At 48.2% G+C, this 113,582-nt stretch overlaps 1 protein-coding gene across 14 annotated transcripts; it reads right to left on the bottom strand.

Annotated features, from left to right (window-relative positions):
* Window positions 1-13,249: 13,249 nt before the first annotated feature.
* Window positions 13,250-101,735, bottom strand: CEP164 (centrosomal protein 164). 14 transcript variants are annotated; one of them, XM_050758960.1, is made up of 34 exons: window positions 101,403-101,735; window positions 93,350-93,426; window positions 90,364-90,466; window positions 84,443-84,554; window positions 76,735-76,933; window positions 72,206-73,912; window positions 66,498-66,656; window positions 65,955-66,089; window positions 64,948-65,025; window positions 56,505-56,888; window positions 53,831-53,911; window positions 51,874-51,957; window positions 46,378-46,475; window positions 45,227-45,454; window positions 44,165-44,311; window positions 39,723-39,932; window positions 36,234-36,365; window positions 35,927-36,143; window positions 34,818-34,895; window positions 34,494-34,625; window positions 33,993-34,115; window positions 32,629-32,772; window positions 32,119-32,202; window positions 31,931-31,999; window positions 31,400-31,575; window positions 30,950-31,076; window positions 30,536-30,594; window positions 29,835-30,057; window positions 18,450-18,557; window positions 17,476-17,590; window positions 16,532-16,879; window positions 15,604-15,670; window positions 14,584-14,706; window positions 13,250-14,429 (listed from the first exon to the last, which is right to left on the bottom strand). In XM_050758960.1, exons 3-34 carry the CDS (start codon window positions 90,443-90,445, stop codon window positions 14,333-14,335), a joined length of 6,126 nt encoding a protein of 2,041 aa, XP_050614917.1. In that variant the 5' UTR covers window positions 90,446-90,466; window positions 93,350-93,426; window positions 101,403-101,735; the 3' UTR covers window positions 13,250-14,332. The 14 variants fall into 14 exon arrangements, 13 of the variants coding, with proteins under 13 accessions (XP_050614917.1, XP_050614916.1, XP_050614918.1 ...); XM_050758959.1 differs by lacking the exon at window positions 93,350-93,426; XM_050758961.1 differs by lacking the exon at window positions 93,350-93,426 and having other exon boundaries at window positions 30,950-31,073.
* Window positions 101,736-113,582: the final 11,847 nt, after the last annotated feature.

Raw genomic sequence — 113,582 nt, 5'->3', positions numbered from 1 at the left:
GGAGCTCAGCCAAAGAAACCAAGTCAGCACACCAGGTACCTCACCTGGCTTCCAAGGAGTCAGCCAAGTGGAAGAACAGGCGTCCACACGGAGGAGCAGGCAAGGTGCTGTGGGTGTGCAGGGCCCGTTTCTGATGAGAGGGTCCAGAGGGCATCACAGGAGGTGGCAGGTGAGATGGACCTCCAGGGACTTGAAGGTTTGGAGAGGCAGAAGCAGGTGACTGGCCCCTGGGTGAAAAAGAAGTGCACCTAAGAAGTGCACGGGGGGCTCCTGAGTCGAGCGCTGCAATTGAGGCTAAGCTGTGGATCAGGAACCTGGAAGGAAGGTGAGTCTGGGACCCGCTGCTCCCCAGCAGCTGAGAGGAGGAACTGTCAAGGGCTGGAGAGGGAGGGAGGAGTTTGTGCGTGCAGGCAGCTCATACCTATTAGCCTGGGCCCCGGTGAGGCCCCACCTGGGATGCATGACCTTTCATAGAAGCATCTTCCGAATCCCACAAACACTGTCTGAGCACAAGAGTGTGTGGGATGCAGAGGAGTCCCTCGCATGAATAACTAGATTCCCGGGTCGGCACCGTGAGAGGGGAGGCGCAGAGATTCCGTACGTCTCGGTATTCCTAGGCTCATGAAGAAATGCTCATCTCAGCCCCCACACCCAGGACCCAGCCAGGAGAAGCAGCTAAAGGCATCAGTTGAAAATCAAAGCTCTGCATTCCAGACACCTGGTGACAGCCCAGCTTCGTTCCATCTCTGGGAGGACGGAACGCCGCCCAAGGATGCGCACGCCATCTGCAGGTCGCCTCCAGAACTGCAAGCACAATGATCAAAACTGAGCGGTCTGCATAGAATGCCCCCCTACCCCACCTCCCCTGCACACCAGACGTTGGGCAAACAAACACGAATCAGAGCCAACTCCAACCAGCAAGAGGGAATGAAAAACTCCTCAGAGGCTAAAGGCGCAGAAGATGGAACCAGCCTAAGGGCTACCTTAGAAGGGGAACGCTGTCAGGAAAATACGGATCCCGATACTAGGTGCCAGGTGCTGTTTATAATCTCATTGCAGACGGGAGAAAGGTATCACGATTACCACTTGACAGGTGAGAAGGTTAGAGGAGCTAGAAGAGGTGGGAATGAGATTTAAACTCATGAGCGTCCAATTCCTTAACTACTGAGCCATACTACCTGCTGCTCCATTGTTCAAAGATGGAGTTTCAGTTCTTCCTCGAGAATATTGCCAGGGAAGGAGCCCGCCAGGTCCGGGGAGCAAGCTGGACATATGGGCAGAAAAACAGTTGATGTGATGCTATCAGTAAACAGTTCAGGCAGGTGACCCAATATGCAGCACAGGGTGGATTAAGGGCTCCGAAGTACTTCATCCTGGTGAAGGGCAGTGGTGGAAAAGGTGGTGAAAATTCAGCTCTGAGGAGCTGTTGGAGGCCTGGGACCTGAGGTGGACTCTAGGATGAGAAGGATTTGGAAAGGCAACAGAAAAGTAAGATGTGGGCCAGTTTAGCTTGTATTCCACTGGGCTAGGCCCCTTATTATAAAGCACAAAGTCTGGAAATTCAGACATACTTGAGCAAAATCCACACGATTCTATTTGCTAATAATCTCTAACTTCAATAAGTTTTGCAGGGTTTTTTGTTGTCATTGTTGTTTGTTTGGTTTTTTGTTTGTTTTTTTGAGACAGCATCTCACTCTGTCACCCAGGCTGGAGTGCAGTGGTGTGATCACGGCTCACTGCAGCCTCGATCTTTCTGGCTCAAGTGATCTTCCTGCCTCAGCCCCTGCAGTAGCAGGGACTACAGGCACATGCCACAATGCTCAGCTAATTTTTGTAATTTTTTTTCTGTAGAGACAGGGTTTCACCGTGTTGCACAGGCTGGTCTCAAACTCCTGGACTCAAGCAATCCTCCTGCCTCGGCCTCCCAAACTGCTGGGATTACAGGTGTGAGCCACTGGGCCTGGCCCTTGATATGTTTTTTCAGCTAAACCACAAGCCTGCCTGTTTGATCCACACCCAGAAGCTAATTCACAAATCAGTGGCACTCCTGCTCCTCATTCATCCCCAGCTCATCCTCATTGAAATCTATGTATCTGGAGCAGTCATCTTACACCTTCACTTGCTCCTTTCCAGACCTCCACTTTGTCTACCACGGACAAGACGACCATCTGCCCTCGAGAGCCTTGATACTCCACGTGTGGTTCACAGGCCAGTGGCACCAGCATCACCATCACCTAGGAGCTTGTTACAAATACAAAATATCAGGCCTCACCCCAGAACCACTGAATCAGACTCTGCACTTCAGCACAATCCCCAGGGGACTCATATGCACATCAACGTTTGAGAAGCCCTCCTCTAGAAGACCTTCAGAGAGATGACCTCTTGTTCCTCCATTCTGCCAACAACCAGAGCTAGACTAGTGGCTCTCAAACTTAGGTACACATCAGATTCACCTGAGGAGCTTGTTCAACAATACAGAACCCAGCTCTCCCCAGCCCTAACAGGATAGGAATTTGTTGGTATGCAGCCTAAGCATTTTTTTTTTTTTTTTTTTTTTTTTTTTTTGAGACAGGATCTTGCCTTGTAGCCCAAGCTGGAGTGCAGTGATGCTATCACGGCTCACTGCAGCCTCCACCTCCCCAACTCAGGTGATCCTCCCTCCTCAGCCTCTGAGTATCTGGGACTATAGGCACTTGCCACCATACCTGGCTAGTTTTTGTATTTTTAGTAGAGAGGGGGTTTCACCATGTTGCCCAGGCAGGTCTTGAACTCCTAAGCTCAAGCAATCGCCCACCTCGGCCTCCCAAAGTGCTAGGATTACAGGCATGAGCCACTGCACCTGACCAACATTTCTATTTTTATGGTGATTAAAGATACATAATATAAAATTTGCCATTTTAACCATTTTAAAATGTACAATTCAGCAGCACTAAGTACGTTCACCTTGTTGTAAATCACCACTATCCATTTCCAGAACTTTCTCATGATTCCAAAAAGAAACTTTGTACCCATTAATCAATAACTCCCCAGTTTCCTCTCTCTCGGCACCTGGCAACCACCATTCTATTTTCTGTCTGTATGAATCTGCCTATTCTGGGTACCTTGTATACGTGGAATCATACAATATGTGTCCTTTTGGTTCTGGCTTATTTCACTTAGCATCATGTCTTCGAGTTCCATCCATGTTGCAGCATGTGTCAGAATTTCATTCCTATTTGGGGATATTCCAGTATTTACCACATGTTGCTTCTCCATTCATCTCCTGGTGGACACGTAGGTTGCTTCTACCTCTCAGGTGTTGTGAATAATGCTGCTATGAACACAGGTGTATGAGGATCTGTTTGAGCCCCTCTTTTCAATTCTTTTGGGAATATAGCCAGGCCTGGAACTGCTGAATCACACGCTCATTCTATATCTTACTTTTTGAGGAACCAACAAACTGTTTTCCACCAGGCATCTGTTTTTTTTTGTTTTTTTTGTTTTGTTTTGTTTTTGTTTTTGTTTTGAGACCAAGTCTCAATCTGTAACCCGGGCTGGAGTACAGTGGCATGATCTCGGCTCACTGCAACCTCCACCTCCCAGGTTCAAGCAATTCTCCCGCCTCAGTCTCCCGAGTAGCTGGGATTACAGGCACGTGCCACCACGCCCAGCTAATTTTTGTAGTTTTAGTAGAGACGGGGTTTCACCATGTTGGCCAGGCTGGTCTTGAACTCCTGACCTTGTGGCATCTGTGTTTTTAACAAGCAAAATGATAATCAAGCATTTGTTCATTCACCAAATACCCCAAAGCACTTCCAATGATCTGGCACTGATCTGGACACTAGAGATGCAAAAGCCCTGCGGGTCTCTTCCTGCACTCAAAGGGTCACTCCCTGGAGTTTGCGCAAACTGGCGGAGGCGGAAGGAGGGAAGCCTGGATCAGGGAACAGCAGGGATGGGATGGTTAGCTGTCTGCGGAAGCCTCATCATCCCTCCACAGCGCACAGTTGTTGCGGGGAAGTCGCTTCCCAACCCGTGACTACCGTTCCAGGCCCCCAATTCCCAGAGAAGGCCAGGAGACTGAGCTCTGACCAGCGGAATGTGGCGTAAGTGATAACACGCTACTTTCAGGCCCGGCTCATGAAAACTTCCCTGGCCACCCTCTGCTCTCTCCAACTGGAAGTCAATGCCCAAGGTGAACTTGGAAGCCACTTACTGAAGATGGTAGATCCTCTATCACCCTGGCTTATACATCTAAGTAGAGCAGAGGCCCTTCTATCCCCTTCAATGCCAACTGGACTTTATGTGAGCAAGAAATAAACTTGCATTAAGCACCGATATTTTGGAGTTTATTTTTACAACAACTAGCATCGTCTTAATTTATGCAGGAGATGAAGGGGAACTTGGCTGCCCATAGAAATTCTCCCTTGATAGCTCAGGACCAGGGCATCTTCCCACCCACCCCCCACCCGCCGTATCATGTCACCTCCTCTTACCCTACATATTGGATTCCTATACAGGCAAAGGGTGGGAAAGGCAAAGGGAGCCGCTGCTGAGCTCAGAGAGGAGGAGGGTGGGAGAACCAGGCTGAGCAGGAACCCTGAGTCGGGGCTCTGTCCTTCCTCCCAGAATCCATGTCCTCTTCTGGGCAATGACAGCAATACTCTAGGCCGAAGGAGGAATAGATGCCAGCTGGATTACCCTGGAGGTGATCCATGCTTGGTTTTAGTGTCTCTAAGAATCACACAACCTCAGGACTCAAAGAGACCTTCACCACCACGCAGTCCATGCTTCCACCCAAACTGGGAATTCCTTCTGCAATCAGCAAGAGTGGTCTGGCCCTCCCGTGCACACCTCCTGATGGAGAACTCGTCACTTCCTCAGCCAGCACATCTCACCCGTGACAGCTCTGCCAGCAAAACCTCCCTCACACTAAGCTTGGGGGGCCCCTCCAACTTCTACTCACAAGGCTCGCTACTGCCACTCCTGGGGGCACCACAAAACAAGTCTCATCCCTTCCCAACTCAGAAGCCCTCCACAGATGGTGTTTGAACATTGTCCTCAGCAGACAGGCTCCCCAAGGGCAGAGAAGGGTTCCACTGTCTCTTCCAGAGAAGGGACAGTGCCTGACTTAATAGGAGCACAGCGTATGTTAGATATAGATGAACAAAGGGTAAACAGTGGGAGAAATGGGCAAGGAGTTAGACCAGTGAAGGCCAAAATCTCCTGAAACATTGGTTCTCTCCACATAGTGTCCCCAAGGTACAAGAAAACACCACAACGGAATACCATCGTGCCTGCTGCCATTTGCTGAAAGTCTACCTGTGTCAAGCACCCTGATAACCACTTAGCACGGATACTCTCCTAGTTTTACCACTACCCTGTAAGAAAGAGCAACTCCTATGAGCACAAAACCCAGATGGTTGTGTCTCGGGGTCGTAGTGCTAGTCAAAGAACCTCAATCCACTCAGCCACCAAAAGGAAAGTTTCAAATAAGTTATCTGCTTTTGTTTCTGTGATCCTGAAGGGGTCCGAAGAGCAGATGTGACACCCACTGACACCCTACAGGGTCTGTGCCTCCCGCATCCCCCCACACACTGCCTGCTCCTCTCCAGCCCTGCTCAGCTTCACCCTCCTCTCCTCTGGGGAATGTTCTCTCGCATTCATTTCCCCCCATTTTCCATTAGGCAACAGCAACAGTTAGGCGCAGGGGAAGCAGAGGAGGTGGGAGAAACCACAGGCAAGACAGGCCTCCTCTTTGGTGATTCGTGGGAAGGAGCTACGGATGGGAAATTAATGTGTTTGTAATTTCTGCCCCGAAGATGTATGATCTCCATTTTATTGGCTAAGAAAGAAGTCAAAGAGGTCAGGTGACTTGTACAAGGCTACTCAGCCAGCAAGAGGCATCGGCCAGGGTTTGAATTCTAAAGTCAATGCTCACCAGACCACTTGGGATCCTTTTCAGAAAGCCAGGCGGCCCCTGGAAGGCAGCATGTGTAGAGCTCCTACTGTGTGGCGGGCCCTATGATGGAAACACAGGGGCTGCGGAGTCAATCCCGCTGCTCCCTTGCCAGCTCTGTGACCCCGGGAAGGCAGCTTCCCTCTCATGGGCCTCAATTTCCTCTTATATGAAATGGGAGAATAACTCCCACACTGCCAGGTTGTTAAGACTGAAAGGAAATAATGAGGTTAAAGAGCTTTTAACTGTGAAATGGGGATTAGACAAGATACAAACCATCAGACCAGAGGGTCAGATTCCAGGGAAGCCAGGATTTGCCTGACCTGCCCAGGTTTTGTTGTTGCTGTTGTTGTTTCTTGTTTTTTCTTTCTTTCTTTTTTTTTTTTTTTTTTTTTCACTCAGGGTTTTGCTGTTGCCCAGGCTGGAGTACAGTGGTGCAATCATGGTGCACTCAACCTGGAATTCCTGGCCTCAAGCGATCCTCCCACCTGAGCCTCCCGAGCTGCTGGGACTACAGGCGAGGAACACCATGCCCGGCTTTTATTTTCCTGCCCAGGTTCGTGTCCAGGGAAGCAGGTGGGATATGAAGGTCCCTTGCTGCCCTAGAGAATCTACTGAAGGTCACCAAGAGGACTCACGGTCTGTGCAGAAAGGGAAGCTCTGAAGGCCTCTGATGTCCTCAAATCCACTGTCATCAGTCCCAACCAGGAGCTGACACTTGGCCCCCAACTCCTGGGAGTCACCAGAAAGGGTGGACGACACAATAAAATGCCACCCCATCCGCGTTGGGCCGATGCCTCACCTCCCCCAGGAGGCATCACTCGGATGGCGAGCTCTGTCCTGAGACTTCCTGCCTCTGTGGGTGCCATTCTTTCTCTCTTTAGCTCCACCCTTCCTGGGCCCAGTGGAGGTGGATGGCACTGTTCCAGGCATGGCCCTGCATGTCCCCAGCTGAGCCCCGCCAGCACCTTTGTGACAAGTGGCATCTCCAGCGTGTGCTCTGACTGGATGCATCCTGGCTCAGCATCTGGGCAGCCACCATCAGCCACCGCTGCGGCCAGCTGCCTCAGACCAACGGCCTGTGCCAAAGCCAGGCCCCCAGCCACGGCAGGGCTCTGTCGGCAACACCAAGGGAGAGGGGACTCAGCTAGTCCCGCAAGCTTGGACTACCAGTCTCGTATTCCCGCCCTTTCCCAGCATTTCTACAGCATCTGACTCTGCCCGACACCCTGGGTTCTGCCCACCTCAGCCTCCTTCTTCCCCAGGAGGCCACGGGTCCCACGCCTTCCAGGCTCTGAGACCCCTCCATGGGGATTCAGAGACTAGAGGAGTGCATGGTGGATTTGGGGGCACCAGGGGTGTCACTGCAGCCCAGCACAGACTCCGAGGAACGTCCCTGGCATCACAGACCCTACCCTTTTCTTAAGCTCTGCCCAGGGACACCCTGAAGCCCTACAAAGGCCCTACCTCCTAAAAGGAATCCCTGCTCAGCTCAGCCCAGGTCTTTTGGAGGCTTGAGATAGAGCCTTGAAGCCAGCCTAACATAATAGGTAATCCAAGAGAGTCCCAGATTCACTCCCTATCTTTGCCCCTTTCCAGGCCTAGATGCCTAAGCTACCCCAGTAGTGGCCCTACAGGGGGACGGGTCACTAGGAGAGAAAGCGGTGGAGCCTATGTTCTCAGTCTCCAAGGTCCATGCAGTGGGTAGGCTCAAATCAAAATTTGAGCCCAAAAGACCTGAGCTCAAATTCCGACCCCCAGGCACTAGTGGAGTATCTTTGGGAAATGATCCTCTTCCTAGGCCTCAGTTTCCTTATTTGTACAGTGGAGCAGAAGATACCACACACTGAGAGGGTGAATGAAATAACCTAGGACAAGTACTCTGGGTGAAGCATCTTATAAACTACAGAGCGTTGTGGAAATGCAAGTGGAACCCCGGGAGACCATCCTGTGCTCCAACCCAGGGCACCGTCTCAAGCCTGACAGGCTCTGCTCTGCCTCCTGCCTGCCAGCCCCAGGGCCTAAACTTTCCACTTTCCTCTCTCTCCCTCTCACACACAACTGACCATGAAGAGGAACACAATCCCCCAGCAAGCGTTTTCTTTGCCATCTGTCTTGTCCTCTGTGTCCAAGACTTTTGCTGTTACTCATGGGAAGTCACATAGGTTGCAGAGTCTCCATCATGGTTCCTGACTTCCCTGCCAGGGCAACACCACCAACAGCTCCCATTTATTGAGGGCTTACTATGTGCTGAACACTGTTCTAAGGACTTCTTGCATCCTCACAACCTCTTTATAAAGGATAACGTGGAAATCCTTGTTCGATTCATAGCCTCCCTGCTTTTAACCCTGAGAGTGAGACTCACCAAACTGTCCCTCTGCTTCCTACCTCTCTTCAGCAGGGGCAATCAGAAATGTCTCCAATGCGCTCTGCTCTACCACACAGAGCAAAAGCCATGAGGCAGACTGACCTCTCCCATCCTAGAATTTTTAAAACTAGCAGAGTACTACCTGTACCCCATCCTGCCAGAGCGGAGAGAGGAGCTGTGCTTCCTCGAGATGGGGGCAGCCCCCTCCCGGGCTGTGCTGCCCACCCACAAACCATTTCATCACAGACCAAAGAGCCCTCCCTGAAGAGTTAGAAGGCTGCTGGAGAGACAGTAAGGTTTCCAGGGTGGGGGCTATGGCTGAGATGACTTAATGAAACAGCAGCTCTCTCCCAGCTCCAGATCAATCATCCCAATGATCCAGACCCAGTCCCCCTATCTGATCAGAGGTCAATCATCCCAATGATCCAGACCCAGTCCCCTTATCTGATCAGAGGTCAATCATCCCAATGATCCAGACCCAGTCCCCCTATCTGATCAGAGGTCAATCATCCCAATGATCCAGACCCAGTCCCCCTATCTGATCAGAGGTCAATCATCCCAATGATCCAGACCCAGTCCCCTTATCTGATCAGAGGTCAGGGCCAGGGGGAAACAATGGACGTGGATTTGGATGAAAGAGGTATGGTTCCTTCAAGAAAAATCAAAAGGGAGAGGACACTAACCAGCTGACTTGACCCAACCAAGGAAGATAGGAGGCGATCCTTCCTTCGGAGCCACCTTGTCCTAACCCTTGCCTCCAAACTGAGGCCATGGGTCCATCCCAAAAGTTATGTGCAGGAGCCTGATCTATTGTTATGCTCTCAGGCACCAGCACCTCCACAGACACTCTGCTACCCATCACCCTTTGCTCTATTTCAAGGAGCGCTACCCATCACCCTTTGCTCTATTTCAAGGAGGGCTGGGATCCCAACCCAAGCCTGAGGGTCAGAGAGAGCACAGCTGGGAGCCTCTCAACAGTCACCCTAGCCTCAGAGACCCTGGAAAGGGAGAGAAGGAACTACTGAACTCTCCAGGGAGTGTGCCTTCGTGGGGCCCCGTGGGGAAGGAGAATCAGGACTTTGAGGGCTGCTGGGCAAGGACACTCCTATACCCTCTCTAGAAGAAATGCCACCACATCTTCTGAAAGCACTGACAACAATCAGGGTGAAAAGTTTGATGGGGACAGTGTAATATGACCCCAAAACCAAGAGCTGGGGTTCTACTCCATGTAAGACATGGACTTTCTAACCCACAACGGAGCTAAGCACGCTATGGGGTGTATGCGTGCATCTGTAGTCATTTCCTCGCCTCCCACCTGATAGAAAATGTTGGCAGATTCTAAATTACAAAGACTCATATTTACAAATGTCTGCCGTCTCCTCAACCCTACTGTGATGTGAGCAGTGCTTATCACAGCAGGGCACCAGCACCTCTCTCCTTCTTTCAGGGTGGCTGTGATATGTCTCAAATAAATTAAGGCTCCCATTTCTTTTCTTTTTTTTTTTTTTTTGGAGACACAGTCTCACTCTGTTGCCCAGGCTGGAGTGCAGTGGCGCGATCTCGGCTCACTACTGCCTCCGCCTCCCAGGTTCAAGTGATTCTCCTGTCTCAGCCTCCTGAGTAGCTGAGGGACTACAGGTGTGTGCCACCACGTCCAGCTAATTTTTGTATTTTTAGTAGAGACGGGGTTTCACCATGTTGACCAGGATAGTCTTGATCTCAATCCACCCACCTCGGCCTCCCAAAGTGCTGGGATTACAGGCGTGAGCCACCGTGCCTGGCCAAGGCTCCCATTTCAATGGACTCATTTACCAGAAACAAACTACGTGTTTGATAACGTGTGTGCTGGCCCGTGTGAACCACCAGCTTCTTGGAAGGGGAAAGTAAGAGTGCATTGTTTTCAAACGAAAAAGACTAGAAAAGAAGGGAAGGCCTGTCTTCCTCCGGCTGTGGCAGTCCCTCAGGGAAAAGAAAGTTACACTGCCCTTCCCTCGGGGTGCTGCGTGACACACCTGCTGGAGAGGGCACGTCATGGGAGGGCAGGCAGGGGAAGCAGGCAGGAGATGCAAGAAAGGAGAAAGAAGGGGACTTTCCAATTCATCAGGACAGGGCTGATAGCAGGAACTCCATTTTTTAACCATCACTTCCCCACCTCCCCCAGAAAAGCTGGTAGTGGGATCTGCAATCCCCTCTCAGCACCCCTCCCCACCGGAGCCCTGTCTTGGCCCCCCAGCAGCCCTCTGGATGAGGCCACAGAGGCCGTTACCCTGCTTCGTTCCCAGAGTGTGGGTTCAGGCTGAGCTTGTGACCAGGGAAGACACAGGAACGGAAAGGACTTGTTCAGATGACAGCCTAAACCCAGGACGGAGGCAAAGATTATTTCCCCACACCACATACTGCTATTTTGTGTGGGAGTTTACTGGAAGGGCAGGGAGGTGGGAGGGGTCAGTGGGGGGGCGTCTGTCATCATTTCCAGCATTGTTCCCTGAAGAAAACCGTCAGTCAACCACTCACGACAGCTTCGGGCAATCGTCCAATCCTACATTAGGAGTGACCCATACTCCACCAGTAACAGGGAAGAGAATCTAAGCGTCCCTCCTTTTTATTTGCATAAAATCTCCAGAAGGAACTGGTAGTATTTTACCTTAAAGAGGGAGCACTAGATAACTCATGGAGTGACTTTTGTACCATTTGAATATCGAGTCATGTGAACATATAGTCTACTAAGAATATCCTTTAAAAAAAAAACTCTTTTCTGAAGCCCCGGGCCAGGAAGTTAGGACACTGGTTCTATTCCCACCTCTGCCACTGTGGCTGCAACTTGGGGCACCTCATGTAGCCTCTCTAGGCAGTTTCCTCTACTGCAAAACCTGAATGGACTGAACAAGTGATCCATAAGGCCCCACTATGGACCCCAATTCCTGAGGAAACCCAATCCCCAGTGTGGCGATGAGGAGGCAGGGCCTTTGGGGAGGCGATTCGGCTGTGAAGGCGCAGCCCTCATGACTGGGATTAGTGCCCTCAGAAGGGGCTGAATGAGCCAAGAGTCCTACACTTCTACTAGGCGAGGACGCAGAAGCTGCCCTCTAGGAACTAGAAACCACTCACCAGACAACAAATTTCTCAACACCTTGATCTTGGATTTTCAGCCTCCGGAACTGTAAGAAATAGTTCTTGTTTAAAAGCTACCTGGTTGATGGCATTTTGTCACAGCAGTCCAAACGGACTCAGTGGCCCCTTTCAGCTCCAAACATCTATGATTCTAGTCTCCTCAGCTAGATGCTAAAACCCATGAGAGGAGGGATGGGACAATTTTGGAATCTTCTGAAAAAGTCCCTTTGTAAACCCTAACCCAAGAAGGTTTTCCCCCAGCTAGAAGCCACCCCCTTCCTGCAACCCAGGTCTTCAGACCAAGCTGGCCAGGACTGTTCTGTGTGCCAGGAGGAGGACAGGAGATGCTGACACAGCAGAGCCTGGTTCACAGATCTCGACTTCCAGAGATCTGGGTTCAAATACTGCGTATGACCTTGGGCTATAGTGATACCACCTCTCTGAGCCTAAGTTGCCTCATGGATGAAATAAGAACACTAACATCATAAGATTAAGATTACTAACAATAACATATGAAAAGCATCTGGCACAAAGAAAGCACTCAACAAATGTTAGCTTGCTTCTCCTTCCCTCCCTTCTTTCCTTTCTTCCTTCCCCCCAGAAAGTGGCTAGGACGCGGAACTGGGTTATTTTGCATGTTTTGTCCTTAGGTTGGTTTTCTTATACAAATCCATATCATGTGGCCATCTTGGTTTGTTCTCCTAGCAATTCTGTTGCTGTAAACCCAAGACTGTATTTAGGCTGCTCACACCACTGGAGCAGAAAAACCCAGCTAACTTTGCCAGCTTAGGGACTTTGGGGACTCATCTTGCATTTTGCCTGCATGAGGAAAACACCAATCAGCCTTTGGGAAATGGCACCATGGGTCTCCAGCTGAGGGGGACTCATCTTGCATTTTGCCTGCGTGAGGAAAACACCAATCAGCCTTTGGGAAATGGCACCACGGGTCTCCAGCTGAGGGGGACTCATCTTGCATTTTGCCTGCGTGAGGAAAACACCAATCAGCCTTTGGGAAATGGCACCACGGGTCTCCAGCTGAGGGGGACTCATCTTGCATTTTGCCTGCGTGAGGAAAACACCAATCAGCCTTTGGGAAATGGCGCCACGGGTCTCCAGCTGAGGGGGACTCATCTTGCATTTTGCCTGCGTGAGGAAAACACCAATCAGCCTTTGGGAAATGGCACCACGGGTCTCCAGCTGATAGGTGGGAGAGCAGTGAAGGGGCAAAGGGAGAGATGGCGAATTCAGCACTTCCCAAGGACTGGCAGTAGGGAAGATAGTGCTCTGGGGGTGCAGGGATGGAGTGTGGGGGCACTGCACAAGTAGGGAGCTCAGCTACTTTACTGGGGACTCCAGGCATGTAAAGGTTCTCTGAGCCTTGGTTTCCTCATCCATAAAAACGGAAGAGAAAATATCTACATCAGTATCTACATTGTAGTGATGATTAAATCAGATACTACATAGGGCAGTATTCCATGAATATTCATTTTTCCTTCCTCCCTTTCTCAGGAAGGAGGCAAAGGCCTCCCAAAAGAAGCAGACACATTTACATGACTGCCTTGTAGAAAGTGGACTTTTAAGAGATTTAACTGATGCAGAAAACACCCAGGATTATCACTAGAGTTGGCTGCACCACAGAAGCTATTCCCAAAGCACACAGAATGAGCCACACGATGAAACGGAGTTTTCTATGCAGTGGGCTGATGCCTAAAAGGCATCTGAGGAGATCAACAGCCAGTTGCATCTTAGTTTCTTATTCCATGACCAAGAAATGAGTTGGAGGACGGAGGGAGTTAATTTGTGTGTTAGAGAGGCAAGGGCAACCCCACAGCTTGCAAAAAAACAAAAATAGGTGCATTTTATTTAAACAACGGAACAAACATCAGAGAGCATCCCCTGCAAAGCCCCCACCCAAGAGCCAGCTGATGGAAGCGGGGCTGCAGGACGCTCTGCCACAACGGCAGCATCTCCAACTGCACAAGACCCCTTGCTGCCAGGGCTGGGCACCAGCCTAGCCCCTTGCCTGCCTGCCTACCTGCCTGCCTGAGGCAGCCTTGGAATCAGGGCAGGGGTGGCACAGGTAGAAAAGACAGATGGAAACAATGCCCATGAATATATCCAACGTGTCCTAGGAGGAAAAAAACCGTCATGAGGACCAGAAGCCAACCCAATCTATTTTTGGCCTCCCAGAGAAGTTGTGTTGAGACCTGAGACTCCAGCTGAAATGGCTCCCTGAGGAGCCCCAGGGAGCAGGAGGGGTGCTCCTGAAGACAGCCCCCGAGGAAAACACAGTCCTGCAGAGGGACAGCCCCCAGCACCCTCTGGCAGGGCTCTGGACAGTCAAAAAGAGAAACGGAATGCTCAAGAAAAAAGGCATTTAAAAATTAAGAAAGAAAAGAAATACAAAAAAGAAAGGGTCTGATCTGAGGCTGAGGTATTGGAGATAGATGTGGTCCCAGAGAAACCAGGTCCCAGGGTACACACATGCTGGGGGTCTCTGTCCCGATGAACTAAGAACCATATGCACAACCTTCTTGGGAGCCCCGAGCAGTGCGCTGCAGGGCCAAGGAAACAACCAGCTCCAAAGGGACTCCCTGAGCCTCCGAAGGCAGCTCCTCTAACACCTCCCTTCCTCCCAAAGGGCTCCCGTCCCTGATGCCCCACAGCCACACCATCAGCTTGCCCTGTCAATGACAGGAGCTCGTTACAAGTCCGCACATTTTAGCCCGAGATAGGTTATATAGTCACAGAATGTGTGGCTTTACTGTTCCACTCAACCCCCTGGTCCCTGGTGGCTCCTGCAAGTCAAAGGGGGCAGAAGGGTGCTTCCTCAGATGGAAGAAGGCAGGCAGCTCCTCAGGCACTTGGTCTGGGTGGAGGAGAGGCTGAGCTGCCCCAAGCCCCTGCTCAGGGCCTCAGAAGCGATACACCTTCACTCTGTTGTGCTCATCGAGGCCCAGCTGCAGGAGGCTCAAAGTAGCTGTTGGCTTGGGTGTTGAAGAGAAGAGAGGTCTGGCCACAAGGTGAAGGAAAACTGCAGTCACTGGGCATAGCCAGGCAAGGGCCATGAAAGGGTCAAAGGCTGAACAGGATCCTCCTCAGCCCTTTAGGGCACAAGCCTGAGCCCCACAGCCCAGCCCGGTTTGGGAACCAAGTAAAAGGATACAACTTGGGGTCATTCTTGACACGTTCCAGCCACCTCCTGTTGGCTTCAATTATGCCCTGAAAGGTGGTGCTGCCCACCTCAGGGACTTGGGAATGGGAGTGCTGTAGGAGCCGGAGCTGCTCACTAGCAAGGAAGAGGAGAGCATGGGGGAGGGGAGAGAGGAGGTGTGGAAGTGCCAAAGGATGTGCAGAGGCCATCACATCTGTCACCTCCTCCCTCTTCCTCTCAGCTAGCAGAGCAGCTTCTCTGCGGTCCCTAGCAATTCAAAGCTTCAAAACATCTGGCCCCCCAGAACAGTTCCCAAATGGGAAGGCGGTGGACACCCTCTGCCCCCTTGCTGGGTGCTACTGATATGAGGCTCTGGGCTCCCACATCTGCCTGCTCCCACCAATCTCATCAGCAAAGCGCTCCCCTCTGTCAACTCGATCCTTGGCCAGCGTCAGCTCTCAAGTTGGCCAAAGGGTTGGTGGGGGGGTACGCATTGTTAGGGGCCTGAGGGAGGGAGAGGGGGATATATTTGGCAAGGAATAAGATGAATGGAAAATTAATAACAGGTTTAAATAATTGCCCGTCTGTCTCCTCCACAGGGTGTCCCTCTCACTCCAGATGTTGCTCAGCAGGACTTGGGGAAGAAGGGAGCCACAGGAAGCAAACAAGAGCTCAAGGGCAAAGACAAAGGCCAGACTCCAGAGCTGGAGGAGCTAGAGGGAGGGGCAGGGGCAGGGTCCTACCAGGGGCTGACTCCTCCCCACAGGGGCCAGAAGGCAGCTTCCTCAGGGGGTTGGCTGGGTAAGCCCAGCCCTTCCCCACTGGGACCTTGGCGGTGTGGACTTGACTTCCCTCTGGTTGCAGATGGGCGCCTCAGACCCAGGCAAGTGGGGACAGCTCTGTGGACTAGAGGCCTGCCTGACTTCTTGGGGTGAGACCAGGAGGCCTGCTCCCCTCAGAGGTCTACCCGCCCAGGGAGGCGCAGGGAGCAGCTATGACGTTCCACCCCAACCAGCCCCCAGGGAGGCTCACCTGGCAGACACGTATCCCAGCCTGCTCTCCAGCGGGGCGGGGCTGTTGCTGAGCAGCGGGATGCCAGCTGGAAGAGCGTAGGGACAGGGCTCAGAAATGGGCAGTGGTCACCACCCTGCTCACCAGCACCTCTTGCCTCCCCAGAATAAACAATAAAAGGAAAAGTTTCAATGGCTAGAGGCCAGAGACAGGTGAGAGACAGGAATGGTCCTATTTATTTTATTTTTAAAACTTAATCTACTTTTCAGTTTGGGTTAGGGCAGAAAGAAGATATTTTGTTTTCCCTCAAATGCCTGTGTTTCATGGCTTTTCATAACCCTCAGCAGGGCTGAGACCCGGGGAGGCCACCTGGCTCAGAAGCAAGAATTAACCACACAGCCAAGAGGTTCCAAGCAGAACCCTGGAGTCACAGAGACACGGGGTCACAACTGAATTTGTTATTCTCTCACTGGGTACCCTGGAGCATGCTACTTAACCTCTCTGAAACTCAGTTTCCTCATCTGTAAAATGGGGATAAATAATTACTACCTCAGAGAATAAGAACTAAATGAAAAAATATATATATAAACTGCTTGGCCCATAATGCATTGCACAAGATGGTAGCTATTAAGATAATGACAACAATGACCTTTTAGGTTCTGCTGAGCTCCAAAATCCATAAGAAAGGCCCCAGTCAGCCAGGCTCCATCTAAACCATCCTGACCCACAGAACTCCTGGCTGCAGGGCCACCTGCAACGTCTCCTTCCCCAGGGACCCACAGGCAGAGTCAATGGACCAATGGACTATGGCAACGTTGGGGGAGGAGAGGTGTGGCAAAGGGATGCAAAAGAGGAAGAGGGAAAAAGGAGCAGGAGAAAGAGGGTAGAAGAAAAGGAAGGAAGAGGAGGAGGAGGCAGGTGGGAAGGCTCCGCCCAGAGTGGGGCTTACATGGAAAATACTTGCGCCACTTCTCCAACAGGAAGTCGTCCACTGTTTGAGCCACAGAGGAGGGGAGCCTGGGCCCCTGCCCTGAATCCCAGGCCCACTGGGTGGACGTGGGTGTAGCAGATGATAAGGCTGAGAACCTGGCCAGGGAGCCGTAGTAGGTGGGGGTGGGGGTGCTTTTGGAGGCCCGGGGAGGGAGCTGGGCTGGCGTGGAGGCGAGGAGCGGTGGCGGCGACTGAGGGTTGAGGCTGTCCAGGATGCTAAGGACGCTGCTCAGCTGGCTGCTGATTTGCCGGAGGGAGTGGCTCAGCCCATGGATCTTGCGGGAGGTAAGACCTGGGGTTGAGTCAACTGAAAGAAAAGAGGTGGATGGTGGGAAGGGACTCAAGCTCAGGACCCTGGACCATTCCCAGACACAGCTGTCATGCAGCAACCTACTGGCCACCCCTCCCTGCTTCTCCAAACAGCCCCTTAGCCTTATGAGGGGGTCAGGGATGGCAGGGCTTCTGTGTTCCAGACAGTGCAGGTGAGAAGCTGGGAAACAGGTTTCCAGGGTAAGGCCCTGGGTGACGGGCCCAGGACCCCAGAGAGAAGGAAGGGGAGAGGGCCCTTCCATCACATACAGGCCAGAGCAGCCGAGAGACAAGAACCTCCCCAAGGAGGCCCTGGAAGAGAAAGGTCAGCAGGGCCAGCGGTCACACTGTAGAGTGCTCTGCAGCATTCAGAAGGCTTCCCTGACCTTTCAGCCCCATGTGCTGGCAAACCTAGATGGTCTGATTCCTTCCCAGCATTGACTGAGCACCTGGTCCAGACACCAGCTCACAGAGGCCTCCCTCTGCAGGGAAGGGGGTTCTTCTTCTGTTCCCCAAGTTCCTGCCATTCCAGGGATACCATGGTCCTCACCCCGCATCTCCCCCACTCATTCCTCTGCTGCCACCACCACTCACAGTGAGGCAGGGAACAAGATTCGGAACTTTCACTGCTCAGGCTGTCCATGTCACTGAGGTCGAAGGTTACTGCCTTCTTGGTCGGGGATCCTCCCAGAGTGCCCTCATCTGAGGCCTGCAGGGTAGAGTTAGCAGTTATGACAGACCTCTCCCACATGCTTTCTACCCTTCTTCTTTCCTTTCTAGGAAGTGGCTAGGACACTGAGCTAGGTTCTTCTGTATGTTTTGTCTTTAAGCTGGTTTTCTTACACAAATCCATGAAACATGGCCATCTCCATTTGTTCTCCTAGCAATTTTGCTGCTACAAATTCAAGGCAGTATGTAGGCTGTTGCCCTTGTGCTGTGTGGGAACTGAGGACTTGGCGAGTAGACTGCTCTGGAGCCCAGAGTTCCACCAGGCACCCTGGGCAAAGCAAATCACACAGGGCTGCCTCACAGAGGGTGAGAGGGAAGCAAGGCTCAGCATATGTCCCAAATGCCTGAGACACAGACAACAGTGCCATCAGGCCCACACAGACCCCTACCACCCTTCCCAGTAAGCTCTCCCTGCAGTGTTACTGCATCTAAGCCTCCCCCGCGCTATACCTAAACCTCAGACACCCAGGAGAATGTCCACAAGGTCCCAGGGCAGGCAGGAAAACCTATCGTGTGTGTTCATTCCTGACGCCCTGGTCATACCTCTCCTTAGGGACCAGGGTGGGGTAAGGGCTCGGCCCTCTTCTCAGGCACCTTTAGCAAGAGGGTCCAGGTGTATTCAGGACCATTCAGCACAGGTATCCAAACCCACAGGTGTCTTCAACAAACTCAGAACTGAAGCCACTGCCACCTTCATCAGCCAGTAGACAAGCCTACTGCCCAATCCTGGGCCCTAGAGGCCCAGCTCCCCCTGATGCAGGACCAAAGAACTCAACCCAATCCCAAGAACAGAAGAGGAAGGCCAGGGCCCACTGGGCTATGTGGCCATGGGGCTGCACCTCTTCCCAAAGAGAGGACTCCAGCTGATTCAGTTTCTCCTCTTTCTTCTTCAGGAGGCTGTGGCCTTTCCGCATGGCCGACTTCATCTCATCCAAGTGCCTGGTCTCCTGCAGCCAAGGAGAAAAGAGACAAATGACTACCTACACAGACGCTGGAGTCCCAACCCTGCCATTTGCTGACTGGGTGATCTTGAACAAATTACTATAGTCTGCTTTCTCATCTGGAAAAGAGAACTATGACTTTTCATAGGGTCGTGAGAATTACATGAGAAAGAGTATGTGACTATGTTGCATGCTTAACACCATGCCCACACCTTAAAAACTCTCAAATGGTTACTGTTAACCAAATGGTTATCATTTATTATGGTTATTATTTTTAGAGATGAGGTCTCACCATCACCCAGGCTGGAGTGCAGTGGTCTGATCACAGCTGATTGCAGCCTCAACCTCCTGGGCTCAGGCAATCCTCCCACCTCAGCCTCCCAAGTAGCTGGGACTACAGATGTGTGCCACCACACCTGGCTATGTTTTTGTTTGTTTGTTTGTTTGTTTTTTGTTTTTTTTTTTTTGTAGAGACAGAGTTTTGCAGTGTTGGCCAGGCTGGTCTCAAAATCAAGTGATCCTCCAGCCTCAGCCTCCCAAAGCACTGGGAATACAGGCATGAGCCACCACATCAGCCACAAATGGTTATTATCACTGCTCCAATTATCATTACTCTCATCACCACCACCACCATGGTTGAGAGGGGTTAAGCAGGGCAATGACAGGGCCGCAGGCAGCATGTTTATAACCCTGGGAAGCTGCCCCTCTGTCTGTTCCAGCCTCATGCTCTCTGCTGACCCCAAGCCAGTCCTAGGAGCCACTGGGGCCTGAGCCCTTTACCAGTTCTGAACACCATCACATTTCTTTTCTTTTCTTTTAAATAGAGTCTCGCTGTGTCACCCATGCTGGAGTCCAGTGGCACAATCTTGGCTCACTGCAACCTCCACCTCCTCCTGGGTTCAAGCAATTCTCCTGCCTCAACCTCCTGAGTAGCTGGGATTACAGGCACGCATCTCCACACCCAGCTAATTATTTTTAGTAGAGACAGGGTTTCACCATGTTGGTCAGGCTGGTCTCGAACTCCTGACCTCAAGTGATTCACCCACCTCTGCCTCCCAAACGGCTAGGATTACAGGCATGAGCCACCACGCCCGGCTGAGCACCATCAGATTTCTAAGGGCCCAGGTGATCCAAGAAAGCTCACCCTACCAGGACCCTCAACTGGTCAAAGATCTGTGATCCCAACTAATAATAATGAAGTATCTGCTTTTTCATTGCAAATTAGGCTATCAGAGAAGCAGGGTGGGTAACTAACTCAAAGCCTTTTGCTAAGTGTGTTCAAAAGATTTTCATGTACGAACGAAGTCTTTAGTGTGACAGAATGGAAAGGCAAAGCACTGGGTTTGGAAGTACTAAACATTAGTCATACTCTTCACCAGGAAAATGGGACTATTACTACTGCCTTGCACATTATAAAGGGTTATTGATATGGTTTGGCTCTATGTCTCCACACAAATCTCATCTAGAATTATACTCCCACAATTTCCATGTGTTGTGGGAGGGACCTGGTGGGAGATAATCTGAATCATGGGGGCCATTCCCGCCATACTGTTCTCATGATAGTGAGTAAGTCTCATGAGATCTGATGGGTTTATTGGGGGGTTCTGCTTTTGCTTCTTCCTCATTTTTACTTGCCACCACCATGTGAGAAGTGCCTTTTGCCTCCCGTCATGATTTTGAGGCTTCCCCAGAATCATTTCCCCAGTGGAACTGTAAGTTCAATTAAACCTCTTTTTCTTCCCAGTTTCAGATATGTCTTTATCCACAGCATGAAAATGAACTAATACAGTAAATTGGTACCAGGAGTGGGGTGTTGCTGAAAAGACACCCAAAAATGTGGAAGCGACTTTGGAAATGGGTAACAGGCAGAGGCTGGAACAGTTTGGAGGGCTCAGAAGAAGACAGGAAAATGTGGGAAAGTTTGGAACCTCCTACAGACTTGTTGAAAGGCTTTCACAAAAATGCTGATAGTGATGTGAACAATAAGGTCCAGGCTGAGGTGGTCTCAGATGGAGATGAGGAACTTGTTGGGATCTAGAGCAAAGGTGACTCTTGTTATGTTTTAGCAAAGAGACTGGCAGCATTTTGCCCCAGCCCTAGAGATCTGTGGAACTTTGAACTTGAGAGAGATGATTTAGTGTCTCTGACGAAAGAAATTTCTAAGCAGCAAAGCATTCAAAAGGTGACTTGGGTGCTGTTAAAAGCATTTCATTTTAAAAGACAAACAGAGTATAAAAGTTCAGAAAATTTGCAGCCTGATGATGCAGTAGAAAACAAACACCCTGGAGGGGCTGGCAAGATGGCCAAACACGGACAGCTCCAGTCTGCAGCTCCCAGTGAGATCAATGCAGAAGGCAGGTGATTTCTGCATTTCCAACTGAAGTACCCAGCTCATCTCACTGGGGCTGGTTAGACAGTGGGTGCAGCCCATGGAGGGCGAGCCAAAACAAGGTGGGCGTTGCCTTACCCTGGAAGACAAGGGGTCAGGGAACTCCCTCCCCTAGCCAAGGGAAGACAAAAGGGACTGTGCCTTGAGGGACGGTGCATTCCGGCCCAGATACTATGCTTTTCCCACGGTCTTCACAACCCTCAGACCAGGAGATTCCCTCAGGAATCTACACCACCAGGGCGCTAGGTTTCGAGCACAAAACTGGGCAGCCATTTGGGTAGACATCGAGCTAGCTGCAGGAGTTTTTTCATACCCCAGTGGCACCTGCAATGCCAGTGAGACACAACCATTCACTCCCCCGGAAACGGGGCTAAAGCCAGGGAGCCAAGTGGTCTAGTTCCAGATCCCACCCCCACAGAGCCCAGCAAGCTAAGATCCACTGGCTTGAAATTCATGCTGCTAGCACAGCAGTCTGAAGTCGACCTGGGATGCTCGAGCTTGGTCGGGGCGGGGTGTCCGCCATTGCTGAGGCTTGAGTAGGCGGTTTTCCCCTCACAGTGTAAGCAAAGCCACCAGGAAGTTCGAACTGGACTGAGCCCGCCACAGTTCCAGAAAACTGCTGTAGCCAGACTGCCTCTCTAGATTCCTCCTCTCTGGGCAGGCATATCTGAAAGAAAGGCAGCAGCCCTAGGCAGGGGCTTATAGATCAAACTCCCATCTCCCTGGGACAGAGTACATGGAGGAAGGGACAGCTGTGGGTGCAGCTTCAGCAGACTTAAATGTTCCTTCCTGCTGGCTCTGAAGAGAGCAGCAGATCTCCCAGCACAGTTCTCAAGCCCTGCTAAGAGACAGACTGCCTCCTCAAGTGGGTCCCTGACCCCCATGCCTCCTGGCTGGGAGAAATCGCCTAGCAGGGGTCGACAGACACCTCATACAGGAGAGCTCCAGCTGGCATCTGGTGGGTGCCCCTCTGGGACAAAGCTTCCAGAGGAAGGGAAAGGCAGCCATCTTTGCTGTTCTGCAGCCTCCACTGGTGATATCCAAGCAAATAGGGTCTAGAGTGGACCTCCAGCAAACTCCAGCAGACTTGCAGCAGAGTGGCCTGTTAGAAGGAAAACTAACAAACAGAAAGGAATAGCATCAACATCAACAAAAAGGACATCCACACAAAAACCTCATCTGAAGGTCACCAATATCAAAGACCAAAGGTAGATAAATCCATGAAGATGAGGAAAAACCAGCACAAAAAGCCTGAAAATTCTAAAAACCAGAATGTCTCTTCTCCTCCAAAGGATCACAACTCCTCACCAGCAAGGGAACAAAACTGGACAGAGAATGAGTTTGACGAACTGACAGAAGTAGGCTTCAGAAGGTGGGTAATAACAAACTCCTCTGAACTAAAGGTGCATGTTCTAACTCAATGTAAGGAAGCTAAGAATCTTGTAAAAAGGTTAGAGGAATTGCTAACTATAATAACCAGCTTAGAGAAGAACATAAATGACTTGATGGAGCTGCAAAACAAGCACGAGAACTTCGTGAAGCATACGCAAGTACAAATAACTGAATCCATCAAGCAGAAGAAAGGATATCAGAGATTGAAGATCAACTTAACGAAATAAAGCGTGAAGACAAGATTAGAGAAAAAAGAATGAAAAGGAACAAACAGGCCGGGCACGGCGGCTCACGCCTGTAATCCCAGCACTTTGAGACGGGCGGATCACGAGGTCAGGAGATCAAGCTCCGCACCCCCCACCCCCGTTCACGCCATTCTCCTGCCTCGGCCTCCCGAGTAGCTGGGACTACAGGCACCCGCCACCATGCCCAGCTAATTTTTTGTATTTTTAGTAGAGACGGGGTTTCACCGTGTTAGCCAGGATGGTCTTGATGTCCTGATCTCATGATACGCCTGCCTCGGCCTCCCAAAGTGCTGGGATTACAGGCGTGAGCCACTGCGCCCGGCCTCAACATTCTTAAAAGAATTTCAACCCAGAATTTCATATCCAACCAAACTAAGCTTCATAAGCAAAGGAGAAATAAAATCCATACAGACAAGCAAATGCTGAGAGATTTTGTCACCACCAGGCCTGCCTTACAAGAGCTCCTGAAGGAAGCACTAAAAATGGAAAGGAACAACCAGTACCAGCCACTGCAAAAACATACCGAATTGTAAAGACCATTGACACTATGAAGAAACTGCATCAACTAATGGGCAAAATAACCAAGCTAGCATCATAGTGACAGGATCAAATTCACACATAACAATATTAGCCTTGAATGTAAACAGGCTAAATGCCCCAATTAAAATACACAGACTGGCAAACTGGGTAAACAGTCAAGACCCACCAGTGTGCTGTATTCAGGAGACCCACCTCATGTGCAAAGACACACATACGCTCAAAATAAAGGGATGGAGGAATATTTACCACGCAAATGGAAAGCAAAAAAAGGCAGGGGTTGCAATCCTAGTCTCTGATAAAACAGACTTTAAACCAACAAAGATAAAAAAAGACAAAGAGGGGCATTACATAATGGTAAAGGGAGAAGAGCTGACTATCCTAACTATATGTGCACCCAGGAGAACCCAGATGCATAAAGCAAGTTTACAGATCTACAAAGAGACTTAGACTCCCACACCCCACTGTCAATATTAGACAGATCAACACGAGACAAATAATTAACAAGGATACTCAGGACTTGAACTCAGCTCCAGACCAAGTGGACCTAATAGACATCCACAGAACTCTCCACTCCAAATCAACAGAATATACATTCTTCTCAGCACCACATAGCACTTATTCTAAAACTGACCACATAATTGGAAGTAAAACACTCCTCAGCAAATGCAAAAGAACAGAAATCATAACAAACAGTCTCTCAGACCACAGTGCAATCAATTAGAACTCAAGATTAAGAAACTCACTCAAGGCTGGGTGTGGTGGCTCACAGCTGTAATCCCAACACTTTGGGAGGCCAAGCCAGGAGGATCACGAGGTCAGGAGCTCGAGACCAGCCTGACAAACATGGTGAAACCCCGTCTCTACTAAAAATACAAAAATTAACTGGGCATGGTGGCACACACCTGTAATCCCAGCTACTCAGGAGGCTGAGGCAGGAGCATCGCTTGAATCCGGGAGGTGGAGTTTGCAGTGAGCCCAGATTGTGCCACTGCACTCCAGCCTGGGTGACAGAGCAAGACTCTGTCTCAAAAAAAAAAAAAAAAAAAAAAGAAGTAAGTTATTTGAAACCAATGAGAACAAACACACAACGTACCAGAATCTCTGGGACACAGCTAAAGCAGTGTTTAGAGGGAAATTTATAGCACTAAATGCCCACAGGAGAAAGCAGGAAAGATCTAAAATCGACACCCTAACACCACAATTAAAAGAACTAGAGAAGCAAGAGCAAACAAATTCAAAAGTTAGCAGAAGACAAGAAATAACTAAGATCAGAGCAGAACTGAAGGAGATAGAGACACAAAAAACCCTTCAAAAAATTAATCAATCCAGGAGCTGGTTCTTTGAAAAGATTAACAAAATAGACCGCTATCCAGATTAATAAAGAAGAGAGAATAATCAAATAGACACAATAAAAAATAATAAAGGGAATATCACCACTGATCCCACAGAAATACAAACTACCATCAGAGAATACTATACACACCTGTATGCAAATAAACTAGAAACTCTAGAAGAAATGGATAAATTCCTGGACACACATACCCTCCCGAGACTAAACCAGGAAGAAATTGAATCCCTGAATAGACCAATAACAAGTTCTGAAATTGAGGCAGTAATTAAAAGCCTACCAATCAAAAAAAGCCCACCAATCAAAAAAAGCCCAGGACCAGAATGATTTAAAGTCAAATTCTACAAGAGGTACAAAGAGGAGCTGGTACCATTCCTTCTGAAACTACTCCAAACAATAGAAAAAGAAGGATTCCTCCCTAACTCATTTTATGAAGCCAGCATCATCCTAATACCAAAAATCTGGCAGAGACACAACAAAAAAAGAAAATTTCGGGCCAATATCCCTGATGAACATCGATGTGAAAATCCTCAATAAAATACTGAATCTAGCAGCACATCAAAAAGCTTATCCACCACGATCAAGTCGGCTTCATCCCTGGGATGCAAGGCTGGTTCAACATACGTAAATCAATAAACATAATCTATCACATAAACAGAACCACGACCAAAACACATGATTATCTCAATAGATGCAGAAAAGGCCTTCGGTAAAATTCAACACTCCTTCATGCTAAAAACTCTTAATAAACTAGGTACTGATGGAATGTACCTCAAAATAATAAGAGCTACTTATGACAAACCCACAGCCAATACAATACTGAATGGGAAAAAAACTGGAAGCATTCCTTTGAAAACCGGCACAAGATAAGGATGCCCTCTCTCACCACTCCTATTCAACACAGTATTGGAAGTTCTGGCCAGAGAAATCAGGCAAGAGAAAGAAATAAAGGGTATTCGAATAGGAAGAGAGGAAGTCAAATGGTTTCTGTTTGCAGATGACATGACTGTATATTTAGAAAACCTCATCGTCTCAGCCCAAAATCTCCTTAAGCTGATCAGCAACTTCGGCAAAGTCTCAGGATACAAAATCAATGTGCAAAAATCACAAGCATTCCTATACACCAATAATAGAGAAACAGAGAGCCAAATCATGAGTGAACTCCCATTCAAAATTGCTACAAAGAGAATACCTAGGAATCCAACTTACAAGGGATGTGAAGGACCTCTTCAAGGAGAACTACAAACCACTTCTCAATGTTAAGAGAGGACAAAAACAAATTGAAAAACGTTCCATGCTCATGGATACAAAGAATCAGTATCGTGAAAATGACCATACTGCCCAAAGTAATTTACAGATTCAATGCTATCCCCATCAAGCTACCATTGACCTTCTTCACAGTAGAAAAAACTACTTCAAATTTCATATGGAACCAAAAAAGAGCCTGTATAGCCAAGACAATCCTAAGCAAAAAGAACAAAGCTGGAGGCATCATGCTACCTGACTTCAAACTATACTACAAGGCTACAGTAACCAAAACAGCATGGTACTGGTACCAAAACAGATACATAGACCCATGGAACAGAACAGAGGTCTCAGAAATAGCGCCACACATCTACAACCATCTGATCTTTGACAAACCTGACAAAAACAAGAAATGGGGAAAGGATTCCCTATTTAATAAATGATGTTGTGAATACTGGCTAGCCATATGCAGAAAACAGAAACTGGATCCCTTCCTTACAACTTATACAAAAATTAACTCAAAATGGATTAAGGACTTAAATGTAAGACCTAAAACCATAAAAACTCTAGAAGAAAACCTAGGCAATACCATTCAGGACATAGGCATGGACAAAGACTTCATGACTAAACATCAAAAACAATGGCAACAATAGCCAAAATTGACAAATGGGATCTAATTAAACTAAAGAGCTTCTGCACAGCAAAAGAAACCATCATCAGAGTGAACAGGCAACCTACAGAATGGGAGAAAATTTTTGCAATCTATCCATCTGACAAAGGGCTAATATCCAGAATTTACAAGGAACTTAAACAAATTTACAAGAAAAAAAAACAAACAACCTCATCAAAAAGTGGGCAAAGGATATGAACAGACATTTCTCAAAAGAAGACATTTATGCGGCCAGCAAACATATGAAAAAAAGCTCATCATCACTGGTCATTAGAGAACTGCAAATCAAAACCACAATGAGATACCATCTCACAACAGTTAGAATGGTGATCATTAAATAGTCAGGAAACAACAGATGCTGGAGAGGATGTGGAGAAATAGGAATGCATTTGCACTGCAGGTGGAAGTATAAATTAATTCAACCATTGTGGAAGACAGTGTGGCGATTCCTCAAGGATCTAGAACCAGAAATACCATTTGACCCAGCAATCCCATTACTGGGTATATACCCAAAGGATTATAAATCATTCTGTTATAAAGAAACATGCACTAAGAATGATGGATTCCAGCTGCATCCAAGTCCCTACAAAGGACTCAAACTCATCCTTTTTTATGGCTGCATAGTATTCCATGGTGTATATGTGCCACATTTTCTTAATCCAATCTGTCACTGATGGACATTTGGGTTGATTCCAAGTCTTTGCTATTGTGAATAGTGCTGCAATAAACATACGTGTGCATGTGTCTTTATAGCAGCATAATTTATAATCCTTTGGGTATATACCCAGTAATGGGATGGCTGGGTCATATGGTACATCTAGTTCTAGATCCTTGAGGAATCGCCATACTGTTTTCCATAATGGTTGAACTAGCTTACAATCCCACCAACAGTGTAAAAGTGTTCCTATTTCTCCACATCCTCTCCAGCACCTGTTGTTTCCTGACTTTTTAATGATTGCCATTCTAACTGGTGTGAGATGGTATCTCATTGTGGTTTTGACTTAGCAAACTATCACAAGAACAGAAAACCAAACACCGCATGTTCTCACTCATAGGTGGGAACTGAACAATGAGATCACTCGGACTCAGGAAGGGGAACATCACACACCGGGGCCTATCATGGGGAAGGGGGAGGGGGGAGGGATTGCATTGGGAGTTATACCTGATGTAAATGACGAGTTGATGGGTGCAGCACAGCAACATGGCACAAGTATACATATGTAACAAACCTGCACGTTATGCACATGTACCCTACAACTTAAAGTATAATAATAATAAATAAATTAAAAAAAAAAAATAGAAAAAAAAAAAAAAAATAAAAAAAAAAACATAAAGAAACATGCACACGTATGTTTATTGCAGCACTGTTCACAATAGCAAAGACTTAGAACCAACCCAAATGCCCATCAATGATAGATTGGATAAAGAAAATGTGGCAAATATACATCATGGAATACTATGCAGCCATAAAAAAGGATGAGTTCATGTCCTTTGTAGGGACATGGATGAAGCTGGAAACTACTATTCTCAGCAAACTAACAGGAACAGAAAACCAAACACTGCATGTTCTCACTCATAAGTGGGAGTTGAACAATGAGAACACATGGACAGAGAAGGAAACATCACACACCAGGGCCTGTGAGGGTGGGGGACTAGGGAAGGGTAACATTAGGAGAAATACCTAATGTAGATGACAGGTTGATGGGTGCAGCAAACTACCATGGCACGTGTATGCCTATGTAACAAACCTGCATGTTCTACACATGTATCCCAGAACTTAAAGTATAATTTAAAAAAAGAGAAGAAAGAAAAGAAAAACCCGTTTTTTTGAGGAGAAATTCAAGCTAGCTGCAGAAATTTGCATATGTAACAAGGAGCAAAATGTTAATCCCCAAGACAATGGGGAAAATGTCTCCAGGACATGTCATAGGTCTTCATGGCAGCCCCTCCCATCACAGACCCAGAGGCCTAGGAGGAAAAAATGGTTTCCCCAGGGTCCCCATGCTGTGTGCAGCCTAGGGACTTGGTGCCCTGCATCCCAGCTGCTCCAGCCATTGCTAAAAGGGGGCAAGGTACAGCTTGGCCCATGATTTCAGAGGGTGCAAGCCCCATATCTTGGCAACTTCCACGTGGTGTTGAGCCTGCGGCTGCACAAAATTCAAAAACTGAGGTTTGAGAACCTCCGCCTAGACTTCAGAAGATGTATGGAAACACCTGGATGGCCAGGCAAAAGTCTGCTACAGGGGTGGGGCCCTCATGGAGAACTTCTGCTAGGGCAGTTCAGAAGGGAAATGTGGGGTCAGTGCCCCCACACAGAGTCCCTACTGAGGCACTGCCTAGTGGAGCTGTGAGAAGAGGGCCACCATCCTCCAGATCCCAGAATGGTAGATCCATCAATAGCTTGCACTGTGCACCTCAAAAAGCCACAGATACTCAATGCCAACCTGTGAAGGCAGCCGGGAAGTGGGCTGTACCCTGCAAAACCATGGGGCAGAGATGCCAAAGACTATGAGAACCTGCCTCTTGCATCAGTGTAACCTGGATGTGAGACATGGAGTCAAAGGAGATCATTTTGGAGCTTTAAAATTTGACTGCCCCACTGGATTTCAGACTTGCATGGGCCCTGTAACTCCTTTGTTTTTGGCCAATTTCTCCCATTTGGAATGGCTGTATTTACCCAATGCCTGTACCCCCACTGTATCTAGAAAGTCACTAGCTTGTTTTTGATTTTACAGGCTCATAGGCAGAAGGGACTTGCCTTGTCTCAGATGAGACTTTGGACTGTGGACTTTTGGGTTAATGGTGAAATGAGTTAAGACTTTGGGGGACTGTTGGGAAGGCATGATTGGTTTTGAAATGTGAGGACATGAGATATGGAGGGGCAAGAGGTGGAATGATAGGGTTTGGCTGTGTCCCAATCCAAATCTCATCTTGAACTGTACTCCCATAATTCCCATGTGTTGTGGGAGGGACCTGGTGGGAGATAATTTGAATCACGGGGCCATTTCCCCCATACTGTTCTCGTGATAGTGAGTAAGTCTCACAGGATCCTGATGGGTTTATCACGGGTTTCTGCTTTTGCTTGTTCCTCATTTTCTCTTGCCACCACCATGTAAGAAGTACCTTTCACCTCCTGCCATGATTCTGAGGCCTCCCCAGCCATGTGGAACTGTAGGTTCAATTAAACCTCTTTTTCTTCCCAGTTTCAAGTATGTCCTTATCAGCAGCATGAAAACGGACTAATACAGTTATCATGAGGTTCAAATTATTTACTACTAGAAAAGGTGTTTGCATGCTATGCATTGCCATGGAAATATAAGTGACCCAGTGCCAAGGTGGCCACTCTCATGGAGTCCCGAGAATGACCAACTGAGGGGGAGCCCAAAGGAGTGTTTTGCTGACTCCCCCCACCTCCCACACACAGGGCTGGCAGGTTCTTCCCAAAGCTCCTGACCTTCTCCAGGTTCTTGCGCATATCTTCCAGGGCCTTGATGCCTGGTGGGTCTTTGGCCACCTCCTGCGCACTGGCCAGCTCATGGCGCCAATGCTGCTGGGCAGCTTTCAGAGCTGTCTGCCGCCTCCGCATGGAGTGTGTCTGCCGCACAAGGAACTCCTTGGCACTACGGAGGGCTACCCCCTCAGTAGAGAGGAGGTGCCAGACATTGTGGGAGGACAGGCTGGAGCAGGAGAGTTGAAGAAGGAAAACAGAAGCCTCTGAGAACTCTGCTCTGGGTCACACAGCCACTTCCCCAGCAGATGCCCACCCTGAGCACAGACCAGAGCTGCTGGGCTGGGGCTGGGCACTGTGAGTGTAGGGATGCCACTGTTCAATACCCACAGTGTGCAGTGCCTGGGACTGACAGTGCCCCCACCCTGACTCTGAGAGGGATCGTGCCCGGGGCCTCCAGATAGATGACCAGACACTTCCAGCAATCTGTTTCTCCACTAGAGAACAATGCCATGTCAAAGATCACAGTGGGCAGTTTCTTGGCTTGCCAGAGAAGATTGCTTAATCCTCCAGAACCTTCCCCACGAACTAAGCCCCACTGGTGATCACTGTCTCCTCACTTCAGCTCACCCAGCTCTACGATGCAGGTACTCACTTACCCCTTCATGGTACCCTAACCTGAAATAAGACAGGCTATGGGAACTCACCTGTTCAAGTATAAGTCCTCCTGGCTCTGGGAGAGAGAAGACACCTCTTTGGTCTGGTTCTAGGGACACATGGTAGAAAAGTCCACTGAGTGTAGCAAAAGCAGATACCCTGCAGGTTCAAGACCCCAAAGCTCCTCCCAGTGGTCTAGACAAGGAGATGGCTCTCCAGCTGCCAGGCACTGCTTACTTATAGATATCATCTGACTGGTGGAGACGACTGGTAGCTGGGAATAAGAACAGACCAGGTCCCATAGAGAGCAGAACCAGCCCCTCCTGATACCTCAGCCCACCATATACTCCTCCCCTCCTGAGGTTCCACCCCTCCTGATGACCCATCCCCTCTGGAAGTACTCCCCTGATGCCCAGCCCCTCCCAATGCCCCACCCCATCCTGGTACCCCCACCCCCAGCTCACTGTCCCAAGGGATTTCCTCAGGTCCTCAATGTGGAGATCCGGCTCAAAATGTGGGGAAACATTATTTTCCTCAACTGTCACTTCTCTCAACAGGTGCTGCTTCTTTTGAGCTTCAGCCTCCAGGCTGCTGAGCAGGGAAAGGGGAGTGAGAGGCAGGGCGGTGGCAGAGGTGGGGGGTGAAGTGGGTCAGAACCATCTCCACCCCCTCACTCCCACCCATCAAAGTCCCTGAGGAACAACAGCACCAGAGATCCCCTGCTTTTCACACCATCTTAACAACCCCAACTCCCTACAAAATGTAGCCACAGGCTCTTCTGCCTAGCTCCCAAGCTGGGACTCCACCTCTCCCTATTAACTGGGCCATGATCCAAGCAGCAGAGGTCAGAGGGCAGAGGGCAGAGGGCAGGCAGGAGGCAGTCAGCGGGGCTAAGTGCAGGGTGCCCATGCCACCTGATGTGTTTCTGCAGTTGCTGGCTCTGGGCCTGTAGCAGATCCACTTCGGACTCCAGCTTCAGCTTGCGGGCCTGCAGCTCATCGAGAATTTTCCGGAGCTGCTGGTTTGACTGCAACAGGTGGGTGTGCTCCTTCTGTGCCTCCTCCAGCTGCTGATGGGTGGCTGTGGCTTCCTAGGGGCAGAAGGAAATATAGAAGCACCCAGAGACAGCACAGGGAGACGGCAGGGAACAGACAGCACTAGAGGGTAGGGAAGCCAGAGGAGGATGGGCTGGGGATGAACTCAGAGCCACTGAAGTCACCACCTCCGAGGTCAGGAGGTCTGCAGGCTCCTGTCCCACCACAGCCCCACTCCCTTGAAGTTCCCAAGTGGGGTCCACAGAGTGGCACTATTTGTGGAATACTGGCCAAGAGAGTTTGGAACCCCAGTGCCCTGGACAGATCAGATGAGCAAAATGTGGGGAACAGGGAGAAGAAAGACAGGGGATGGAGGAAAAACAGGAGGGAGGACAAAAGAGGGAGACAAACCTCACTCTTCAGAGCAACCTGCCTCTGCACATCAAGCAGCTGCTGCTTCTCCCTCCGGGCAGTCTCCTCCTTGCAGAGAAGAGACAGGATTTTCTGGCTGACTGCAGACCCCAGGTCTGAGGGGCTGGGCCTGCCCTCTGCTAGAGGAGCTATGACTCTGAGGTCAAGGACTCCTGCAGATCCCTCACCTGGACCTCCAGCAGAGCCAATCTGGCCTTGACATCTTTAGCTCTGGTTTCAAGGTCCAACTCTAAATCTTGGAGCTTCCTTTCCTGCCCAGAAAGAGAAAGACATAAGCACAGAAAGAGTGTAAGGCATTAGCTGAGGGGCAGGAGGGGGTTCCAGAACCCACCATGCCACTCCGCAACCTCCACTCTGGGCTCAGGCTTCCTCGCTGTGTGCCCCTGCAGCCTCCCAGGAAGGCTCCGCACCTTGGTTACTTCCTGCTGGAGCAAGGAGACGCGAAGGTGCCAACCCCAATGCCTTACAGGGGCTGACCTCTAGTTCTAATCCTGAGTGTGTTCCCTGGCCCAGAAAACAAAGCAGCAAGGATGCCCCAGCTTGGAGATGGCCAGTGAGAGACTCGCACTCCAGAAGCTGTCAGGCTCCATCCTGCTGGGGCCACGCGTTTGCTCCCAGCACGTTCTTACTGTGCATGGAGGGGTCACAGTGGGCTCACCCTGCCCCAGGCCCCTCACCTGCTCCCTGTGCCGGCGCCGCAAGTCCTCAAGACGCTTGTGTTGCTCCTGCCTCACAGTCTCCAATTCTCGCTCATGGGCCCTCTGTAGACGCTCCAGCTCTCCAGTCAGGTGCCCCAGAAGTTCAGCCCGCTGCTTCCTCTCCTGCAAGGAGGATGGGCCCACTGGTGGGAAGCTGCGGCGGCCCCTTCCACCACAAAAATCACAGCTCCCGCAGCCCTGTAGCCTTGCGTCAATAAGATCAGGGACACCGTCGGTTCCCTAAAGCCAGCTCTTGGAGAAGAGGAGGGTTACAAGCACAGCACCGGCCCTGACCCCAGCAAGCCTGCAGCCCTCTACGGCTGAAGCAGAGGCTGGCCGGATACCATGACGGAATCCCCCTCTGGCTCTCCTATGGCTCCACCATATACAACTTTTCCTCCTTAAGGAATGAGAGGTCACTGATAAAGTATCACTATTCTTCAGCACGGTCATAATTGGTTGGGGGAAGGGATGCAGCAAATTTCATCATGGGACAGCTATTTCTGCCCTGGAAAAGATCCTAGAAAGAGTCTGGGATACTGGTTCCAGTTACTGGAGCAGTAGTCTTAACGCCCTGCAGGGGCCCAGCTGTGGGCCATAGTCAGCCACCCTCTACCCGCTCAATGTTCACCCTCAATGTGAGCAAGCCAGGCCAGCTTGGGTACACTCAAGTCGCTGAACTTTCCTACCTTAAGCTCAAAGACTTAAAATGGGGAGAATATCAGTATTACTTGGTTCTTGCCAGTCTATTTCTTGGTGTCCTGAGATGTTGAGGAACCCTGGTGACGTGGTGTTGCAGTGAGGAAACTGAAGGCTTTGGAGTCGGACACCCTGGGCTTGAATCTTAGCTCTTCCACTCATTAGCTGAGTATGATCTTGGCAAGCTACTTAAACTCTCCAAGTCTCAGTGTCCTCATCTTTAAAATGGAGATAATGATACTAGATCTTTCCTAAGGCTGGTGTGAGGACTAAATGAGTTAAAATAGACAAAGAGCTCAGAACAGTTCTCGGCACACAGTACAAGCTCAATGTATGGGGGGTCTTTTTACCATCAGAAGAAAGTGCAGCCTGCCTGATAAAAAAGGAATTGCCCCTCATTAGGTGGAGGTCTTTCTCATGCTTTAATAAAAAAGGCAAAAAACATCATCGTGGCAGGGTACTAGGAAGGAAAACCTCCCACAATCCCTGACCACAGTTTATCCCCTTCCTCTGCCCCACAGTCAGGTGGGAAGGACCCCGGGGTGTGCGTGCATGTGCATGTGTGCGTGTGTGCGTGTGTGCATGTGTGTGCGCATGTGTGTGTGCATGTGTGTGCATGCGCACAGGGGATGTGGCTGAGCTACCTCAGCTTCATACTGCTCTCTGGCCTTAGCCATCACTTGCTGGTGCTCCTCCTTCATCTTGTCCAACCTCCTCTCATGCTCCCCTTCCACTTCCTGGCGCTTCTCTCGCAGGAGACTGCTGAGCTGCAGGGGAGACGGCAGGCAGGTGGCATGCAGAACCGAGGTGGACCAGCACTCAGGGCCTGCTGCACCTGAAGGTCTTACACACATTTCCCCAATCTCCCCCGACACACACAAAACATGGACATCACACAGCCATGACACCACGGTCAGCACACAGCCATACCCCAACACACCCTCTCCACATGCATACAGGGGCATCAGATTGGAGGAGTACCTGGTTTCAAGGGAACTAAAGCATAAAAATGGAACCAGAAGTGCTAACCCCAGCTGAGCCATCCAAAGCAAACTGGAGGCCACTGAGGCTAGGACAGCTCAGCTGACTGTAAGAGAGTCCACGACAGGTGCACATAACTGTGGAAGATGCAGAGCAGCACTCACCTCTTGCTCATACTCAGCCATGTGATAAGCCTTCTGGTGAACTCTGTGCTCCACCTGCCCAAGGCACTTCTGCAGCTGGGCCTCCTCTTTCTGTTGAGCTTCCTCTATCTTCTTCTGGAGGCTGGAGACCACCTGAGGAGGCCCCCGCACACACAGGGAAGTGTGTCCCTCAGGGATACTGTACAGCTGCTGTGTGGGGATGTGTTCTGAGGACCTGGCATCCATCCCCAGGGGCTGGAGGGAGAGGCTCACTGCCTAGTAGCCAGGGATGGGGCTGAATTCTGTTAATCAGCCATGAAGGGGGCCCAGAATACTGCGTCTCACCTCCTGGTGCTTGGCCTCCAAAGAGGAGCAGAGCCGCTCCAGCTCAGCACCGTGCTCCTTCTCCAGCCTTGCCACCGCCTGGGAAGCAGCAAAGGGACTGTGAGGGAAGCTGGCCAGGCACTGACCATGGTGGGAGGCAGAGCCAGGAAGACTACCAACCCCCAACCCCTTGAGATCAGGGTCAAGGGAAGCACGGGGAAGCACAGCACATCTTTGTTCCTCTGAAATAACTCAGCCCCTGAAGTCTACAACTGGCAATGAACAGGAACATGAAGGCCAGAAGAGAAGGCCAGAAGTAAGTTTCGGCTGTCTGCTCCCACCCCCTGCCCTTAGACTAGGCCACAGGTCCACAGACGGTGCTCATGCTGGTAAATAAGATCCAAGCCAGGGGGGCCAGGTTGGATGGTATCATTAAGTCAGGCCATGTAGAACCTTCTTTTTATTTTGGTGAGGTGCAAAGCTGCAGCTTTTAGACATGGAAAACACTACAGCAAGACAGGGGAACTCCAATGCACTGCAAGTGCTCAGAGAGACTGTGCTAAAACCTTCAGAAGCCAGCCATGTGACTGGAGTACAGGGAGTATGGACAAAGAGAAAATCCCTGCTATGTTGCTAGCCTCTCATCCTAAGAAAGGAGGGAAAAGTGGGGAGTGAGGCCCTTGCAGCTGTCCCTCAGAGACAGTGAGGGACAGAGCGCCCTTGTCTCAAAACCTCTGGTCTGGCTAAATCTCTTTCAGTCACCAATTTTCTCAAATCCACAGGACACTCTCCTTCAAGCCTCTGATGGTTCTCTGCTTGAGAACCTCCAGCCACCACTGCCAACCAGCCTGACCCTGGAGGGGCCTCGGGATGCCTGCTGCATCCTCTGCCCTGCCATGGACAGCAGAGCAAGCTCCTGCCCTGAGCTAATTTGGTCCATATGGAGTAATGGGCCCAGGCAGTCACCTCGCCATCTCCCATGCCAGTCTATGTGTGAGACCTACTCTCCACCTGGCTCCCCAGCCTGCACGCCCACCCGAGGCTTGCCCTTCCTCTCCCTGTGTTCTCGGTCCCCTCCCAGGCAGCCCAGACACATATCAAAGGGTGAGGTCCCCACTTGACTGACTCACTTCTTTCCTCTCCCCTTCCAGCTGCTCCCTCAGCTGCTGCAGAGCCTTCTCCTTAGCAGCGTTCAGGGCAGCCTGTTCGCTCTTCTCCGAAGCCTCCATCTCTTCCTTGAGCTGCTCCAGCGTTTGCCTATTTTTCTGTTCCAAGCTGGCCCTCTCAGCCTTCTGTTGAGACTCCAACTCTTCTCTCAGTTTCTGCAGGGAAGCCTCTTGCTCAGCCCTGGATGGACAGAGTAGGTTGGGAACGGCCCTGTGTACCCTGGGGTCACCTCCACGAGGCTGGGCAGCTCACAGGTAAGCACGCAGTTACCTGATTTGGTCCTCATCTGCTTGTGTGCTGGACTGGATCTGGGCTCGGAGCCAGGATAGCCTCTGGCTTTCCTCCTCTCTCATCCGGGCCTCCTCCTCCTCACTGGCTTTCTGCAGTCGCTCCCTCAAGGAACTGAGATGGAAAGGAAAGGCGAGGTTGTCAGAGAAACCACAAGGGTCTTTATTCTATTCACAGGCTGTGGTTGTCAGTCTCCAACAGCCCTGTGTTCTGCCTAAGAAACTTCCTAAATCTTTTTTTATTTTTTTTCCTGTTTGGAGACAGGTTCTTGCTCTGTTGTCCAGGCTGGAATGCAAGTGGTGTGATCACGGCTTACTGCAGCCTTAAACTCCTGGGCTTAAGCAACCCTCTCACCTCAGCATCCCATGTAGTTGGGACCACAGGCATATACCATCAAACCCAGCTAATTGTTGAGATGGAGTCTCGCTATGTTGTCCAGGCTGGTCTCGAACTCCTGGGCTCAAGTGATCCTTTGGCCTCAGCCTCCCAAAGCACTCAGATTATAGGCGTAAGCCACTGCGCCCAGTCAAAGTTTCCTAAAGATGAGTCTAACCTCAGTCTCTGGGTCTACAGCTGCCTCCCATAATACCTTCCAGGATAACGAGGGAACCATGAACTCCCCTTTGCTTCAAGAAGCAAACTACTGGCCAGGCATGGTGGCTCACGCCTATAATCCCAGCACTTTGGGAGGCCGAGGCAGGTGGATCACTTGAGGTCAGGAGTTTGAGACCAGCCTGGCCATAATGGTGAAACCCCATCTCTACTAAAAATACAAAAATTAGCCGGGCATGGTGGCACACTCCTGTAGTCCCAGCTACTTGGGAGCTGAGACAGGAGAATTGCTGGAACCTGGGATGCAGAGGTTGCAGTGAGCTGAGATCGCACCACAGCACTCCAACCTGGGCAACAGAGCAAGGCTCAATCTCCAAAAAAAAAAAAGCAAACTACTGGCTTCTGGGTTTCAGTAATACAGCACTTCTTCCAAAGGCTCCCCTCTTGTCAACAGCTTCACCTCAGCATGGCACTCACTCAAAGATAGCGATAGCCACCCAACCTGATTCCACATTCTTTCACTCCGACAGACTCTGTTCTAGGCACATCAGCTGAGTCACCATCCCTCCATTCTACCACACTCTTCCTTCCCAGATTCTCTGCCAAGAATTCCCTTTTCTATCTAGCAAACCCATATTCATTGCTCAACACCCAGTTCCCTCTCTGGGAAGTCTTTCCAACTCCCTCCAAGCTTATCAATTCATCTTTCTGTTCCCATCACTTTACATGTGGACCTTTCTTATCCCATGCTACTCTGCACCATGCGTCACATGGCATCATAATTCATCTTCTGTATCTGTTTTCCTTGCCAGTCTGGGAGCTTCTCAAGAGAAAGAATCTTGTCTTAAAATCTGTTATATCCCAGGTACCACACATAGTAGCTGACATAAAGTAAGTGCTTAATAAATTAACTGAATTTGAACAGCATCATACAGCCCCAAACTATAAGCAAGTTGTGATATCTACGAAAGGTTATCTTATTTACACACCAACAACAGTGGCCATTTCATCCTAAGCAGACATCCCCCTGCTTACACAAACCACATCCTTTTCAAGTAACTCCTCACACAGCCCCGCATGACCAGGGGATGTGTGCTGGGCACTCAGGGAATTCAAGCCTAGGAAAAACATGATTCGGAAGACAATTCCTTTGAAAAGCTTCTGTAACAAATCCTAAAGCCAAAAAAAGACTTAGGAATCTTTCCTATTTCAAGATACGAACACCATTACTTTCTTCCATTAAGAGAGAAAATTTGGCCGGGCATGGTGGCTTACGCCTGTAATCCCAGCACTTTGGGAGGCCGAGGCGGGCGGATTATCAGGTCAGGAGATCAAGACCACCCTGGCTAACCCAGTGAAATCCCGTCTCTACTAAAAATACAAAAAAAACAAAAAAAAATTAGCCAGGTATGGTTGCAGGCACCTGTAGTCCCAGCTACTCAGGAGGCTGAGGCAGGAGAATGGTGTGACCTGGGAGGCACAGCTTGCAGTGAGCCCAGTGAGCCACACACTCCAGCCTGGGCGACAGAGCAAGACTCTGTCTCAAAAAAAAAAAAAAAAAAAAAAGAGAGAGAGAGAGAGAGAGAAAATTTGAAATAAGTAAAAATCCTTCCTTCTAGATTCCCCAGAAACCCTTTCTCTTTGTCCTATGGCTAAATTTTACACACAGCAACAGTGTTAGAGCTGGCAGGGACTTTAGAAGTTTTAAGTCCAATCCCTTCATTTTACAGTGAAAGAAACTAAGGGCCAATCTGCCTGCCTTCTCATTCTAGAAATATTTGTTGTAAGATCAGCTGTGGCTTCCAGAAATTTCTACCACATGGAATTTCCCAGCAGAGGGAAGAAGAGCCCATTCCTCAGAAAGGCTTGGGCATAAACAGAAACAGGTTCTGGTGATGAACTATTTTGAAGAAAGTCAGGCAAGGCACTGTCCACAGAGAAGTCACTTAGTCAAGAATGCCTGAACATGCATTGATTTCAACTGAAAATAAAAGTAATTGCTACTATTTGTTCAGCAACTACTATGTTCCAGGCCATGAATCAAGACACTTTTGGCATTCCAGTCTTCCCCACAACCTAAGAGGGCCTCTGGAGTCACGGCCCTTGGGAGAGGGATGGAAAGTACAGTCAGCCAAGCTCAGGGTGGCCAGCAAGAGGGGAGGAGACTGGTGGGCTGACAGGGACACACCACCAGGATTTCCTCCAAGGCACTGCACCTTAAGGTGAGTCACACTCTGCTTGGGTGGACCCCTGCCCCAATTCTCAGTTGGCTGGAAGAGGAGGATGCTAGGGGGTTGGAGGTGTCTGTTCTTTGGGATGCTCCCTGGTGGAGGATCCACAAGGATGCAATATAAGGACAGACCCTGGGTCAGTGCTTCCTGCATTGGGCTCGTGAGAGATTGTTCCGACCTTCCCAGTACTTGTATGTTGGTTTTCTGTTTTATTTTCTCTAAGTTAAGCACAAATGTTTTATATATACTTTGCTAGGTATCATCTAAAAATAATAATTTTCTACCACTCTTAGATGTTCTGTACGAGAGGACAAGACTCAGCCTTTAGTTAAATTGCCAAGTAAGTGAAATGTTAACACCTTTTCGTAGTACCTTTCCCATCCTGGGACTGTGACAGATGGCTCATTAACAGCTCAATATCCATTCTCCCTTTCTTCCTTACCAACAGAACCCTGCTTTTATTCTACTGGGTAAAGAGGTCAGCTAAAGGACTACATTTCCCAGTGTTCTCTGCAACTAGGTGTAACCAATGAGATGTAAGCAGAAATTGTTGGGTAAAGTTTCCCAACTTTAGTTGGTCTTGGTAGAACCATGGGCATCCCAGTGGTCCCCAGGCTGAGAGGGTGTCCCTGGCTCCTCACATCCCCTGAAAGGCCCCGGGAAGCATGCCCAAGGGAAAGGGCAGGACCTGAGAGATTGCTCTTTCTGCTGGTGAAGCCGGAGAATCTCCTCTTCCTCCTCTTGGCACAGCTTCTCCCGCAGTTGCTGCATCTTCTCTTGCTTCGATTCCAGCAGGTGCCTCCGGTCTTGCTCGAGTACTTGGGCCACTGCCTCTTCCATGGCCTTTAGTGCAGCCTCTGAGAGCTGCTTTGGGGGAGCCACAGGCTCTGTGAATCGCCTGCCATGGGTAGGGAATGGCATATCATCACAGGGTTAATGTCCACCCACCTCTGCATCCAGGTTAGAATGGATACAGAACATCACAAATGGAATCCTAATGGAGGGCCCACAATCAGGAGTCAAACAGCTCACCCAAGGGCAGGCAAGAGATATGGTCAATGCTTGTTCTATAGGACAAGCCCCACTGTGGCTGTTTAAGGCCCCAAGAGCCAAGGGAGAAGGGCAGCCCACAGCAGGCTCTCAGCTGACTTACGAGGTTGTGGCCCAAGGTCAAAATCTGAAGCTGCAGCTCAAGAGCTGGCAGCAGCAAGGACAGAGTGAAGCTCTGTCCCTACTGGATTCCTTCCTAGAATGGCTCATAGCCCCATTACCACCTCCCCACTAGAGCTCTGCCTGCTACTTAAGGCTCATGCCAGCAATTTGGGAACAGTCCCCAGAGACTGCTTTCTGCCTCCCAAACTGAGTAGTGGCCAATGTATATGGGCCCATGAAAGAAGCAGCAGCAGGTCTCCTAGCTCTGAGAACTACAACAGTCCAGGAAAGCCCAGGAATAGGAAGCTCCCCTATCACAACACCATGGGGGCCAGGAGGAGACGCTCCCCTAAGCCAAAAAACGTAGCAAGTGTGCACATGAGTGCCATGTTCCCTGTCTACCCGTGGGGGCACGTTTTCGTCTGCTTAGAGTTAATTAAATGTTTAGAAATGAGTAAAAGGAATTCAGAGCTGACCTGGATGCATAAGAGGGTGGTGAGATCAGGAATAATGGTATCCATTAAAAAGATGTGTGTAAAGTAATAAGGACTGTTATTTTGCTTGTTTTCTGGTTCTTCAAGGAAATGCCCAAAGAGGAATCCTGAGAACATTCTGAGCAGGATAAAGCATGAGCAGGATAAAGCATGAGCAGGATAAAGCATTTTGCCTTCCAGAGTGACTTTCCTAAAGGCCAGAATGTGCCTGCACATCCAGGTCCCTCAATCTCACAGTGGAAACTGGTCTCACCACACACCCTCCTCGCACAGCACTCAGGCTGCTGCAGGCCTGGCACGGTGGCTCAGTCAACCTAACCAGAAAGTGTGGGCATGACCCAAAACAAAGAGGGCTGGGCAAGAGTCAAACAGGGGAGCTGGTCTTCCCTGCTGGGGACTCAGAACCCCTTCTCCCTCCAGCTCGAGCCCCACTGCAGATGGAAAGCAGCGGGCGGGATCAGATTAGAACAGTAGAGGAAAACAAGGGCTTAGGAATCCCACTGCAGCACCTTGAGACTAGAGAGAGAGGAAGACAGGACAGGCTACTGTCATCTCTGAAATACCATAAAGACCTTTCATTTCCCCTTTCCTAAAATCATAACTTGGACCAGAAATGATCTTGAGCTAGGCCTTCAATTCTTTTCTGCTCCCAACTCCATCTCCTCCTTCCTTCCAAAGCCTGGCTTCCTCTGAGTCCCCTGACACAGCCCAACTGATGCAGATGTAAGACATGTGGCTGCCACCTCCTCTGAGAATCCTGCCCTCAGAAAGAGCCTTCCTCCACAGCCCTCCGCCTCATCAACCCTCCAACTCATTTCCAACCTTGGCTGAAAACATCTTTTTTCCCTGAGATGGTGCCTTTTAATGTCTCTCTCTCCTGCAGGCTGCAAGCTATGTGGAGCCCTAGGGACAGATGCTCTGGAAAGATGGGGCATCACACCACGTGGGGCATGTGCCCAGGCTATGAGCACCAGTGAGCTTGCCCAGAGGCAAGCTGGGCCGTCTGTCAGTGGACCTCTTCTCCCTCGCCCTGTTTTAAAGATCTAGTAGCTCAAACTGCTAGCTCAGGTCCAAGGCAGTAAACAATGCCTGAAAGATCCATGACATGATCGGGAAGTTGAGGACTCCAGGGGAAGAAACAGCTTGATTTCTAGGCCAACTCCTCAGGTATCAGAATCAGTGGGACCCAGTTTCCTACAGTGAGTGACAAAGGGGAGGCTCTGCAGGAGCATAATCATTTCAGGCTGACCAGCAAGTAGCTCAAAGACACGTGTGAGAAAGCCAGAAGGGAAAGCAGGGACAGACAGGGAAGGAGAGTGGAGGGCAGGGAAATGGCACCTAGGAACACTGCAAAACGGTTTTCATGGTACTACCACAAAAGTTATGTCTCCTCTCATACTCAACTTCGTGGTTTTGATTCTTTTACCCTCTTCTCTGCACATCCTTACGAAAGAAGCTGGCATGACAAGGGGAGAATCTTCCTGTTTCCTAGTCCTGGCCTTGGCCAGAAAGCATTCAGTGAGTGGCATGTGCTGCCTTCTGGCCTACCTGCTCCCTCTAGCCTGCCCTCTGCTCCTAACCCTTCAGAGCCAGCTTGCCTACACCTTTGGAAGCTGACAGACACAGAACTACTCCCACAAAACCTAGACAACCCAATTCGTTCCTAATGCAGCTGTAAAGATTAATAACAAGGAAGTGATGGGGCCTGAAGAGACTCAGGAAAGAACCGAAGGCATTTCCCAAGGGGATGGTGTAAACTGAAACCGCGTGGTCAACTATCTCTGAGAGCCTAGCAGGGGCAGCCTTGCTGGGATGGCAGGAGAAACACAAAGGAGGGGAATGGGAATGAATCAGCCAAGGCAGCTGGGGAGGAGCCAGGGAAGCCGAGGCCCCAACTGAGCCCTGCTGCCCAGGTTTCACTCTAGAGATCCTGGGAAGACACCCCTCTGACGTCGGCCCAGTCTTCCTCTCTGAACTACACCCACCTCCTGTCCTCATAGAAAGTATCCTGAACTGGCTGACCACGGCCACCAAGGGGACAGGAAGGCTGTATAATTCCTAATTCCTCAAGGTCACAGTTTTCATTGTAGGATGTATCACCACTGGAAAGACGTGACCACCCCTTCCCTACACCACTCCTACAATGTTATGGTGACGACACGAGATCCTGAGCTCACGTGCCCTGCCAGCTCTCAGTGAGTAATGTGTGCATGAACTTGCTGTGAGTAATGTGTGCGTAAACCTGTCTCTGCTCACGAGTCAGTCCCAAATCCTTTAGACCTGCTCAGTTCACAGAAGGGAAAATGTTTAAGTCCTGACCCTTGTCTTTCTCCATGCAGAGAAAAGGAACAGTGGCTGCAGGCTAAGTCAGAAGTCTAGAGCTCTAGTGACTAGAATCTAGTGTTTTTGAGACAGAGTTTCGCTCTTGTTGCCCAGGCTGGAGTGCAGTGGCACGATCTCGGCTCACTGCAACCTCCGCCTCTCAGATTCAAGCCATTCTCCTGCCTCAGTATTCCAAGTAGCTGGGATTATAGGCGCCCGCCATATTTTTGTATTTTTAGTAGAGACGGGGTATCGCCATGTTGGCCAGGCTGGTCTCAAACTCCTGACCTCAGGTTATCCACCTGCCTTGGCCTCCCAAAGTTCTGGGATTACAGGCGTGAGCCACCATGCCCTGCCTAGAATCTAGTTCTAATTCTGCCGCTGACTAGCGATGTGACCTTAGATGAATCCCTTCACTTCTCTGAGCCTCAGTTTCCTCATCTGAAAAATGGGTAGGAAGGGGAAGGGTGACATGGAAGGAGAAAAGCTAAATGATTTCTAAATTTTAGAAGTACTTGGTTCAACATAGGTGAATCACAAAAACACACTGAGCTTTGAACACAAGCACAAAAGATCAATCCTGTGTACTGTATAATTCCATTTATGTGAAGTGGAGAACTGGAAAAATGACCCTTTGGCCAAAACTTGGAGGTCAGAGGTCAGAACAGTGAAGACCTGGGGTGGGTGGGTTGAGAGGGGCATGAGGAAACTTCCTCGAGGGATGGAGACATTCCCCATTTGAGTGGCTGCTATACAGTGTGCACAGATGCAAACTTTCACTGAACTGTACACTGCAGGCCTATGTACTGCAGTGTACTTACATACCTCAACATTTTTGAAGAGAAAAACAGTACTTGGTAGACAGGAAACATGATTTAGCAAGTTTAGCAAATGAGCCAGGAGGTACCCCCTCATCCGCCCTTATACCTCAAGTCCTGACCAGGAGCCCCAGGGACCAAAGCTAACCCCAGGTAAGGATCAGTCACGCCTGCGTGGGGCTCTCAAGGCAGCACACAGAGCACCAAGGACATGCTAAATCTCCCTATACTCTAACCCCTGGCCAGAGCCTGAGCCCCACCTCCCACCACCCAAGAGTCAATAGGCACTGAAGCAGCCCACACGCAGAGGAGGACAGGGACAGACACGCAAAACTGGCCCTTACACCTCTGGAGAGACTAGCGGGGTGGGGCTGACCGCCACCTTCTCCTCATTCTCCTCTGCCTCTTCCTGCCCAGGGCCCAGCTCCTCGGCTTGGGAATGCTGCTCCGTGCCCTTCTCGTGGGCAGCAGGTGGGCTTGGGGCCTGCTCCCTTGATAGCAGTAAGGAAACAACTGTGTTAAAGCCAGTAAGAAAGCAAGAGGCTTAAGACGCATGCCATTTGGGGTCAAAGAGCTATGATAGAGACAAGAGAGACAGCCCCAACAGTTTCCCTACCTCAGGTCTTAAACCTCCCTCTCCCCACCCTTCCTCTCCCTGAATTATCTGCATCAAAGACCAGAGACTCCTGCCTCACAACGGAAGCAGGATGGTTATGGTACCCCAGGAGCTCCGTACATAGCAGTGTTCAGTGGATGCTTTGATTGCACATCGATGCTGCTCAGGTTCCCTAGTGATTCATTCCAACCCAATAAATTCTAAGACCAGCATGTTTCTCTTGCTAGGGGGACAGAGAACTAGCAAATGTCCACCACGCTCTGGACTAGGCTAGGAAAAAAAGGTCCTCTCAGCTGGACTCAGAGAGATCTGGGCTTCCCTCTCTCTGGGCCGAGCACATAACAGGGCTCCAGCTGGGGCTGCTGAATGACTAGAAGTAGGATGACTATTGGAAACAGGGGTGCCGGCAGGGAGGGGACTAGAGAAAGGGCTTCCTGGCAGGAATGGAGCAGCCAGGGTGACACCAGTCTCTGCTCCAGCCCCTTGCAGGTAGACACCTGGGACAAAAGAGACACCTCCTTATTCAAGAGTTTCTAAGTTCCTCTAATCAGACCACATACCCTCATTTCAGCTGCAGACTGAGGACTAGGAAGAGGCACATGTCCTCATATCCAGCTCCCATGGGACACTAAGCAGAGCCTCTGCTGCTGCTGCTGCTGAGGCTACAAACCCGCCCCAGCTCCCCACTCCCTCCCCAAGCCAACCCCAGCCCCATCTCTCTCAGCACCAGCACACACACCCACTACACGCAGAGCGGCCGCCACCCGGGGATGCTTCCCCTCATCCTTACCTCTGGAGGGAGAGCTGCGGGCTGAGGCTGGCTGCAGAGTCCTCCCCAGGCTTCTCTGCCTCCTTCCACTCGGGCTGCCCCTCGGGGCCCTGGGGGGGCTCTTCTTCGGTGGCCAGGCTTCGAGGGGGACTCTGGGCCCGCTCCTCATGTGGAAGTGGAGGAGATAACCTGGTCAGGCCAGGTAGAGCAGCGGAGTCAGGTCCCTCCATTTGGAGAGCGGGAAGAGAACTGGGGAATACAGTGCGTGGACCTAGGTCATTGCCTCCTCCTGGGTTATGCTCCAGCCCCGTCCCCACATCCATCCGTGGAGAGCCACAGCAGGGCAAGGCAGCCACACATGTGGGAAGGAGTGACTCCCTCCTGAGCACCCCTTTTGCCTAGACTGGAGTCAGGCTCCACAGGGGTCCCTATGCTGCCTCTGCTTGGTTCAGGAATCAGAGCAGGACACACTCACAAGTGTGCCCATCCCCAGAGCTCCCCATCGCTGGGGCCAGGAAGGGGTGGAAGAACTAAGTGGGGAGAAAAAGAGAAGCCAGACTCAAGAGGTCAGACTAGAAAATGCACGAAGCTGTCATGGATAGGTTTTGAGGGTCTAAAAGTGAAATGACCATTCTCCTTCCCCTTCTAGGGTGGTAGCGCTTGTCATGGGGCTCAGGCCTGAGAAGCTGAGAGCCCCTGTCACATCACACACAGTTGCACACTCACAGATAGCTGCAGCCATTTCTGATGTGGCAGGGCCCTGGCTCAGAGCTCTGGGTTGCAGTACCAACCCTCCAATGTGACTCCTCCAGACCTCCACAAGGTTTCTCCAGCCCTGGCCCATAACAGGCACACACACAGCTTAATCAGCCCTGGCCCCACAATGGTGCCTGGAGTCCTGCCAAATGCACCCAGAGGCACTTCACATTCCCATCTTGGTGGAGAATCAGAGGGTCTGCTCATGCATGCAAACATATATACACATTGCCAGTACACACACGTGCACATACATATACACACGTATGTGCACACACAGACCCTGCAAGGCCATCCAGCCAGTTCATCACCTGCTGCCAAGCAAGTATACACTGAGCCAGGCCAGCCACCAAAGCCAAGAATTCTGCCCAAGTCCACACCACCCTGAAGGCACACCCCTGGGGATAGCCTCCCACCTATGGTACCTCTCCAAGCCTTTGGACTGCTTGCTCTGCAGCTCATCTTGGCTGGACTGGCTGTCATCCTTGTCTTCTATTCCCAGTGGTTGCTGGGCCTGTAGGAGAGAAGCAATAAAGAGTCTGTGTTGAAGGAACTGCATTTGGGTCCCTCCAACCTCCTGCTGGCTCTCAAGCTTAGGAGAAAGCTTGAGAAGTTGCTCTCCAGAGGATGGGACCATACGGGACACAGAACAGAAGGTTCATCTACTGCACAGTGAAGCTTCCCCAAGCTTTGGCTAAGCCCCCAGGCTCACAGCTGCTCCCTGGGCTGGCCTTGAGGCCTGGGGAGGATGTGGCAGAAGACCACAGCCATTACACATAGAGCCAGGCGCCAGAGGCCGAAGCAGAACACACAAGAAAAAGAAAATCCTGCCTCCTGCTGCAGGAAGCCTGCACTGCAAGCTGCGAGGAGAAAGCAGAGAAATCCATGAGTACCCCAAATCCACAGAGGCCCAGTTGAGCAGTGTGCCAGCGAATTACAAGGGTGCTGAAATTAAGGGCAGAATCGGGGGGCAAAGGCAAGCACATGAGTAAGGATAAGTCCCGGAGAGATGGAGTACTGGTAGAATGAGAGAGAGAGAGAGCTGTGCCCGAGACAAAAAGGGCACCACCTGGCACCTGGAGGAAGACAAAGTGCTCCTTCACTACCTTCAGGGACCCCCAAGCACCCAGGCCCCATCAGCAGACAATGATGCCCCCTTCCCAGTCAGCAATTACATCATCCATCAAAAACAAAACCAAACAGGACAACAATCTCATTTTAAAGCTTGGGTGACTAGTGACATTTAGCGAGTCAGTTAAAAAAAAGGAGGCAGGAAGAACTATTCTTTGAGGCAGGGTCTCACTCTGTCACTCAGCCTGGAGGGGAGAAATATTCCTGATCATTTCAAATATTTTCCACAGGGGGATAGTAGTGTAGTCAGCCTGGGGTCAACCCTTTGTTCTAGCTCTTCCTGCCTGGGAAGTCTGTCTCCTCCACTGTATAAAACGGGATCGTATACTGCAACTCACAGGGCTTCTGGTGAGGATCAAAGCAGCTCGTATACGTAAGGCCCAACTTGCAACCCAAAGAAGGCACACCACCAATGTTAGCTCCTCTTCCCACATTCCTCTCCCTCTCCCCCAGCCTAAGGTGAAAAACAAAAAGAAAAGACTCTGCCAGTGCCAGTCCCCATCCTAGGACCTGCACTCCTTCTGTCACACCAACAGGAGCCCCGTCTGTTCTGGGACACAGGGTCAACAGGAGAGGTGGGGCGGGAGACAGCTCACTCTGTCTTCCCCAGTAGGGTCCCCAGCCCTGTGCCCACAGCCCCCACACCTCTCCACTGGCAGCCTAAGCCCCAGCAGCTGTGGCTAACCCTGCCATCTGGATGGGTGAGGAAGGGCAGGGCTTGAACTAAAACCCAGCTCCCCCAAATTACATTAAAAATAGAAATGCTGCCTGTGAGTGCCTCCTGGTGCCTGCAGCAGAAGGGCTCCCTGCCAGGGCTGCCACTCCTCATCACATCAGCATGGGCAGAGCCTGCAGACAACGGCAGGGCATGCAGCCTTTGCCGCCCCACCTTGTTCCCCTTCTAGCGTGCAACTCACAACTTGTCTCCCCCTACAGACCACACCATGCTCATCACGTATCTCCCTCTCCCACCCATCAAGAAGGAAAATCACACAGGCCCACTCCAGTTAACAAACTAAAATATAACACAAGTAAAAAAGTGGGGTGATAGTAATAGGGGGACTGAGCCCTGAGTCAGAAAGGACTCCGGAGCTATCAGCCACACACCGTAAGAAAAAAGGGAGCGGATAGGAGGGCCGGCTGCAGACCATGGCCTTCCGGTCTCTCCCTTCTTGTTTCACCTATATTTCTGTGAGAAACTGAACCATCCCCACTAACAAAGAAAAGGGGATTCTCTGGGAAATACCCGGACCGACGGTCCTCTTGGTATAGAGGGTCCTCTTCCTTAACCTTTTTGCTCCAGAAAAGGAAGCCAAGGAACCAGATGAGGAAAGCAGCCAAGGTCACCATTCTTCAGAAAGGGGAGACAATCGGCCGGGCGCGGTGGCTCAAGCCTGTAATCCCAGCACTTTGGGAGGCCGAGACGGGCGGATCACGAGGTCAGGAGATCGAGACCATCCTGGCTAACACGGTGAAACCCTGTCTCTACTAAAAATACAAAAAACTAGCCGGGCGAGGTGGCGGGCGCCTGTAGTCCCAGCTACTCAGGAGGCTGAGGCAGGAGAATGGCGGGAACCCGGGAGGCGGCGCTTGCAGTGAGCTGAGATCCGGCCACTGCACTCCAGCCCGGGCTACAGAGCAAGACTCCATCTCAAAAAAAAAAAAGAAAAAAAGAAAGGGGAGACAATCGCACATCCTAAGCCTCTGGCCTAAAATACCATTTCCCTCTCCTTAACTCGGCTCTAGGGTCTTGTTTTTGTTTAAGATTCAGTCCTCAGTTAAATAAACCATGGTGTATTCATACAGCAGAAGACTGTGCAGCCAACAAAAATAATATGGTAGATCTATATGAAATAACTCAGAAATAAGTCAAGGGCCGGCCGGGCGTGGTGGCTCACGCCTGTAATCCCAGCACTTGGGAGGCCGAGGTGGGCGGATCACGAGGTCAGGAGATCGAGACCATCCTGGCCAACATGGTGAAACCCCATCTCTACTAAAAATACAAAAAAATTAGCCGGGCGCGGTGGCGGGCGCCTGTGATCCCAGCTACTCAGGAGGCTGAGGCAGGAGAATGGCATGAACCTGGGAGGCAGAGCTTGCCGCGCCACTGCACTCCAGCCTGGGTGACAGAGTTAAGACTCCGTCTCAAAAAAAAAAAAAAAAAAAAGAAAAAAAGAAATAAGTCAAGGGCCTATTCTCAAATTTAAAGAGCACATCACCAAGCAGTTTAGGTAGCACAATCACAATTTTTATGGGAAGAAAAAAGATAAGCAAGTAGAAAATAAATATATGCTTATATGTACACAGAAAATTTTCTGGAAAGGCACATGAAAAATGTGAATAGAAACTATCCATAGTCCCTGTCTGTGTAAGGCTACAGGAAGTTGAGAACTTGGATCTTCCGTATTATTTGAAATAATTTTATAATCACTTTTCTAATTAATTACGAAATGTATTATGTTGGCAGGGCACGGTGGCTCACGCCTGTAATCCCAGCACTTTGGGAGGCCAAGGCGGGCGGATCACCTGAGGTCAAGAGTTTGAGACCATCCTGGCCAACACAGTGAAACCTCATCTCTACTAAAAATACAAAAAAAAAGAAAAATTAGCTGGGCATGGTGGTGCGCACCTATAGTACCAGCTACTCGGGGAGACTGAGACAGAAGAATCACTTGAACTCAGGAGGCAGAGGCTGCAGTGAGCCAAAATCGTACCACTGCACTCCAGCCTAGGTGATAGAGGGAAACTCCACCTCAAAAAAAAAAAAAGAAATGTATTATGTCTAATTCATTATAATCGTTTTTTGTGGTGATGGTTGTGAAGGTATACAATATGGTAAAACGTATCAAATAAATGTGCAGTTTATTGTATGTCAATTATATCTCAATTAAATTGCACTGAAAATATTTTAAATGAACAAAAACTAGTATAGCTCAGCCCTCTGCCCTGGTCCTGCCCTTGAGAGAGAAGTGGAGAATATGGCAAAATGGGCAAGAACGCACAGGAAGGACAGAGGATGGCATCTACCGTTTTGTCCTATGCTGCTCTCTCCTCCAGCTCCCCCTCCCCAACTCGACCCCTCCACCCCCAGAGATGGTGGACAGCTGGAGGCTGAGCCTGCAAAGGCTTGGCTACTCAGTCAGCCACGCTGAGCACCATTACCCACATCACGACAGGCAGGTCACAAGGTATAGCTTAGGGGAAAGGTCCCCAACCCCTGGGCTGCAGAGCAGGGGGTGAACAGTGGGCAGGCAAGGAAACATTACCACCTGAGCGCCCCCTCCTGTCAGATCAGCGGTGGCACTGGGTTCTGACAGGAGCATGAGCCTATCGTGATCTGTGCATGCCAGGGATCTAGGTTGCGCACTCCTCATGAGAATCTAATGCCCCTGACCCCATCTGTGGAAAAATTGTCTTCCAAGAAACTGGTCCTTGATGCCAAAAAGGTTGGGGACCGCTGACTTAGGGCTTCCTCTGCCAGGGATGGCCACCTCAAGAGGCTGTACCTCGTGAGAACCAAAACCACGTCAGGTCCTGCTACTGCGTTACAGCAAGTGGCACAGCCCAAAAAGAGGCTGCTAGCCACATCAGGTCTTAGGTAGACCCAGAAATCTGTCTTTTTCTCAAGCTCCCAAGTAATTCTGATACTGGCCAGGTGTTGGACCCCAAGCAATGGGATCTACCTCCACCCCACTGACTCGGTAACCTTCCCACTCACCTACTGCCAAAGGAGCTCCACAATTCGCCCCCTCCAAACCTTTCCTGACTAATCCCACCTTCCTCTGCCTGTGCCTTCACATCTCTCTAGCACTGCAAACAGCATGACCAAGATCCAGCAAGGACCTGGTGGCTGGACAGTGGCCCAGAAAGGTTTTATCAGCCAGAGCTGAGAGGAACATGTGGGGCTCAAACGCAACTGGCCTGAAAACTCTAGCCTGCCTCTAGCACACATTTCACTAAAGGCTCCAAGGCTGGGTTCATATTAAACATCTTGTTTGTTTCACCCAACAAATTTCCATTTTGCCCAAACCAAATGTTCCCTTAAACTTGCAGAGATCATGTGCCAGAACTGCTCTTCTAACCAATCCACAAAGAAAAAGAAAAGTCTTCTTGGCTTGAAGCTCCTTAAGGACAGGATCTGTGTTTGAGTCATCTTTGTACCCCATGTGGGTCAGTCACCATCCATGCCCACACAGAGCTTACATCTGGCAGGGGAGACAGACAAACAACCATCAAACAAAACAAGAGGGACTAAGTGGAGCAAAGAGAGGGAACAATTCATCCCATTCGAGGAGGTGGTGTCAGAGGTGAACCTCCAGGACCGAAAAAGAGCTTGCTGGGAAAAACGGGAAAGCAGAGTGGCAGGCAGAGGGGTGATGGAGGTGGAGAGTGTGCCCCGAGATGGTGAGCAGCAGACCCAGCTGGTGAGCAGCGGTGGGCTGGGCATGTAAAGAGGATGAATGGGCCAGGATGGGAAGTGCCTTGAAATCTACAGTCTACACAGCGCTTTGCACATGAGCAGACAGTCCACTCTTCAGCTGCTGAATGAGTGGATAAATGGATAAATATATGATGGAAAAGAGCTTTAATTTATAGCAACAATGCAGGAATGGTCAGAAGCCCCATGAAAGGCAGTCAGGACCATGCCTTAATGAATTAGAAGGGAGAGAACTTCCAGAAATGCAGCCTGTGATGGGCAGGGCTCGGTTCTGGGTCATCCGAAAAAGCGGTTGTGAGGAAAAATGAGGCCCCAGCTCAGCCCACCACCCAGAGAGACTCACCTGCCAACGAGTTCCATCCAGGGCCGGGGAAAGCACATCAATATCCAGCAGGTGCTCCGAGATCCGGCTGTGAAAACCGAAGTCCTGGAGAGAGTGGAGATGCAAAGGTCAGCTCTGCCTCTGTCACAGTCAACACCCACCAGGTCTCTTCACTACCCCAACTCCACTTTCCAGAAAGATGTCTGCTATGTGCCCAGCTCTGTGCCAAACATTTCAACATCACTAATTTCATCTTCAAAATAACACTGCGACTGGATGGAAAGATATGTGATCAAGCAAGTATGGTAAAATGTTAACTGTGGCCTATAGACGGTAAGTATGTGGGTATTCACTGTACAATTTTTAAAATTATTCCATATGTCTGAAACTTTTCATAATAAAATTATGGGGAAAAAATAACCCTGTGAGACTAAAACTCTTTCCCTCATCTCATAGATAAGGAAGCAGGTTGGAGAGCACATATAACTCGCCCAAGGCCACACAGCTGATAAGCAAGGGACCTGAGGGTCAGATGGGGCCCTGCACTGACGGCAAAGCCCAAGCTCTTTCCATGACACATACTGTGAAGGATGTCACTTTCCGGCTACCTCTCCCTCTCCGTGGTGCCCAGCCAGGCACAAGAAGAAATGCCAACATCCCCAGAAAACCTGTGGGCAGTTTTGAAACGAGCCTTGGTGGGCCCTTTCCAGCTCGTTCCATTCCTTTTCCATACAGGTGCCCACCTGGACAATGAGAGTTAATTAGGGGTGCTTCCTGCGCTGGCTTCTCTTTGGGACAGGCAGCAAGTGCCCACACTGGTGCCAGTTTGTTGCTGTCCTCTGGCTGCCACAGGTCCACGATCCCACCTTCTCTGAGCCGAAGATCCCTGCTGGGCTAAGTGAAGGACTGCTGCCCAATAGCATGTTAATGGGGACAGTTCTGTCACATCAGCCCTGACTAATGGTGGGACACCCAGACAAAATCTGGTCCTGCTGTCCACAGCCTCCTCCATCTACTTCCATAGAGAAGAAAAATGCTGATGGGCACATCTCTCCACATGGGTGACTGCTTTAGAAGAGCCAGCCCCCTTGCTTCCAAGAGATCTGTGACATGGCGATTCTTCACGGACAGTTTTTGCCAACAATGACTTTTTACCTTCCCTTTCTAGCTTGTGGGTTTTTCTTCTTTTTTGGTGACATTTTCCTTTCAGTTTGAGTTCTACTTCACTTAATGCAGCTGCCATCTGCCTCCTAAGCCCACGGCTCAGTGAGGGACGAGCACACACAGCCTCCTAATTCTTCTGCACCCCCTCATATCATTACTGTTCATCCCTGACCCTCTCCCACTAATCCCTTCCCTTTGATCTGCCTCCTCCAAACAGATGGAGGATGGCTTCTAGAGGTAATGCTCTGCCAAAAAGCACCCTGAACTATTCCCCTTAGGTACAGACCTGGCAAATGAAACGATGATACAGCAGGCTGGGTAGAAGGTCTGGGACAAAGAAACCACGGATGCTGGCATTCCAAGACAAAGCCTAACTTTAGAAATGAAGCCACGGCATCCCTCCTGGCCTGAGCCTAGGGACTGTCCTCACCACAGCTCAGTGATCCCATAAACACAAACACACCAGTCTCTACCCTCCTAGGCTGATGGCAACTCACATGATCACACAGGCAACTCACACAACAGTGAGAGTAATAATAGCTAACATTTTAACATTATTTTATATATAATTACATTAATCATGTTTATATGCTAACATTTTATATTCTCTGCCTTTCTTCTCACAACAAACCTATAAAATAGGAAGTATTACCCTTAGTTAATGAGTTGAGAAGCTGGAGCTAGACAAGACTCAAGCATGAGTTTGAAATTCTCCCACTTACAAGCTGTGTGATGCTGGGCAAATTACTTAACCCTAGAGACTCACAAATCCATGCTCTTCGCCACCACTCTACTGCCCTCATCTCGAACTCACCAGGCCATGGAAGGACTTGGGGTCAGAAGTTATGGAATCTGAGAGCTGAGGTTCCTTCATGTGTTCACTAATTTCCAGTTCCTGGAGAGAGAGAGACACAGAGAAATCCCTCAGAGCAGAGCACAAAGGGACATGGTCCCTACCCAGGGAATTCTGTTCAGGCTGTGGTACCAATATAGGGCTCAGGCCAAACTGAAATCCACCCTTCTTGAAAACCTAAAGGAGGCCTGTGGACCCCGCCATTCTCTCTGGACATGTGCACAGCCTCCGCCCCACTGGGGCTGGGCAGCCCACTGAGTAGAGACAACCACACTCTGAATTAGATCAGCAAGGACTTATACGAGTAAGGGGAACCAAGAGTAGTGGAGATGGTTAGAAAGGTGGCAGTACAGAAGTCTGATGCCATCCTAAAAAACAGAAGGAGAGCATCTTTCCTAGGAAATAGATAAAAGTTCTTTTTTTTTTTTCCCCCGAGACGGAGTCTCACTCTATACCCCAGGCTGGAGTGGCACCATCTCAGCTTACTGCAGCCTCTACGTCCTGGGTTCCAGCAATCTCCTGCCTCAGCCTCCCAAGTAGCTGGGATTACAGGTGCGCATCACCACGCCTGGATAATTTATTTTTAGTAAAGACGAGGTTTCACCATGTTGGCCAGTGATCTCCAACTCCTGACCTCAAGTGATCTGCCCGCCTCAGCCTTCCAAAGTGGTGGGATTACAGGCACGAGCCACTGTACCTGGCCGATAAAAGCTCTTTAAATGAATTCCCTCACCATCTATCTGGAAGAGGAATAGGACTAAGGGTTGAAAAACCTAAAATGCCGGCCGGGCGCGGTGGCTCAAGCCTGTAATCCCAGCACTTTGGGAGGCCGAGACGGGTGGATCACGAGGTCAGGAGATCGAGACCATCCTGGCTGACACAGTGAAACCCCGTCTCTACTAAAAAATACAAAAAAACTAGCCGGGCGAGGTGGCGGGCGCCTGTAGTCCCAGCTACTCGGGAGGCTGAGGCAGGAGAATGGCGTGAACCCAGGAGGCGGAGCTTGCAGTGAGCCAAGATCACGCCACTGCACTCCAGCCTGGGCGGCAGAGCGAGACTCTGTCTCAAAAAAAAAAAAAAAAAAAAAAAAAAAAAAACCTAAAATGCCACAGGATCTCCCCATTCAAGCTTACTTCTGTCCATTTTGGTCATTGGCCTGGTCTTGCCAAAGCAACCACTCCCATGTGTTGGCATCTTTCAGAAAGAGCCACAAAAATGGATGAGAAGAGTCTTCTTGTCACCTAATCTACCTACGCTGGGGCAGAACACTGCCAAATGTGGCACCTACTGCCCCGATCACCCCCACCCTCCACCTCGCCACAACACACAGTGTTCTCTCTCTATAGAAACTCAGACTGCTGCAACCATGACTGCCCCCAAACTGATGTCAAGAAGTACAAGGGGAGGCCGGGAGCAGTGGCTCACTCCTGTAATTCCAGCACTTTAGGAGGCCGAGGCGGGTGGATCACCTGAGGTCAGGATTTCGAGACCAGCCTGACCAACATGGAGAAACCCTGTCTCTACTAAAAACACAAAAAATTAGCCAGGTATGTTGGCGGTCACCTGTAATCCCAGCTACTCAGGAGGCTGAGGCAGGAGAATAGCTTGAACCCAGGAGACAGATGCTGCGGTGAGCTAATCATGCCATTGCACTCCAGCCTGGACAACAACAGTGAAACTCCGTCTCAAAAAAAAGAAGTACAAGGGGAGCCAGACTCTGGTTCACGCCAGTAATCCCAGCGGGTGGATCGAGGTTGAGCTCAGGAGTTCAAGATCAGCCTGGACAACATGGTGAAACCCCATCTCTACTAAAAAATACAAAAATTAGCCGGGTGTGGTGGTGCATGCCGGTGGTCTCAGCTACTCGGGAGACTGAGGCACAAGAATCGCTTGAACCTGGGAGGCAGAGGTTGCAGTGAGCCAAGATTGCACCACTGCACTCTAGCTAGGGTGAAGGAGCGAGACTCTATATCAAAAGAAAAAAAAAAAAAAAAAAAAAAACCTTGAACTATGATGAGGCGGGCAGATCACTTGAGCTCAGCAGTTAGAGACCAGCCTGGGCAACATGGCGAAATCCTGTCTCTACAAAAAATACCAAAATTAGCTGGGCATGGTGACACATGCCTGTGGTCTCAGCTACTCAAGAGGCTGAGGTAATGCCCTGCCAAAAAGCACTCTGAACTGTGATGAGGTGGGAGGATTGCTTGAGCCCTGGAGGTCAAGGCTGCAGTGAGCCAAGATCACGCCACTGCACTCCAGCCTGGGCTACAGAACAAGACCCTGTCTCAAAAAAGACAGAAGAAAAAAAAAAGTAAGGAGGGAGGTAGGAAGCAGGAAAGGAAGTAGGATAAAAGAAAATGAACGTTCCAGGAGGGTGCCAATGGAAAAGCAAATTTCTGCTCTCAATTTCGAGTGCCAGCAGGTTTGCAGCTTCATTCCGGATTTTACTGCCTGCTGGGCCTGGGCATATTTGTCACAATTAAGGGCTCTGGCTGATGCTGACAGCCCAGTGCAGGGACACGCAAATGAAGCTCCTGACTCAGTAATAAAGATGTGGGGATAGGATCCTGCCCAGGGCTGAACAGAGTAGCAGAGGGCTACAGTCGACCCCTGCCTATGGGATACAGTGACTTACTTGGCTGGCGTCTGAACTGCCCTTTTCTAGAGCAGAAGCCTTCTTCTTTGGCTCCTTGGCTGCCTCTTCCCTCCTGGAACCCTCCTCTCCTGCATCTACTGTGTCCTCTGGTGCCTCCTTTTCAGAGGCTTCGGCAGGGTCATTGCCCCTAGGGTCTGCCTTGGAGGTCACCAGATTCCTGGAAATCTTAGGTTCACTCTTCTCATTTTCCTCTTTTTCTGGGAGCCCAGGTCTTGTCCCACTTCCCTGTCGCCCTTTGCCATCAGCACTGCTCAGATTGCTGTCTGCACCTGGGCTGGACGGCTTGCAGGGAGTAGGCGGACTGGCAGCAGCTGAATCCAAAGAAACATCCTTCTCCTCTGGCTGGCTTGTTCTTAGAGACTCCTAGGGAGCAACAGACCATGTTAAAAAGGAAGACATAAGGAATGTGCAAAAGGAGCTGAGACATGCTGCAAGATGGAAATGCTATTCCCTGACTCCCACAGGCCAGTGCTTGAGTTCTGCCCCAGTGGTTATCAATCACGCAGTTCTTACATTTTTTTTTTAATTTTTTTGAGATGAAGTCTCACTCTGTCACCTAGGCTGAGGTGCAGTGGTGCGATCTTGGCTAACTGCAACCTCTGCCTCCTGGGTTCAAGCAATTCTCATCTCTCAGCCTCCCGAGTAGCTGGGACTACAGGTGTGTGCCATCACACCTGGCTATTTTTTTATATTTTTAGTAGAGACGGTGTTTTGCCATGCTGGCCATGCTGGTCTCAAACTCCTGGCCTCAAGCAATCCACACACCTCAGCCTCCCAAAGTGCTGGGATTATAGGCGTGAGCCACCGCACCCAGCCCACCCAGGTTTTTAAAACACAGATTCCTGACTCAACCCCAGATCTGCAGAATCGGAATTTCTATGGTAATTTGGATATACCCAAGCTGATCCCCATCCACTGGTGGGCCTGGAAGTCACTACACTGGATGATACAACTCTGTCACCACCTATCATATCCTCAAGTAATAAATCTGTCTTGCTCCAGCCCCATTAGCCACATCATAAGACTGCAGACTCAAAAGCCAATATTTATTTAAGATGATGATGGATCATCATGTGAGAGAAAGGCAGCAAAGTCTCAAATTTCTATTTTTCATGTTTAATAGGCAGCAGGGGAAAAATTATCAGGAGAGTGCTCTTCGTGCCTAAAGCCTCCCGGGTACATGCTGATCAGCAGCAGCCTCGGAAGACAGCATCCTCACTGAGCACTGCCGACTGGGGTCCTCTGAGAAGCAGATGCCAAGTTAGGGTTAGATGTGCAAGAGATTTAAGGGAGATGTCTACAAAGGATAAAGGAAGTGAGCAGAGCTCCAGACTTTCTCCAGTTCTGGGAAAGTCTTGGTCAGCCCAGCAGAGTCGCCTAGTAGGCTGCCATGAGAACAGTCCCGTATCTGCAGAAATGGCTCTGCTTTCAGACCCCTGTTGTGGCTCATCACCAACAGGAAACACTTCCATGAAGCAGGGTGGATAGAAAGGGCAGTGCTGGAGGCTGTCAATCTGCTAAGCTCCCCTTGGCAGGGTCTCTCGAAAGCAGATCCGAGCAGTGCATCTGTACAGTGGCCACACCCTGCTCCTCACATACAAACCTCACTTTAAAAACTAGTAAAAACCCAAGGCTGCTTCCACTAAATTCCTTAGAGTCGGTCAAAAGAGAAAAAGAAAACCCTCCCTTGGAAATACAGCCAGTGATCTCTGCTGGGTTTGGGCTGAGAAGTCTTCCTCCTGGAAAACATCTGTGCTAACACTTGGGCTGCCAGACTGAATAACTTCCGATGAGGGATTTTTAAGACTTCCTGATTCCCTATTCGAAGACTCAAGGACCATGATGACTAGAGAGCGGAGAGGTCCAAGAAGAAGCCCTAAGCACGGCATTTATTGATGCTCTGTTCAAGTGTCTGCTGTGCCCAAAGAAATGACCCTCTCCCTGCAAGCCTGACAGCCCACTGACAAGCTAACCCAGGCTTCCTAGGGATGATTACACACGTCAGTAAAGCAGAGTCCTTCAGAGCTCAGCTTTGGAGACAGAGGCTGCCCAGGCTCAAATTTTGGCTCCACACTTACAGATGTGTGACCTTAGGCAAATTATTTACTTCTATGTGCCTCAGTTTCTTTTGCTAAAATACCAGGATGTAGCAGTGCTTACCTCATAGGGAGCACCGTTGGGAAGAGTAAATGAGTCAGCACTCATCAAGTGAGTTAAGAAACTCAGAATTGTGACTGGCACACTGTCAGTGTCCCACGAATGTTAACTTACGTTATGTAATGAGACTTACACATTCATTCACTGAGCACATTCTATGTGTCAAACACTGCCTTGGGAATCCAAATATGGCCAAACTATGGATCCTGCCCTCAAGGAATTGAGCTAATATTGAGAAAAGTGAAATGTTCCCAATGGCTTTGGTTATGAGCCTTGACTGCCCAAAGCAAAGAGGCCACTAGATACAGTGGTGATACTGTCATTAGGCCCAACCCTGTCCCAGAAAGAAGAGCAGAAGGGGAAGTAGAGAAGGCACAAAGGAAGCTCACGCCTTGGCAGCATGCATGTGGGTACCCGCCAGTGCTGCCCCTCCCAGCATCCCTAACCTCCAGTATGGAATAAATCTGCCAGGACCACTGGGCTAAGAGAAGGGAGACACACTTCTCCTCTTCAAGTGAAGCAGCTTCAGGCTGAGCCTAATGGCCTTCTCATCTCTATACCACCAAAGGCCCATACTCAGCAGAAGCTCATATCCAGTCTGTGGGGTTCTAAGGCCTCCAAGAAGGAGGTGGGAGTTGCCTGGGGTGGGCAAAGGGTGTTGGGCCAACCACACCCCCTTACTCGGCAAGCAGGGCCAATCCACCCTGGCCAGGCTCATCCCAAGATTAAAGAAAGGCTCCCACCGGCTTGAAGTTGGGAGTGAAACCTGGTCCTAAGAGGGCTGCCTACCAATACACCTTGGATGCGAGGGCAAAGGAGATATCAGACCATAAATAGTCCCTATGGCCTTCAGGATAAAATTTAAACTCCTACTTCGCCCACAGCCCTTAAGGCCCAGCTCCTGCCTGCCTCTCATGGCTCACCTCCAGCCAAACCCTCAGACACTCTCTCCTCCCACCTGTGAATAAACATCACAATAATTTAGTAATTTGCCATGCAATTCCTAAAACACACATACACACACATTACCTGACACACTCCCCACTGGTCCTCACCACATCACCTCTTCCAGGATGCTTGCCTTGACCCCTAGGTCAGCTGACCTGAGATGAGCCTTCCCCATCATCTACTTTAATAGCTATTGTATTTGCTGATTTCCTTATCTGTTTCCCTCACCAAATTAGTTCCCTGTTGTCCTCAGTACTTAGTTTCTAGCACATAATAAGTGCTTAGCAAAGGTTTGTTGACCAAATTGTTAAATATGAATAAGCGTGTCATGCAAAGATAGCAGTTGAGGTTTCCCTTCCTAGCCTGCAAAAAGGAGATGTAATATTTACTTTACATGGTTATACAGGGATTCGACTATATTTATTACAGTGCTAATTAAATGAAAAATAGCTAAGCAAATGTTAGCTATTAATTCACCATTCAAGATGACGGAAAAACAAGTAACCTATCAAAAATCAGAGAATACAAGACACAGGTAGAGATTCCCATCCTTGAGAGGATCAGGAAAAATAACTAACAGGTACTAGGCTTAATGCCTGGGGGATGAAATAATCTGTACAACAAACCCCCATGACACAAGTTTACCTAGATAGCAGACCTGCCTGTGCACCCATGAACTTAATATAAAAATTAAAAAGAGAGAGAGTCCCATTCTTACACATGAGAGAATATAGCCAGATTGCAATAATCTTAGGCCCAGCTCAATTCGTACACTTAAATTCTTCAAAAGAAAATTTTCACATGATGGGGCTCATTCTAGTCTGCCTTACCTAAAACAGTAAAACATGGGTAATATTAAAATAAACAACCTTACATTCTCTGCACCATGTTGACTAACTGCAACCACAGGACAGCACCTCGAGGGTGGGGAAAGCAGAGGGAGGTGAAGCATTTGATGTAGATTATCCACAAATGGATGTACATGAGCTGAGTGTCTGGAGAAGCTATCCAACTCCATGAGCATCTCCCTTCACCTGGCCCCTGCCCCTTGTCTCCCGGCCCAAGGCCTGAAGCTCCAACCAGGTATACACTCTGGGCACCGAAGTCCAGTCTCCCGCCCTGGTTCTGTGGGAAGTGCAGGAAAACGTGGGACCTTAATCTCAGCACAACTTTGCCCTCAGCTCATCCCTGCTCACACTCCTTCTGTCTCCTCCTTTCACAGCTCCAGGTCCTTGAGTATTTCAAGGCACATTTCTGCTGCTTTTTCAAAAAAGACTTTCCCATCTGCAGGAGGAGAGAGCAGGAAAGAGCTTATAAGAATCATTTCATGAATATTTAACATACCCCCCAAAAGCCCTGAGGTTCTTCTGCCCAGAGCACAAAGACAAGGACCCCTATAATCCACACAGCACAGGGGACAGGGCATGAAGGCCAAGGAACTGAACCCATGTCTGTGCATTGACCCTGTTCTGCAGAGACCCCCACCAAGCTGATCATCAGTCCAATTTATTTTTCAGATTTCATTCCTGCCCAGTTGGTCTCAATTCTTTGCACAGCTCCCTGGTGTTGTTAGCACTTTCCAATCGCACTGACATCATCCTGTTATTTCTAAGCCCAGGCTCCCTCCTGCTACTTTGATCCACTGATGGGCTTTTCACCAGCACTACATGGCCACATAAAGTCTGCTCGACTACCCTTCAGCCTCCTGGCTTTTGCTCGCCCTGTTCAGTGTCGGTTCCATGAACCTCTCTCTCTTCAGTCTGTAATAGACTTGAAGTGCGTTTAAGTTGGAAAGCAGGAGAGCAGGGAGGAGACAAGAAGAGATGCATTCTTGCCATCCTACTGCCCTCTCATGGAATCATGAGCAAAGTGACTGCTCAGTGAGACAGGATAGAACTAGCCTCAGAAGTCCATCTCCATCCTAGGCTGTATGGGACACTCAGGAGTGGGGAAAGGTAGGCAGTTCACAGAATCCAAAGACTGTAAACTGAGACAAAAGCCATTTTCACAGAGCAGGGCCCAAGCAGAGGCAGCATTGGCTGTCCTGAAACCCCCCCATTCACCCTCATCACTAACACTCCCAACAGGAAAAGCCCTGATTCCTGCCTTCAGTTAGAACATAGGAATCCAACACTCCATGTGACAAAAAGAACTAAATCTGCGGGGATGCTAAAGACAGGGGTAGGAGGTGTATTTAACACCACCCACTCCAGACATTTCCCCTCATCACACTGGGGTGCCTATTTATATTAAAGAGGTTATAAAATGTTTAAAAGTCCCCACTCTCCCCAGAGAAGCACATAGTCATCAGAAGGAAAGCTTTTAGAAATCCACCTTTCAGGTCAGGCACGGTGGCTCATGCCTGTAATCCCAGCACTTTGGGAAGCCATGGCGGGCGGATCACCTGAGGTCAGGAGTTTGAGACCGGCCTGGCCAACATGGTGAAACCCCGTCTCTTCTAAAAATACAAAAATTAGACACGCATGGTGGCGGGTGCCTGTAATCCCAGCTACTCAGGAGGCTGAGGCAGGAGAATCGCTTGAGCCCAGGAGGCAGAGGCTGCAGTGAGCCAAGATCGCGACATTGCACTCCAGCCTGGGGGACAAGAGCGAGACTTCAACTCAAAAAAAAAAAAAATCCGCCTTTCAAAGAAGAAAAAGCCTTTTTTGTTGACATTTACAATCCATTATGAAGTAAATGTTAATAAGCCCAAGGTCAAAGTAAATCATAATCAATCCACATCAGGATCTTCAATCCGCCAGCTGACAGCAGGGACCAAGTACCCACTCTATCCGGTAACTGGGAAAGCCAAGTGAAGAAAAAAATACGACACAACCTGCCCGGACACTCTCTCATGAGTCCCAGCGTGGCTCATTCACTCATTCACAAATTCATTCTCTCAACTGTTGACCAAAACATACCTAAGCACTTCCTATGTTTCAGAGGCAGTGGGCTAGGTGCTGCCTGGCCATACAGAAATGAATAGGGCAGAATCTCCAACCTCAACTTGCTCATTCTCATAGAGATTGTCGTCTTCCTCCAAAAGCAAATAAGTCCTCTGACACCCCTGGTCCTATACATGGTCAACCTTCTAGGCACAAAGCCTGAGCATCTCCTTTGATCAATAGAGGTCTTACTGGTGGAGAAGAAAATAAAGTTGTCATTTCAGGGAACTAAACAGATTGAAGGATTTAGATTTAATCCTTCCAGACTAGGCCCCACTCAGAAGAACAGTTTCAAAGCAGACCTGTATCAGCTTGATAATAAAAATGGGACACTTAGAAAAAAGTGTCACATTTGGCAAGAAACTGTAAAGTCATAATCGAAAGGTATCTGACTGTGCAGAGCCAAAATGCTGAACAGTTTCTGAGGTAACAGGCAAAGTCTAACTAAAAAAAGAGTCCTAGGCTGGGCACAGTGGCTTACACTCGTAATCCCAGCACTTTGGGAGCCCAAGACAGGTGGATCACTTAAGCCCAGGAGTTGGAGACCAGTCTGGGAAACATAGCAAAACCCCATCTCTACAAAAAATAGCCGGGTGTGGTGGCGGGCACCTGTGGTCCCAACTACTTGGGAGGCTGATATGCACTCCAGCCTGGGCAACAGAGTGATATCCAGTCTTAAAAAAAAAGCCCTGTCCAATGGCTAGACTTGGGTCACCCACAACTCAGGTCTCAAGTACCAAATCAAGGGCTATCAGCCAGCACATCTGAAACCTCAAGTGACCTGAGACACTAATCCTGGCTCTTAAGGTAAGGTGATTTCCAAGAAACAAGTCAGAAATAATAAGGGATAATGAGAAAACAAATTTAAATTCAGGATATAAGCACTTCTGTTTTACTGGCCAGTTTTGTGATCATTCTAATAAAGTGTGAATGACTTGTTTGATGTTAAAGTATTGAAAGTATTTAAAAGAACTTGATATATTAGACTTGTGAAAAGTTTAACTGATTGAGCCTGCAACCAATATTTAAATATTTGGGGAAATCTAATTGTTGAGTTCATGATTCTTTGGTTGTTTAAATACTTTAAGAATATTTAGGCTGGGCGCGGTGGCTCAAGCCTGTAATCCCAGCACTTTGGGAGGCCGAGATGGGCGGATCACGAGGTCAGGAGATCGAGACCATCCCAACATGGGCTAACATGGTGAAACCCCGTCTCCACTGAAAAATACAAAAAACTAGCCGGGCGAGGTGGCGGGAGCCTGTAGTCCCAGCTACTCGGGAGGCTGAGGCAGGAGAATGGCGTGAACCCGGGAGGCGGAGCTTGCAGTGAGCTGAGATCCGGCCACTGCACTCCAGCCTGGGCGACAGAGCGAGACTCCGTCTCAAAAAAAAAAAAAAAAAGAATATTTAGAGAAATATGGCCGGGTGCGGTGGCTCACGCCTATAATCCCAAAACTTTGGGAGGCCAAGGCGGGCGGATCACGAGGTCAGGAGATCCAGACCATCCTGGCTAACATGATGAAACCCCATCTCTACCAAGAATACAAAAAATTAGCCAGGCGTAGTGGTGGGCGCCTGTAGTCCCAGCTGCTTGGGAGGTTGAGGCAGGAGAATGGCGTGAACACGGGAAGTGGAGCTTGCAGTGAGCTGAGATCACGCCACTGCACTCCAGCCTGGGTGACAGAGCAAGACTCTGTCTCAAAAAAAAAAAAAAAAAAAGAAATATTTTGAGAAACGTTATATTTAAATGAATACATTGGACACTAAACAAAGGATACATGGTAGGGAAAGCTCCTTTCTAGGTACAAAAACACATGGCTGGGCACAATGGCTCACACCTGTAATTCTAGCACTTTGGGAGACCAAGACAGAAGGACTGCTTGAGGTCAGGAGTTTGAGACCAGTCTGGTCAACAGAGAGACCTCGTCTCTGCAAAAAAGGTAAAAAGTAGCCAGGCATGGGTGTGCATGCCTGTAGTCCTAACTACTCAGGAGGCTGAGGCGGAGGATCACTTGAACCCAGGAATTCAAAGCAGTGAGCTCTGTTCACACCACTGTAACTCCAGGCTAGGCAACACAGTGAAGCCCTGTCTCTTAAAAAAAAAAAAAAAAAAAAAAAACTACTGGAGGGTTTAGGTATTACAATAACATAATGAGTGTTGACATTTGTTTGTTTAGAGGCAGGGTCTGGAAGGGATAGGAATCCATTCATTTATTCTTGTCCTCCCCCAAACCCCAGAAATCCCATCTGGAAGGACTGGGACAAAACGGTTGTTTTTCCAAATATGCATTACAACAAAGCAGGGGGGCTTAATAAAAACAGGAGGGATATGCCAGGCTGACACATTTGCCTGTAGGGATTAGGGCTCTTACCTCATACTCAAAGTCAACCCCCAGTGCCCCAATGTCCAGGTGTAGGTTCTTAAGAGGCTCACTTGAGCTGTGGACACTCTAGAAACAAAAATGATGACAAGTGTAAGTCTGAGGAAACTGGTCAACCCAGGGTGAGGGGTGTGCAGAGGGAAAAGCGGGGCACTGCTGAGCTGGCAGGCGGGCCCAGGCAGGGCTTCAGAGGACTCAGGGCAGGACCACCACTGAGGCAGCCTCACTAAACGGCTCTCCATCCAGCACAAACTATGCTGTGCACCAAGCAAGTGGCCAAGGTGCTTTCTGCTGGCTGTATTTTCTGGATCAGATCTAGAAGGTATAATAGACTGCTCAAGAAATGAAGCTGGGGGCCAAAAAAAAATCTTGCTTTTTTAAAAAGAAGCACAGAGATCAGCCAAAGGTAGAAACAATCCATATATATTCATCAACAGATGAGTAGATAAACAAAATGTGGCATATCCATACCATGGAATATTACTCAGCCTTAAAAAGGTGGCATATCCATACCATGGAATATTATTCAGCCTTAAAAAGGACCAAAGTTCTAATACATGCTACAACATAGATGAACCTTGAAACATTATGCTAAGTGAAATAAGACCGACACAAAAGGACAAATATTGTATAATTCCTCTTATATGAGGTCCTAGAATAGGTAAATTCATAGACACAGAAAGCAGATTAGGTTTCCAAGGACGGAGGGAGAGGGAATAGGAAGTTATCATTCAATAGGTACACAGTTTCTATTTGGGATGATGAACAAGTTCTAGAAATGAACAGTGGGGGGTGGAGTGCAGAAAAAAAAAAGAAATGGATAGTGGTGTTGGGTGCACACATTGTGAAGATAATGAATACCACTGAATTTTAACTTTAAAATGGTTAAAAGGGCAAATTTTATGTTACATATTTTTTCTATCACAGCAAAAACATTTTCAAAAGGAAAAAATATAGCACGGAGGGTTTCCAGGCCAGGAAGAGGACTTCATCATTACCTGGTTGTCACTTTCCTCCTCATCCTCCTCATTAGTTTCTTCTCCTAAAGCCAAGAGGCTGAGAGCAGTCTTGTCCTCGTGTATGGAGCCCAGGAGACCCTTTGTATAAGCAGAGGTCTTGAGACCCTGCGAAGGCTTCAAAATAGAGAAGGACAGTCAAAGGACTCACTTGAAGACCTTTGGAATGACCTTTAGAATGCTCCTCCCCACTCTCTATGTCAATGTCTCCCAGATCAAGTCCCACCATGTCCATGAAGCTGACCTGGCGACTGCGGCTCACACCAATGACTCCCTTCACCCACTCCTACTGCCTTGACTGCAGAGACTCAGAAATCAGCACTGATGTCCCTACAGCATGCGTCTATCCTCCACAGCCCAGAGTCCACATTCATACAGGTGTGAATTACATTTTCCCAACTGGATTACGAACTCTGAGGACTCCACTGATTCCGTCTATTTCTCACCCCTAGGCCATAGTCCCTAATATGGTACACGGCGGCCCCACAGGAACTACAGACACTGAACACAAGAGAAAGTACTTACCAGCATGAGTTCTCCAAGCTGACGTCCAGACTCCACTGAGCTCCCAAGGCTCACACTTTGAGATCCACGAAGGGCAGAGGGTGGGGTATCCACAAGGCCTCGTAAAGGAGCCAGACCCCCAAGAGGAACATGAACTGGGGCTAATGAGGAACCCAGGGCCTGGGCAACAGAAAACATCTTGTTACAACCCAAGAAACCATGTGGCTCTGAAAGTGTCGGAGACAGATATAAAAATAAAACATCTAAATCCTGCACGCTCAAATTTAAACCACCTCCGCTCAGAGGCTGCTAATGAAACACAACATCCAGAAATTACCATTGTGCCAACTGTGTGAGAAATCACAGGCTGGTTTCCTGATTCTCATAAGTCTCATGCTATCGCACAGTAAACAGTTCTTTAACATCTGGCAGATGCCGCATGGGGTTCCGCTCTCCTTTCAGAAGCCACATAGGAGGCCGGGCGCGGTGGTTCATGCCTGTAATCCCGGCACTTTGGGAAGCCAAGCCGGGTGGATCACGAGGTCAGGAGTTTGAGACCAGCCTGGCCAGTATGGTGAAACCCTATCTCTACTAAAAAACACAAAAATTAGCCGGGTGTGGTGGCATGCGCTTACAGTCCCAGCTACTCGGGAGGCTGAAGCAGGAGAATCACTTGAAACCAGGAGGCGGAGGTTGCAGTGAGCCAAGATCACACCACTGCACTCCAACCTGGCAACAAAGCAAGACTCTGTCTCAAAAAAAAAAAAAAAAAAAAAAAAAGGCCAGGAGCAGTGGCTCACACCTGTAATTCCAGCACTTTGGGAGGCCGAGGTGGGCGGATCACCTGAGGTCAGGAGTTCTAGACCAGCCTGGCCAACATGGTGAAACCCTATATCTACTAAAAATATAAAAATTAGCTGGGCATGGTGGTGCATGCCTGTAATCCCAGCTACTCAGGAGGCTGAGGCAAGAGAATCAATTGAACCTGGGAGGTGGAGGTTGCAGTGACCCAAGATCACACCGCTGCACTCCAGCCTGGGCTACAGAGCAAGGCTCTGTCTCAAAAAAAATAATAATAAATAATAAATAAAATAAAAGCCATATAAGAAGGATGTGGGAGGGGAAAGCAGAGACAAATCCTCATCTAACAGAATTCTCAATTGATAAAGTTTAAAATTGATGAGTCAAGAAAAAGCAGTCTAAGTGTATTATTTACAAAGATGGACGTAAACACAACAGAATGGTTGCCTGTGAGGAGGGCTCTGCACAGTGAAGTGCTAGACTTTCTTATATGCCTTTTAGTGCTACTTGACTTTTTAAACTACTGACATGCACTACTCTGATTAAAATCTAAGGCCAAGGCACAGTGGCTCACATCTGTAATCCCAGCACTTTGGGAGCCCAAGGTGGGAAGATCACTTAAGGCCAGGAGTTCAAGACCAGCCTGGGCAACACAGCAAGACCCCATTTCTACAAAAATATTTTAAAGATGAGCCAGATGGGGTAGCATGCACCTATAGTCCCAGCTACTCAGGAGGCTGAGGAGGAAGGACTGCTTGAGCCCAGGAGCTGGAGGCTACAGTGAACTATGATGGCACCACTGTACTCCAGTCTGGGCAAGAGAACAAGACCCTATCTCAGACTAGCCTAGGCAACACAGTGAGACCCTGTCTCTACAAAAAAATTAAAAAATTAGTGGGACATAGTGACACATGCCTGTAGTCCAAGCTACCTGGGAGGCTGAGGCGGCAAGATCAATTAAGCCCAAGAGTTCAAGGTTACAGTGAGATATAACCACTGCACTCCGGCCTGGGAGACAGAGCAAGACCCTGCCTCTAAAAAATAAAAATGACCCTGTCTGGAAAAAAAATCAACACTAACTACAAAACAAATACACATGAGCAACAAAAGAAGGACTCTCTCCCCTTTCCACTGAAGAGGAAGGTGGCTGAAAGGAGCCTTGCCGAAGGGCAGTAGTGGGGCTGACCAGGTCCATTCTTTTCCCTGTTCTCCTTCCTGCAAGCAAGGGCTGGGGAAAGAAATCAGGCTACAAGTCAGAATTCGTGAGACCTCCTGCTATTCACAGACTCTCTGATTCTCAGTTTACTCATCTGCAAGATGGAGATGATGTGTGCCTTGCCACCTGACTAGGTGTGCAGAGAAGCTCAAGGAGATGAGTGCTAGGAGCCTTTGTGAGTGGCCCAGGGCTACACCAACATTATAAAATTGCTACCATCACAGGGATTCACATTACAATAATCTAGACTTATCAGAAGCAAAGATGGTAATCTGGTGACAATTTACAAAGACCCCTTCAAAATTCATTTCTCAAACTTAAAATATCTCAGATGACACAAAAATTCCAATCCTCCCTAATCCCATAAGGACTGAAGAGAGAAAAGGAAACCCAGAGGCAGCCAGGCTGAGGTTCCAAAGATCCATCTTCTCACCTGTAGCCTCAGCCTAGGGGCCAGACCAGTGGGTGGGTTCCCAGGAGGGCCCATTTCTGCATCAGATGCTCATCAGGAAAAGTAAGGTGAGAACCACTCCTGAGCTTCTGCAGGTCCACAATCATCTGGCCTGTTGTAGAACATCTTTGTGAAGGAGAAAACGAGCTAATAACCGTAACACTGGCCAGCAGTGCACTGGCTAAACACCTTCCATGCGATGTCTCATTTTACCCTCACAACCACCGGAGACTGGCTCTGCCATTATCCACAGTCCCCATATGAACAAATGGAGGTTGGTGAGGTCAAGAACCCTGCCCACGCTGGGCGTGGTGGCTCACACCTATAATCCCAGCACTTTGGGAGGCTGAGGCGGGCAGATTACCTAAGGTCAGGAGTTCAAGACCAGCCTGGCCAATATGGTGAAACCCTGTCTCTACTAAAAAAAAATTTAAAAATTAGCCAGGTGTGATGGCAGGTGCCTGTAATCCCAGCTACTGAGGGAGGCTGAGGCAGAAGAATCACTTGAACCCGGGAGACAGAGGTTGCAGTGAGGTGAGATCATGCCACTGCACTCCAGCCTGGGTTACAGAATGAGACCCTGTCTCAAAAAAAAAAAAAAAAAAAAGAACCCTGCCCAAAGTTACAGAGCCAGTGAGGGGCAGAGATGGGATTAGAACCCAAGGCTATCTCTAAGACAGTACTTTATACCAGCTCTGGCTGTGGCAGAAAAAAAAAGCCTAGGACATACATGGTCCCTGACACCTCTAACCCCAGTACTTTCGGAAGCCAAGGCAGGAGGATCACTTTAGGCCAGGAGTTCAAGACTGGCCTGGGCAACATAGTAAGACCCCATGTCTACAAAAACTAATTTTTAGTTAGCTGGGTATGGTGGTACACACCTGTAGTCTCAGCTACTTGGGAGGATTGCTTAAGCCCAGGAGCTCAAGGCTGCAGTGAGCTACCATCACACCACTGAACTCCAGCATGAACAACAGAACAAAACTCTGGTCTCTTAAAAAAAAAAAAAAAGGGTGGGGGCTGGGGGAAAGAGCCCAAGAAAGCTTCTTCAAGGTAAATTGGGCAAACCAGGCATGCTCCTCCTGGTTTCAGCCCTTCCAACCATCCCATCAGCAAGCAAAATTATCCCCACACTATATTTATGGAAAATTACAGACTCCTAACATGGCTAATTTGCTAACGTGCTGGGGGCTTGAGGGAGGGAGACAAGCATGCTGAGGGCTTCGTTCTCCCAGGCCTTGACCAAATCAGCAGTTAGCGGGGAAATTATACATTCCTGGCTCCTAGCTGATCATCTTCTATAGACGGCCATTAACTCTGAGTATGGGGCTATGCATGGAGTTGTCCTTCAGAGCAGATAAACTTACTGCCATTGGGCTAATTAAAACTTTCAGGATAATCTGCAGCTTATCCGATATTTATAGTGCTTCAGTAGTTATTAAAGCTAACAGAGAACCAATGCAAGCCAGCAATTAGGAAGCAGAGCAAACAACTGGGTAAAGCCACAGCTGGGCAACAGCAAAAGAATAGCTGGAGAAATTCAGATTGATCCCCATGGTCTCTGATCCAACTTGACTTCTGAATGAAGAATATGGTGAGTCTTTAAAGGGACAAAGGGAGAATGATAGGGCAAGGTCAGCCATTTGATAAATCCCAGTAGGGGAGGAAGTGAACTCAAGAGTGAAGTCACAAATACGGTCTAGACAAGCCTGACACAGGTTATCCATGTGGTTTTCTGGGGACGCTAGGAGGCAAAGAGCAGAAGCAGCTCACTGGATGGCAGAGAGAGGTTCTGGCCTCCGTCTCTCACGAATATTAGCTCTCAGGCCAGGCATGGCAGTTCACACCTGTAATCCCAGCACTTTGGGAGACCGAAGCAGGCAGATCACTTGAGGTCAGGAGTTTGAGACCAGCCTGGCTAACATGGCAAAACTCTGTCTCTACTAAAAATACAAAAATTAGCCAGGTGTGTTTGCACACGCCTGTAGTCCCAGCTACTCAGGAGGCTGAGGCATAAGAATAGCTTGAACCCGGGAGGTGGAGTTTCAGTGATCCGAGATGATACTACTGCACTCCAGTCTGAGCGACAAAGCAAGACTGTCTCAAAAAAAATAAAAAAATTTAAAAAAAGAATATTAACTCTCTAATCAGGTGCAGTGGCTCATGTCTATAATCCCAGCACTTGGGGAGGCCAAGGCGGGTGGATTGCTTAAGACCAGGAGTTCGAGACCAGCCTGGCCAACATAGCAAAACTATATTTCTACTAAAAACACAAAAAAATTGGCCGGGCGCGGTGGCTCAAGCCTGTAATCCCAGCACTTTGGGAGGCCGAGACGGGCGGATCACGAGGTCAGGAGATCGAGACCATCCTGGCTAACACAGTGAAACCCCGTCTCTACTAAAAATACAAAAACTTAGCCGGGCGAGGTGGCAGGTGCCTGTAGTCCCAGCTACTCGGGAGGCTGAGGCAGGAGAATGGCGTGAACCCGGGAGGCGGAGCTTGCAGTGAGCTGAGATCCGGCCACTGCACTCCAGCCTGGGTGACAGAGCGAGACTCCGTCTCAAAAAATAAATAAATAAATAAATAAAAATAAAAAAATAAAAAAAACACAAAAAAATTGGCTGGTGAGCACCTGTAATCCCAGCTATTCGAGAGGCTGAAGGCACGAAAATCGCTTGAACCTGGGATTCAAGCAATGGAGGTGCAAATTGCAGTGAGCCAAGATCCACTGCACTCCAGCCTGGGCAACAGAACAAAACCCTGTCTAAAAATAAAATAAAATAAAAATAAAAATAAAACATGATATTAACTTTCTAGTTCTGTGTGATTTCAAGAAGAGATAAGTTCAGAGCTTTGGGGTAGGCTGCCTATGTGGAAGGACCTCTCTCTAGAATCAGCTGATAGGAAAAGCTTCCCAAATCCCAGGAAGACACGTGTTTATATGCCAGGATTAGCGATGTTCTGCTCACCCTCAAAACTGATCAAGTTCAAAGCACATGAACCACCTATGAATTACAATTATAGCCAGGGAAGGGAAATCATAGATACCCTCAGCCCTATCTTGCAGGTGATGGCGTAGAAGAAACTTCAAATATGTGTCATCCCATAAAATGGCCATTTGGGTAGTTAAAGGGCCAGCAGTTACCAAGGAAGGGTGGGTAACAGGAACACAGGCCTGACAGCTGTGGTAAGACACCAACTCCACCTGCTCCCTCCCTGCCAAGTTTAGGCCTTTAGGCCACGCTCACTAAGAAGCCTACCTGGTTGAAATGCTGCATCTTGCCTGGCTCTGTAGCAAGCCCGCCGATGGAGCTCTGCTGGACTAGCCCCTGCCTGAGGGGGCTGCTGCTTGGCTGGAAGTGGGCTGGCTGAGAGGCCTCCTGCCCAGCAGGGGCAAGGGCCACCTCCTGAGGATGTTCCAGCAGCACTGGCTCCCATGATAGAAGCCTCGAGTCCCTCTCCAGGACTCTGATGGCCTCGTGCTCACCCTCACTAGACATCCTAGAAGACTCAGCTGCCATGCAATAGACTGTGCTGGCGCTGTGTCTACACGGCATGTCCTGCATGCTCTCAGGCAGCCCCAGGCCCTCCGGCCACCTGGAGATCTTGACCATCTGCAGGATGTGCTGGTAGAACCTCTGATCCTCAGAGTAGTCTTCACTTTCTGACTGCTCCTCGACAGGGCTCTGCATGTGGGACATGTGAGGAACTGAGAAGGGGCTGAAGTGTTGATCTCTGAAACCTGAGTCTGACTGAGCCACACCCTCCTCAGATCCCCGTGAGCTCTGCAGGTTCCAAGGGAAGTTGTTCACCTCGTCCAGGACGGGAGAGCCCAGGTGTGAGGCCAGGCTGCTGCTGCTGCTGCTGCTGCTGCTGCTGCTACCGCTGCTGCTGCTGTTCTCCAAGTCAGGCCCAGACACACTAGGCTTCTCATCTTTACAAGGGAGCTCTGCAGACCCGAGGGTCTGTCTCTTCTCACCGGCAGGAGGCTCCCCGGGGGCCCTCCCTGAAAGGGGATTCTGAGCTGGTTCTGATGCCAGGGTTTCAGGTGGTATTAGCAAGAGCCCCTGAGGTAGACTTTCAGCTGAGGCCCCTAGAGCCTCAGGGTCACTGGGCTCTGTTTCCTTGCAGCTTCCTGGGATATCCTTATTGACAAGCTTGGAGACCTGTTCCATCCACAGTCCGGGAGGTTCTCTCCTCCTCCTCCCACTGCCTACGCTCCCACCTTCCCCAGGAACTCCCTGCCAGCTCAGGTCTTCAGTAGGGCTGCTATCTAACAACAACTTGCTCTTCCTGGCAGGCAACATGTGGCCGGAAGAACAAGAGGACAGGGAGGGCTCCTCATCAGGGGATGACGTGGGAATGGGGCTTTGGCCCTTGTCCCCTCCAGGGCCAGTGGAGCTCAGTTTGGCTAAGCTGTGGCTGTGCTGCTCCCCTTTCAGCGGCAGGCCCTTGATGGCTTCAGAAAGCTTTGAGTGGACAGGGGCCTGGCTCCTGCTTTCTACCACATCCTGCACATTTTGGAGAAGCCCAGTGTTCTGAGGGGCTGGAGTGCCCAGTTTCTGCTGTCTGCTCCTCATTTCCAGCTCTTCTGTTTCAGGGTCTGAAAACCCCAGGTAGATTTTCTCTGTCACCTTCTGGAGTTTCTCCAGACCCTGCTGATCACCTAATTCTCTCCTGCATTGGGCTGAGGCCCTGCCTAAAATTTTCTCCATGTCAGCAAAGACCTGGTGGATTTGGGAAGTTTGGCCTTTGAAGAGTGGCTGCAGCTTTCTGGGAAGGGCACCCATGAAACGCCAGGGGGTGTCGCCCAGCATGCCTGGGCTCTTTCCTTTGTTATAGGATCCCTCACTTCTAGCCTGAATCTCTTGATCTAGGTCCAGATCAGGAAGCCCAGGTGCTGACGGAGGGGACAGGCTGCAGAGAAAGGATGAAGGAGGCAGAAGTCCCTCCTCAGGCTGCGTTTCCTAGATGGGTATATAAACATGCAGAGAAAACGAAGACAAAGCACTTCTGATTTACACTTGCTACCTCACCCCTTGGTAAGCCCTCAGCAGAAACCCACCCTCTTTATTCAAGGTAAAGCACAAACTGAAGAGGGAAGAAAAGATAAAAACTCTCTTGGGCTGAAAATATATTGTTTTCTAGGCTCCAGTTTCCTTATTTACAAAGAGGAGGCTGGACTAGATCAATGGTTTGCAAACCTTGCTCCATGGAACCTGGGAAGTTCAGTACCTTGGGGTACTATATTGTGCATGTGACAGAGAAGAGGTGTCACAAAGACCTACACTGCCAAGTTCAACCAAAGAAGCTCCATTTCTTTTTGTATAAGCTGGACCTCTATAGAGGAACTGACTTGAAGACAGGGCTCTACTACAAACTAAAGTCTGAAAATCGCTAACCAGACTATCCCTAATGTACTATCCAGCTCTCAGATTCTGTGATTGATTAGTTTTATAAAATGCACCAACCTTGGGCCGTGTGTGGTGACTCAAGTCTGTAATCACAGCACTTTAGGAAGCTGGGGCGGGTGGATCACTTGAGGTCAGGAGTTCGAGACCAGCCTGGCCAACATGGTGAAACCTCATCTCTACTAAAAATACAAAAAATTAGCTGGGCACAGTAGTGGGCGCCTATAATCCCTGCTTCTTGGGAGGCTGAGGCACGAAAATTGCTTGAACCCAGGGGGCAGAGGTTGCAGTGAGCCAAGATCATGCCACTGCACTCCAGCCTGGGCAACAGAGCAGGATGCTGTCTCAAAAAAAGAAAAAAAAAAGAAGAAGAAGAAAAAAAAAAAAGTCCACCAACCTTATCAAGGACACCCAGAAATTTTTTAACAGGGAGAGAAGAGAAGCATAACAAATGACCCGAGACTTGAAAACTCAGTCTAGCATTGTCTACCAAATGAACCAGTTGGTATTGTTGAGAGACCTCCACATGGTCACAGACCCTCTGGGCTAGAAAAACTTCTAAAAAATCAACCACCCCTCTACAAACATTCACACTGAACCCCAGTTGGCTGTGAGTGCACACCTCCAGAGAGTCCAAACCACTTGCGTCCAGGCTGCCTGCCTGGCTGAGAGCTGTCCCCTGGACAAACTCAAGTTTGAGGCACCTGTCCTGAGCCCTAAGACCCAGACTGACAGCGCAGGGCTGTCCCATTTTCTTCACTTCCTGCAATCATGGAAGGAACTCTTTTTAACAGAGGGCTCTAAGAACCCAATCACACACCTACATCTCAGTCCTTTACCCAGCTCTCCACCTCAGAACCCTCACTTCATTCCGTCTCCCGCCTTTCGTCAAGCCACAGCCTGCCCAGATGCCTGACTACCATTTCAAATAATCCGGGGTCCGTGAAAAGCCCTGTGGCCACCTTTTGCCATTCGAAAACATGACATTGGAAAATCTAGCCTAGCTGGAAATTATCTGCCCTCTTTTCTCCATCTGGAGGAATGGGCTTGTTACCGTGTTTCTCAAAACATGAGTAGTATGTCAGGGAGGGGAGGGAAGAGAGAAGTGTCTGCGGAGCTTGGACCAGAGGAAGCACAAGGCTCTGGAGGGAAATAAAAGCTGTAAGAGCAAAACAAGTGGACCACTGAAGAGGGCTGAAACGATGTTCCCAGTGCTCGCCACGGGCTGAGCTGAGTTCCTATGTCCCTCCCTCTCTTCAGCATGCCCCACCTGCCCCAGGCCTGGGTAAAGGGACCACTACAGCATTCTGGGAGAGCCTGGGCCTCACTTTGGTATGGCTCCAGGTCTTAGTTGCTCCACCTAAATCATGTGGGCAATAACTCCACCTCCTAGGTTCAGACGTACTAAAGGGACAAATGAAACAATAATTAATATGAATACTTTGAACTCAAATACAAAAGCTACTTATAACCAAGGAAATCAGGCTGGGCATGGTGGCTCTCGCCTATAATCCCAGCACTTTGGGAGGCTGAGGCTGGTGGATCACTTGAGGTTAGGAGTTTGAGACCAGCCTGGCCAACATGGTGAAACCCCATCTCTACTAAAAATACAAAAATTAGCCAGGCATGGTGGCGGACACCTGTAATCCCCACTACTCAGGAGGTTGTGGCAGAATTGCTTGAGCCTGAAAGGCAGAGGTTGGAGTGAGCTGAGATCACGCCACCATACTCCAGCCTGGGTGACAGAGCGAGACTCCGTCTCAAAAAAAACAACAACAAGGAAATCACATGGCAATTAAACTTCAGTTACCCACCACTCACTGAGGACACTGGCAAAAATCTAGATGAGCAGATAAAGCCCAAGGCTTTTCTCTGGAATCTTGAAGGCACCCGGTGTTTTGACAACTAAATTATGGCTACATCTGATATCTAGGAATTCACACCGCCTTAAGACAAATAAGGAACCCACACTGGGGAGGCCTGACTCTGAACAGGAGAAAGGACACTTCACTCAGCTCACTGGCCTCTGCCAACCGCCTTCAGTTCCCGCTCTCCAGAGCAGCCGATGCCATTACTGCTACTACTACTGCAAAAACCATTCTCAGAAGAGGACTCTCTCTCATCAATCCTATTAGGTAACATGCACTTCCCAAGTGGGGAGAAAAGGAAATGTGTAGACATGGCAACAACTTCCAGAATTCCAAAAGCTGAAAGGAAAATCGACCAGAAGACAGGCAAAGTTTAGATGAGATACTATCAAGAATTTACCATATTCTGACTGTTGTCTTCAACCTCCCAGCTGCAGACACCTAGAGGTTCCCAATGTCCCTCCAGATTTCAGCCCTGGCCTCTCTGGGAGAAGGCATCCACTGACTCACCAGGGAACTTTTGGGGGTCTCTTTGTCCTTCTTGTCTTTCTTTTCCTTTTTTTTTTTCTTCTTCTTAACGGCCCCAGAAGTTGACAGCTTTGCCCGCTCTTGGATCACCAAGTTCCGATAGTGTTCGTCACATGGATGGTCCCACATAGACTGCCCGTTGGCAAAGTTGAAATAGTAAATGTCACCTGTGATGTCCTGGCTGGGGACGGGCAGAGTTCAGAAGTTAGTCCCTGCTCAGTTACAAAAGAAGAAAAAGAAAAAGAGGGGAAAAAAAGAAAAAGGGAGAGGAGGTAAAAGAGGAGGAACAGCGGGGGTGGAAAAGGGAGGGAGAAGATGGAATGAGAGGGGTTAAGAGCCGAGGGAAGGAAAGGATTAACACAGAGTCAAAGGGTACCATTTGGTTAAGAAGGAGTTAGCTTAGATATGGGAAGAAAGGATTAGGATACCTAATCTCTAGATGCTGATGTATAATCACTGGAGTTCTTGAGAATGCATGCTGGACTAGTATAGGAACAAACTTGGTTTTCTTTAGATGGAGAAGTATAAAAACTATAGCATGTTGAACATAAGTGCTAGGATAAATCTTAATATTTTAATAAACAGTCTGAGGAAGAACAATGCATTGTGAGAGCTCTGGTTTTACAGAAGACTCTAAACTCATAAGAAGCAATAATCCTGCCGGGCGTGGTGGCTCACGCCTGTAATCCCAGTACTTTGGGAGGCTGAGGTGGGTGGACCACCTGAGGTCAGGAGTTCAAGACCAGCCTGACCAACATGGAGAAACCCCATCTCTACTAAAAATACAAAATTAGCTGGGGTGGTGGTGGGCGCCTGTAACCCCAGCTACTCAGGAGTTTGAGGCAGGAGAATCACTTGAACCCGGGAGGCGAGATCATGCCATTGTACTCCAGCCTGGGCAACAAGAGCGAATCTCCATCTCAAAAAAAAAAAAAAGTAATAATCCAAGCTAGTGTGGACCAATGGTAGAAGAAAATAATGTAGGAGGTATATTTCAAGAATCTGTGTTTCAACATGGACAAGTCCAAAATAAGCCACTCATCTCATCCACCATTAACAACAATCTATTAGGACAGCTAACAGGAAAAATGAAGTCCACTCACAATAGTAATGCAAAATATTTTATACTCACGCATAAACCTAAAATGTGCAAAATCTTTATAGAGTTTTACTGACAAGTCAGAAAAAAGAAAAACACCCACGGGAGAGGCATTCAGTATTCCAGAACAGAAAGACTCAAGTCTGTAAAGATGTCAATAATCCCAAAATTAATATATAAATCCAATACAATCCCAATCAAGCTCCTTATGAAATCTGACAAGCCAAATCTCAATTCAAACATAAGAGCAAACGAAAAATAAATGAGAAAATGAGCAGAAATAAAAAAAATCAGGGGTAAAAAAGGACACTGATAGAAGATATGCAAATGACCAATAAGCACATGAAAAGATGTTCCACATCACTAAACATTGGGAAAATGCAAATCAAAACTATTCTGAAATGCTACTTCACACCGTAAGCATGGCTATTATCAAAAATCTAAAAAATGAGCCTTGGCAACATAGTGAGACCCTGTCTCTACAAAAAATGAAAAAAATTAGCCAGGCACAGTGACACACATCTGTAGTTCCAGTTACTCAGGAGACTTGAGGTGGGAGGATCGTTTGAGCCCAGGAGTTCAAGGCTACAAGGCTGGGTGCAGTGGCTCACACCGCTAATCCCAGCACTTTGGGAGGCCGGGGCAGGTGGATCACCTTAGGTCAGGAGTTCAAGACCAGCCTGATCAACATGGTGAAATCCCATCTCTACTAAAAAATACAAAAATTGGCTGGGCATAGTGGCTCACGCCTGTAATCCCAGGACTTTGGGAGACCAAGGTGGGCAGATCACAAGGTCAGGAGTTCAAGACCAGCCTGACCAACATGGTGAAACCCTGTCTCCACTAAAAATACAAAAATTAGCCAGGCGTGGTGGCGCATGCCTGTAATCCCAGCTACTCGGAAGGCTGAGGCAGGAGAATCGTTTGAACGGGGGAGGTGGAGGCTGCAGGGAGCCAAGGTCGCACCACTGCACTCCAGCCTGGGTGACAGAGCAAGACTCCGTCAAAAAAAAAAAATTAGCTGGGCGTGGTGGCATGCACGTATAATTCTAGCTATTTGGGAGGCTGAGTCAGGAGAATCACTTGAACCCAGGAGGTGAAGGTTGCAATGAGCTGAGATTGTGCCATTGACCGCCAGCCTGGCAGACAGAGGAACCCTTGTACACTGCTGGTAGGAACGTAAAATGGTGCTGCCACTTTGGCAAATAGCATGGGGGTTCCTCAAAAAAATTAAATCAAATTTAATATTAAATAAAAATTAAATAATTTTAAAATAGCTGGGTACCATGGTGCACACCTGTAGTCCCAGCCACTTAAGAGGCTGAGGCAGAAGGATCCCTCGAGCCCAGCAGTTTGAGGCTACAGTGAGCTATGATTATGCCACTGCACAGCCTGGGTGACAGAGCAATACCCCATCTCTAAGAAAAAAATTAATTTAATTTATAATAGAATTACCATGTGACCCAGCAATTCCATTTCTGGGCATATACCCAAATGAATTGAAAGCAATAATTCAAACAGCTATTAGTACACCAATAATCACAGCAGCATTGTTCACAATAGCCAAAAGACGGAAAGAAGACCAAATGTCCATTGACAGATAAATTGATAAATAGGGCTGGGCACAGTGGCTCACGCCTGTAATCCCAACACTTTGGGAGGCAAAGGTGGGTAGATCACTTGAGGTCAGGAGTTCGAGACCAGCCTGGCCAACATGGTGAAACTCCATTTCTACTAAAAATACAAAATTACCCAGGCATGGTGGCACATGCCTGTAATCCCAGCTACTCAGGAGGCGGAGGCAGGAGAATCGCTTGAACCCAGAAAGCGGAGGTTGCAGTGAGCCAAGGTCGCACCACTATACTCCAGCCTGGGCGACAGAGCGAGACTCTGTCTCAAAAAAAAAAAAAAAAAGATAAATAGAATGTTGTATATACATGCAATGGAATATTATTCAGCCTTAAGAAAAAATTCTCACGCATGCTACAACATAGATGCACCTTGAGGATATTATGCTAAGTGAAAGAAGTCAGACACAAAAGGACAAATATTGCATAATTCCACCTATATAAAGTACCTAGAATAGGCAAATTCATAGAGCCAGAAAGCTGAATGGTGATTGCCAGAGATTAAGGAGAAAGGAAAATGGGGAATTCATATGTAATGGCTATAGAGTTTCAGTTCGGGGATGAAAAAATTCTGGAGATGAATGGTAGTGATAGCCATGTAACATTGTAAATGTACTTAATGCTGCTGAATTGTCCACTCAAAAATGCTTAAAATGGTAAATTTCATGTTATATATATTTTACCACAATTAAGAAAAAATATATACAAATGTATTGACTTCAGTATGACAAAAGAAAGCATAAACCAAATTAAAAGACATGTGACTGGGATAAAATAGTAGAAATAGTGGTAAGATACCACTCCTATTACCCAGAATACCCAGAATAATCAAAGAGTTCTGTCACCTTAACAAAAATAAAAGATAAGCAATCTACTAGACAAAAAGGCAAGAGATATAAACAGGTAAATCACAAAAGATCAACAGATGGCCAATTCAACTCTACAAACAACTTGGGAAATGCAATTTAAAATGATCCATTGTTATTTGTTGCCCTTGGATTGACTATTTTTTTTTTAATTGACAATTTTTTAATTGATAGTATTTCTAGGCTAGGCACTGTGGCTCATGCCTGTAACCCCAACACTCTAGGAGACTGAGGCAGGTGAATTGCTTGAGCTTAGGAGTTCAAGGCCACCCTGAGCAACATGGCATAACCCCATCTCTACAAAAAAAAATACAAAAATTAGCCACACATGGTGACATACACCTGTAGTCCCAGCTACTGGGGAAGCTGAGGTGGGAGGATCTCTTGAGCCCAGGAGTTAGAGGATGCAGTGAGTAATGATCATACCACTGTACTCCAGCCTGGGCGATAGAGCAAGACTCTATCTCAAAAACAACAACAACAACAACAACAACAACAAAAACTTCAATATACTAAAAACGGAATAAAAAATTGTCCTTATTTGCAGATTACATTTTTCTACAGGGTAAATATGTCCTAGAGACATTAAAGAAAACCTAAATACTGCAAATGGAAACAGACCATGTTCATGGGTTGAAAGTATTGTTTAAGATGTCAATTTTCCCCAAATTGATTTACAGAGTCAACTCAACCACAATAAAAATCCTAATAGGAAACTGACAAGCTATTCTTTTTTTTTGAGACGGCGTTTCGCTCTTGTGGCCCGGCTGGAGTGCAAAGGCATGATCTCAGCTCACTGCAACCTCCACCTGCCAGGTTCAAGTGATTCTCCTGCCTCAGCCTCCCTAGTAGCTGGGATTACAGGCATGTGCCACCACACCCAGCTAATTTTGCATTTTTAGTAGAGACGGGGTTTCTCCATGTTAGTCAGACGGGTCTTGAACTCCTGACCTCAAGTGATCTGCCCGCCTCGGCCTCCCAAAGTGCTGGGATTACAGGCATGAGCCACCGTGCTCGGCCTCGGAAACTGACAAGCTATTCTAAAATTCATATGGAAATACAAAATACCTAGAATGTGACTTTGAAAATGGAGAACAAAGTTGGAGGATTTACCTTAAATGATTTCAAGATTTATCATAAAACTATATAATCAAGACAGAATGGTACTGGTGTGAAGACAGACAGATAACTCAGTGGAAAAGAGCAGAGGATCCAGAAACAGCCTCACTTCATGGCCAATTAGGAAAATATCTAAATGTCCTTCAATATAAGACTAGTCAAATAATTGTGGTACATCTCTACACAGGAAAGTATGTAGCTGATACAAGAAAGAGTAGGCCTACACAAACGGACATAGAAGAACAGTGTATATAATAAAGTGCTTATGTTTAAAACTAAACCATTGTGGGGGGGGTGCATACATGTGTATTAAAAGAGTCTAGAGAGAATTTACCAATTAATAGTAATTACCCTTAGTAAAAGAAGAAGGGTAAAAGATGGGTAAAGAAGAAGAAGGGTAAAAATGTATGTATACCTACGTTTTAATGACTCATTTTATTTGTTTTTGGGACAGGTTCTCTCTCTCCCCGACGCTGAAGTGCAGTGATGCAATCTCGGCTCACTGCAGCCTCAATTTCCCAAGCTAAAGTGATCCTCCTAACTCAGCTTCCGAAGTAGCTGGGACTAAAGGTGCATGTCACCACCCCTACTTAATTTTTGAATTTTCTATAGAGACAGAGTTTCGCCAGATCGCCCAGACTGGTCTCAAACTCCTGAGCTCAAGCAATCCCCCAAACTCGGCCTCCCAAAGTGCTTGGATTATAGGTGTAAGCCACCACACCTGGCCAATTTATTTTAAAAAGTGAAAAATAGTCTGGGCGCAGTGGCTCATACCTGTAATCCCAGCACTTTGGGAGGCCAAGGCAGGCAGATCATGAGATCAGGAGTTCAAGACCAGCCTGACCAACATGGTGAAACCCCATCCCTACTAAAAATACAAAAATTAGCCAGGCGTGGTGGCACACGCACGTAATCCCAGCTACTCAGGAGGCTGAGGCAGAGGTTGCAGTGAGCTGAGATTGCACCATTGCACTCCAGCCTGGGCGACAGAGCAAGACTCTGTCTCCAAAAAAAAAAAAAAAAGGTGAAAAATAATTCACACTCTCCTTACAGGATAAAAAAGGGTGTTAGCCACCACTATCAGGTATATAAAGGCAGCTGGCATAAAAGCTGGCACGTAGCTGGCCCATAACCAATGACAGTTTCCTTCCATCCATCAAGTTAGGTGCTAGAAACAGAATCCACTCCTATAAACTTATCCTACAAACATGACCAGAAGTCCTTAGCACCTCAAACACTGTGTAAAGTCCTGACAAATTTACTTCAATAGAGGTGGGAGAAGGTTAAAGGAAAGGTGGCTAAAAAGATCAAGAGAACAGGCTGGGTTCAGTGGCTCATGCCTATAATCCCAGAACTTTGGGAGGCCGAGGCCGGTGGATCACCTCAGGTCAGGAGTTTGAGACCAATCTCGCCAACATGGAGAAACCCCGTCTCCACATACAAAATTAGCCGGGCGTGGTGGTGCATGCCTGTAATCCCAGCTACTCGGGAGGCTGAGGCAGGAGAATCGCTTGAACCCAGGAGATGGAGGTTGCAGTGAGCCGAGATCATGCCATTGCACTCCAGTCTGGGCAACAAGAGCGAAACTCCGTCTCAAAAAAAAAAAAAAAAAAAGATCAAGAAAACAAAGAGCCTGCCATGGGAGGAAAAGCTAGAAGGACTGCGATCCTTCAGCTAAGAGTAAGGCGACAACTGTAATCACTTTGAGCTATGGGCAACACAGTGAATGGTATGAATGGGATGATTACGCCTTGTCTACAAAATTGCACAAAACCAGCAGAAGAGGGGACCCCCAGGATACCTGAGGACCAGTTTGGGATAAGCATAGGGAAATCCCAATCTAAGGTAGGAAGTAAATTTATGGCACTCACTTCAGGGAGACAAGCTGGAGAGAGCTCTATGCATGTGATTAGGAAGAGTAATACAGAGAACAGTGTCACCATGAGCAGGGAGCCCTGCAGTCCTCAGGAGAAGGAGGGAGACAGCAGCAGTGACATGGCTCCTTCTAGCTCCCCAACCTTGGCCACTCTGTCTTTCCTCTCCATAAACCTCTGTCTCCCTGAGACAACCTGAGTGAATCACTGCTCCTTCCAACCCAAAGAGCTCTAGCCAAAATGAAAATACCAATGAATCCGTGAATGGGAACCTATTCATGAATAGGTTATATCAATTCAGATATGGCAGAGCCAGGTGTTCCCAAGGGACACAGAAACCCTTTGCTGGTCTGCATGGCCTCACTGCAAACCTCTTTAACACCAGCATCTCATTTTATTTTATTTTTTTTATTTTATCTTTTTAAGTAGTCATTTTATTTATTTATTTTGGTTTTGTTTTTTTTTGAGATGGAGTCTCGCTCTGTCGCCCAGGCTGGAGTGCTGCGCAGCAATCTCAACTCACTGCAACCTCTGCCTCCCAGGTTCAAGTTATTCTCCTCAGCCTCCTGAGTAGCTAGGACTGCAGGTGTGTGCCACCATGCCCAGCTAATTTTTTGTATTTTTAGTAGAGACAGGGTTTCACCATCTTGGCCAGGTTGGTCTCAAACTCCTGACCTCAAGCAATCCACCCACCTCAGCTTCCCAAAGTGCTGGGATTACAGGCGTGGGCCACCGTGCCCGGCAAGACCAGCATCCATCTTAGACATGCTAAGGAGGTAAAGTTGTCTGTTACAGTATCAGTCTGTAAGGAGTAACAACAGCCCCTCAGCACATCCTAAACAGATGCTGGTGCTAAAGGACCGGATCCAAGGCATAGCTCCTGTGGCCTTAGATATAAGCATTGAACCCCAACCTAGGGACCGTCCAGTCAGCCTACACTGAAGCCTGAAATAGCAGGCAGCATAGCAGAGGGGTGGCACAGTACTGTCCCTGACTGCACAGTATAGGATTGGAAAAGCAGGCCAGGCCAAACTCATCTCCAGTGTTAGCTTCCCTCTGCCTCTGCTAGGCCAAGTCACTGGGCCACACCCCCTACTGACTTACCATGGTTTCCACTCCCCAGGCAGTGGGGCCACAATGCCCTCCCGCGCCAGCCACATCAGTTCTGGTTCCTTGATGGGATCAATACCAATCTCCCGGGCAAATTCAAGAATTTCTGAAAGGAGAGGCAGAGGTGGGAAAGTAAAAGAAATGAAAAGAAGAAAAAAACTCTCAATCTTTTTCTACTTTGTCTTTTCTCTCCATCAATGAGAAAATCATATTCTTTAAATTATAAACAATAAACATATAATTGTTTCCTTACAATTTATAAATGGTACACTTGAATCCAAGCATGCTGTCTCCACACTACAATGATATAATCTGATGCCAAGCATTAAAAATGCAAAAAATAGGCAGGCGCGGTAGCTCATGCCTATAATCTCAGCACGTTGGGAGACCGAGGCAGGTGGATCACAAGGTCAAGAGTTAGACCAGCCTGGCCAACATGGTGAAACCCCATCTCTACTAAAAATACAAAAATTAGCCCAGTGTGGTGGCATGTGTCTGTAATCCCAGCTACTCTGGAGGCTGAGGCAGGAGAATTGCTTGAACCTGGGAGGAGGGGGTTGCAGTGAGCTGAGTTCACGCCATTGCATTCCAGCCTGGGTGGCGAGAGCAACACTTCATCTCAAAAAAGAAAAAAAAAAAGGTAAAAAATAAACTAAAACCAAGACTTCATTCCAGCGGGGCCTGAGAGGCAAGAACCCCAAAACCATAGCCAGAACCATCCAGGATGAGCACAGCCTTACCAGAACGTAGTAAGCTTTCCCAAGATTTGCAAAAGCTTGGTGCAAAAGCACTCATCACTCAGTCAACAAACATGTACTGAACAACTACAAGTGACTGTGCTCCTCGAGGACATCACAAACACACAAATGGAGTACAACCCAGGTGACACATGCTGTAATGAAGACGTGTCCTGTATGCTACGGGTGCAGAGAGAAGGCAGTGACTGATTCTGCCTAGGGGCAGGGAGCTATCTGAGCTGAGAAAGTGGATGATATGAGCTCAAGCAGGCTGAACCCCCACTCACTGAACCCTCTCTTCCATGAAGGGAGTTGCCTCTTTTTCAATGTTGCTATATATTACGACCCTAATACTTTTGTTCTGGCTGGGTGCAGTGGCTCATGCCTGTAAGCCCAGCACTTTGGGAAGCCAAGGTGGGAGGATCGCCTGGGTCCAGGAGATCAAGACCAGCCGGGGCAACATGGTGAGAACCCGTCTCTACAAAAAATACGAAAATTAGCTGAGCGTGCTGGCATGTGCCTATAGATGCGGCTACCCAGGAAGCTGAGGTGGGAGCTTACTTTCTAGTAGAAGAGACAGCCAGCAATGAGCTTGAGGAGGTCAAGGCTACACTCCAGCTGGGGGGACAAAGCAAGACTTCATCTCAAACAAACAAACACAACTTTTTTGTACTCTGGAAATCAAGTATTTAGAAAAGCTCTTTTGCCACAGAACTGAAAGACAGTGGAGATATACGTCCTGACTTAAGCACTATCTCAGTCAGGCACCGTGGTTCATGCCTGTAATCCCAGCACTTTGGGAGGCCAAGGTGGGCAGATCACTTGAGCTCTGGATTTTGAGACCAGCTTGGGCAACATGGAGAAACCCTGTCTTTATAAAAAATACAGGCCGGGTGCGGTGGCTCAAGCCTGTCATCCCAGCACTTTGGGAGGCCGAGACGGGCGGATCACGAGGTCAGGAGATCGAGACCATCCTGGCTAACACGGTGAAACCCTGTCTCTACTAAAAAATACAAAAAAACTAGCCGGGTGAGGTGGCGGGCGCCTGTAGTCCCAGCTACTCAGGAGGCTGAGGCAGGAGAATGGCGTGAACCCGGGAGGCGGAGCTTGCAGTGAGCTGAGATCCGGCCACAGCACTCCAGCCTGGGTGACAGAGCGAGACTCCGTCTCAAAAAAAATAAATAAATAAAAATAAAAATAAAAAATAAAAAAAATACAAAAATTAGCCAGGCATGGTGGCATGTGCCTATAGTCCCAGCTACTCAGGGGGCTGAGGCAGGAGAATCGCTTGAGCCCAGGAGATGGCAGTTGCAGTGAGCTGAGATCCCGCCATTGGACTCCAGCCCGGGCGACAAGAGTGAAATCCTGTTCAAAAAAAAAAAAAGAGCTATCTCATGTACAGTAAAAAAGATAAATGAGATAACCATTGGAACATGTCACCAGAACCCCCAGAAATGATTAAATAAATATGCAAATGACATCAATGCTTAAGCTGGTGATAGCCCAGGCCAGAAGGGCATCACCAATGAGCCATCGCAGTGGAGAATTTGGAGGCTGACATACCTGGGAACTAGGAAAGAGAAAATATTTTTTCAAAGGACCGCCTGGAACTTGACTGACCAGACTAATTTATTCATTTTTCACAAATATGTTTGAGTGTCTCCTATGTACCAGTCACTAGGAGCCATGAATAAGAAAAAAACTAGACACTGCCTTTGTGGAGCTTACATTCTAGTAGAAGAGACAGCCAGCAATGAAGTAAACAGTTAAATATACAAAAATTAAAACTTCTGATAAACGCAATGAAGGAAGTAAATGAGGTATGAGCTAGAGAACGTCAGGGTGGAAGAGCATTCCTTTAGAAATGATGGTCAAGGAATCAAGCTATTGCACTCCAGCCTGGGCAACAAGAGTGAAACTCCGTCTCAAAATAATAATAATAATAATAATAATAGAAATGATGGTCAAGGAATGCCTCTCAGCAATGTTGATAGTTAACTGAAACCTGCACAAGCGAAAGGAGCCAGCCATGCAGAGCACTAGAGAAAGAGCATTCACGCAGAAGAAGCACAGGTGCAAAGGATCTGTGACAACCGGTAGCTCTGGGGACTGTCTGAAAGCCAGTATAGCCAGGCATGGTGATGCACACCTGTAATCCCAGTACGTTGGGAGACTGAGGTGGGTGGATTGCTTGAGCCCAGGAGTTCAAGACCAGCCTAGGCAACACAGCAAGACCCCATCTCTAACAACAAAATACAAAAATTAGCTGGGCCTGATGGCATGCACCTGTGTGGTCCCAGCTATTTGGGAGGCTGAGATGGGAGAATCACTTGAGCCCAGGGGAGGGGGGTCAAGGCTTCAGTAAGCCAAGTTCACGCCACTGCACTTCAGTCTGAGTGACAGAGTGAAACTCGGTCTCAAAAAAAAAAATTCCAATGTGACTGGTAGAGACAGCCCGGTCACAGAGCCCTGCAATCCCATCAAGGGTGTTATGTTGAGTTATGGGGGTGGGGGGTACTAAAAGCACAACCCTGACGTGATCTGCTTCATAAGCAGTAAGGCTAATTGATTAGGAAGCTACTGAGATAACCCAGGAAGAGAAAATGGTGGCTTGAGGTTAGAATGCCTACACCTGGACTAGGCAGAAGAAAGTTTTTATAAACATCCTTAGAAAAACCTTTGACTCCATTTACAACAGCAACCAAATGTATACAAATTTAAGAAATATGCCGGTCATGGCCGGGTGCAGTGACTCACACCTGTAATCTCAGCACTTTGGGAGGCCGAGGCGCCTAGATCACCTGAGGTCAGGAGTTCAAGACCAGCCTGACCAACATGGTGAAACCCTGTCTCTGCTAAAAATACAAAAATTAGCTGGGTGTGGTGGCATGCACCTGTAGTCCCAGCTACTCAGGAGTCTAAGACAGGAGAATCACTTGAACCTGGAGGTTGTAGTGAGCCGAGCTCACGCCACTGTACTCCAGCCTGGGCGACAAAGCAAGACTCTGTCTCTAAAGAGAAAGTAGGAAAGAAAGAAAGAGGCCAGTCGTAGTGGCTTATGTCTGTAATCCCTGCACTTTGGGAAGCCCAGAAAGGAGGATCACTTGAACCCAGGAGTTCAAGATGAGCCTGGGCAACACAGTGAGATCCTATCCCTACAAAAAAAATTATTTTAATTAGCCAGACACATGGCATGCACCTGTAGTTCTAGCTACATGGGAGGATCACTTGAGCCCATGAGTTCAAGGCTGCAGTGAGCTATGATGGAGCCACTGCATACCAGCCTGGGTGACAGAGTAAGATTGTCTCTATAAACAAAAATATGGAAAACAAAGAAACGCCCTATGCTATAAGCACAGTCCAATATTTAACATGAGATCCATGTATTCCTAGAGGTGCAAGAATTGTGCACCCTGCTGTCAGGTCCATGAACCACCTGATTTATAAGCAAACTTTGTATGCCCAGATCATAACTCATCAGAATTTCAAAGCAACTTTCACTCCAAAAAACTGCTTAGTGCTTCAAAGTGCAGGCCCTATGGCCAGGCACAAGTGGTTCATGCCTGTAATCCCAATACTCTGGGAGGCCAAGATAGGCAGATTACTTGAGGTCAGTTTGAGACCAGCCTGGCCAACACGGCAAAACCCCATCTCTACTGAAAAATACAAAAAAAATTAAATTACCTAGGCATGGTGGCACGCATCTGTAGTCCCAGCTACTGGAGACGCTAAGGCAGGAGAATCACTTGAACCTGGGAGGCGGAGGTTGCAGTGAGCAGAGATCCCGCCACTGCCCTCCAGCCTGGGCGACAGAGTGAAACTCCCATCTCAAAAAAACAAAACAAAACAAAACAAAAAGTGCAGGCCCTAGAGTTTGAATACCTAGAGGTGGATTCTAGCCACACCACTAAGAATAGAACTGTATATCCACAGGAAGTTAATCTTTCTGTGCCTTGGTTTCCTCATCTGTAAAATGGGGATAATAATAGTACCTAACTCAGAGAGTTGCAGTGAGGGTTGAAAAGGTAATACATGGGCCAGGCATATGTCTCCCGCCTGTAATCCCAGCACTCTGGGAGGCGGAGGTGGGAAGATCACTTGAAGTCAGTTTGAGACCAGCCTGACCAACATGGTAAAACCCCTTCTCTACTGAAAATACAAAAATCAGTTCCCCAGGTGTGGTGGCGGGCACCTGTAGTTCTAGCTACTCAGGAGGCTGACGAACGAGATTTGCTTAAACCCAGGAAGGGGAGGTTGCAGTGAGCCAAGATCACAGCACTGCACTCCAGCCTGGGTGACAGAGTGAGATGCTGTCTCAAAAAAAAAAAACAAAAAAAAAGGTAATAAGGTGATACATGTAACGTGCTTAACACAGAGGCTGGCACATAATAAGTTATGTTGTTATTGTTATTAATAATGTTGTTATTGTTGTTTAAAAAACTCTGCTCTAAGTTTGTGTTTAGGAAATTGGGTTTCCCCTGGTCTCAGAACACACTGTATTTAGATATCCCCTAATATGTTTCCATTTAAATCTAATCATTGCTGTAACCCAGAGACAGCAAATTTTTCTGTAAACAACCGGATAGTAACTATTTTAGCCTTTGTGGGTCATATACCTCTCTTACAGCCACACATCTCTGCAGCTATAGCATAAAAGCAGCCACACACAATACATAAACCAGTGTGACTGTTTTCCAATGAAGGTTTATTTACAAAAACAGGCAAGTAGCTGGGCATGGTGGCTCACGCCTGTAATCCCAGCACTTTGGGAGCCGGAGGCAGGCAGATCGCTTGAGGTCAGGAGTTCGAGACTAGCTTGTCCAACATGGTGAAACCCATCTCTACTAAAAGTACAAAAATTTGCCAGGTGTGGTGGTGCACGCCTGTAGTCCCAGCTTCTCGGAGGCTGATGTGAGAGAATCACTTGAACCCAGGAGGCGGGGGTTGCAGTGAGCTGAGATCACGCCACTGCACTCCAGTCTGGGCAACAGAAAGAAACTGAAAAAAAAAAACAGGCAAGAGGCCAAGGTAGGCTCACATCTGACCTAGCCCAAATACACTAAGCAACTCTGTACATGTACCATACTTTGCATTGAAAGAACAAAAATAAACCAGACATAATCCCTGTCCTCAAAAAACAAACACAATACACCAGAGGCCTCTTCGCAGACTTGTTACCTTGCTCACTAGGAATGTAGGTCTCATCATAATCTTCTTCCAGAACCAGCTGATCTCCTATGCGGAGGGGTCGTCCAGCCATGACTCATCTGGGCTCAAACACCTAGATCCCAGAGACCCCCACCAAAAGAGAAAATCAGTGAGAAAAAAAAGAGAAAAGCTTAATAGGGGAAAAGACGGCCCTGGGTCATGGAGCATCTGGATCAAACCAGACCCTGCACAGCAATTTGGCCAGGGCCTTCCCAAGTGCCAGGTATAGTGGAGGGTGAAACCAACAACTCAAGGCTCACAGGCTCTGCGCCTGGGAAAGGTCTCCCAAAGGCTTGATGAACACTTGGTGAACCACAAAACATCTTCAAGCCTGGCTCTGTCAAGAGTTTGACTTTGTACCTCCCCCAGACAGAAGAAACAATTACAACACAGAACCACCAAGTAGAAGATCCTAGGGACACCAAAGTAACCAGCAGCACACAGACACCCATACACCAGCACACTTCCGTGGCACATCCCCATCTCAACACATATTCCTATCTGGATGTCTCGATTCATACCCAAAATGCCCTCAGGAAGCTTACAATCCAGTGGCGGGAACGACCTCAAGAGCGGCAGAAGGCAGAAGAGAAAAAAGCTTCCTGTTCTGGGAGTACTAAGATAAGGGCAAAAAATTCCCCCACAGAAAGGAAGGAAGGAAGGCTGACAAGAATTCCGATGGTGGAGAAAGGCATTCTAGACAGAGGGAGCATCTCGTACAGACAGGTGTTCCAGAGTGCGGATACCAGCGTGTGACCGGCTGCTCACACAGAGCCTCGCAGACCACGCTGAAGAGCCTCCACCCTGTCCTACCGCAGAGGGGAGGCGCTGAGGGCTCTGGTGAAACAAAGCATCACAGGGTGGCCTTTTTTTTTAGGACAAGAAGTCTGGCAGGACTGGCACAGCTGGATTGGAGAAATTAGAGACTGGTGTCAGGAAAACCACCTGAGGAGGCTGCTGCCCAGGGGCAAGATGAAGAGGGCTTTAACTAGGGCAGAAGCAGGGGAATGAAGAAGGGACAGTCAGAACGGACCCAGTGATGTTAAGCTTAATAGGACCAGGATATGAGGGAAAGAGTGGAAAGGAGCTACATCCCTCCAAAATTCACATACGTATATATTGGGGTTTTTTTTGTTTTTTACAGAGATGGTGTCTCACTATGTTGCCCAGGCTGGTCTTGAACTCCTGGGTGCAAGCAATCCTCCCGCCTCAGCCTCTCAAAGTAAGAAAAATTCACATATTGAAGCCCTAATCCACAATGTGACTGGATCTTTAGGAGGTAATTAAGGTTAAATGAGGTCATTAAGGTTAAATGGCCTGATAGGATTAAAAAGAGAGAAAGAGAGAAAGGACCAGGAACCAGGGTGGCAGATGGGGCCCACTGCCTAGTGGCTTAGAGCTCTGTCTCTGCCATATGAGGACACAGCAAGAAGGCAGCTGTCTGCAAGGCAGGAACCCGGAAGAGACCTTGATATGGGCCTTCTAGCTTCCAAAACTATGAGAAAAGAGATTTCTGCTGTTTGAGCCCCCTAGTCTACGGTATTGTGTTATGGCAGCCCAAGCTAAGACAGAACCCAAGGTTTCTAGCTCCAGGGATGGGGCGGCGCCAAATTCTTCAACTGACAAGTCGGTGCACTTCTAGAATTGCTCCTCTCTTCCCACCCCTACCTCAGGACCCCAGTTCCCACCATCTCTCCCCATGGCAGCTCCCGTGCTGCAGCCTGATGAATGAAGCAGGTCGCCTGGGAAACTGCTGCCACACACAGCCCTGCTCAGAGCACCTCCCCGACCTGCAGAGCAGTTGGCCACACCAGATGTGACCAACAGGAGTCTGCAGCCACAATTCCTGACCTCTCCAGTCCCTACCTCCTCAAAAGCTGCCACTGTTCCTCCTAGAGCAGCAAGGATGAAATGGCCCTCTTCAAGCAGAAAGGCCCAGCCATTAAAAAGGTTAGGATCTGGGAGAACGCATCAAGCCCAGGGGGCCGTGGAAAGGCTGGAGGACACACCTAAACATGTGGAATCCCAACGCCGGACACCCAGGGTCAAATCCATATCCCCCTCAGCACTAGGTGCCCTGGAGGTTCCAATCCTGCCCACCCACCACCTATCAATCCACCCTTTCCCCCAAGCCCCTGTCCTCCTCCCCCAGGAGCTCCCCAGGGCAATCCAGCTTTCCCCCGACATGGGGCCCCTCATCCTGTGCCACAGCCAGGGTATCCAGGATGCCAACCTTCGGGTCCCTACCCTCCTCCATACCCACCACCCGCCCCTGGAATCCCTCCTGCGAATCCCTTGGCTCCTGGCATGGTCAGACCAGCAGTGATGGTGGACAGGAAGAGGCAGAAGAAAATGAAGAAAGCTCATAAAAAGATGCACAAGCACCACAAGCCTGGCAAGCATTCCTCCTCCTCTTCCAGCAGTGACTCTGACTAAATACAGGCCCTGGACCCTTCCCTCAAGTCTCACCAGTTGTGCTGTCCCCATCAAGCTTCAGATGCCATGCTGCACTGGGGGAGAGTAGCCCTTGTGCTCCCCACCCGCTATCCGCACCTGAGCCTTACCCTGCTGTTGAGCCCTGAGTGGCTAGGGAAAATGGGAAGAGGATTGCCATGGCCTGGCCATCTTCTTGCTGCTTGGATAGATCATACAGTTAATGAGTTTAGCAGGGGAGCTATTTTTTTGAAGACAATGAACTAAATGTTGAAGACAAGTTTGAGATCTGTAAAATGTGATTTTTTTTACTTCTGCTTATAATACTTGTGATTGGGGAGGTTTGTGGAAATTTAATTATGATGAAAAACCTCTATCTTTTTTTGTAATGTTGGCATACTTGGGGAATTCAGTGGCAAATACATTCCCCAGCAGGCCTTCTGTTGGTTGCACTAAGTGCAAGGTTGCTGGGAAGTAGAGTCCGTTCGGTTGATGAGCTTTGACTGCCGTTTTGGAACCTCACCTCTCCTCCTTAGCCCAATATGCTGTCTCAGGTCCTATTCTTGTTCTCCAGCTGTCAGTCCAAATAAAATTATTTCTCTGGTTAAAAAAAAAAAAAAAAAAAGTCAGGATCTGGCCTGGAAAGAGTGTTCAGGAAACGGCTGGATCTGGAGACTCTGAATCTATTCCAAGTTTCCTAGAGACCCTTGACAAGCAACAAAGGTTCCATCAGGGACTGTTTACTGTGGTCCCCCTCTCTGTACCATGATAGCTAAGAGGTGGGCAACAGGAGTCCTGCCTTAGGACTCACAAGACATGGTTCCCTTTGTCAGTGCACTGAACTTGAAGGAAGCCAGCTTCTGCCCCTCTCATTCCCACCATGCCACCTCCAAGCAGGAGGAAAACACCAAAGAAAAAGGGCTTCTTTCAGCAGTACATAAGCTGAAGTGGGAATGTGCTATCAACCCTCAGAAGAACCCGTAACATCCTGCAGATATGATGCCCCACTGTGCTACACGCACAGTCAGAGGTGACGTAGGCCTGACCACTGCTGACTCTAAAAAGCTGAGCAGAAAAGGACCAGGAACCAGGGTGGCAGATGGGGCCCATTGCCCGGTGGCTTACAGAGTCACCTGAATCTTTAATCCTCTTAGGGAGAGGAGAAGAGAAAAGGAAAGAATCCATGGGCAGGAAGGGCCCAGTGGTGGCCTGAACATTGGGGTGAATAAGCACTTCTCAAGCATGTACTCTATAGGAGGTACTGTCTTAACTACCTCAGAGAATTTGAGAAATTCTGCATTTGAGAAATACTATCCCCTAGATGCGTCCCATCTCCAGAAAGCACAGGACAGGTAGTCTCTGTCAGCATGGCAAAAAGACTAATTCGCTACATACGTAATTATCTATATTTACTTTTTTTTTTCTTTTTTTCGAAACGAAGTCTCCCTCTGTCACCCAGGCTGGAGTGCAGTGGCGTGTTCTTGGTTCACTACAACCCGCCTCCCGGGTTCAAGCTATTCTCCTGCCTCAGCCTCCCAAGTAGCTGGGATTACAGGCGCCCACCACCATGCCCGGCTAATTGGATTTTTAGTAGAGATGGGTTTTCACCATGTTGGCCAGGCTCATCTCAAACTCCTGACCACAGGTGATCCACTGGCCCTGGCCTCCCAAAGTGCTGGAATTACAGGCATGAGCCACCATGCCCGGTGATATATTTAACTATTTAAAGATCAGGAAAACTCTGGAAAATCTGAATTCATGGATCATCCAAATTCAAATAAATGTTATGCCAGAAAAAAATTAAAATATGGATGAGTTGTATTCTACCTTCTTTCCTTACCTTTTCTGGCTCTAGAAAAGATGTGGGCAAGGACAGGTCCAAAAGCGCAATGAGTTAAAGAAAAAAGGAACATGGGAAGAGAAGTCCTATCTATTTGCCTGAATGCAGTAGCAGGATGGCTACCAAAGACCATCTAGTCATTCGAGGAATATTTATTGGGCACCTACCACGTGCATTTATTTCTAGGCGCTAGAGATGCAATCGTGATTAAAACCAGATTCAGCTGCTGCTACTCTTGAGCTAGTCTGGGAAGGGAGGGAGACAAACCAATCAGTCACAGAGAAATGTATAATTAGAACCAAGGGAAGTGCTCTGAAGGAAATAAGCCTGATTTAGATGATGCCTACACTGAGAACTGAAGGATGAGTAGGTATTCACTAGACAAAGAAAATAAGGAAAGTGTGTTCTAACAGACGCATGAGAAAGTCCTTCAGCAGAAGGCAACACTAGGCGAGAAGCAGCACAGCTGGAGATGATGCTGGGGAGGCCAGTGGGAGCCAGGCCATGCAGACTTGGCCTTTCTCATAAGAGAACTAGGGCTGGGCACAGTGGCTCACGCCGGTAATCTCAGCACTTTGGGAGGCCAAGGAGGGAGGATCACTTGAGCCCCGGAGTTCGAGACCACCCTGAGCAACTGAAGATGGCCCTGTCTTACCCTGTACAAAAAAAAATTTAAAAATTAGCCAGGTGTGGTGGTATATACCTATAGGCCCAGCTACGTGGAAGAATGAGGTGGGAGGATCGCTTGAGTCCAGGTGGTCAAGGCTGCAGTGAGCCTTGATTGTGCCACTGCACTCCAGCCTCAGTGACAGAGCAAGACCCTGTCTCAAAAAAGAGAGAGAAATGGAAGCCAGGAAACGGTTTTTCTAGATAACACACTTTGAAAAAGTACTCCAGAAGCTACTAAGAGTACACCCTAAAGCGGAGGCCAGATTGGAAAGAAGAAAATCAGGGCTGATGCAGAGGTAAGGTAGAAAACCACGAGCTAGGCTAGGTAAGAGGCAAAAGTAACCTGAGCTGGAGTGCTAACAGAGAGGATGAGATGTCTAAGAATGCAGCCGTTGGGCCAGGCACCGTGGCTCACCCATGTAGTAACAGGGCTTTAGGAGGCTAAGGCAGGAGGATCACCCTGAAGCCAGGAGTTTGAGACTAGCTGGGTCAACACAGTGAGACCCTGTCTCTACAAAAAAATTAAAAATATCAGCCATGCATGGTGACACACACCTGTAGTCCCAGCTACTTGGGGGACCCAGGTGGGAAGATCCGTTGAGTCCTGGAGTTCAAGGCTACAGTGAGCTCTAACACCACTGCACTCCAGCCTGGGTGACGGAGCAAGACCCTGTCTCTAAAATAAATAAATAAATAAATAAGAATGCAGCCCTTCAGTCGGGTGCAGTGGCTCACACCTGTAATCCCAGCATTCTGGGAGGCCGAGGCAGGCGGATCACGAGGTCAGGAGATCAAGACCACGGTGAAACCCTGTCTCCACTAAAAATACAAAAAATTAGCCAGGCACGGTAGCAAGTACCTGTAGTCCCAGCTACTCGGGAGGTTGAGGCAGGAGAATGGTGTGAACCCGGGAGGTGGAGCTTGCAACGAGCTGAGATTGCGCCACTGCACTCCAGCCTGAGAGACAGAGCGAGACTCTATGTCCAAAAAAAAAAAAAGGCAGCCTTTAGATCTGCCATGGCAAATAAATAGGACATGTCCTAATATTTTCCTCTAGGCCTAAAACTGTGAGGGACATCACTAGTCAATCATGGCACCCTAGACATGGCCTCAGAACCCTCAACATTGTTCACTATATAGCAGTTACCAACAGATCAGATGAAACCCAGTGAGATCTACTTGCTGCCTAGCCTGAGACCTTCTGTGAGCCACAGAGTTGGGAGGGGTCATCCAACTGCACTCATGCATCTCCTACCAATCTCAGAATCAGGCAAAAAAGGAGTGGCTCATGCATTTCCTCCAGGAAGCCTTCTCGGCCAACCTCATCCTCACCTGTCAACCCAGAACCACCTCAGCACTGAGCTCATAAGTTTCATGTGTTCCCAGGCAGATTACTCTCAATATTACTGTTTTTTTTTCTTTCTTTCTTTCTCTCTTTTTGAGATGGAGGAGTTTCACTCTTGTTGTCCAGGCTGGAGTACAATGGCATGATCTCGGCTCACTGCAACCTCCACCTCCCGGGTTCAAGCGATTCTCCTGCCTCAGCCTCCTGAGTAGCTGGGATTACAAGTATGTGCCACCACGCCCGGCTAATTCTGTATTTTTTTAGTAGAGACAGGGTTTCTCCATGTTGGTAAGGCTGGTCTCAAACTCCCAACCTCAGGTGATCTGCCCGCCTCGGCCTCCCAAAGTGCTGGGATTACAGGCGTGAACCACCACGCACAGCCAATATTACTTTTTTCATGAAAATGTGTTTTACCTCTCCTGTTAAACCACAAACTTCTGAGGGCCAGGTCTCCTCCTCTGGAATTTTCCAATGAAGCCTAAAATAAGCCTATGTAAGCTGTCGGAGCTCAGTTACTGCTGTAACTGCTAATACAAAACCAAGGAATAGGCCAGGTGTGATGGCTCACACCTGTAATCCCAACACTGTGGGGGACCAAGGCCTAGGATCACTTGAGCCTAGAAGTTCAAGACCAGCCTGAGCAATACAGTGAGACTCTGTCTCCAAAAAAAAAAAGAAAGCCAGGCATGGTGGCGTGTACCTGTGGTCCCAGCTACTCAGAAGGCTGAGGCAGGAGCTATGTGATCAGATGGAAAAGAAGACAGAGTTACATAAAGAGTGTAAAGTGGGAGGCAGAGGCAGGAGGACCACTTGAGACCAGGAGTTCCAGGCTGCAGTAAGCTATGATTGCACCACCATACTCCAGCCTGGGCAACAGAGTGAAACCCTATCTGAAAAAAAAAAAAACAACACACACACACACAAGGAATCTCAGGAGCTAGGAAGGCCCTCAGTAGTTCTGGTCCATCATTCTTCCCATACTAAAATTTTCCTCTCTGTGCTTTCAGTGACAGACAGCATAGTGGTCAAAGCACCAGCTTTGGAGACAGAAGACCTGGATTCAAATTCCAGCTCCCTCACTTAGCAGCTGTATGGCCTTAGGCAAGGTGCTTCACCTCTCTCAGCCTCAACAACTGCATGTGTATAATTCAAACAATCTTAATAAAAATTAAAAAGCCTGGCCGGGTGCGGTGGCTCAAGCCTGTAATCCCAGCACTTTGGGAGGCCGAGACGGGCGGATCACTAGGTCAGGAGATCGAGACCATCCTGGCTAACACGGTGAAACCCCGTCTCTACTAAAAAATACAAAAAACTAGCCGGGCGAGGTGGCGGGCGCCTGTAGTCCCAGCTACTCGGGAGGCTGAGGCAGGAGAATGGCGTGAACCCGGGAGGCGGGGCTTGCAGTGAGCTGAGATCCGGCCACTGCACTCCAGCCTGGGCGACAGAGCGAAACTCCGTCTCAAAAAAAAAAAAAAAAAAAAAAAAAATTAAAAAGCCTGAGAGTAAAATGAAACACTTATAAAGTGCCTAGCACAGTCCCTGTATACAGAAAATGTTACACAAATTTAGCTAGTACTATAGATTCTATTTTCAATTCCATAGATAATTCTTAACTACCAGAAGGTCTAATAGTAAGCCAATAATCAGGTTCTAAAAAATGTTCCCTGATACCTCAAGTCTACCTTCTGTTCATCGGGGGGCACCCCAGGATTCTCTAGCTAAAGTAAGCTAAGTATTCCCAGTTCCCTTCCATTCAATATGTATCACTGTTTCCCAGTCCTTCAATATCGTGGCTACCTGGTTCTGTACTTTGTCAGCATAGCTAGAGTTTTGCACATCTGCACCCTAACAGAGCATATATACTCATAGGCATAATGAGGGTTCCCTGTATATTTATTTCTTCCATCCTGCTCCAACTATTACAAAGAAGGTTGACCACAGAAAAGATTGACTGGAGAAGGCAATGGGGAGAAGGTGGAACATGTTAGAGTTGATTACGCAGTGGTAATGAGCAAAGGCTTTGGAACATTCTTGGCATTGAATCCCAGCTCTGCCTCTTACTAGCTGGGCAGTCTCAGTTTTCTCATCTATTAAATGAGAGTAACAACAATATCCATCACAATGTGTTGTGAGACTTATATGATTCAATATATGTAAAGTGCTTAAAATATACTAAAATCTCAATAAATGTTAGACACATACATTATTGCTATTCACATATTTAAAGGGCTTATTCTACCTTGCTCCAAAGGACATATCCAGAACCAGGCAATATAAGTTAAGGCCATTCAGACATTAAGTAATCACTTTTTTTTTTCTTTTTTTTTTGAGACAGAGTCACCCTGGCTGGGGTGCAATGGCGCGATCTCTGCTCCCTGCAGCCTCTGCCTCCCAGGTTCAAGTGATGCTCCTGCCTCAGCCTCATGAGTAGCTGGGATTACAGGCGCTTGCCACCACGCCTGGCTAATTTTTGTATTTTTAATAAAGATGGGGTTTCACCATGTTGGCCAAGTCTCGAACTCCTGACCTCAGGTGATCCGCCCACCTTGGCCTCCCAAAGTGCTGGGATCACAGGCATGAGTCACTGCGCCAATTAATCACTTATGGAACATCCACACATGGGCCAGACATTGTGCGATGTGTTAGGGCTACAAACCTGCTTACACATGGCCCTGAAAGTGAGCTCAGCCTACCTGGGAAGCCAAACACGTAAACACATGACTACAAAATGTGTTACATGCATTAAAGGAAGTAACATAATATATAACAGAACACAAAGGTAAGGGCAAATAATCTTAGGAAGCTCAGGGAAAGCCTCACAGAGTAGAGGACATTAAGATAGTTCTTGAAGGATAAGGAGACGCTCCCCAGGATAAGCGGAGTAAGGGAATTCACAGCAGAGGAACAACATGTATAAAGGCAAAAAAGAAGAAAAGCATATGGTGGGTGCAAAGAATTATGACAACAAAAGTTTATAGTCACTGAACACTTCCTATGTTCCAGGAACTGTACTAAGTGCTCTCTATATATCATCTCACCTCATCCTCTCAGCAAAATAGAGATTATCTTCACTTTTCAAATAAGGAAACTGAGGCTTAGCAAAGTTTAAAAAAAAAAAAAAAAGGCCGGGCGCAGTGGCTCATGTCTGTAATCCCAGCACTTTGGTAGGCCAAGGTGGGCGGATAATGAGATCCAGACCAGCCTGGCCAACATGGTGAAACCCCGTCTCTACTAAAATACAAAAAACTAGCCGGGCGAGATGGCGGGTGCCTGTAGTCCCAGCTACTCGGGAGGCTGAGGCAGGAGAATGGCGTAAACCTGGGAGGCGGAGCTTGCAGTGAGCTGAGATCCGGCCACCGCACTCCAGCCTGGGCGACAGAGCCAGACTCCGTCTCAAAAAAAAAAAAAAACTTGCCCAAGGTTTCACAGCTAATAAACGGTACAGCAGCATATGTATCCATGTCTGACTCCAAAGACCGAACTCAACCATTCTGACATGACCAAAGGGCAAGGGATAGTGGGAGGAGTGGCAAGAGAGAGCTCTAGCTAGAATCATAGGCAAGAGCATATTATAAAGGGCCTGGAAAAACTGAGGCTCTATCCCGTAAATGATGAGGGGCCATCACAGGATCTCACAAAGGCGACTGGCATGATCAGATCTGTAGCTCAGACAGACGATTCTGGCCAAGAACGGCGGTGCATGCCTGTAGTCCCATCTACTCAGGAGACTGATGGGGATGGCTTGAGGGCAAGAGTTTGAGGCTGCAGTGTGCTAGGGTCACACCAGTGAATAGCAACTGCACTCCAGCCTGGGCAACACAGCAAGACTCTGTCTCTAAAATAAATAAATGATTCTGACAGCTGCATAAGAACTAATTACAGGAGGACAAGCAATGAGGCAGAGAGACCACTTAGGAAGTTATCCTGAAAGCACAAGCAAGAAATTATGAACTAAGTCAGTGGCTGTGAGGATGGAAAAGAAGGGCCAGATTCTAGGGAAATTAAGAGGCAGAATACAGGACTTGAACTTCGGGAGAGAGGAGGGAAATCAGAGCACTAAAGCCAGAACACTGTGATTTTCCGTTCATTTCTATGCCTCGTCCAATAGGCAGCCCCACCTACTACACTGCCTGGAAGATAGGACATGTCCGACAAATGTTTGCTGTATGTATTAGATGAATAAATTCTAGGGACAGACTTGGCTGAGTGAATGGTGAAGCCCTTCAAGAGATAAGAAATACAAGAGGAGAAACGGATCGGAGGGACCGGGGAAGGCTGACGATGACAGTAAGTAGGTCTGAGCTCAGGAAAGAGGTCTGGCTGGAGTAGTCTGGGGAGTCAACGCTGAAAAGCTGATAACGCAAGACATGGAGTGCGGCTAAGTAGAAGGGAGGGCTTTCTACTGCAAAGGACTGAGTTAGGAGGACGGACAGGGAGTCGCGGAAGCCAAGTGAGGAGAGAGGTGCCAGAGGTAGAGGGAGATTTTTTAAATCAGTGCAAGAAAAGGAAAAAACAAAAAAGCTTTCCAACTTTCCCCGCTGGTTAAAAGATGGCATAAGGTTAGGCTAGCCCCGGATTTGGACCCGGGGGGGAGTCTGCCACAGAAGTATCCCAGCAAGCTTCGGAAGGCCTAGCCTCACTCGCCGACGATGAACACAGCAAGCAAACCAGCGCCCCGTGCCCAATGCCCCTCTCCCGCATCCCGACGCGCTGCTCACTCACCCGCCAGACCCCCAGCCCGGGCCCGGTGGCCCGCTCAGGAGCCGGCGAGATTTCAGACGGAGGAACTGTCGCCTGGCAGTCAGTTTTTCTCTTCTTCCCTCAGTCCCCGCCCACACTCGAGCGCATCAAGCTGGTTGGCTTGAGAGCGTGCCTCTGCACCCCCGCCACGCTCCCTTCCCCGCCGCCCAACCCCTCCCTCGATGAGGTCCTCAACTATCCCCCACCCCGGAAGGCTCCGGGCGAGGCTCTGGGCGAGGCGCAGCTCCCCCAACGCCACCCGACACCCACCCGCTCCCCCCGCTTCCAGGGACGCCGGGATGTTGCCCTGCAGCGCGCAACAAACACTTCCGGAAGAGGTACCGCCTAGCAACCGAGAGTCCCGCCTCCAGCCGGAGCCAATAGGTCGCCGGCTGAGAGCTCTGACAATGGATTGGCTCGAAGTCCCTTGGGGCACGCAGGAGCTCTGTCCGTTTTCCGTTGCACGATGGGAGTGTAGTTTAAGATAGATAATGGGAATCCGCAAAAGGTTAAAAGACAACCTCATTGGTTGGGCGCGGTGGCTCACGCCTGTAATCCCAGCAATTTGGGAGGCCGAGGCGGGTGGATCACCTGAGATCACGAGTTCGAGACCAGCCTGACCATAATGGTGAAACCCCATCTCTACTTTAAAAAAAAAAAAAAAAGAAAAAAAAGAGGAGCCCGAGTTTAGACGTGAGGATTTCTGCCAGGGCAGAGAAGGATTATACAGAGTATAGTAACGTGAATTATCTAAGACAATTTATTGATCATTTGTTAGGAGTATGATTAACATCAGGTGAATAATACAGTGGCCATCAATAATCAACCCATTGTTCCTTTAATCAACAAAACAAATGTGAATGTAAGGTAATGGAGATGCCCCCACTCCCCATCTCTCCTGGCAAAAAAAATAAAATAAAATAAAAATGGCTCTCCTATGCTCCTATTAAACCAATGAGCACCTGACCAGGACTTAAACCTATTTTCTACTATCCACCTTTTCACCAAAGCCCAGGGTTCAGTTTTTACGTCTGCAAGATGGGTATAGTGATGTCTGTTATAACTCTTTCAAAGAGTCTGTTGAAGAAGGAAAAAAGTGACACAATGTATAGCTCCTCCACACACCCTGTCTGGCAGAAAGGTTGCTACTAATATAATTCCGAAGAGTTTTAGTTTTGCTTGCACAGAGGGCAAATCTTCCTTTCTCTCATATGTCTCCAACCTCCTAGAGAAGTTAAGAGGGGCAAAGACAGTTCTGCCCATTACATCAATAGGAAAACGGAAAAACAGACAAATAGAGATGCTGCTAGTTGAAGAGGAAGATGATGAGGCCAAACTCATAGAGCCGCTCCTGACAGGTTCTAGAGATGTAGCCGACTCAGGATAGTCCCAGTGCCACTCAGGGGCTGATTCCAGGATGAGAAACTCAGATTGTTGGAATATACAGAGCATATTCCTTGTGAAAATTATCAAAATCAAAATAGAGTCATTTGTGTTAAAACCCTGACACATGGAGCCAGGGAAGACCATGAAGAGAGGGTTCTCATGCATGAATACCTGATAACAAAAACTATCGACCAGGCCTGGTGGCTCATATCTGTAATCCTAGCACTTTGCCAGGCACGGTGGCTCACGCCTGTAATCCCAGCACATTGGGAGGCCAAGGCGGGTGGATCACCGAAGGTCAGGAACTCGAGACCAGCCTGGCCAATATGATGAAACCCTGTCTCTACTAAAAATACAAAAATTAGCTGGGCATCGTGGCGCGTGCCTGTAGTCCCAGGTGCTCAGGAGGCTGAGGCAGGAGAATCGCTTAAATCCAGGAGGTGAAGGTTGCAATGAGCCCATATCAAGCCACTGCACTCCAGTCCAGCCTGGGCAACAGAGAAAGACTCCATCTGAAAAAAAAATAAAAAATAAAAATAAAAAAAAAAAACCTACTTGAGCCAGGCACAGTGGCTCATGCCTGTAATCCCAGAACTTTGAGAGGCCAAGGCAAGTGGATCACCTGAGGTCAGGAGTTCAAGACCAACCTGACCAACATGGGAAAGCCCCGCTTCTACTAAAAAATACAAAATTAGCCAGGCGTGGTGGTACATGCCTGTAATCCCAGTTACTCAGGTGGCTGAGAGAGGAGAATTGCTTGAACCCAGGAGGTGGAGTTTGTGGTAAGCCAAGGTCATGACGTTGCACTCCAGGCTGGGCAACAAGAGTGACACTCCATCTCAAAAACAAAAAAATTCCTACTTGCCCAGCCTCTATGGCATGTATATACCTATTGCAATGCTACTTCTAAATAAATACAATTTTCTTTTGGAGTTTCCCTCTCTGTTATTTAGATTGACGTCGTCATGTTTAAATTTAAATCTTTCTGCAGCAGTTATGCCTATACTTCCTTTATTCTTACTATAAATGACAAATCATTAACCCCCTTTCTCTCCATCTTCTTTAAAAGTCTTGGCCGGTCACAGTGGCTCACACCTGTAATCCCAGCATTTTGGGAGGCCGAGGCGGGCAGATCACCTGAGGTCAGGAGTTTGAGACCAGCCTGGCCAACATGGTGAAACCCCATCTCTACTAAAAATACAAAAGTTAGCTGGTTGTGGTGGCAGGCACCTATAATCCCGGCTACTCAGGAGGCTGAGGCAGGAGAATCGCTTGAACCCAGGAGGTGGAAGTTGCAGTGAGCCAAGATCTTACCACTGCACTCCACCCTAGGTGACAAGAGCGAAGCTCTGTCTCAAAAAAAGAAAAACATAGGCCAGACCACAGTGGCTCACACCTGTAATCCCAGCACTTTGGGAAGGTGAGGCAGGTGGATCACCTGAGGTGAGGAGCTTGAGACCAGCTTGGCCAACATGGCGAAACCCTGTCTCTAATAAAAACACAAAAATTCACTGAGCATGGTGGCACACACCTGTAGTCCCAGCTACTTGGGAGGCTGAGGCAGGAGAATCGCTTGAACCCGAGATGCAGGGGTTGCAGTGAGCCAAGATCACGCCACTGTACTCCAGCCTGGGCAACAGAGGGAGACTCTGTCTCATAAATAAATAAATAAATAAATAAATGTCTCACTGAGGGGCCAAAGGGACCAGACTGGGAAGGAACTCTAAGGCTCACCAGCTCATCTCCCACAAACCTGTACAAAACAGAGATTCAAAAAACCATTTGTAGACTTGGTCCCTATATCTAAGAATTTGCAATCTTTGCAATCAGTCTGGTTTTTTGTTGTTTGTTCGTTTGTTTTTTGAGGCACAGTCTTACTCTGTCACCACCATGCCAGGCTAATTTTTGTATTTTTAGTACAAAATACAAAATACCATGTCGGTCAGGCTGGTCTTGAACTCCTGACCTCAGGCAATCCACCCACCTCGGCCTTCCAAAGTGCTGGGATTACAGGCATGAGCCACCACGCCGAGCCCTGTAGATTTTGATTGCCATCCAAATGCTTAACTCTTGTGCCTTAGAATGGGTTCCTTGCTGTCTCATGGGAAGAGCTAATAAAATAAGAGATGCTATTCACACAGATCAACAATTTGCATTTTATCAGGTTTCCCCATAGGTTTGTACTCAGAAATGCAAGCCAATTTATAAAATGTCAAATATAATTTAAAAAGTAAGACTTTGGGAGGAAAATAACAAAAATGACACACTTTTTTTTTTTTTTTTTTTTTGAGACTGAGTCTCGCTCTGTCGCCCAGGCTAGAGTGCAGTGGTGCGATCTCGGCTCACTGCAAGCTCCGCCTCCCGGGTTCACGCCATTCTCCTGCCTCAGCCTCCCGAGTAGCTGGGACTACAGGCGCCCACAACCGCGCCCGGCTAATTTTTTGTATTTTTAGTAGAGACGGGGTTTCACCGTGGTCTCGATCTCCTGACCTTGTGATCCGCCTGCCTCGGCCTCCCAAAGTGCTGGGATTACAGGCGTGAGCCACCGCGCCCGGCCTTTTTTTTTTTTTTTGAGAGGGAGTTTGTTGCCCAGGCTGAAGTGCAGTGGTGCAATCTCAGCTCACTGCAATCTCTGCCTCCTGGGTTCAAGCGATTCGCCTGCCTCAGCCTCCCAAGTAGCTGGGACTACAAGCATGCGCCACCACACCTGGCTACGTTTTGCAGTTTTAGTAGAAACGGGGTTTCATCATGTTGACCAGGCTGGTCTGGAACTCCTGACCTCAGGTGATCTGCCTGCCTAGGCCTCCCAAAGTGCTGGGATTACAAACATGAGCCACTGTGCCCAGCCTGACACTCTAAATGATATACCAGTAATATACTCAAAGAGTGAAGAAGAGAGATAGGACTTCGCTCATAGGTTATCTTCTACAGTAAGGATGAACATTAAGAAGTCATATTTCTTTTTTTTTTTTTTTTTTTTACAGTAAGGATGAACATTAAGAAGTCATATTTCTTTTTTTTTTTTTTTTTTTTTTTTTTTTTTTGAGACGGAGTCTCGCTCTATAGCCCAGGCTGGAGTGCAGTGGCCAGATCTCAGCTCACTGCAAGCTCCGCCTCCCAGGTTCACGCCATTCTCCGGCCTCAGCCTCCTGAGTAGCTGGGACTACAGGCGCTGCCACCTCGCCCGGCTAGTTTTTGTATTTCTTAGTAGAGACGGGGTTTCACCGTGTTAGCCAGGATGGTCTCGATCTCCTGACCTCGTGATCCGCCCATCTCAGCCTCCCAAAGTGCTGGGATTACAGGCTTGAGCCACCGCGCCCGGCCTAAGAAGTCATATTTCAAAGATGGGAAAGAACTGATGACAAATTTTTTCCCTACTCCTAGGTCAGAAACCACTATTAGAACTTTTTCTTACAACTCAACAGCCAAAAAAAGAGAAAAAAAAACAAATAAACAGATTTTAAAATGGGCAAACTGCCTTAAAAGACATTTCTCAAAAGAAGATATACAAATGGCCAACAGGTACATGAAAAAAATGTTCAACATTACTAACCTTGAGGGAAATGCAAACCAAAACCACAATGAGATACCACTTCATTCCAGTTAAAATGGCTACAATAAAGCAAACAAAGGAAAACAAGGGCTGGTAAGGATATGGAGAAGAGGGAATACTTAAAATGTTGGTGGGACTGTAAATTAGTACCATCACCATGGAAACTGTATGGTGGTTCCTCAAAAAATTAAAAATAGAGCTACCACACAATCCAGCAATCCCACTACTCGGTATATATCCAAAGGAAATGAAATTGGTGTGTTAAAAATATTTCAGAACCCCCACGTTAATTGCAGCATTATTTACACTACCCAAGATAGGCAATGAATCCAGCTGTCCAACAACAGATGAATGCATAAAGAAAATGTGGTATATATACACAATGATATACCACTCAACCATAAAAAAAAAATCATGAAATCCTACCATTTGCAACAACATGAATGAACCTGGAGGACATGGTGTTAAGTGAAATAAGCTAGGCACAGAAAGACAAATACCACATGATCTCAGTCATGTGGAATTAAAAAAAAAAAAATTGATCTCATAGAGAGTAGAACAGTGGTTACCAGACTGAGGAAAAGAGAGGAGAGGATGGGGAAAGGTTGGTCAATGAGTATAAAGTTACTATTAGTAGGAATAGGCCGGGTGCGGTGGCTCATGCCTGTAATCCCAGCACTTTGGGAGGTGGAGGCGAGTGGATCACTTGAGGTCAGGAGTTCAAGACCAGACTGGTCAACATGGAGAAAGCCCCGTCTCTACTAAAAATACAAAATTAGGCCAGTGCGGTGGCTCACACCTGTAATCCCAGCACTTTGGGAGGCTGAGGTGGGCAGATTGCCTGAGCTCAGGAGATTGAGACCAGCCTGGGCAACACAGTAAAACGTCAAAAATATTACAAAATATTGGAATAAAATACAAATAATTAGCTGGGCATAGTGGTGTGTGTCTATAGTCCCAGCTACTTGGGAGGCTTAAGCAGGGGAATTGCTTGAACCTGGGAGGTGCAGGTTGCAGTGAGCCGAGATCACGCCACTGCACTCCAGCCTGGGTGACAGAATAAGACTCCATCTCCAAAAAAAAAAAAAAATATATATATATATATATATATGTACACACACACAGAAAATATGCCAGGTGTGGTGGCACATGCCTATAATCTTAGCTACTTGGGAGGCTGAGGAATGAGAGTCACCTGAACCCAGGAGGCTGAGGTTGCAGTGAACCAAGATCGTGCCATTGCACTCCAGCTTGGGCAACAAGAGTAAAACTCTGTCTCAAAAAAAAAAGAAAAAGAAAAAGGAAAAGGAGGAATAAATTCCAGTATCCTATTGCACAGTAGGGTGACAATGGTTAACAGTAACACTGATATGGTATATTTCAAAATAGCTAGAAGAGAGGTTTTTGAATGTCCTTACCACAAAGAAATTAAAAATGCATAAAGTGGGCCGGGTGCAGTGGCTCAGGCCTATAATCCCAGCATTGGGGAGGTCGAGGCGGGAGGATCACAAGGTCAGGAGATCGAGACCATCCTGGCTAACATGGTGAAACGCTGTCTCTATTAAAAATACAAAAAATTAGCCAGGCGTGGTGTTACACACCTGTAGTCCTAGCTACTTGGGAGGCTGAGGCCGGAGAATCCCTTGAACCTGGGAGGTGGAGGTTGCAGTGAGCCAAGATCATGCCACGGCACGACAACCTGGGCAACAGAGTGACACTCCACCTCAAAATAAATAAATAAATAAATAAAGTGGTGGTCATGCTAAATATCCTGATTTGATCATTATGCAACATATATATGTATCAAAACATCAGATGTACTCCATAAACATGTACAATTACAAGGTCAATCAGAAAACAGTAACAGCCAAGAGCAGTGACTCACATCTGTAATCCCAACACTTTGAAAGGCGGTGGCAGGAAGATCCTTTGAGGCCTGGAGTTCAAGACCAGCCTGGGCAATACAATGAGACCCAACCTCTTAAAAAAAAAAAAAATTTACCCAGGCTTGGTGGCATGTACCTGTAGTCTCATCTACAGAGGCTGATGTGGAAGGGTCACTTGAGCACAGGAGGTCAAGGCTGTGGTGAGCCATGATCATGCCACTGCACTCCAGCCTGAGTGACAGAGCAAGACCCCATCTCTAAATATAAATAAATAAACAAGCATTTTAATTCTGGAAAAAAAAATAACTTTTTTATTCTCTTTTTTATACTGTTTATTTGAACTATACAGAAAACTACTCACATGATAAAAAAGGAAAACACTTGATAATCCTACCAATTATTTACGGATATAAAGACATAAAATGTTCCCTCTATACTTTTAATCTACTTTATTTGAAACCGTAAACCACCCTCTCATCTCCTTTCTCTACTTTATTTTTCCCTACCACATATCACCATCCAAGATACTATAATTTTACTTCTTTACTGTCTGTTTTCCTGCATTAGAGTGTAAGCTCCATGAGGACAGGGATTTTACATATCATTGTATCCTCGGTGCCTAAAATAGTGCTTAGCATGTAGTAGGCACTCAATGTACATTTACTGAATGAATGAATGAGCAAACTAAGGAAGAAATTAAACCCTACACTTCAAAGGAAACCACTGTTGACATTGTGGGTGCCATCTTCCAGATTTTTTTATGCTTATGCAGATGTAAATGTATATACATACATATTTATACATATATGCACAAGCGCATTCTTTTTAATTTTTGCAGAAATCGGATCATAATGTTATTGTTCTAACATGTGCTTTTTTTTTTTTTTTTTTTTTTTTTGGATAACGTAGTCTCAGTCTGTCACCCAGGCTGGGGTGCAGTGCTGCAATCTTGGCTCACAGCAACCTCTGCCTCCCAGGTTCAAACAATTCTCTGCCTCAGCCTCCCGAGTAACTGGGATTCCAGGCATCCGCCACCACGCCCAGCTAATTTTTGTATTTTTAGTAGAGACAGGGTTTCACCATCTTGACCAGGCTGGCCTTGAACTCCTGATTCACCTGCCTCGGCCTCCCAAAGTGCTGGGATTACAGGTGTAAGCCACCATGTCAGGCCCCTGACATGTGCTTTCTTTAGTTGTCATAAACAGGCCAGGTGCAGTGGCTCACACCTGTAATCCCAGCACTTTGGGAGGCTGAGGCGGGTGGATCACAGGGTCAGGAGTTCGAGACCAGTCTGGCCAACATGGTGAAACCCCGTCTCTACTAAAAATACAAAAATTAGCCAGGCTGGCCAACATGGCAAAACCTCATCCCTAATAAAAACACAAAAATTAGCCGGACATGGTGGCACAAGCCTGTAATCCCAGCTACTTGGGAGGCTGAGGCAGAGAATTGAACCTGGGAGGCGGAGGTTGCAGTGAGCCGACATCGTGCCACTGCATTTCAGCCTGGAAGGCCAGTTCATAAGAAGTTATCCCTGCCGGGCGCGGTGGCTCACGCCTGTAATCCCAGCACTTTGGGAGGCCGAGGCGGGCGGATCACGAGGTCAGGAGATCGAGACCATCCTGGCTAACACTGTGAAACCCCATCTCTACTAAAAAAAAAAAAAAAAAAATGTACAAAAAAAACGCAGCCGCGCGTGGTGGCAGGCGCCTGTAGTCCCAGCTACTCAGGAGGCGGAGGCAGGAGAATGGTGTGAACCTGGGAGGCAGAGCTTGCAGTGAGCCAAGATCGCGCCACTGCACTCCAGCCTGGGCGACAGAGCCAGACTCTGTCTCAAAAAAAAAAAAAAAAAAGAAGAAGTTATCCCATTGTTTTTAATGGTTGCTTAGGATTTCATTGAACAAATGTCTTGTTGCCTATTTAAATATTTTTTCTTTTTTTTTTTTTTTTTTTTTTTGAGACCTATTCTCACTCTGTCACCCAGACTGGAGGGCAGTGGTGCAATCTCGGCTCACTGCAACCTCTGCCTCCTGGGTTCAAGCGATTCTCCTGCCTCAGCCTCCCAAGTAGCTGGGCACCCACCCCCGTGCCTGGCTAATTGTTTTGTATTTTTAGTAGAGACAGGATTTCACCATGTTGGCCAGGCTGGTCTCAAACTCCTGACCTCAGGTTTGAGGTCCACCCACCTTAGCCTTCCAAAGTGCTGGGATTACAGGCATGAGCCAGCACACCTGGCCATTTTTTTGTATTTTTATTAGAGACTGGGTTTCACTATGTTGGCCAGGCTGGTCTCGACCTCTTGACCTCAAGTGATCCACCCACCTTAGCCTCCCAAAGTGCTAGGATTACAGGCATGAGCCACCACACCTGGCCTGATGATTATTTTTGGTTTTGCTTAAAGAGATGGGGCCTTGCTCTGTCTCCAGGCTGGTCTTGAACTCCAGGGCACAAGTGATCCTCCCACCTCAAACTCCCAAGTGGATTGGATTACAGGCATGAACCACCACACCCAGCTTTGTTTGTTTTGAATCCAAGGTTTTGCTATAGTACACACTGCTGAAATATTGTTGTTTTTGTTGGAAAGGGTCCTATAAATGACATTGCCCAAATAATTTGCATTTTTAACGTATTAATAGGCATTGCAAATTACTCTCCAAAAATGGAATAATTTACAGTCCAAACAATACTGTCATCAATACCAAATGTTACCAATCTGAGAGGAGAACGAAAGGAAGAAAGAAAAAGGAACAAAGAATCTACTGTTTTACATTGCGTTCTTTCAACTATTAACGAAGTTAAACCTTTTTCATGTTTACCATCCATTTGAATTTCTTCTAGGAATTACCTGTTCACATTCTTTGTTCATTTTTCTTTTTCTTTTTTGTTTTTTGTTGTTTTTCCTCACTCTTTTCCCTTACCCTTTGTTCATTTTTCTATCAGGTTGTTTTGGATTTATATTGATTTGTAGAAGCTCTTTGCACATTATAAACATTAGCCCTTTGTCTCTATTGTGTGGTAAATGTTGTTTCTTTATCTGTGACTAATCTTTTAACTTTGTAAATGTCACTTTTCTCAGTAGTTACAACAATAATAATACTAATAGCTGACCTTTATTGAGCACTTACAATATGCTGGACACCATTCTAAATGTTTTACATGGATTGTCTCATCGAATTCTTACCTTTTGAGGATTGAACTATTAATATCATTATCTCCATTTTACAAATGATAAAATCAAGTCTCAAAAAGGGGCCAGGCAAGGTGGCTCACGCCTGTAATCTCATCACCTTGGGAGGCTGAGGCGGGCAGATAACTTGAGGTCAGGAGTTCGAGACCAGCCTGGCTAACATGGTAAATTCCCATCTCTACTAAAAATACAAAAGTTAGCCGGGCGTGCTGGCACGAGCCCATAGTCCCAGCTACTTGGGAGGCTGAGGCAGGAGAATCGCTTGAGGAGGCAGAGGTTTCAGTGAGCCGAGATCATGCCACTGCACTCCAGCCTGGGTGACAGAGGGAGACTCTGTCTCAAAAAAAAAAAAAAAATTAGCCAGGCATGGTGGTGGGCACTTGTAATCCCAGCTACTCAGGAGGCTGAGGCACAAGAATTGCTTGAACCCAGGAGGAGGAGGTTGCAGTGAGCTGAGATCAAGCCACTGCACTCCAGCCTGGGTGACAAGGCGAGACTGTTTCAAAAAAAAGACTCAAAAAGGTTAAGTAACCAGGGTGGGCTCTCCCAGTTACTAATTGAACCAGAACACTGGTAGTATTGGAATACTTCTGATTCTACAGAAGTTTTAAATATTTAAGTCATCAAACCCATCCAGTTTTCAGGTTTCTTTACCTTCTGGGGTTTGTTAGGGAGGTTTTCTTCAATATAAGATGATGAAAATATTCTATTTTTCCTGCAGTTTTATTTTAATGTTAAATTCTTTAATCTATCTGGAGTTTATTTTCAGATGAATGAAATTGGGATTTGGTTTTTTCTCCTTCCAAATGGGCTGCCAGACATCCCAACAACAGTTTTTGAATAATGCATCCGTTTTCCTCTGATATGAATGCCATTTCTATCATATCTACAATTCTCATGCATACATTTCTCTATTTTTATTTTGATTTTTTTTAAATTTGTGTCTAATCACCTTATTGGTTAGGATTTTGTATCCATATCATATAATCTGCAACTAACGATTCCTTTGCTATCCAACATATATAACACTTTTTCCATTTTCTTGTCTTTTGAGTCAATCAGACTGTTCTGAACTGTGTAGGGTAAGAGTAATGATCTTTCCTTTCCAAAGCCTGCCTTTAAAGGGAGTAACTTAGCCTTTTATTACTACTATTTTTTGTTTGTTTGTTATCTTGTTTAAAAAGCTTCCTGGCTGGGTACAGTGGTCCATGCCTATAATCCCAGCACTTTGGGAGGCCAAGGTGGGTGGATCGCTTGAGGCCACAAGTTCGAGACCAGCCTGGCCAACATGGTGAAATCACATCTCTACTAAAAATACAAAAATTAGCTGGGTGTGGTGGCGCACGCCTGTAATCCCAGCTACTCAGAGGCTGAGGCATGAGAATTGCTTGAACCCAGGAGGCGGAGGTTGCAGAGTTGAGACCATGGCACTGCACTCCAGCCTGGGTGACAGAGCAAGACTCCCTTTCAAAAGAAAAAAGAAAATTCTCTTTCATTTAAAACAAAATTAAATCAGAGTAACTGCTGAATTTTATCAATGGCTTTCCACATTTGATAAACAATATATTGTTAAAACCATACCGGCTTTTCTTCTTTAAGCCATTCGAACTCTAACGCTTTTGGTTCAAGGCTTTAAGCTCTTACCAGTTAATATAGAGATACTTTTTGGAGTGTTAACACTTTAAAGCTATCAACAGCCATTTCTCCTCAGTCTGGCTGATGGTGCAGAAAATCAGAGGGGTCATAAGGATTCAAGGCAAGTAGAGTCTCAAAGGCACAAACAGGTTCAGATGGGAGAAGACCCGCTGGCTCTTACCTGCCCGCAGATCGCAGGCGCAGGTGAAAATAGACAACTGCACTTTCCCCTTTTGGACCCTGCTCCGGTAGTTTGCAACCTGGAAAAACTCTTCCATCCCCTTTCATCCTGCTCCCTCAATCTCTGCTTATGAAAATCCTACCCATTTTTAAACGCTCAAATTAAATACCTCCTTCTCCCACTGAGTCTTCTCAGATCCCCTAGATGTCCCTCCAAATCCCTACTCCTTAATGCCACATCGTATAGTATGAAACCGCACCTTGGCAGGAATCACTTAACGGTCCCGTGTAGAATCACCGTTTATTTCTCTCTGTATCCCCAGCGCCTGGCAGTG

The sequence above is a fragment of the Macaca thibetana genome, chromosome 14, assembly GCF_024542745.1.
Source record: "Macaca thibetana thibetana isolate TM-01 chromosome 14, ASM2454274v1, whole genome shotgun sequence".
NCBI classification, from domain to species: domain Eukaryota; kingdom Metazoa; phylum Chordata; class Mammalia; order Primates; family Cercopithecidae; genus Macaca; species Macaca thibetana.
Note: the sequence above shows the minus strand (reverse complement) of the source record. Positions and strands in the feature narration are given on the sequence as shown.

What these genes read in the sequence shown, in the direction of transcription:
- CEP164 (XM_050758960.1), bottom strand. Translation starts at nt 90,445, where the DNA reads ATGGCTGGACGACCCCTCCGCATAGGAGATCAGCTGGTTCTGGAAGAA. An exon ending in AGACCCCCAAAAGTTCCCTG is followed by an intron (nt 73,913 to 76,734) that starts GTGAGTCAGTGG and finishes ATACCCATCTAG; the next exon opens with GAAACGCAGCCTGAGGAGGG. An exon ending in TGCGCAAGAACCTGGAGAAG is followed by an intron (nt 18,558 to 29,834) that starts GTCAGGAGCTTT and finishes CCTTGGCTGCAG; the next exon opens with GAGACCAGGCACTTGGATGA.